We start from the raw sequence: 144,179 nt of genomic DNA, 5'->3' as shown, positions 1-144,179 counted from the left end.
TGCTTTCTTTGCCTCAAATACTTGAATTCTGAGGCCAGAAGTGGATATCTTATTGGGTGGCTTGGTCAAACTATCCATGCTGTTATTCTTGTGTACCCTTCGATGAATTTATAGAATAACTCCTCCATTTTTCCCATATATCTTGCTTAGTCACCGGAGCCCGACCTTGCTAATCTTCAGTCTTAACACATTTTATTATTGCCTCGTTCTGTTCTTGCTTGGATGATACAAATTTCTCTACGTTTGTAACAGATTTACAATCACTGGCTTTCCAACATTAAGGATTGGTGTATAAGCAGACAACTATGGTGGGGACACCGGATACCTGTTTGGTATATTGTTGGGAAAAACAATGAAGAGGAATATATAGTTGCTAGGAATGCTGATGAAGCACTTGAGAAAGCTCACAAGAAATATGGAAAGGATGTAGAAATATATCAGGATCCTGATGTTCTTGACACTTGGTTTTCAAGGTATGTTTTATATGCAACCATGACGGGCATGTTGTGATTTCCTTCCTGAAGCATGACTAATCTGTTCTGAGATGACATGGAACCTTAAACTGATGTTATAAACAATGTCTATGGTCTGGTTCATTTTTAAGTTTTGAATCCTGATCTATACATGATGTTATGTTTCTGTCTTCCGTAAGTCATATTTATGGGCTAATTATATTTATGTATGTTGTTTTATATTTGATCAGTGCACTATGGCCATTTAGCACTCTTGGTTGGCCAGATTTATCAGCAGAGGATTTCAAGAAGTTCTATCCAACTACAATGCTTGAAACAGGGTAAGTGCTTAGTACTAGTTAAGTGCCAATAATAGATAGGTTTCTAGTTATTTTTTAACAATAAAGGACTAGTCAGGAGTTGGTGATATATATACACACAATTTCATCTTGAGAAAGGAAGTATCGTTATTCACTACTTTTGGTAGTTCTCTTATATTATTTATTTAATGTGAAACGAGGAATTCGCAAGGACTGAGGAAAATATGATTAAGGAATTGAGAGGAAAGAGATCCTTCATTGCATTAAAGGATAATTAACCCAAGACGAAAACATCAGTGGACAAAATCCCTTTCCATATTTGCTACATGATCTATTCTGTATTGATCTGCATGAATACTTTTCCTTGAGTCTTTCGTATCATATTTACTTAAGAACTTAAAAGTGATGTTGCACTTAATTATTTACAGGCACGATATATTGTTCTTCTGGGTAGCAAGAATGGTGATGATGGGGATCGAATTCACTGGAACTGTTCCATTTTCTTATGTTTATTTGCATGGACTCATTAGGGATTCACAGGTGACTTTACCTTCACCATTTGGTTGTATTTTGAAGTTACCATAGTGTCTGGAAAATTGCCATTTTCCCAAAACTTTCTCAGTGGCAATGGCGATCTTCATAACTTATTGCTACTTTATGTAGGAAAGTTAGTATTTATGTAAGATCCAGAATGCATTATTACAATGAGCTCTCTTGACAACCTAACAAATGCTGTGTCAATTTTTATTAAAGATATACAGATTTCTGAACACTTAACTTTGATATGCCTCTGTTACTTTTCTATACACATAATTTGGTTGAAGATTTAGGGACTATGATATCGTTGTCATTCATCATTAGAAAGTCCTCGTCATGTTATGTGGATTTACACTTTCCCAATATTTTACACAGCCACGTTATGTGATCGCTTCCTTTCTTTTTCCAAGTTATTGTAACTAGGATCTAGTTATTATAGAAGCATCTATTTTGGTTAAACATTTGTACATGTTGCATGTTCTTCAAGGCTATGTTTGGATTTTATCGTTGAGACAGAAATATAGAGACGGGATTCACAATCTTGTTTGGTTTTGGAGACACAGAATAAAACATTCGTCTCTTTCTCTCTGTCTCTTCGTCTTTGTATTGTTGCCTCAGAGGCATAATCTAAATGCAGCCCAACAAATTAATGCAGCCCAACAAACTAACTCTCAGACGGTGCAAACTTTTATACATTGTTGGCATTTAAAATTTCAACTTGTTTACCATTATAAATTTTTACTTATCAACTTGGTCTTGCTTGTAAGATCTGCTATATATCTAGATTAATTTTTAACTTTGAACTAATTTCAGGGGAGAAAAATGTCCAAGACATTAGGAAATGTGATTGATCCCCTTGACACAATCAGAGAGTTTGGGACAGATGCTTTACGATTCACACTATCTTTAGGAACAGCTGGCCAGGTTTGTTTTCTGATCAGACTCATGAGGATGTTTCTTTGCTTATCAAAAATGGTGATGGGACATCTGTTTCTTTCAGGATCTTAATTTATCCACTGAGCGGTTGACCTCGAATAAGGCGTTCACCAACAAATTGTGGAATGCTGGCAAGTTCATATTGCAGAATTTGCCTGATCAAAATGATGTACCTGCTTGGGAAAGCTTATTGTCTAACAAGGTGAGGAAATTTTCTTAGCTTCCATGCTATACATGTTTGTGTCTGTATATGTGTATTTTGGAGGATATATGTGTTTGTATCGAGATGTTGGCGTGTATATAAGTTCCGGGATAATACTATATATACTGGAAAGTGTTGCTCTGATTTTCATGAATATTAAGAAGTTGGTGAGTTCTAGACTCCTAGTATGTTCTAATCTGCTGACAGCTTTTGCACTTCAAAAGTAGTGATTCACTTTTTTCCACTCAGTTGCTTGCATATGGATGGATGAATATCCTTTTGAAACTTTGACCTGAATATTACCCTTGAACAAATGAAGCAAGAAATAAACTACAGTTTGAATTTTATAACTTCTTAGCATTGACATATTATTAGGTATGAATATTGTTGGCATTTTCTCTTTTGACACGGAATTTTGGTTTACTTTTTATACTGGTACTTTGATTCCAACTGTTTCAATTGATGTTTAGCAAATTTAAATGAGAGCATTGGTTGTAACTATTCTTAGTTAAGACTGACTCATTTATTTATTTTCAGTTTGATTGTGAAGATTCTGTACTTAATCTCCCTTTATCAGAGTGTTGGGTGGTAAGGCACTTTATCTATAAATTTTTTTCAAATTTTGCAGAGCTGCATGATAATTTTATTTAATTCCAGGTGTCAAAACTTCACTTGCTTATTGATTCTGCCACCGCAAGCTATGACAAATTTTATTTTGGAGAAGTGGCACGAGAAACATATGATTTCTTTTGGGGTGACTTTGCAGATTGGTATGTTACCCTTTATAGGTTCATAATGCTATGTATATTATGACTTTGAAATCCAAAAGATCTTAATACTTGTTTATAACATCCCAAATCTGTGATCTTTGGCTTCTCCTCTTTTCTTTATGATTAATAGTCTGCAAATTCTTTAACCTTCTTGCTATCTTAAGGTACATTGAGGCTAGCAAAGCACGCCTTTATCACTCTGGAGGCAAATCAGTTGCTGCAGTAGCTCAAGCTGTTCTTCTGTACACATTCGAGAACATACTCAAACTTTTGCATCCTTTTATGCCATTTGTAACTGAGGAGCTATGGCAGGTAACTGATATATACCTAACAAGCATGAATTCTTCACTTGTAATATATATATATATATATATATAGTGCTCTTCAGTTTAATAAAAATTAGTTATTTGTTGCTAAGAAAGTTATCTGGTAAGTCATACATGGTTACCTTCAGTTTTTTCAAATTGATATTGCATATTTATATTTACATTCAAATTAATCCTTTATCATACGTCAAATTTATTAGTGGCAGTCTATGTCAATATTCTTTCAATAGCAGTGATCATAAGACGATTGTTTTCTGAAGTTTTATTTTTTACAATTAACAGGCACTCCCCAACCGGAAACTTGCCCTTATTGTATCACCTTGGCCACAGACCCAACTCCCAAGGAACACCAGCTCTATAAAAAAGTTTGAGATTTTGCAAGCTTTGGTGTGTATATTTGTATTTTGTATATTCTCTTGTATTTAAGGAATCAATTTCCGATTAGTAGTTTGATTTATGTTAATCTTTATTATATGCAAACTTTGTTTTAATATTTCAAGGTTAGAGCTATCCGGAATGCTCGGGCAGAATATTCAGTTGAGCCTGCAAAGCGGATATCAGCATCTGTGGTTGCAAGCAATGAAGTTATCCAATATGTAGCTGTAAGTGTGGTTTAATTTTCATTTTCTCATTTCTCAATAACCAGACCTTATACCTGTCATTTTCTTTTTCTTCTTAGTAGCACTAACTGGTATCTTTTGCTTCTTGCAGGAAGAAAAAGAAGTTTTAGCTCTTCTCTCTAGGCTTGATTTACAAAATCTTCATTTTACGAATTCTCCTCCAGGCATGAGGGTTTCTGCTTGATTTCATGCTACTTGAATGAAGGCTGACATTGCATCTTTCCTTCACTTTATCCAATCAACTGTTTTTCTTGTTTCAATTAATAACTGGTTGCTGATTCAAATTTGTTGGTTTCTTTGGTGGATTGTTATTCAGGAGATGCAGATCAATCGGTTCACCTTGTGGCTGGTGAAGGACTAGAGGCATATCTCCCTCTAGCTGATATGGTGGATATTTCTGCTGAAGTTGAACGTCTTACAAAGCGCCTTTCCAAGATGCAAAAGGAATATGATGGATTCAAAGCTAAACTTAGTTCCCCAAAGGTATGAAATGTTCTTTACAACCTCCAGAATTTCTGAAGTGTGCAGATGTTGTCTTGTTACACGGTTCAATTGTGCAATTCAACTTAGTTGCCAAAGATTTCTGCTCTGCTATTTTGTTCCTATATTATTCTTATCAGATCTTGTTATTGTTAACTTGCTAGCTTTCATCAAATTATATTGTTAGTATGCTGGAATTTTCTACTATTGCAAAGTGTCTAATTGTATTATGGTATAATATTAAGTATAAAATTCCTCTAGAATAAATGCAATGAAGTATTGGTGCCAACTACTGTTTTCTGTCCCGTTCTTCAGTTTGTAGAGAAGGCCCCGGAAGATGTGGTCCGCGGAGTGCAAGAAAAAGCAGCCGAAGCTGAAGAGAAGATCAATTTAACCAAGAACCGTCTTGCCTTCTTGAAGTCAAACATTCTAGTTTCAAATTAGGCTTGATCAGTCATCAGTGTGCTATGAGTTCAACTCAATGTCAATCATCTTCAACTTCATCTGCAGTAATGGTTACTCGATTGGCATCTGTTGTTGTAAGTCCTCCTTACATATTAGCTGGATATTTATCAGTTCCTCTAATTTTCATCAATAGAGTGAACACATTTTTCAAAACTTTGGTGGTTCCTGTGAACATTAAAAAGTAAAAACTAAGGAATTAAGTTACCTCAAGGGTTGAACAAGGAACCAGCGCAACAGCGTACACCGAGAGCTGCTATTATAAATGTACAGTTAGTGTTGCAAACATTATTTTTTGACTACACTGTTGCAATAATTTTTTTCCATCATTTTCCTGGGAAATTTAAATATTACTTCTAATTGTGCTAGGCATTTATGCCGTTTTTTTAATACACTTTAGTGTAAACCAGATGTAAACCTACGAGCCGGACTGAAATGAATTCATGTTTGGTTTAGAAAAATAATTCCATAGACAATATATTGACAATTGAATAAACTACCATTTGTATCCACTAAAGTTCTAAATGCTGACAAAATGTACTCACAAAATAATGAAATTAAAGTTGTACCAATGAAACATCGGTTATGTGCGACAAAATCATCCAAACCATAAAAGCCTATCCAAAAATCTTAAACTACCCTCCTCTCCACCACTGCTACCATCATTCGCGCGCTCTCTCCAAGTCAACCCCCACCGCAGCCAACTCTCTCTCTCTCTCTCTCCAAATCAACCCCGGCAGCGTCAAAGACGGCGCACGGTTCGGCAAGCATGGCGGTGAAGTCGATTCTGCAGCTAACATAGAGGATCTTGTTGTGGCCACCGACATAGGAGATCTTATTGCCGTTAGGGCAGCGTTTGATCTCACCGCCGCCATAGCGGTAGAGAAACTTAGCGTCATAGTACTCCATGTTTTGATTTTTGTCTTTCTGCGTTTCTTGTGTGCAATCTAGAATGCACGTGGTGTGTTTGGTAATGGAAGTCTTTCAAATATGAAATAACCACCTTTTTTTTCTCTTTTTCCTGTCAGCAATGAAGTTACCTGGAAGCTTCTCTTTGCAGTGGGGGTCGATTTGGAAGGAGAGAGAGCCCTTTGGTTGCGGTGGGGATTGGGTGGGGGTTGATTTGGGGAAAGAGAGAGGACGATGATAGTAGGGGTGGAGAGCGGGTAGTTTGAGATTTTTGAATAGGTTTTTAGGATTTCGATAATTTTGTCGTATAAAATTGATCTTTTATGGGTACAATTTTAATTTTATTGTTTTGTGAAAACATTTGTCCGTGTTTAGAACTTTTGTGAGTACAAATAGTAGTTTATTCTTGATAATTTAAGGTCTAATAACTATCTCAAAAAGAAAAAGAATTGTTTATAGCAAAAGAAAAATTTAATAGTATAAAATACAAAAGTAACATGCGTGTAATATTTATTTTAAAGAAAAAATTACACAACCAAGTGAAATACCTAATTAAGTTCAACCTAAGTTGTTATGTATTTTATATCTATGCCTCACTTATTGTGCATGCATTTTTTCTTTTTTCTTCTTCTTATTTATACTCTTGCTCCTTTTCTTCTCTTTCTTTTTTTGTCCCTCATTTTTCTTTCGATATCGTTGACATTGTCACCACTACTATCACAACCTTCTCCTCATTCTCTTCCTCGTCCTCTTTTATTATCATCATCATCATCATCATCATTTTCTTAACGAGAATAAAAACATATCATTTAGTTGTAAATGACACATGATTTTTTTATGAATAACACAAAACTTTTGTGAATAATACAAAAATATTCAAAGGACCACAAGTTTAAAACTGACTCACTCAACTACAAAATACATTTAAATGTGTTTTAGATTCAAAAGACATATCAAATTGTTATAAATAATACAAAAATAATTAAATTTTTAAATCTTTTATATATTAGTTTAATACTACACAATAAATTTAGTGATAACAAAACACATTATTTAGTTAGAAATGACAGAATTTTTTGGTAAATGGTCTAAAAAAAAAAAACACAACCAAAACCTTAATCCACTCAACTTACAAAATACATTTAAATATATTTTAAAACTAAAAAATTACATCAATTTATTGTAAATGACGCAAAAATGGCTAAATTTTTTACATATGAATTTAATACTACCCAACTAGTTCAATAATAAGAAAATTATATTATTTAGTTGAAAATAACACGGTTAAAAAATTTTCTATATCACCGTTAAGAAATTTCGGTGTCAAAATTAAGAAATGTCCTTTATGGATAAAAAATTTTGGTGCTATTCTTCATCATCTTCTTCTTGTTGTTGTTTTACATTTTAAAAGTTCTTATAATCTTATTTCACCCTCTTAACAAAAATCTGTGTCACGGTAAAAAAATTTTGGTATCAAAATAAAATTTTCTGTGTCATGGTTAAAAAATTTCGGTATTATTTTCTGGTAAATTATGCACATCATCATCATCATCATCATCATCATCATCATGTTTCACATTCTCATAGTTCTTATTTCACCATTCTTCTTCTTCTTGTTTCACATTCTCATAGTTCTTATTTCACCCTCTTAATAAGAACCTGTGTCATGGTTAAAAATTTTGCAGTCAAAATTAAGAAACTTTCTATGTCACAGTTAAAAAGTTTTGGTGCTATTTTTTGATAAATTATGCACAATTTAACGATGAGGAGGAAACACGCGAAGAAAAAGAAGGAAAGTGAAAAAGAAATGTGTAATTCATATACTTATTGTGTGAGTTGTTTTTATTAGGTTTGGGCCAATTTAATTGGATTTAGTTGACAAAAACACTTGGATGTGTATTGGAATCATTATTTTAATAAATGGGATATACTAACCATAACTACGATACTAATATGGTCATATCGATGCATCCTTATATAAATCTTGTAAACTCTAGTAATACCCCTTTATTTTCCTAAAGCCTGGTTTTTGTAACAATGACCTATAAAGACGGAGACACGATTTAAGTTGTTAGAAAAATCAAGATGTTTTATGCTTTGTAATGAGTTCAGGGAATATCCGATAACCTATATGATAACAAACATTTGATTAAGATATAATTAATTGAGTATATAAATTAGATATTCGAAGTATTACCTGAAAGTTTTAATAGAATTCGAATTTCAACAAGAAATATATAAAGAAAATAAGCATTTATTGTAATATATTATTACCAAATAAGAAGACAACAAACAAAGAAAGATTTCATGTAATTAGATTTGGAAGATTCATTCTTGAAGATTGACCTTCATTATACAGTTGGCAATCCTACAAAGATGAATTTAAGAAAAAGAAAACAATCAAGTAGCAATCCATAATATATTCAAAACAACAATTAATTGAAGAATTTTCTCTAAGAATCAGATCATGCTATGATAAGAAGTTGCAGCACCATGCTATCAAGTAAAAGAAGAAAGATATTCTCAAATCAAACTGACGGTTATAGCATTAAAAGGTGCAATGACTACTACATCAGAAAAGGGAATGATTCCTACGTGAAGAAGAGATTAAGCTTCCTATACATGAGGGAATCATCCAAGGAAGAAGCAACCAACTGAAACACATTGAGAAATACAACCTTTGCTAATTTTATTCTTCCTTTCTATTTGAATGTGTTCTAATTTTTCTATTGTCTAAAATTAAGTTCATATTGAGAGACACAAAAATATAAAGAGAGTTAGTTCACACAAAAGCTATTTTATACTTTTGTTTGAGTGATTGTTTCGAAAATGTAGATTAGAGTCACTTGATTTTCCGTATCTAAGTTGGGTTAGCACTTAGAGGTTAATAAGCTTGGGTAGCTTAGGTGAGTGTCAAGAGTGTGAGTCTCTTGGAATTGGTGTTTGTAATCATTCTTGATTATACCAGAAATTTTACCAAGGTTCATGGTGAAGATTGGATATAGGTCTCATTGCCTTGGAGACTAAACTAGGATATGTCATTTGTCATCTTTTTTCTTTATGTTACTGCAAATTTGGAAAGAGATAAAAATCAAAATAATCTCATAATTTATCAATTCTACTACATAAACCATAAATGTGTTTTATTACTTGTATTTCCTTTATTCAACCTCCCCCTTCTAAAGTCATTAGGAAACTTTTAATTGGCATCAGAGTTTAAGTTTAAAGAGCAAGCTTAATAACTTGGAGTACAAGGTCCATAACAACCATTGTGGCTTACATGTTGACCGAAGGACAATCATGTTATAAACCTCCTTTCTTCAATAGAACCAACTATTCTTTTTAGAAAGAAAGGATGGGAATTTTCATGCAATCAACTAACTATAACATGAAAGTTCATTATGAATGGCTCAAATGTTCCTACTGAATGCAACAATGAAGATAATGTTGTTCAAAAGGAAGATTTTGAATGAACGACCGAAGAAAAGAACAAAGTAGAACTAAATGCCAAAGCTATCAATATGATGCATTGCGCCATTTGCTTTGAGATTCAAAAAAGTTCCAAGATACAAAATAGCAAAAGAGATATGGGACAAATTGCAGCTCGCACATGAGGGAACTGAGCAAGTCAAAGAAACCCGTGTTGACATGCTTTTGAAGGAATATAAAATATTATTCATGATAAAAGATGAATCAATTAATGAAATGTTTGAGAGGTTCTCTATCATCATTGATAACCTTGACGCAATGGGAAAACATTTCTTTGAAGAAGAGCTCGTTAGAAAGATCTTAAGAAGTTTTACCAAATAATGGGAGATCAAGAGTACTACCATATCTGAAGCTAATATTCTCAATAAGATTACTTATGATGAATTGAGAGAAAAGCTACTGGCCTATGAATCTACACATCTCATCAATAACAACAAGAAAAAAGGAGTCATGTTTAAATAAAAAATCACATAAAAAAAGAAGAATATAAAGACAACTTATCCGATAATAACATGGAATTCATTGCTAGAACATTAAGAAAGCCAATGAAACAAAAGGGCAGAGGCAGAGGTTCATATCCAAAAATTATAAAGTTATTTGTTATTGCTGCAATGAATCAAGTCACTACAAGGCAGAATATCCACAAAAGAATAAGGTATTGATGGCCTCATGGGAAGACTTAGAAGCGATGATGAAGGGGATAAATCTGATCGTAAAGCTCATGTTTGTTCCATGGCTTTTGAAAACAAGAAAATGAGCTTTTGAAAATTGAACTAGAAGAACTTAAATTGAAGAATTTGGCTGCTGCATCAATTGATCTCATTGTTGAAAATAAAAGATTGCATGAGAGAATCAAGAGTTTAAATAAAGATTTAGCAAAATTTGATCAAGGATTTAAAAATTTGGACAAAGTTCTTGCTAATCAAAGGCCTCTATTTATAAAATCTAGTATGGGTTATGAAGAAGAAAGAAAACAACATGTTTTCAAAAATGATTTTGAAACTTCTTCTAAAAGTAAAAGAATTGAATCTGTTTTCAAAATGAAGCAAAATGCCATTTCTTTCAAAAATAATAATCTTTACCATGTGAAATATTGAGCAAAGAGAAACACTTGCAGCAAGTGTAATTGAGTTGGTCATTTCTCTCCCCAATGCTTTATTTTTGAAAAGAAAATTAGTGATAAGGTTTATAAGATTTTTCATGATTATAATGTTTTTGGACAACTAAAAAAATTGAACATAAAAGGATCCAAATAAATTTGGATACCAAAAGTTTCATAAAAGAGGTTGCAGGTTTGCCTACATCTAAAAGCAAAAAAGAAAAAGATTTGATATTTTGATAAGTGGATGTTCAAAGCGTATGATGAGATAGTCAACTTTTTTCATCAAGTTAAATAAGTATGGTTAAGAATTTGTGACTATTGAAGTTTACGAAAAAGATAAAATCATTACAATGGATAAGATTATAAAATATCTGAAGGAGATACAACAAATGCATCCAATAATTAAGAGAAGACAACACCATTGCATCATTGTCACTTGAATTAGAAAATTCTACAAAAGATTTATGCATGAGCAAAATTCTGAATCATTTTCTATCGTAGCAATATCCTGAAGCTAAGACCAATATTGATCTATTTGAAATTAATGTTCTTTTATATAACTAATGTTTTTTCTAGTTTTGTCTCTTAGGTCGATATGAGATTTTCTGAGCGTAATGAATGGGATAATTTCTCAAAATAGTGGTATAAGTCTTTTCATGGATATCTTGGATACTATAGTCCTTTATTGTTTTCTTAATAAAATGCCTCTAACAATTTCTTTTATAGGCCCTGATATTGAACATTTTGCTATAGATAGCTTATTACTTTATGTTCTCTTATCAAAATGTTCTAATATTTTAGCATGCCTTAATGCTTTGCTTTCATCTTTATATGATTTGATACATGTATGATTTGCTTTTATGATGTTTGCTTTGATTTTATACAATGGGTTAAATACAATTTTGGTCCCTTATGTATAAGGCTGGCAATTTATATCCTACCCGTTCAAGTAGGGTACGGTCCGGATATGCCTGCGGACCCTACCCTACCCGCACCTCATATATAACACATATTTTATAAAAATCTCTCTATATAGTGAAGAAAGTGAGAGTTGAACCCACAACCTTTCTTATGTAATGACTTATAATAAGTGAACAACTACTAAACTAGTTAGTTAATTTAGTAATATAGAGCATTAGTTTTTTATTTTTTATGTTATTAATACGTATAAAATTCGAAATAATTGAATTTTATATTTACTTTGAAAAAATTTGATATTTCTGCGGGTAGGGTAGGGTAGGGTAGGGTTTAGAATTTTAGGGTGCGGGTAGGGTTAGGGTTGAGAGATTCTCAACCCGCGGGTAGGGTAGGGTAGAGTTTTAATGAAATTTTCAACCCGCGGGTAGGGTCAACCCTACCCTACCCTACCCATTGCCAGCCCTACTTATGTAGAGGCCGAAAATTTTTTTTGTCCCCAACCTTATTTTGCATACAAACTCATTCCTAAAGTTCGCGTTGGTTTTAAAATGGTCCTTCAGACAATTATACCCTCAGTTCGTTGCTATCTGTTATTCATTTTTTATCAAATAATAATAATAATAATAATAATAATAATAATAATAATAATAATAATAATAATATTATTATTATTATTATTATTATTATTATAATCGAAACAAATAAAAAAGGGATTGTTGTGTGAAAAGGAGAAGAGGATCGTCTTCTCCGAAAGCTCAAAGGAGAAAAGTAGCGCTAGGGTTCAACAAAGCAGAGGTAGGGTTCAACAATGCTGCGTCGATGGCTTCCCAGAGTTCCAAATTGTGTCGAGTTCATTCACCTGGGAAGGAGTTGGTATGCAGACATGGAGAGAGGCCGATTCTGCGAACCTCAACGACGAAGGATAACCCAAGCCGAAGATTTTGGGGTTGCGTATACTATGAGGTATGTTGTTGTTTCGACTTTGTGAGCATGATTTTGGGCATTTAGGTTTGTTTCACTTATGTTTCTGAGTTATGACAGGTTCAGGATGCTTGTGATTTTTTCGTTGGGCAAATCCAGAAGCTGGGAGCTTAGCAGGATACTGAAATTACAAGAAGCAGGAGAAAAATTACAAGCTTAAAAGCAAGATTGAAGGATGTTGAATGGAAGCTTAGGATTGTTGCTACTTTAGGGATTGTTGGGTGGATTGGATTTTTGTTTTTGTTGCTGCAGAATCCATACAAGTTAAGGTAATCGTATGGAATGCGCTTAAATTTCAGATGATTAGTTAGTCAATTTTAGGAGATTATTGTGTTCTTTTGGTAAATTTATAGGAAAATTTGTGATGTTACAATGGGTTTAATGGTGTATCATTTGTGAACCTGTTTGAATCTATGAATGAAAGTGATGTCTTAATTTCCAAGCTTAAATTAGAAGCTCTGTATCGCAATATGTAGGGATGAGATCTGTAAATGTGGTAATGACCTAATGACCAAAAGGCCAAATTCAATTCAAGACAACTTAAAACATTGACCATTCAACCCATGGATAACACAATTCATAATCCAAACCATAGGTTACATTAGATGTAGTGTCACTTAAACAAAAAACATAATCCAACATAGTGTGCATAAAGATAGTTCAAAACACTCAACAACCTAGAACCAAATATCAATATTCGGAGTCTTTAACAAAATATTGTTTCCAAGTTTAGTAACACAGTCATAACAGAAAAACCATAACAAGAAAAATCTAAAGATTTTCCCATTCACTAGGAGGTAATTTTGTCATTAGCTTGAGTTTCTGCAGAGGGACATGTGGTGCACCAGTCTGGATGACAGAAAAATGCATCTTTCTCTCAGTTAGTTGACTGAGTGAGTGTTTCTTGTTAGAGGAGGTTGCTGCTACTGTACTTTTCTTCTTGGCCAATAATTGGGTTGAAGGTGCTTTAGGGTTGGACTGAGCTGGTGCAGTACCTGATTTTTTGGGCTGGGGTTGGATCTTGGGCTAAGTTGAGGCATTATTGGGCTGAGCTGCTAATTTCTTGGGCCTAGTTGCTGGTTTCTTGGACTGACTTGTTGGAGGGTTAGGTTGTGAGAATGAAGTCTTTCTAATTTTCCCTCTCTAAACTGTTTGACCAAGGGGTTATGAGCATGAAACTTTCCAACCTGTCTTAGGACCTTTGCCAGCTTGTTGTGTTAAGGTTTGGACCTAACAAGGAAACAACAATTTAATAACAAGAATCACAATTAAATACATAAACAAAATGTGACATAAATACATAGGATAAACCAAACAGAACACTAAAATATAATGGCACATACACTCTTCTTAGGCTTTGTGCAGCCCCCCTTCTTGTGTCCTACAGCACCACAATTAGAGCATCTTTGAATTTAACCCCTCCGAAAGAGGTGAGTTTGACTTCTGTTCTCATCTCCGGGACCTCGCTTCTTCTTTTTCACTGGTCTGTGACTTGGCCTCCTATATGGAGGTGGCATGACATCATCATACTGGGTTCTCTCCTATAAATCTGGTCCGTTCATAGGGTGTATCACTTCCTGGTAGCACTTCAGTTAACCATCCTTCTTGTAGTAGTCATCCACATAGGATTCCAAATCTAGCCCTTTGAAGGTGATACAATTGATGGCATGAAGACATGGTATCCCACTCATCTGTCACCTCCTGCAAGAACACTTAGAAGTAGCCAGATCCACAACAAATTTATCTAACCCACACATCACCTCATATTTACTAGCAACTGACCAATATGGCCTCCAGTCCCTAGCTAATTTTGCCCTTTTCTCCAATTTATTCCTAATTATTGGCATGATATTTTCCTGGTATAGTTGAATCCTATCTCTATTGACAGTCCATCTAGTCATGAGATACACCCTAATGTCCTCTAACATAGTTACAATGGGTTTTTCTCTTACCTCAACTATGACAATATTAAAACTTTCACTCATGTTATTAACAAGGGTGTCACATTTTGAATGAAATATAAATCTAGAACGGGACCAAAACCTAGGTGAAATGCTGTTTAAATGTCAAAATTCCCCCTCATTCTTTAGTCTCAGTTATTTCATCTCCTTCTCCCAATCCTTCCAATAATTTGACCTTGCACACTGCCACATTCTGTTCTTCAGCTCCTGACGATCGGGTTTTCTGTTGGTAAAGAATTTTCACAAATATAATCGCGTTGTAAGTATAGCTTCTAAATCAATAGAAAATCCTTTCGTACAAATGTTTGGTTGTCACAAGTAACAAACCCAATAAAATAAATAACCGAAGTATTCAAATCTCGGATCATCTTCTCAAGGAATTGCAGGAAAGTATGATTTATTATTGGTTATGAAAAATAGTATTTTTGGGTTTTTGAAAGGTTGAATGAGAAAAATAGATTGCAGGGAATTAAATCAATTAGCAAAGAAAAACTCTTGGCAAAGTATGAAAACTGAAAGTTCTATCCTAGTTATCCTTATCAATGGTGATGAGAATTATATTTTTGCTCCCACTAAGTCAACCTCTAACTATGATGGTAAGTCAAGTGGATAAATCAATTTAACACCTAAAGTCCTAGTCAACTCCTGAGGAAAGACTAGAGTTATAGGAATCTAAATCAATCAGCAAAGATATCAATTATCAATCACAATGAGTTTGACAACTCAAGAGTTACCAATTAATCAACCAAATCCAAGAATGTAGAAAGCTAAATAAAAATCATATATCTAAAAATACCTCAAATTGCATTAGTTAAGAAAATCCTAACATGAAAAGTTCATAAACTAAATTGAGAAAATAAATAAAAGAACATTGAACCTGTGATGAGTCTGAACATAATAGAAATCCTAAATCCTAATCCTAATTCCTAAGAGAGAGGAGAGAACCTCTCTCTCTAAAAACTACATCTAAATCCTAAAACTATGTATGAATGTATGTTGTATGAAGTATACGATGAATGAATGGATTCCCCCACTTTATAGCCTCTAATCTGTGCTTTCTAGGCTGAAAACTGGGTCAGAAACAGCCCAGAAATTGTCCCCAGTGTTTTCTGGTAAGTACAGATCGTCGCGGGAAAGTGACGCGGAGGCATCGTCCACGCGTTTGCGTGGATTGAAATTCGAAGATGCGACGCGGGCGCGTCATCCACGCGTTCGCGTCGCCTAACTTCAGAGATGCTATGAGAAATTATATATCGTTGCGAAGCCCCGAATGTTAGCTTTCTAATGCAACTAGAACCGCGTTATTTGGACATCTGTAGCTCAAGTTATGGTCGATTTAGTACCAAGAGGTCAGGCTAGACAGTTTTAGCAGTTCCTTCAGTTCCTTGTATTCCTTCCAGTTTTGCATGCTTCCTTTCCATCCTCTAAGCCATTCCTGCCCTGTAATCTCTGAAATTACTTAACACATATATCAAGACATCGAATGGTAATAAGAGAGGATTAAACATAGCAAAATTAAGACCAAAGAAGCATGTTTTCAATCATAGTACAAAATCAGGAAGGAAAATGTAAAACATGCAAATCATATGAATAAGTGGGTAAAGAGTTGATAAAAACCACTCAATTGAGTACAAGATAAACCATAAAATAGTGGTTTATCAGCTCCAATCCAGGAAATTTCTTCCTGAAATTGTTTTACAGATGTCTCATGCAGAATTTGTTCTCCACCCCTAGTATGACCTCCTCAAAAGCTAGTAACAACTCCTAAAAAACGAAGGTGAGCATGCCAATGTTAGTCCAGTAGTCATTGTATCTAATTTGAACCAATTGTTATTATTAAAACACCACACTAATGTTAAATTTATCATTACCTTTTGCTTATCAGATATAAAGATGCATCTTCCAATTTTTTCCACCACCAAATCATCAGCAAGATGGTGAAGAAACCAAACCCAGAAGTCCTTTGTCTCTGCTTCAACCACTGCATAAGCAATCGGAAGGATTCGGTCGTTGGGGTCTTTTTCTATTGCAATCAACAGCTGGCCACCCTGAGGAGTCTTTAGGAAGCATCCGTCCAAACTAATAAAGGGTCTACAGTGTTGGAAGCTTTTCTTGCATGCATCAAAGCATACATACAGTCTCTGGAATACATAGTAGTTTATCAAGTTTGGGTTCTGGATCTCCTGAGAAAAATCTAAGGACTGAATCACTTTGAGGACAATGGATGACCTTGGATTCGCTTTTAGAAGTTTAGCACAATAATCGTTAATCCTCTTATATTGCTCCCTAAATGCACCCTGAATCTGGCTTAGTGGCTCTTGCTTGGTTTTTGCTGCCATTGATTTGGTCACAGTCAGATTCCACTTCTTGTGTGCCTTTTTCACCAACTCCTTTATCTTGATTCTTAAATTAGACTCCACCTTCTTCTTAAACTGCTTGCCTAGCCATTTGGAGTACATTATGCCAACCTTGTGTATTTACATGCAAGTATGTTGTAAATTCATGCTCATTAATTGCCATGTTGACTCCTTCCCAACACTGTGTGCATAAAGCCAAAAAGCGCAGTCTTTCTAACAAACAACCCTCACCAAATCACACTTCTTAAACTTCATACTTCTAGCTGTATGAACTGCATAAGCCAACACAGTATCCTTAAATTCTTGCCTAGATGCATAAAGTGTTTCTACCTCCCATTTGTAGTTGGTCATGTCCTTTTGAGGATTATGTACTGAAAACCTTTGACCCCTACAATCTGATCCACCATCAGCATCCTCCTCAGGATCATCAGCTTCTAAGTCATCTCCACCAATCATATGGTCTATTTCTAATTCATCACTATCTACCCCTTCCTCATCACTTAGCTGACTTGTCCCAACCCTCTTTCCCTTGGCAGCAGTAGCCATCTTTGGCACAGAATTAGTTTTCATAAATCCATGATCATATTCATACTCTTTTCCAATATCAGTGAAGTGTATGTCATTTGCACTATCCCCCTCCTCATTGGATGGAGAATATTCAGGGTCATCATTGTCTTCATCACTGGTTTCATGTTAATCTCCTCCAATCTGTCCTTCACCTCCTAACTCTCCTGAATTTTCCTTATTATGTGCCCCACTTCCCTCAACTGCTTCAACGACAGGGTCATCAAAAACAACTATATGAAGACCAGCACCATTATGTTCCTCACTTTCAACACCCCCAATTACTCCCCCTACGTCAAAGTAACCAACTTTCGGAAACCCTTTCGCATCCCCAACATCATGGACCACAAACAACTCTACCAATCCCCTCATCCCAGCTATTTTGCACATTTCAATCACATCTGAGTCACCTTTCAACATCTTCAAATTATTCTTCGAATCATCTGCAGTTAGATCTTTATACCATAATGCTGCAATGTTGGACTACAAGTATCCAAATTCCAAATTGTCTTAACTCTTCATAGGCCTCAAACACAGACTACCGATCGCCATCAGTGTCTTTGATAATTGTAGTTTGCCCCTTCAAATACTTAAATACCCTGTTTTCATATCCAAATGCACCCCATGATGCACCCTTATGTTAATGTACACTATCTTCTGCTCAAACAATCCTGTTATTCAACACAATACATTACTATAACAAACAAGAAAGAAAAGAAATAGATAATCACAAACCCTAGCTTTATCCACAGTCAGTGCAACCCACATTAAACCTTAAACAACTCAAATGCAGCAACATTGTTGTCAAGCTCAAACCACCCAAATGCAATAAATAGTTGACATGAAGTGACAATGCATCAAAAGTAACCATACCTCAACAACTACTCTCTGCAGCGATCAACATAAGTCACAAATGTCACACTGTACCCTCGGTGGAACTTTCAACAGCTAAATCTCTTCAACCACTAGCATAGACTCTCTTTGTAGGAAAATTTTTGAGAGTTTCACACAAACTTTTCAGATACCAAGTGTGTTTAGGAACATTATGAGTTATTTGAGGAGGAGGAAATGATTTCGCAGGAATGACATTAAGGGAAACAAACCAAAGGGGGCGAAATTGTCTTTAAAAAATTTTTTTGGGTCGAAAGGACCATTTTAAAACAAACACAAACTTTAGGGACGATTTTGTATGCAAAATAAGGTTGAGACGAAATAAATTTTTGACCTCTATGTAAGGGACCAAAATTGCACTTAACCCGTATACAATTGATTGAGATGTTTTAACACATCATGTCTTGATATATCTCTATGTATTCTCACTGTTGCTGTTGCTGCTGGTGGTTTTATGTTTTTAAGAGACTATTTTAGTTCTAATCTCTTGTTTCTATTATGTTGTTGTATGACTGTAATGGCTATTTTCTCATATGTCTTTAGACTATTTAGACTAATGTTGTAATGCAAATGCTTTATTTTCCTTTCTTGATGACAAAAAAGAGAGAAGATTGAACCTATGTTTACTTGCTGTTATAATTGTTTTAAGCACATAGATTGGGGGAGCTTGCTACATTTTCAAGGATGCTTATCTTATTCCCTCTGTATCAATCAGAATGTTTGTCATCAAAAGAGAAATTGTTGAATTTAGAGAATATCTAATAAACTTGATGAAGACAAACATTTGATTGAGTACATTAATTATATATTCCAAGTGTTACAGGAAATTCTTAATAGAATCTGAAACAAGAAACATATCATGGAAATAAGCATTCATTTTGATATATTTTTACAAAATAAGAAGGCAACAAAAAAGAAGATTCTATTTGATCAAATTTGGAAGATTCACTCTTGAAGATTGACCTTCATTTTATAGTTAGCAATCTTCCAAGGATGAATTCAAGAAAAAGAAAGTAATTCCATAATATATGCAAAACAACAATTGATTGAAGAATTTTCTCTAAAAATAAGATCATGCTATGAGAAGTTGCAGCACCATGCTATCAAGTAAAAGAAGAAAGATATTCTCACATCAAGCTGACGACTGTAGCATTGAAAGGTGCAACGGATACTACATCAAATAAGAAAATGATTCCTACATTAAACAAGAAATTAAGCTACATATATATGAAGGAACGTCCAAGGAAGGAGCAACCAACCGAAACATATTGAGAGATATAGCCTTTGTTAATTTTGTTCTTGCTATTTCAGTGTGTTCCAATTTGAAAGTGTACCAGGATTAGAGTGCACTTAGTTCTCCTTATATAAATTTGGTTAGAGAGGTTACTAAATTTGGGTTAGCTTAGATGAGTAACAAGAGTGTGAGTATCTTAAAATTAGATGTTTGTAATCATTCTTGATTATAGTAAAAATTTCACCACGATTAGGGACGGACCCATGAGCAAGAATGAAGGGGCACTTGCCCCCACATTATTTTTATTTATTTTATTTAAAAAATATGGTTATATATAATGTGACCCCATTTTAAATTTTAAATGACTCCACTACAAATAAATTAAACTCAATTAACTAAAGTTCAAATTCATTATTTTTATTTCTCTATCATTTTGACTATTATTTAACCTAATCAAATTTAATTCTTGTGCCGTCATTCCTTTATTCCCTTGACCCTCTTCTTATTTTTATATTTTTAATTTTTTTCTTTTTCTTGTCTAGTAGTTATCTTCTCTTCATCAAAAAATAAATTTTAAATTCTCTATTTTTTATATAACTCTCCATGACTCTATATATCTTCCAATTTCATTGTTTCTCTTTTTGATATTTTCAATTACAAAATTTAATTCAAACAATTATAATTTAGGTATTAATTTAATATTTTATTTTCTTTGTAACTTTATATATTTTATTTTATTCTCGATTTATTCATCTTTATTACTTATTTTTTATCTTTTGTTCTATTATATATACCTATGTTGCATATAAAATTTTAAAATGAATTGATTAATTTACTAATTTAAAATATATTTTTTATTTTTAAAAATAGTAATAGAAAAATATTTTAATTACAATACATAATTAAACAGATGCATAAAATCTTTGATCTAACATTATGTCAAAATTAAATTAAAAATATATAACAAATTTAATTATTTAAAAAAAAGAAAGAAAAAAATTGTAAATTATGTTTTTATTATTTTATATAAACATACTTTTCATATATAAATTTAATTTTTCTAGTATTTATATATAATTCTAGTTTCAAGTTATAAATATTAGTGTATCATTAGGCGCTAATGTGCCAATTAATTCAATTTTTTTATTATTAAATATGTATAAAAAAAATTAGTTAGGATAATAAGTTATTTATAATTTAATTAAAATATTTGAAGTTTAAGTTTTAGAAATAAAAAATATTTTTTTATAAATTATATATAATAAATAGTATTTTAAGAATAAAAGTGTTTACTAACTCTTTTTAATTTTTATATCTCCATATAATTAATAATATTTAATAATATTTATTTTAGTATATATATTTTTGCCCCCACTCCTAAAATTTTTTGGGTCCGTCACTGCCCACAATTCTTGGTGGAGACTAGATGTATATCTTATTACACTTGAAGATTAAACTAGGATATATTATTATGTCATCTTCTTACTTGATCTTTGTTACTGTATATTCAGGAAGAGGCAAAACTTAAAATAATCTCTTGATTTATCAGTTTCACTGCATAAATTATAAAAATATTTATTACTTCTTTTTTTTATTTAATCTATTTTTCAGGTCATTAGAAAATCTTCACTTTATATGCTGTAATTATAAAATTAACTAACTTTACAAAAAAACATATTGAGAAACACTTATTGGTATGCCTTTTGACATGCGAGTATAAAATTTCTGCTCCAGTTAAAACAATTGGAGGCATAAATTTTAAGAGCTTGAAGAGCCTTATTAAAAGCTATAGTTATGAAATTCTACATGAAATGTACATTTTGCTAGAACTATGCATTTATCATTAAGATTGTTATTACGGCTATGACATTTTGACAAGACCAATACTATGGTGCTGAAAGGGAAATTTTTCAGTTAGTACTGAAAGTATGTGTCATAGGAGAAAAGGCAACACGTGTTTACCTTGTTGGTAAAGTCCTGGATAACTCTGCAGTATGCCCAGAGAGTGCTATATGAGGTAATTAATTAGTTGATATCCAACTCATGCGTTGATGAAGATGATTATGATCTTGGGCCTTTTTTGATGATCCAGTAACAATTTGGTAAAATAATTGGGCTGACATTATGGTTTTTTTTTGTTGTTGTATTATTGAACAAAGATGAAGTGATTAAAATATATGATGGGTTGTATTGGTGATGGAGTTATAAAGGAGTTTTTTATTTTTTAAATATATTTTTAGAGGTTTTTTATTGAGTTGATAATTTTTGTCAGTTTGACATAGTATGCAGTTCTTTTTTATTGAGGGAGATGGTAATTGTTAATTTAGTTATTGAAATTGTCATGACAAAAAAAAAACTAAAATTGTTAAAAAGAATTTATTTTACTAAGTGTGTGTTTAGATTGAAGTTTGTAGAAGAGAGTTTGCATAAAATTGATTTTGATTAAAAGTGAGTTGAGATTAGTGTAGTTTATGCTTGTCAAGTTTTTATATCAAAATGGATTGTAATAAACTAAGAAGTCGTATAGTTTATATTACTCAAAATCACTTTTAGATAAAAAAAATTATTAGAAAAGACATGAATTTAAATAGTTATTTGATATTATGTTATCTTTTTATTTTAGGTATTTAAATAAATTTTATTAATCAAGTTTGTAATAAAAAATAATATTTACTTATTGAATTAAAATTAGCATAAGAAATTATTAAAATATATTTTATATCAAAAATATAAATAATATATGAATAATATATGAAAATATACTTTATGAAATTAGATTACTCATAATTTATTTAGTACTGTTTTGGATTATAAATGTTACTTTGATATGACTCTATTGTTAGTTATAGTTAGTTTTTTATTTACTTTTTAGTTTTATTTAATAAATATATTTAGGATGGAGGGATTCATTTGCTTAAGATTTAGGGTGAATGAGTTAAGGGTTTACGAATTTGTGTTTAAAGTCTTAAAATAACAGTTTTTATTGTTTCAGTATAAAAATCATGATGATGGATTAAGCATCTATGATGATATAACTTTTTGAAACTTATTTATATATTTGTGTGTATATATTATGTAACTTTGGGGATGCTTAGAAAATTTTTCCAACTTTTTTTACTATTTGACAATGATTTGAATTTAAAAAAACAAATATAAAAATATTGTTAAAATATAAAAGATTGTGGTCTTTTTAAAATTTTTTAAGATTTTAAAGTGTTAATAAATATTGTATAGTTACTAGAAAAAAATTATAAGTCTCATCTATTTGAAGAGTATAATGTTTAAATTATTTATAAGTATGAGACAACATTTAATTCATCTCTAAAAATTTTAGAATTTTGTATTCTCATTCTGTACAGTTTAGAATTTATGGTTTTAGTGTTTATGATGTAAGATTTCTAATGATTCAATTATGTTTGTTATGTAGGATCGAGAGTTTAAATTTCAGGGTTAAGGCTTTAAGATTTAGGTTTTTAATTTGTAATGAATCAATTATGTTTATCATTTTGTAATTAGGTGTAAAACATAATATATAATTTTTAATTTATAATTAAAATTAAATTTACTCAGTTAGTTAATTAAAATTAAATGTATTATGTACTTCGCCATCTCATAATTTTGATCTTTTGTTCTTTATAAGAAAGTTGAGCAGCATTGTAAATGCAAAGTAATTTTTTTAATAAATAAAAAATTTCCAACATTGGATTAAAATGAAATTATTATTATTATTATTATGTAAATTTAACGTAAACTCTTTTTATGGCCAGAATGCGATTTAATTAATAAAACAACAATTTATACTTCGGTATCGTAATTACACCAAAAAATTGAAAATTTATTTAACATCGCTAAGCCATTTCTTAGCAACAAGGGTTTAGGGTCTTAGTTGTGGGTTTAGGTTAGAGCTGACATTTAGGGTTTAGAATTTTAAGCAATGTCCAATGTGAATGATACATAGTATTTATAGGTTTAGGATTCAAATCTCGAATGAAATCGATAAGATATGATATAACTAATTATTTTGTCATGATTCAACTAAGGGATAAGTATTGTTTTGGTCCCTCACGTTGAGGGTCGGAATCGAATCTATCCTTGGTATATATTTTGATTTAAAATCATCCTTAAAGTTGTATTTGAATTTAAAATCGTCCTTTCTAATAAATATTTTTAATTTATTCCTAAACTACCCCTATAATAAAAAAATATAAAATAAAAAAAAAAGAAAACGCGTTGGGGGGGGGAAGTGTATACGAAGGGGGAGGGGAGAGAAAGGGGGAAGGGGGGATGGCGCCGGCGGCGAAGAGAGGGAGGAGGGGAAGTGGAAGAAGCCGGAGAAGAAGAGGAAGAAAATGAAGGGGACGCGGATTCGGGGTGGGGGAAGGGGAAAGGGGGGAGGGGGACGGTGGTGGCGAAGGGGGAAGGGGGAAAGAACGCGTGGTGGGGGTGGGGGGAAAGGGAGAGGGGGAGGAGGAGGGGGAAGGGGAAAGGGGGGGGGGATGGCGAGCCACTGCCGTTGGAGTCCACCTCGCCGCCTCGCTTCTGCCGCCTCACACCTCGCCGCCTCCGCCTCACGTCTCGCCGCCTCTGCCTCGCTTCTGCCGCCTCACGCCTCTGCCTCGCCGCCTCACGTTGCCGCCTCCGCCTCTGCCTCACGCCTTGCTTCTGCTTTCTTGCTTTCTATTTCTGTTTGGTGGTGTTTCTGTTTCTGTTTGGTGTTGTTTCCTGCTTTCTTGGTGGTGGTCTTGGTGGTGGTGGTGGTGGTTTGTGGTGGTTGTGGTTGTGGTTGTGGTTGGTGTTGGTGTTGGTGTTGGTGTTGGTGGTGTTGGTGTTGGTGGTATTGGTGGTGGTGGTGGTGGTGGTGGAGGTAATTGTGTTGGTAGTGGTGAGGGTATTTTTGTCCAAAAAAATTAAAAGAACGATTTTAAATTCAAATACGACTTTAAGTATGATTTTTAATCAAAATATACATCAGGGACAGGTTCGATTTTGACCCTCAACGTGAGGGACCAAAACAATACTTATCCCTTCAACTAATGAAAATAATTTTGAACATATTCGTTTATGTAAATTATATGTATTTAGAGCCCGTTTGGGAAGTAGTAAAAGGTACTTTTTTTTTTACTTTTGAATTATGAAAAGTTATATTACGCATGTTTGGCACCATTTTTGAGAAATACTTTTAACTTCTTGAGAAGTTAATTGAGAGCTTTTGAAGAAGTAGAAAAATATGACTTCTTTCTTCTCAGAAATTATTTTATCACTTCCATTAACAAATGATACCAACATTGTGCTACTTTCATTCTTGGCTCTGTGAAAAAATATTTCATATTTCTACTGAAAATATTGGCCATCCACCACCATTTTCACACAATGATCCATCTGCTAGAAATACTGGCCTTCCATCATTTTTACCCAATGTTTCATCTGCTAGAAGTACTGACCCTCCACTACCATTTTTACATAATGTTCCATCTGAATCACATGTTGTATATGTCCCTTCCATATTTTTTTATCATTCTATCACTCTATTTTTATTATTAAATTTATATTTAACATTGTGTGTGGTATGAAATCTCAATTTTAATTCTATTTTTTCACATGTGGTTTTACTTTTATATAGCTTGCTATTTTTTTCTCAATAGGATCATTCTCTTATTCTGTAATATCTCTCTATTTTTTATGTATTTCTTTATGTACAAAATATTTGTTTGATTTTTTTATGTTCTTCCTCAACAAATTCATGAAAGTGGCAAGTCGGGAAGAAAATTTAAAGCTGATTGGAATGAATGAAATACTATTATATTCATGAAAATATGTAAAGAAGAGATGGTGGTTAGAAATAGACTTGAAACACATTTTAACAAAGCTGGTTGGACAAATCTAAAAACAAAGTTCTTAAAACAGACTGGTTTATGTTATGAGTATAAACAATTTAAAAACAAGTGGGAGGCTATAAAAAGAGAGTAGGGACTATGGGCTAAACTAAAAGGAAAGGAGACTGGTCTTGGTTGGGATCCTATTAAGAAGACCATACAAGCAAGTGATGATTGATGGGATGCTAAGATTCTGGTATGTTATATTTTTTAAACTATTTTAGAAATATCAATTTTATCGATAGATTTTTAATTGCTCTTTTATCATCTCATAGGAAAATCTTGATGTGGCAAAATTTAAAGAGAAAAGTCCAGAATATCTTGATGAAATAGAGTTCATTTTTGAAGATGTTGTAGCTACTAGTGTAGGTGTATGAGCACCCTCTCAAGATATAAATGATAATTATAACAATAAAGATAATGACAAAAATAATGATAATGACGAAGATAATGATAATGAGTTAAATGATGAATCAACACCACCTAGTGCAATGAGACAAAAGAGAAGAAAGGTTGGGAGGGACGATAAAAGATTGGGAGCCTCTCAACTTTCAACTCAATTAGAACGTATAATTAATGTGTTTGAAGAAGAAAAGGCCAACAAAATAACTCATAGAAATAATGTACCAAGTAGATAAACTTATTTAACTGCTCTTAAACAATTGTCTTGGCAGGAAGTGGAGTGACATATTCTTTATAGCTACAAGACTAATGACAAAAAAGTCAAATAGAGAGATTTTTATAGAACTAGAAGACTCTGCCTTACAACTTGGTTAGTTGAAAACTCATAGTTTAGCAGAAGATGTGTTTGGTTCTTGAAATTTTTTGACTAGAATGTCTCTCTTTAATATGTCTATGTGTTGTTCAAAAAATATTTTCCATGATTATGTTTCCTTATTGCTTTCTATAGTTGTTTGTTATTTTATATTTATGATGTGAACTAATATTTATTTAAAGATTGTGGTTTTCTTACAGGTGTAATTAGTGTTTATTATTTGATATTAGTTTAAAATATTTGTATAACAGAATATCTAACAGCTCAACTGAAAATTTGTCAACTAAAAGTTTGATATCAAATACAAATGTGTCAAATGAAGAATTTGAAAACAAACAAAAAGTTGCAACCAAACGTAAGAAGACGGTGACTTTAATAACAATTGTAATTTGTGTTGATTATTTTCTAAAGTACGTTGTGAAAAATCCACGAAGAACTTCAAGGTTGACAGAAAATAGTTGGGTAAATAAACTTTTAAATGGGCATCCTATTAGTTGCTACCAGCAATTTAGGATGAAAAAGCATGTGTTTCTTTATTTCTATGATGTTTTACAAAATACTTACAATCTGAGGACAACAAAAGGTATTGAAATTCATGAACAAGTAGGTATATTTTTATATATCATTAGACAACTAGGTTCAATACGTAATACAGTAGAGAGTTTCCAACATTCAGGAAAAACCATTTCTAGACAATTTCATTGTGTATTGGATGCTGTTTGCAAGCTTGCTCAACATATTATTTGACCAACTGATCCACAATTCATAGATATTCCAGTAAAAATTAGAAATGATGAAAGATATTATCCATATTTTAAAAATTGCATTGATGCAATAGATGGAACTCATATATTTGTTGTTGTTCCTACCGATAAAAAAATCCTATACATTAGTAGCAAGGGAATCACAACTACAAATGTGATAGCAGTATGTGATTTTAACATGTGTTTCACATTTGTATGGGCAGGTTGGGAGGGATCTGCACACACGATACTAAAATTTCTAATCAAGTTGTGTGCAGATCAAGTTTTCATTTCCCTCTTCTTCCTGAAGATTGCACATTTGAGACAACTATTATGTATATTAGATTAAACTTTTTATTTTTATTAATTGATTTTGTGGTGCACTAAATTTTTGCTAGGCAAGTACTACTTGGTAGATTCTAGCTATCTGTATTTTATGGGTTTTTTAGATCCTTATAAAGGTCACAGATACTATCTTTCGCACTTTATATTGGGTCCAAGAACAAGAGGAAGAAATAAAGTGTTCAACTACTATCATTCTAGCCTTGGATGTACAATTGAATGCTCATTTGGATGTCATAAAGCAAGATGAAAAATCTTGGGTGTCATGCCATCGTTTTCCTTGGAAACACAAGTTAGAATCATTGGCGCTTGTATGGCTTTACACAATTTTATTCAACGGAATGACACAAGCAATAAACAGTTTAAAGAATTTCATGAAAATTTTGATTTTATGGGTGAAAGTGAAGTAGAAGAACCAGTTTCTAATGATATTCCGTGGAAAGAACCAAATACTAAAAGCATTAGAAAAATGGAACCAATAAAAGAGCAAATAAAGAATCAATTACCTTCGATTGTAATCTTAGTTATTATGTTATGTAAAATCAAGATTCAATATTTGAAAATGTATTTGTTATCATCGTTATTTTAATATCTATTCTCTTGTGTACAAAAAATTATATATTTTGAGTCATTTATCCAAACGCTACAACTTTAAAATAAGTACTTATATAACTAAAATCTAAACACAAAATAACTTATTCATAAGAAGCTAATAATAAAAGTCCTTATATTTTAAGTTCTTTTTTAAAAGAGCTTATTTAAGAAGTTTACCCAAATTGAGCCTTAAGAAATTGGTTTCTACGAATTTTTTTATGAATATATTTAAATTTGAAATGAAGAAGTAATTAGGAATGGTTAAACAAGTGGTGTGTTCAAGAGGAAGCAACCAAAAATCATCCCCGACTTAATTGACTGACACACGCTCTTTGGACAGAACATGTTTTTATTATTGGAGTTTTAAACGATGAGGTTTGTTATTTATTTGTTCAGTTACTTTGTAATGTACAGTAAACAAATTTATTTAAATCACTTTTGAATTACTTGGTTAAAACATAAAAAAATATATTTAAATATATTTAAATAATGGTTGAGTTATTTAAAAAATATATTTATTTAAATAATGAAAAAATTATAATGAAAAAGATATATTTATCCAGTTCACCAAAAACTGTTAAGTAAGTAATATAGTTATTTGGGTACAACATTAAAAGATTTAGAAAATTTTTTTGAAATAAATTAAAATATAATTATTTTGTAAAATAAAATTTTTTATTTTTATTTTTCAAAATTCATTTTTTTCCCCAAAAGTTGGAGCAAGTGCATATTTTATTGATGTTTAAGAAATGTTCATCGGTGCAAGAAATTGATTCCTATTTCTATACAATTCAGGTCATGTTGATATATTGTTATTTTTTCTATTTAATTCACATAATTTTAAATTTTAAATTATAAATTTGTACGATTAAAATTTAAATAGCAATAATTTAAATAAATGGCTCAACTTAATTTCATAAAAATAAACATAGTTGTATTATGTTTATTCGATTTATAAAATTAATTGTTTAAAATTGATAATTTTAAATTAAAAATTAACGTACTTGTATTATTTTTAAACAAAAAATTATAAATAAAAACAATGTTCTTATTTTAAAATTTCTAAATTTAAATAAATGTACTAATGCTATTTTAAATCGTTGTTTTCGTATTATTTTTTTTAAATGGGACCTCAGCGGTTAAACATGGCCTTTATATATCTCAACAATAGAGATGGATGTATATACTCCTCTAAATTACTAACATTAGATTGTATATGTAATCCTTTAAATAAGCCTTTATCTATACATGTACACTCTAATATTATAAATTTGAAGGATTATATACTTATATCTCTTCTGTTGATATATTTAGAGACAATATTTGACTAAGGTTTTCTTTTAAAAGATAATGTGAAAATATTTATTTGAATTTGAAAATTTTATTTTGAAAAATAACTATTGTTTTAATTTATTTCATAAAATTGTAAATAAAAAGTTCATGTTAACTTTGTTATGTTATGTTATGATAAATAGAGGAGTTGATTTACATAGCCACGTCACATGTGGGGCGTATCAGAGAGAGGCTGAATTGGGGAAGTCCTAGCTATTTAAACTTTAAAGGTCTCTCTTCAAAGCAAGCCCACACACACAAGGTTGAAAGAAAGTAAAACGAGGACTCAGAGAGGCACCATTTTTATGCTGTACGCAGGGGTCGAATTCCTAGTATCGGCAGAAACTCTACCTCATACACCTTGAACACAGTCTCTTGCATGTACACCGGATGAACATATGTTTACCACTCGATACTTGCGGTGGCACAAGCAGCATTTGCTTGACGACATGAGAAATGAAATGACAGGAAAAGGCCACAGTCACACGTGCCCGCACTCAACCGAACACGGAATGAACCTTGAGACCAACCTTCAAAAGGCTCTAACTCTTCCACCATAAACACTAAGGCCCTTCTATCGTAGTGGATAACACGAATCTTGGAGATTCTCTCCTTGTTCTTCTCAACAGCAGTTAGCAACCACTGAGAAAACTGATTACCTGCTGCCAATTGTGCCTGTACCTCCCTGTCTTTCTTGACGAACAACTACTGCAGTCTCTCGTAAGTGCATCTAACGATGGCTGAGATTGGTAAATAACATGTATATTTAAGAAATGTATTCATGTACTTGAAGAGATTCGTTGTCATGTGCCCAAACCTGCGACTGCTATCACAATGTTGTAACCATATTTCCTTGTTGAATCTACTAGCCCAGTCTGCCATCTCACGTGATAATCTCTCAAAGTATCCATGTACCACTCGTACCCAGCCTTGCTTGGACTATAAGCAGCATTCATGAGATATTGTTTTCTCTCGACAGATTTGAAACGAGAAATGAAGTTCGCGGCCATGTGCCTAACACAATAAGCATGGAACGTTCTAGGAGGCTTCCAACCACTGTCATCGACTCTAAGTATGGCCTTGATCGTCTGGGATCTATCAGATATAATCAAAAGTCTTTCTTGTGGTGTCATATGTCGTCTCAAGTTGGTAAGGGAAAATAACCAAGACTCTGTAGTCTCAAACTCAACAATTGCAAATGCCACAAGAAGGATATTATTGTTACTGTCTTGTGTCACTCTAATTAGCAACACACCACTATATTTCTTATACAGATGCGTGCCATCGACGAAGACGAAGGACTTGCAATGCTTGAAAGCCTCCACCCAGGCAGAAAAAGCCCAGAATACCTTATCAAATTGGTTGCAGTCACGTACCACCAAGTACCCATCATAGTACAGTATGGTTCTAAAATCACATATTATTCTAGGACAACAAATCTGCAATGTTTGCAGCAACCTCGGCACCTTATTATATGACTCCTCCCAATCACTGTATATCTGCGCAATTTCCTTCTACTTTACCATCTAGACCTTTTTGTATGAGGGTTTGAAGTGATAGCTTCGCCTAACTGCACCTTGTAGAATAGGGATAGTGATTGATGCATTGGACTATGTGGGGGATAGGATGACACGATAAATGAGGTTATTGTCCAACTATCGATGATCTTGAAACATGGTGGCGCTAAACAGGTGTACGCACCTCCCTAACAAAATAAAATATATACGGTAGGCATTTATAACCAAAATAATCATGACAAATAAGAATATACACCACAATTAAACTTGAGCTCACTAATATCTGAGATTCTATCGAAAGACAACACGGAGACTCTAAGGACATCCTGCTGTAAATTACCTGCAATACACATGGTACTTTAATCGATCCAAATCCATGACTCGGTACTCAACACTTCTCCGAATTCTGTAATTTTTCACACTTTGTATTACTGCCTCTCTTCTTTTGAATCTGTGGCCAATGAGAAACTCCACATCACCGTCTATGTTGTAATCGTCCCCACCCATATTGAAAAATGGAGTTTTCTCATGCATCGTATCTAGATCCAATGTATGATAGTGAGTGGGTGCAGTTGAGAAAGCTAGAATTGGTTGTAAGATAGACAGAAGATACCGAATTGATAAACCAACTAGAGTCTCTGGTACAAACTCCTCCTCATCATCATCCTCAAAAAAATCATTATCGTCGCTATAGGAAACATACTCCTCATCGGACTCCTTACCATCCAAATCCATGTCTACCGTTGGACTAGCACAGTACAGCAATGGTGGTGCAAGAGGTGGGTCATCCTGGACGAAATTTGAGTGGCTAGATTCACCGCCACCAACATAATCAACCTTCGCAGAAAGTTCCATCACTTGTTCTGTCATGATTCTCCCGTTGATATCAAACATTAGACGCACATGCTCATCGCCATAGAGTCAAAATAGACGAAATCGAAAAACTCCATTTCCCATCGGTGCTAGCAACCCATACCCAACTCTTCCAACCTCTTTTATCCAGCTAGCACCGATGTTTGTCAATATTAAACTCTTTAGCTCAAACAAAGAATTTACTCTCTGAGTGCACTACAGAATAGGAATATCACACTCAAATACTCGACATATCTGGTATCCAACCTTGGACAGAACAACAAATTAAACACGGAACAAGTGGGACAACGCCGCAACCTTTGTATCTTACCCGCGTATCTGGAGCAGGGGACAACTTCACCCTGCCTCTTACTAAAGTAGTGTTACAGTTTTCAACCCAGAGCAAGCGGCGACAGAATTCCACCCTTGCATCTTACCCGGAGTTTTGAACTCTTAACCAGAGCCAGTGTATAACACCACTCCATCTTTCCCGACAATCTCACCTCTAACCTGGAGCAAGTAGATAACACCACTGTGTCTTACCCAGAGGCACATTACAATCAAATTCAAGTTTATTTTCATTATTATTCCAATTCATTCATAGTCATTCAATCATTAATTCATCATCCATACATTCTCAACATCTCTACACATCCTTAACATATACCCGGAGCGAGTGGTCATTGCCACTGTCTCTTACGCGATCACATCTATCTCATTGTCATTCAATTCATTATTTCTTCAATTACAATTCATCAGTTATATCATATTCATCAATCACTCCTTATCTCACATCACCAACACTTCCTTAAATTAGTTAAAACTTTGCAAAACTCTTCCAAATGTTTCCTCCATTTATTTCAAAAGCTTACCTTCATTCTAAGGCTTAAAGATCACTAATGGACTAAACAGGTGTAAAAAGGGGATTGGGAAGCTAAATAATTAGTTTAGACTTGAAAAATACAACTTTTTCAAAATAGCAGGTTTATGCATACGCACGGATACAAAAATTTGCCAAGTCGCGTACGCAGCCATGTCCCACGTACGCGAGTATCCAAAATAGCAAGGAATACTCGCGTCGTGTGCATGCCTCGCGTACACGAGCCCTATGTCCTTCAAAAGCTGCAGAAAACCAGATTTTTATACCAAACTTTGAACGCGTATAACTTTTTCGTTTTAAAATATTTTTCATTCGTTCTTCAAACGGCATAAACTTCACGAACCCAATTTTCATTTGATGTTTGACACAATTTGGGGATCCTGAAGTCGAGTTATGACTCACCGAAGTTGGTCAAAAATTCACTTTTACCAAAAATACCAAAACCTTTAACCTTTCCAAATTCTCAATTTAAACCATGATTTTTACACCCGAACCAGTTCTAATATACTCAATACGATTCTCTACCATTACCAGAATATGTCCAAACTCAATCTTACCATTTTTCACTTCAAATTCATCTATGAATCAAACTACTATTTCAATATCAATCAAACCAACACAATCTATTGCTACTCAACATCACACACTCATTTACTTATATGGTCATCATTTTAACCATATTAATACTTACTCATTTAACATGATACATTATCATCATCAAACACCAACATCATCAACCATATCAATTCAAACACATATTGCACTAATTAAAACCACTAAATTTGCACCAATACACAATCCAAATTTGCTTCTGTTAATCATTCAACAAATCACATTAATTATCCTCATCAATCATCATCAAAATCGTCAATCATCAATCTTTTTATTATGATTACTAACTTTTAACATACATACATGCTTCAACCTATCTTATGGTCATCTAACCTATGTTTTCACGAGACTTTATATATTATTTACGAGAAACCAAAACCATACCTTGGTCGAATCCTTCCCTAAGCTCGGAACACCGCAATTAGCACCGTTCCGCAAAAATCTAAGCTTTCAAAGTCACACCAAATAGATTTTCAGCTCCCCAAAGTCCAATATCAAATCTCCAATACCACCAATGACCACGAACATGCCCCAAAACAACCCACAACTCAATCTATTACAAATAATCCTCACTAAATCAATATAAATTTCACTTAAACATAGATTTCATAAGGGTTTGGGAGTTCTTACCTTTCTCACACATCAATGGAGCAAACCTAATAATTTTTACAAGTTACTTCAAGCCTATAACATCAAAGAATCAAAAATCTCAACACCCTCTTATTGAATTTTTGAAATGGGGGGATCGAAACTAAAAATGTAACCTCCTTACCAAATTGATTACTGGTCTTTGTAGAGCTCGATGCGGTGGTCGCATGACCACAAATGGTGCAGCGATCGGAACTCCGGGTTAACAGTTACGTTAGTTTGAATTAAGAGCAAGGGTTTGTATTTCTTGGAAGTGTTCTACCCTTACCCAACGTGTTTCAATGTGTGGGTGAAAGAGAAATGAGCTGAAGCTCATGGGTATTTGTGATTTGGGTTGGGCATTGGGCCCAATACGGGCCCATTTTGGCCCGGTTCGGCCCGTTCAATCCAATTTTACGCCAAATTCTTTAAAATTAGTGTCAAAATTCATATTTTAATTAATTATACCTCATTAAACTAAAAAAATTTATTTTCTAATTTCTTTGATTAATAATTAATTTATTGACTAATCATTCGTTAATTACGCAGGGTTTACATCCTACCCACCTAATTAAGAATTTTATCCTCAAAATTCAGTTTCAATTTCTTGAAAAGAGGTGTGGGTAGCCAATTCTCATCTCGAATTCAAGTTCTCAAGTGTATGCTTCCTTTCCAGCCTTCTAATCCGTGTTAACACTACAAATGGCTTAATACATCCCAATTTTAATTCCTTAGTTTTGATTGATCACCGATTCTAGTCTGTTGAAGTAACTTTTAGGAATGCGTGACTTCCTCCTTCAAACTGTCTAGGCATTCTCCTTTCTTATTCGCATAACTTATCTGTTGGCTTTATGCAGTTATAATCTCATCTCAAATTCTCTTAATCTTCTCTGTGTTGTCTTGGCTATCGCTTCGAAAACTAAAATGCTTGATTCTCCGTTTCATTTCGTTACAGAGACAATACACGCACCGTGTAACCTTACTATCTTTTTTATGTTTAGTCTTGCCAATTTCTTCAATGAATAGTTTGCTTCGATAGGCAGGAGGTAAGTGAACTTGGTCACTCAATATATGATTACCTAACGGCATCAAATCTAGTCTCAGACTTCAGCAAACTTCATTATGGAATTCGTAGCCATACCTTCCCTGTCCCCCTCAATCTCTTCTTGATTTTCTTGATCAATAAACCTCAATATCCTTGGTAATTCCTTACTATCTTGCTGCGTTCTTCGAATTCTAGCCTTACCACTATTTGAAAATTGCAATCGAATCAATTTGATACTTTCGGCTACTTTCTCAATACCCGACTTAAGACTACAACCTAAGACTTCAGTCGGAACCTTAATTATTCTCCAATAATACTCGGAGTCTTCCTACTGAGACGTCGTCACGACATTATGCTGTTACATCCGTTCACATCCTAAGCCCCTAGATAATGCATTACAGAATTTCTGTATAGTTTATTAGGTCCAGGTATCTTGAATATTAGCATTGAGGTTACTCTTATCTCTCGAGGTTTGGAAACTTTTTCGCATTCCAGCATCCAAGCAACAGTGCTTTCTAGCGTGTATAAAAATATTAAGGAACCAGTATCTTAAGGGTTATATTTAGGGATTGTACGTGATGCTAAACTAATGCTAGAGTCCGTTTGAAAAGATATTAAACCCAAGGGTGATTGAACAAATTCAAATCGTATCCATTGGAAGATAAAAGGGTGTTTTATATGGTGATTGAAGCAAGTCTTAGAGATTAGCAAAAAGGCACAAGAAAGGAATTAAAGTGCACACCAAGGAAGGGATTAAAATCAAACATTGATAGAGAGAGAACAAAACGTATCGAATTAAATAAATCTCGTTTGTTGTCCAAGGAATTCAAGTTTGTAAAAGAGAACCACTTCACTCGCAGTAATCCCCTGAAATTCAAGGATTTACATGATTACACCAGGACACGTTCAGACTCATCCCAGAGGAAACGAGATTCACGCAAGTCAGAAATAGGATTGGAAAGTTGATCAATTCATTATTCAAGAAGAAATTCAAGGTAGAATTCCAATGTAAGTCTCAAAAGAGAAATTAGGTTGACTCATAAAGATTCACTTGACGTCAATATCTCACGTAGCACTCTTAATTTGGTTCTAAGTTAGTTATTTTAAATCCTAATTTGTCACTTCTATCTTAAGTACCAATAAACGTAATGTCACAATATTCTATAGCGTAATTGAAATTAAATTAGCAGTTTCACGATTACCTCCACCTCGTGGTGACTGACCGGCATCTTGAGTCCCCCTTTCTGGACAGTTCCAAGACATGTGCTCAGAACAACCGCACTTATAGCATAAGCCCGAACCAAAATGACATGTCCTATTTGGGTGATAGCTCCCACATCTCTAACAACTCGAATCATCCGAAGAAGCCACTGTCTGGTTTCCACTGTCATTTCCTTGGTGGTCCTCATCCGTCCTGAAGTTATTCCGTCCTTGAGAAAATTGTTGTCTGTATCTTCTTCTCTTAAATTATTGGCCCCTAGGTGCGAAGTTCTGATTGTGTTCCCTTCAGTAAAATTTTTGGCTATCATTCCTTGCCATAGCAGCCTTCTTTAAACATTCTTCCATAACCCTACTCTTGTTCACCAAGTTTAAGAAAACTCTAATCTTTATCGGGCCCACTAAACTCAATATATTACTCCGGAGTCCTCCTTCGTATTTGATGTACTTCCATTCCTCAAAGTCTCCCAGATCACCTTAACAAATATTAGAAAATTGACATAATTCTTCAAATTTGTTTGTGTATTCGGCCACAGACATTTGACCCTGCTTCAGTTGCAACAATTCAAGTTCCTTAGCCGTCCTAACCGAATTGGGGAAGTAGTTTTTGTAGAGTTTCAACTGAAAGGCATCCCAAGGTATTGCAATATTGTCTTGCTACAGCAGGCGTCATGTACCCTGCCACCAATATTGGGTTTCACCTATTAACTGATAAATTGCAAACTCAACACGTCAATTTTTAGAGACGTGTTGTGCATGTAAAGCCCGTTCCATCGCCTGAAACTAGTTATCTGCCTCTATGGGGTTCATCGTCCCTCTAAAGATGGTTGGATTTACCTTCAGGAAGGTTTCTAAGGTCATTGGCCTATTTTCTCCGTCACCGCCATTCCCATTACTGGCTTGATTTCCCAAAGCCGCAGTCTTAGCCTGCATAGCGGCAGCCATGTTCTCCAGGGTAGTCATGAAGCATGTGGGATTATTCTCATTCATCTCAGGTTCCGTATTACTAGCCCTATCTCTCCCTCGACCGCAATCATGTCTGCGAGTCGCCATCTGGTCCTTGTTCACATCAAACAAGTGATATCAAGGTGTTCAGTCTCAATATCGCAAGTTTTGTTCTTCAAAGTTCCAAATGCATGCTCATGAACATTTATGCCACATATATTAGTTAAATATCCTAATAGCACATAGACACACGCACAGAGTATGCAAAGAAGCATAGTCAATCCGTCCCTCGGGCTCAATAGGAACGAACTAATCTGATACCATAATGTAACACCCTACCACACAGAGCTTTACACCTAGGATGTAAAATAAAGGTGACGAAGCGCTACGACCTCTAAAAATAATATATATATATATATATATATATATATATATATAGAGTCAAAAAGGGTTTATATCTAGGAGTCTTCTGAAGGAAATTTAAGCAAAAGCGTTAAATAGAAAAGCGCATCACTCACGTAAGTGATATACATAAACCGGATAGGATAAGAGTAAAGCGATACATAAATACATAAAAGAAAAGTTCCAAGATACAGATAACAAGGCTTCTGGCCTGGCTCGCAAAGTTAAAATCAGACAGCGCATATAAACATATATACATATATACATGAGAATCCTAAAATGACCCAGAATATTGTTTACAGAAATTGTTTCTCTAAATCAACCTCTAAGAGGAATAAAACATAATATATATATATATATATAATGGAGATATAAAGTATGTACATATATATCAAAAACCAAAATAGAATCCCCAAAAAGCTAGAATCCTTCACTTCAGCAGCTTTTAGAATGCCTTAGCGAGGTACTTCACATTCTGCATCTAAAAACTACAAAATATGTATGGGGTGAGAATCAGAGGTTCTCAGCATGGTAATGGTGCCCACATAAATAAGATATAAGGTCCTGGAAAATCCAGAGGCAATCCTAAGACTCCGACACTTAGATTATAAAACTTAAAGAATTAAAACAAAAAACCATAAACAACGGTGGTTCTCTAAGACTCCTAAATTTAACCAAACTCTAACCCAAACCCTTAATCCTCCACCTTCCTCCAATTCTCCAAACTTTGATAGGACCACACAGACAAACACAATTAGAGTACAAGTAATGCAAGTAGCAAGTATAACTATTAGGCATACTAATTCACATAGGCACTCCCAATTAATGCACAAATTAAACAAGCAAATCAAACATATGCATATGATGTATGCCTACCCTATGGCTGATGAGTTTCATCTATCAGTTATAAAGATAAACCCGACATGTCCGGTGGTGCACGAAATTGTGATCTCTTCTTTTCACAACTCAAATAATCCCCGGTGATGAATCCAAAAACTTGGTGTTCAATACCATGGCATAAACACAACTTCACACAACTAACCAGCAAGTGTACTGGGTCGTCCAAGTAATAAACCTTACGCGAGTAAGGGTCGATCCCACAGAGATTGTTGGTATGAAGCAAGCTATGGTCACCTTGTAAATCTTAGTCAGGCAAACTCAAATGGTTACGAATGATGAATAATTATGTAATTCATTGGTGGGAATTTCAGATAAGCGTATGAAGATGCTTTGTCCCTTCCGTCTCTCTGCTTTCCTACTGTCTTCATCCAGTCCTTCTTACTCCTTTCCATGGCAAGCTGTACGTAGGGTTTCACCGTTGTCAGTGGCTACCTCCCATCCTCTCAGTGAAAATGTTCAACGCACCCTGTCACGGCACGGCTATTCAGCTGTCGGTTCTCGATCATGTCGGAATAGAATCCAGTGATTCTTTTGTGTCTGTCACTAATGCCCCACAATCGCGAGTTTGAAGCTCGTCACAGACATTCAATCATTGAATCCTACTCAGAATACCACAGACAAGGTTTAGACCTTCCGGATTCTCTTGAATGCCGCCATCAATTCTAGCTTATACCACGAAGATTCCGATTAAGGGATCCAAGAGATATCCACTCAATCTAAGGTAGAACGGAGGTGGTTATCAGGCACACGTTCATAGGTGAGAATGATGATGAGTGTCACGGATCATCACATTCATCAAGTTGAAGAACAAGTGATATCTTAGAACAAGAACAAGCTGAATTGAATAGAAGAACAATAGTAATTGCATTAATACTCGAGGTACAGCAGAGCTCCACACCTTAATCTATGGTGTGTAGAAACTCCACCGTTGAAAATACATAAGAACAAGGTCTAGGCATGGCCGTGAGGCCAGCCCCCAAACATGATCAAAAGATCTAAAATGATCCAAAGATTTCTTAAAATACAATAGCAAAAGGTCCTACTTATAGAGAACTAGTAGCCTAAGGTTTACAGAGATGAGTAAATGACATAAAAATCCACTTCCGGGCCCACTTGGTGTGTGCTTGGGCTGAGCATTAAAGCATTTTTGTGTAGAGACTTCTCTTGGAGTTAAACGCCAGCTTTTGTGCCAGTTTGGGCGTTTAACTCCCATTCTTGTGCCAGTTCCGGCGTTTAACGCTGGGAATTCTGATGGTGACTTTGAACGCCGGTTTGGGCCATCAAATCTCGGGCAAAGTATGGACTATTATATATTTCTGGAAAGTCCAGGATTTCTACTTTCCAACGCCATTGAGAGCGCGCCAATTGGGCTTCTGTAGCTCCAGAAAATCCACTTCGAGTGCAGGGAGGTCAGAATCCAACAGCATCTGCAGTCCTTTTTAGTCTCTGAATCAGATTTTTGCTCAAGTCCCTCAATTTCAGCCAGAAAATACCTGAAATCACAAAAAAACACACAAACTCATAGTAAAGTCCAGAAAAGTGAATTTTAACTAAAAACTAATAAAAATATACTAAAAACTAACTAGAACATACTAAAAACATACTAAAAACAATGCCAAAAAGCGTATAAATTATCTGCTTATCACAACACCAAACTTAAATTGTTGCTTGTCCTCAAGCAACTGAAAATCAAATAAGATAAAAAGAAGAGAATATACAATGAATTCCAAAAACATCTATGAAGATCAGCATTAATTAGATGAGGGCTTTTAGCTTTTTGCCTCTGAACAGTTTTGGCATCTCACTCTATCCTTTGAAATTCAGAATGATTGGCTTCTTTAGGAACTCAGAATCCAGATAGTGTTATTGATTCTCCTAGTTGAGTATGATAATTCTTGAACACAGCTACTTATTGAGTCTTGGCCGTGGCCCAAAGCACTCTGTCTTCCAGTATTACCACCGGATACATACATGCCACAGACACATAATTGGGTGAACCTTTTCAGATTGTGACTCAGCTTTGCTAGAGTCCCCAATTAGAGGTGTCCAGGGTTCTTAAGCACACTCTTTTTGCCTTGGATCACAACTTTATTTCTTTCTTTTTTTTTCGTTTTCTTTTCTCCCTTTTTTTCGTTTTTCTCCTTCTCTTTTTTTTTTTTTTGAATTCACTACTTTTTCTTGCTTCAAGAATCATTTTTATGATTTTTCAGATCCTCAGTAACATGTCTCCTTTTTCATCATTCTTTCAAGAGCCAACATTCATGAACAACAAATTCAAAAGACATATGCACTGTTTAAGCATACATTCAGAGAACAAAAGTATTGCCACCACATCAAAATAATTAATCTGTTATAAAATTCAAAATTCATGCAATTCTTCTCTTTTTCAATTAAAGAACATTTTTGATTCAAGAAAGGTGATGGATTCATAGGACATTCATAACTTTAAGGCATAGACACTAAGACACTAATGATCACAAGACACAAACATAGATAAACATAAGCATGATTTTTCGAAAAATAGAAAATAAAGAACAAGAAAATTAAAGAACGGGTCCACCTTAGTGATGGCGGCTTGTTCTTCCTCTTGAAGATCCTATGGAGTGCTTGAGCTCCTCAATGTCTCTTCCTTGCCTTTGTTGCTCCTCTCTCATGATTCTTTGGTCTTCTCTAATTTCATGGAGGAGGATGGAGTGTTCTTGGTGCTCCACCCTTAGTTGTCCCATGTTGGAACTCAATTCTCCTAGGGAGGTGTTCAGTTGCTCCCAATAGTTTTGTGGAGGAAAGTGTATCCCTTGAGGCATCTCAGGGATTTGATGATGAGAGGGGTCTCTTGTTTGCTCCATGCTCTTCTTAGTGATGAGTTTGTCCTCATCAATGGGGATGTCTCCCTCTATGTCAACTCCAACTGAATAACAGAGGTGACAAATGAGATGAGGAAAGGCTAACCTTGCCAAGGTAGAGGACTTGTCCGCCACCTTATAAAGTTCTTGGGATATAACCTCATGAACTTCTATTTCTTCTCCAATCATGATGCTATGAATCATGATAGCCCGGTCTATAGTAACTTCGGACCGGTTGCAAGTGGGAATGATTGAGCGTTGGATAAACTCCAACCATCCCCTAGCCACAGGCTTGAGGTCATACCTTCTTAGTTGAACCGGCTTCCCTCTTGAATCTCTCTTCCATTGGGCGCCCTCTTCACAAATGACTGTGAGGACTTGGTCCAACTTTTGATCAAAGTTGACCCTTCTAGTGTAAGGATGTTCATCTCCTTGCATCATGGGCAAGTTGAATGCCAACCTTACATTCTCCGGACGAAAATCCAAGTATTTCCCCCAAACCATAGTAAGCCAATTCTTTGGGTCCGGGTTCACACTTTGATCATGGTTCTTGGTGATCCATGCATTGGCATAGAACTCTTGAACCATTAAGATTCCAACTTGTTGAATGGGGTTGGTAAGAACTTCCCAACCTCTTCTTCGGATCTCATGTCGGATCTCCGGATATTCACTCTTTTTGAGTTTGAAAGGGACCTCGGGGATCACCTTCTTCAAGGCCACAACTTCATAGAAGTGGTCTTGATGCACCCTTGAGATGAATCTCTCCATCTCCCATGACTCGGAGGTGGAAGCTTTTGCCTTCCCTTTCCTCTTTCTAGAGGTTTCTCCGGCCTTGGATGCCATAAATGGTTATGGAAAAACAAAAAGCAATGCTTTTACCATACCAAACTTAAAAGGTTTGCTCGTCCTCGAGCAAAAGAAGAAAGAAGAGAGTAGAAGAAGAAGAAATGAAGGAGATGGAGATGGCTTTGTGGTTCGGCCAAAGGGGGAGAAGTAGTGTTTAGGTTGTGTGAAAATGAAGGAGTGAAGATGGGTTTATATAGGAGTGGAAAGAGGGGTAGGGTTCGGCTATGGGAGGGTGGGTTTGGGAGGGAAAGTGTTTTGAATTTGAATGGTGAGGTAGGTGGGGTTTTATGAAGGATGGATGTGAGTGGTGAAGAGAAAGATGGGATTTGATAGGTGAAGGGTTTTTGGGGAAGAGGTGTTGAGGTGATTGGTGAATGGGTGAAGAAGAGAGAGAGTGGTGGGGTAGGTGGGGATCCTGTGGGATCCACAGATCCTGAGGTGTCAAGGAAAAGTCATCCCTGCACCAAGTGGCGAGCAAAATTGCTCTTCATGCCAATTCTGGCATTAAACGCCGGGCTGGTGCCCATTTCTGGCGTTTAACGCCAAGTTCTTGCCTTTTTCTGGCGTTTAACGCCAGTCTGGTGCCCCTTTCTGGCGTTAAACGCCCATCTGCTAGCCTTACTGGCGTTTAAACGCCAGCAAGATCTTCCTCCAGGGTGTGCTATTTTTCTTTCTATTTTTCATTCTGTTTTTGCTTTTTCAATTGATTTTGTGACTTCTCATGATCATCAACCTACAGAAAACATAAAATAACAAAGGAAAATAGATAAAATATAACATTGGGTTGCCTCTCAACAAGCGCTTCTTTAATGTCAGTAGCTTGACAGTGGGCTCTCATGGAGCCTCAGAGATGCTTAGAGCAATGTTGGAACCTCCCAACACCAAACTTAGAGTTTGAATGTGGGGGTTCAACACCAAACTTAGAATTTGGTTGTGGCCTCCCAACACCAAACTTAGAGTTTGACTGTGGGGGCTCTGTTTGACTCTGTTTTGAGAGAAGCTTTTCATGCTTCCTCTCCATGGTGACAGAGGGATATCCTTGAGTCTTAAACACAAAGGATTCTTCATTCACTTGAATGATCAATTCTCCTCTATCAACATCAATCACAGCCTTTGCTGTGGCTAGGAAGGGTCTGCCAAGGATGATGGATTCATCCATGCACTTCCCAGTCTCTAGGACTATGAAATCAGCAGGGATGTAATGGTCTTCAACTTTTACCAGAACATCCTCTACAAGTCCATAAGCTTGTTTTCTTGAATTTTCTGTCATCTCTAGTGAGATTTTTGCAGCTTGCACCTCAAAGATCCCTAGCCTCTCCATTACAGAGAGAGGCATGAGGTTTACACTTGACCCTAGGTCACACAAGGCCTTCTTGAAGGTCATGGTGCCTATGGCACAAGGTATTGAGAACTTCCCAGGATCTTGTCTCTTTTGAGGTAGTTTCTGCCTAGACAAGTCATCCAGTTATTTGGTGAGCAAAGGGGGTTCATCCTCCCAAGTCTCATTGCCAAATAACTTGTCATTTACCTTCATGATTGCTCCAAAGTATTTAGCAACTTGCTCTTCAGTGACATATTCATCCTCTTCAGAGGAAGAGTGCTCATCAGAGCTCATGAATGGCAGAAGTAAATCCAATGGGATCTCTATGGTCTCAGTGTGAGCCTCAGATTCCCATGGTTCCTCATTGGAGAACTCATTGGAGGCCAGTGGATGTCCATTGAGGTCTTCCTCAGTGGCGTTCACTGCCTCTCCCTCCTCTCCAAATTTGGCCATGTTGATGGCCTTGCACTCTCCTTTTGGATTTTCTTCTGTATTGCTTGGAAGAGTACTAGGAGGGAGTTCAGTAATTTTCTTGCTCAGCTGACCCACTTGTGCCTCCAAATTTCTAATGGAGGACCTTGTTTCAGTCATGAAACTTTGAGTGGTTTTGATTAGATCAGAGACCATGGTTGCTAAGTCAGAGTGGTTCTGCTTAGAATTCTCTGTCTGTTGCTGAGAAGATGATGGAAAAGGCTTGCCATTGCTAAACCTGTTTCTTCCACCATTATTATTGTTGAAACCTTGTTGAGGTCTATGTTGATCCTTCCATGAAAGATTTGGATGATTTCTCCATGAAGGATTATAGGTGTTTCCATAGGGTTCTCCCATGTAATTCACCTCTTCCATTGAAGGGTTCTCAGGATCGTAAGCTTCTTCTTCAGATGAAGCTTCCTTAGTACTGCTTGGTGCATTTTGCATTCCAGACAGACTTTGAGAAATCAAATTGACTTGCTGAGTCAATATCTTGTTCTGAGCTAATATGGCATTCAGAGTATCAATCTCAAGAACTCATTTCTTCTGATTTGTCCCATTGTTCACAGGATTCCTTTCAGAAGTGTACATGAATTGGTTATTTGCAACCATTTCAATTAGTTCTTGAGCTTCTGTAGGCGTCTTCTTCAGATGAAGAGATCCTCCAGCAGAGCTATCCAAAGACATCTTGGATAGTTCAGACAGACCATCATAGAAAATACCTATGATGCTCCATTCAGAAAGCATATCAGAGGGACACTTTCTGATTAATTGTTTGTATCTTTCCCAAGCTTCATAGAGGGATTCTCCTTCCTTTTGTCTGAAGGTTTATACTTCCACTCTAAGCTTACTCAATTTTTGAGGTGGAAAGAACTTTGCCAAGAAGGCATTGACTAGCTTTTCCCAAGAGTTCAGGCTTTCTTTAGGTTGTGAGTCCAACCATATCCTAGCTCTGTCTCTTACAGCAAAAGGGAATAGCATAAGTCTGTAGACCTCAGGGTCAACCCCATTGGTCTTGACAGTGTCACAGATTTGCAAGAATTCAGCTAAAAACTGATGAGGATCTTCCAATGGAAGTCCATGAAACTTGCAATTCTGTTGCATTAGAGAAACTAATTGAGGATTAAGCTCAAAGTTGTTTGCTCCAATGGCAGGGATAGAGATGCTTCTCCCATAGAAGTCGGGAGTAGGTGCAGTAAAGTCACCCAGCACCTTCCTTGCATTGTTGGCATTGTTGTTGTTTTCGGCTGCCATGGGTTCTTCTTCTTTGAAGATTTATGTTAGGTCCTCTACAGAGAATTGTGCCTTAGCTTCTCTTAGCTTTCGCTTCAAGGTCCTTTCAGGTTCAGGATCAGCCTCAACAAGAATGCTTTTGTCTTTGCTCCTGCTCATATGAAAGAGAAGAGAACAAAAAAATATGGAATTCTCTATGTCACAGTATAGAGATTCCTTGAGGTGTCAGAGAAAAAGAAAAATGGAAGGAAGAGGTAGAAAATTCGAACTTATCAAGAAAGATGGAGTTCGAATTGTGCATTAAGGAATAGTGTTAGTCCATAAATAGAAGGATGTGAGAAGATGGGAAGAAATTTTCGAAAATAATTTAAAAAAAGATTTTAAAAACATTTTGAAAAACTTTAATTGATTTTCGAAAACCAAGATTAAGAAAGAAGTAAAGTGATTTTTGAAAAAGATTTTGAAATTAGAAATCAAAAAGATTTGATTGAAAACTATTTTGAAAAAGATGTGGTTAAGAAGATATGATTGGTTTTAAAAAGATGTGATTGAGAAGATATGAATTGAAAAACATTTTAAAAAGATTTGATTTTAAAAAATTAATAACTTGGCTAACAAGAAAAGATATGATTCAAACATTAAACCTTTCTCAACAGAAAAGGCAACATACTTGAAATGTTGAATCAACTCATTAATTGATAGCAAGTATTTTTGAAAATGGAAAGAAATTGATTTTGAAAAAGATTTGATTGAAAAGATTTGATTTGAAAAAGATTTGATTTTGAAAAGATGTTAAAAACTAAAAAAATTTGATTTGAAAACAAAATCTTCCTTCTTGTGCCATCCTGGAGTTAAACGCCCAGAATGGTGCACATTCTGGCGTTTAACGCCCAAACCACTACCCTTTTGGGCGTTAAACGCCCAGCCAGGCACCCTGGCTGGCGTTTAAACGCCAGTTTGCCTTCCTCACTGGGCATTTTGAACGCCCAGCTTTTTCTGTGTAATTCCTCTGCAGTATGTTCTGAATCTTCAATTCTCTGTATTATTGACTTGAAAAGACACAAATTAAAAATATTTTTGGATTTTTAATAATAAGGAATAATCAATATGCAACTAAAATCAAATAACAATGCATGCAAGATACCAAACTTAGCAGTTTGTATACTACTGACACTAACAAAATGAGAATGCATATAAGACACATAAACACTCAAGTCAAGAGAATTTAAAAATCAGAGCAATGAAACCATCAATAACAACTTGAAGATTAATGAAGACACATGCATGAATGCAAAAAGAACAGAAACATGCAATTGACACCAAACTTAACATGAGACTCTAGACTCAAACAGAAACATAAAATATTTTTGGTTTTTATGATTTTGTAAAATTTTTTTTGGATTTTTCGAAAATTAAGTGGAAAAAGAAAATAAAGGTATCAAAATTCTTAATGAGAATTCCAGGAATCATGTAATGTTAGTCTAAAGCTTCAGTCTAAAGAAATTAGACATGGCTAAACAAGCTTCAGCAGGACATTGCATTCAAGAGCTAAATTGATGAAAATCAATCAGCTTTGGTGATGATAAGAACATCACCTTGAAACACTAGAATTCATTCTTAAGAACTCTGAAGAAAAATACCTAATCTAAGCAACAAGATGAACCGTCAGTTGTCCATACTCGAACAATCCCCGGCAACGGCGCCAAAAACTTGGTGCACGAAATTGTGATCTCTTCTTTTCAAAACTCAAATAATCCCCGGTGATGAATCCAAAAACTTGGTGTTCAATACCATGGCATAAACACAACTTCGCACAACTAACCAGCAAGTGTACTGGGTCGTCCAAGTAATAAACCTTACGCGAGTAAGGGTCGATCCCACAGAGATTCTTGGTATGAAGCAAGCTATGGTCACCTTGTAAATCTTAGTCAGGCAAACTCAAATGGTTATGAATGATGAATAAAACATAAAGGTAAAGATAGAGATACTTATGTAATTCATTGGTGGGAATTTCAGATAAGCGTATGAAGATGCTTTGTCCCTTCCGTCTCTCTGCTTTCCTACTGTCTTCATCCAATCCTTCTTACTCCTTTCCATGGCAAGATGTATGTAGGGTTTCACCGTTGTCAGTGGCTACCTCCCATCCTCTCAGTGAAAATGTTCAACGCACCCTGTCACGGCACGGCTATTCAGCTTTCGGTTCTTGATCATGTCGGAATAGAATCCAGTGATTCTTTTGCGTCTGTCACTAACGCCCCACAATCGCGAGTTTGAAGCTCGTCACAGTCATTCAATCATTGAATCCTACTCAGAATACCACAGACAAGGTTTAGACCTTCCGGATTCTCTTGAATGCCGCCATCAATTCTAACTTATACCACGAAGATTCCGATTAAGGGATCCAAGAGATATCCACTCAATCTAAGGTAGAACGGAGGTAGTTATCAGGCACACGTTCATAGGTGAGAATGATGATGAGTGTCATGGATCATCACATTCATCAAGTTGAAGAACAAGTGATATCTTAGAACAAGAACAAGCTGAATTGAATAGAAGAACAATAGTAATTGCATTAATACTCGAGGTACAGCAGAGCTCCACACCTTAATCTATGGTGTGTAGAAACTCCACCGTTGAAAATACATAAGAACAAGGTCTAGGCATGGCCGTGAGGCCAGCCCCCAAACATGATCAAAAGATCTAAAATGATCCAAAGATTTCTTAAAATACAATAGCAAAAGGTCCTACTTATAGAGAACTAGTAGCCTAAGGTTTACAGAGATGAGTAAATGACATAAAAATCCACTTCCGGGCCCACTTGGTGTGTGCTTGGGCTGAGCATTGAAGCATTTTCGTGTAGAGACTTCTCTTGGAGTTAAACGCCAGCTTTTGTGCCAGTTTGGGCGTTTAACTCCCATTCTTGTGCCAGTTCCGGCGTTTAACATTGGGAATTCTGATGGTGACTTTGAACGCCGGTTTAGGCCATCAAATCTCGGGCAAAATATGGACTATTATATATTGCTGGAAAGCCCAGGATGTCTACTTTCCAACGCCGTTGAGAGCGCGCCAATTGGGTTTCTGTAGCTCCAGAAAATCCACTTCGAGTGCAGGGAGGTCAGAATCTAACAGCATCTGCAGTCCTTTTTAGTCTCTGAATCAGATTTTTGCTCAAGTCCCTCAATTTCAGCCAGAAAATACCTGAAATCACAGAAAAATACACAAACTCATAGTAAAGTCTAGAAAAGTGAATTTTAACTAAAAACTAATAAAAATATACTAAAAACTAACTAGAACATACTAAAAACATACTAAAAACAATGCCAAAAAGCGTATAAATTATCCGCTCATCATCCGGTATCTAACCTTGGATAGAACACCAAACACTAAGCAAATGGGACAATGCCACAACCCTTGCATCTTACCCACGTACTCGGAGTAGGGGACAACTGCACCCTGCCTCTTATCCAAGTGGTGTTACAGTTCTCGATCCGGAGCAAGTGCCGACAGAATTTCACCCTTGCATCTTACCGGAGTTTTGAACTCTTAACCAAAGCAAGTATATAACACCACTAAATCTTACCCGGAACAAGGGGATAACACCACTGCGTCATATCCGGAGGCATATTACAGTAAAATTCAAGTTTATTTTCATTATTATTCCAATTTATTCATAGTCATTCAATCATTAATTCATCTTCCATACATTCTCAACATCTCTACACATCCTTAACATATACCTGGAGTGAGTGGTCATTGACACTGCTTCTTACGCGGTCACATCTATCTCATTGTCATTCAATTCATTATTTCTTCAATTACAATTCATTAGTTTCATCATATTCATCAATCACTCCTTATCTCCCATCACCAACACTTCCTTAAATTAGTTAACACTTCGCAAAACTCTTCCAAATGTTTCCTCCAGTTATTTCACAGGCGTGTGTTCATTCTAAGGTTTAAAGCTCACTAACGAACTCTAAACAGGTGTAAAAAGGAGTTTGGAAAGCTAAAGAATTAGTTTAGACTTGAAAAATACAACTTTTTCAATAGAAGGTTTGTACATATGCATACCCTTTGTGCGTACGCACGGATACAAAAATTCGCAAAGTCGCATATGTAGTCATGTCCTGTGTACGCAAGTATTTGAAATAGCCTGGAATACTCGCGTCACGTGCGTGCCTCGCGTACGCGAGCCCTGTTTCCTACAAAAGTTGCAAAAAACCATATTTTTTACCGAACTTCGAACACGCATAACTTTTTCATTTTAAAACATTTTTCATTTGTTCTTCAAACGGCATAAACTTCACGAACCCAATTTTCGTTTGAAACAAGTTTGATACAATTTGGGGATTTGGAAGCCGAGTTATGGCTCGCCGAAATTAGTCAAAAATCTACTTTTACCAAAAATAACTAAAACTTTTAACCTTTCCAAATTCTCAATTTAAACCATGATTTTTACACCCGAACCTGTTCCAATATACTCAATAAAATTCTCTACCATTATCACAACATGTCCAAACTCAATCTTACCAATTTCCACTTCAAATTCATCTACAAATCAAACTACAATTTCAATATCAATCAAACCAACACAATCCATTGCTACTCAAGATCACACACTCATTTACTTACATGATCATTATTTTAACCATATTAATGATTATACTCATTTAACATAATACATTATCATTATCAAACACCAACATCATCAACTATATCAACTCAAACACATATTGCACTAATTAAAACCACTAAATTTACACCAATACACAATCCAAATTTGCTTTTGTAAATCATTCAACAAATTACATTCATTATCCTCATCAATCATCATCAAAATCATTAATCATCAATCTTTTTATTAGGATTACTAACTTTTAACATACATACATGCTTCAACCTATCTTATAGTCATCTAGCCTATATTTTCACGAGATATTATATATTATTTACGAAAAACCAAAACCATACCTTGGTTGATTCCTCCCTTAAGCTCGGAACACCGTAATTAACACCATTTTGTAAAAACTCATTCTTTCAAAGTCACACCAAATAGATTTCCAACTCCCCAAAGCCCAATATCAAGTCTCCAACAGCACCAATGACCACCAACATGTCCCAAAATATCCCACAACTCAATCTAATATAAATAATCCTCACTAAGGGATTTTTTAGAGCAAACCCAATAATTTTCACTAGTTCAACCCTATAACATCAAAGAATTAAAAATCTCAACACCAACTCATTGAATTTTCGAAATTTGGGGGCGGAAGGAAAGTCAAAACTAAAAATATAACTTTCTTACCAAATTGACTACTAGACTTTGTAGAGCTTGACACGGGGGTCGCGTGGCCGCAAATGATGCGGCGATCGGAGCTCCGGGTCAAAAGTTATGTTGGATTGAATTAAGAGCAAGGGTTTGTATTTCTTGGAATTGTTCTACCCTTGCCCAGCGTGTTTCAATGTGTGGGTGAAGGAGAAATGAGCTGAAGCTCATGGGTATTAGTGATTTGGGTTGGGCCTTGGGTCCAATACGGGCTCGGTTCGCCTGGTTCAGCCCGTTCCACCCAATCTAAAACCAAATTCTTTAAAATTAGTATCAAAATTCATATTTTAATTAATTCTACCTCATTAAACTATAAAATTTTATTTTCTAATTTTTTGAATTAATAATTAATCAATTGGCTAATTATTCGTTAATTACGCGGGGTTTACAGCAAGCTCGTTAGTGGCGGCTCCACGAAACAGCGGCGATGACTGGCCAGTGCGCGGCAACGACGGTGAGCTGACACGGTCTCCCTCTATCTTCTGCCCGTGCTCGTGTTTCCCTCCATCGTGTGACACGACGGCGCGGGCTAGTGATGCCCGCCAGCGTCGTCTTCCCTCTTCCCCTCTCCTTCCCCCCCCCCAGGGGTCGTAGTTCTCTTTCCTTTCTTTCTTTTTGAAGGAGGCGGCTAGGGTTTCTTTGGGTAAGAAAAATTGTGTGTGTTTTAGGGTTAGGGTTTGTGTATGAAATTGGGGATTTCGGGATTAATTTGGGTTTGGGTAATTTTAATAAAATTAGGATATAGGTTATTAATTTGAAATCTAATTTATTCCTTTAAAATCACTTTGAAAATATTATGTAATTATCAATTTGCTGATTGACTTTTAGTTAAGTATTTTAATTTAAAATTAGGGATAATATAATTAATTTTCTTTGCTTATAAAAATCAAAGTATTAAATTCTAAAATCTCAATTATTTAAACTAAATCATATAAAATTCTTATTCTTTTACAACTGCTAAACTTTATAATTTAAATATAGATAATTATTCAATAATTATGAAATTAAGTAAAATTTCTATTTTAATTATCAAAACTTGATTTAATTATTTTCTGAAAACAAAATCTCTAATAAATAAATAAATTTGAAATTGTCTCATAATAAGATTTTTCAAAAGTTCTAGGTCTTACACTAGTTAATTCACCTCTCAAGCTTTCGATGCTTATTGTATGGCCAATGGTACAAGTGTTGAACATCCAGTAACTCATGTTCATACACAAAAAGAGCTAGCAGAGTCACTAATTATACGACGCTAGTTGATTGCTAGACCTTTACTTTTGAGAACAAATCTCCCAACCTCAGCATGGGAGCATGCTATTTTACATGACGTAGCACTTATTCGCTTAAGGCCAATAAGTTACCACCAATTCTCTCCTCTACATTTAGTTTTTGGCCAATACCCATAAGAATATTCAGGTGTGCGATATATGTTCCAATTGTCCTGCCTTATCGCATCAAAATGGGACCCCAACAAAATTAGGGATATATGTTGGATATAATTCTTTCTCTATAGTGAGGTATCATGAGACACAAACTGGAGAGTATTTAAAGCTCGGTTTACATATTATCATTTTGATGAATCAAAATTTTCAACATTATAGGAGAGAGAATAAGCTTCTTGAAAAATAACTTAATTGGAATGCATCATCCTTGAAACATTTAGATCCTCGATCTGGATAATGTGAACTAGAAGTTCAAAAGATCATACATTTGCAAAGAATAGTAAATGAATTGTCTGATGCATTTTCTGATATGAAAAGAATCACTAAATCCTATATACTAGCTGAAAATGCCCCAATTCAAATTAGTGTTCCAGTTGGACAAATGGCCACTAAAACAAATTCATGCTAGAAGTGTGGTAGACCTGTCAGTTCCAAAGACAAAAATCCTCAAAAAAGAAAAGAGGTAAATTCTATTCCTGTTGAAAAAGTTAAAGACATAATAAAGACACCTGCAGTTGTCCAAAATTCTGATATAATTTTGACGCTAGAAAACGTTTAGGTACCTGAAAATTCTGAAAATTATGAAATGATGAGATCTCGATAAATTATGTCTTTACAGGATAAAAATAGAACCGAAATAAAATAATCATCAATGAAATATTTGCATATAATGTGGCATTACACATTATGCATGAAAGTAAGGATCTTGAGCCACAAACAATCAAAGAATATTGACAAAGAAATGACTGGCCAAAATGGGAAAAAGCTATAGGCTAAGTTAGACTCACTTGTAAAATATAAGTCTTTGGACATGTAGTCCGTACACTAGAAGATGTAAAACCTATTGGATACAGATGGGTATTTGTGAGAAAACAAAATGAGAAAAATGAAGTTGTATGATACAAAGCTCGACTTGTATTTTCACAAAGGCTCGGTATAGATTATGAAGAAACATATTCTCCTATAGTAGATGCAATAACATTGTGTTATTTGGTCAGTTTATCCACATACAACAAACTACATGTTCATTTAATGGATGTGGTGACAACTTATTTATACGGATCATTAGATCGTGATATCTATATAAAAATCCCCAAAGGATTAAATATATCTAAACCATCAAATGAATATTCGCAGAGGTTATACTCAATCAAATTGCAGAGATATTTATATAGTCTAAAGCAATCTAAACGGATAAGGTATAATCGTTTTACTGAGTATCTGACTAAAAAGATTCAAAAAAGATGATATCTGCCCATGTATTTTTATAAAAAAAAAGTTGCATTTGAATTCATTATAATTGATGTGTACATTGATAATTTAAATATTATTGGGACCCCTGAAGAGATTCCAACAATTATAAAAACTCTAAAAGAAGAGTTTGAGATGAAAGATCTCAAAAATACTAAATTTTATCTCAGCCTGCAAATCGAGTATACAAACAATGGGATCTTTATTCATCAAATAATATACACAGAAAAGATCTTGAAAAAATTTTACATAGATAAGTCACATCCATTAAGTACCCCAATGATCGTAAGGTCTTTAGATGTGGAAAAGGATCAATTCCGTCCATGAAGAAAATGAAGATATCTTTGGTCCTAAAGTACCATATCTCAGTGCCATTGGAGCACTAATGTATCTTGCTAAGAATGCACAACCTAACATATCATTTGTTATGAATTTACTAGCAAGGTATAGTTCCTCTCTAACAAGAAGACATTGGAATGGAATCAAATAAATTTTTCGGTATCTTCATGGAATAGTTGATATATGACTGTTTTATCCATATGAATCTAAGTCACAATTAGTTGGCTATACAGATGTAGAATATTTTGTTTGATCCACACAAAAGATCTCAAATGGGATACATATTCACATATGGTGATAGAGCTATATCATGGAAACCCACGAAATAGATGATAGCAGCAATATCCTCTAATCATGTTGAAATGTTTGTGATATATGAAGCAAGTTTTGAGTGTTTTGGATGAGGAGTTTAATCCAATATATTCTATCATCATGTGGACTGATTGATCAGAAAATAGCTCCAATTATTCTGTTTGAAGATAATACAGCATGCATTGCTCAACATAAGAATGGATACATTAAAGGTGATAAAATAAAGCATATTTTTTCCAAATTCTTCTTTACTCATGACCTTCAAAATCAAGGAACAATTGATATCTAACAGATCTGCTCGAGTAATAATATGGTTGACTTATTTACAAAGTCCCAAAATCTTCTTTCGAAATATTGGTCTATCAAATTGGAATGCACCGACTTTGAGATATTAAATAATTTCAACAAGAGACGAAGACTATATTCTTTTTTGTTTTTCAGATTTTTGTCCTTATTGAGTTTTTCTTGACAAGGTTTTTAACGAGGCAGTAATCATCACAAAAGATATTGTATTCTCTTTTTTTTCACTAAATTTTTTTTTATTGGATTTTTCTTTAGTAAGATTTTAATGATTTTAATGAGGTATAATCCTAAATGGACATCTAAGAAAAACTGAAAAAGTGTTGTGATAAGGATAGATACTCATTTAAGAACTATGACTTTTCTTCTTATATGGGCCGCTAAATTTTTCAATATGGAGAAAGCTCAAGTTCTCAAGATGGATTAATTCAACGAAGTTTGAAAATGTGAATTTGGTACGTGTATAAATAAGAAAGTAAGACCCGAAACAAAACACAATAAATATATATATATATATATATATTTTGAGATAATAATATTAGTAAATATAAATACTAAAATTTTATATTTACATCTTTTAATTTATATTTATTTATTTTACAACAAGAACTATTTTCTAATATATTTATTTTTCAGTAAATACCTAAACGTACGTAATAGAGACATGCACATTTTCTTCTTTAACACTAAAATCTCCATGAACCAATAAATTATTACAACTTTCTATTGCTATTAAGTACACTAACGATGTTGCGCACTTTCAACTCATTTTTAAAGCATAAAAATACTAAGTTTTATTTAGAGTAAATTATAATTTCAAACTATAAAAAATTCGAACGTTCATACTTTTAATAATAAAAGATGTAAAATATCTCGATACCTATCAAATATTGAATTATTTCGACAAAATTACTTAACATAATAGTTTGTTGGAAAATTTTGTCATAGTAACTTAATATTTAGGAAAAATAGATAAAAGTACACCCGAATTTTCACACGGAGTATAAATGTACTCCTCAATTTTTTAATGAGTCATTTGTACACATGAATATAAAATTTCATTGTTAATTCTACCCTTCCATGACCTGAGTGAATTTTCTGGCGGTGGTAGAGGCCAGGTGGCATAGTATTGTATGATGTGGTCAATTTGAGGTGACACTGTGGAAAATAAAAATATTTATTATGAAATTTGTTGAAATAAATATAAGAAAAGGGAATAATGAAACCTCTTCCTTCTCTAGTTTCTTCGAATCATATGAACCCTAACACAGGGTGAAAAAAAAATTCTTCCTTCACCCTCTTCATTTTTCTTTGTACATCTTCGTTCTTTCTGTTGTAACAAGGGTTTGTAAACTCTAATGTATGAAAATGTCACAGTTTCAACGAAGGAAGAATATACCTCATGCTTGTGCCAGTGGTTGCGGTGGCTCGTCTTTTGCGCCAAAAAAATAGGAAGAAGAAAAAGTTTGACTACAACAATGGCAAGTACCTGCATGGACTTGACGCAGTGATGCTTGAGTCTGCTACAGAGTGGAACCGTGGAAGATTGTTTCTTAGATTGTTTCTTCGTTATCCATTATGGGAGGTATGTAAATTCTGATTTTGTTTATGATGACAAATTTTAATTTTCTGCAAAATGGTTAAAATTGTCGTCGAATTCATGATGCAGAAGGTTGAATTGAGGTGTGACTATTCATTTGGACTGATGAAGTTGTTGACGCTAGAAGAGATTGCGAAATTCAGGAGTAGAGTGAAGAAAGCAAATGGAGGTTTGCAGAAGAAAGCAACTGGAAGGTAGAAGAAGAAATGAAGAAGATGTTGCAGACAATTGATGGGATTAATCAAGAGCTACAGAACATTAGAAAATGGATGCAGGATGTATGCTTAGGGATAAGTATATGTATTCTGTGTTTGTTCATTAAGACATTTAATCAGTAGTTGTAATTCCCTCTAAGTAGATGGCTGTGTTGTCAATTTCGTTTTCACTAGTATCTGAATACAAAGGATTTTTTCAAGGTTATTAATACAAATGGTTGGTTCAATTTTATTTCTAGTACAATTTCGTGCAACAAAACAAACTGAAGATCTAATTCATTATGAACAAATCTTTGACCAGTCGGTGCTGACCTCTTATACGATGCTCTTCTATTCTTCTGACTGTTCTTAGATTGTTGGGTGGGCACTTCAAACCTTCTTGCTGTGAATTATTAGGAGGTGAGACTTCTGCTTCACTTTGCTGCTGGGTCGTGTTTCGGTTGACGTTTGGGATTTCGGAATGTGACATTCGTTGGGTTGTAGGAGAAGGATTGGGAGATGCTGGGTTCTGAGTTTCATTGCAACTTTAGTTGATTTCGTTTTCCTTATTGGCCTTCTTAACATATAACTTTTTCGGGGTAGGCTTTTTGTGGATTGCCATCTTACTTCTTCTTCTTGGGGTTTCTTGTGGTGTACATTGTTTAACGGTAAATCAACAATATGATCCCAATAAACATGGCATATTCTTTCATTCTGAATATCAAATTCATACATTCGGACTACATCATTGTCAAGCCTAATTAAATGCAAACCATTCGATACCTCATTCTCAGCCCAGTAAAAATCTTTGAACAAGACATACCCCAAATCCTTAAATAACCCCACCATAAAAAATGTATTCAGAGTTTCCACATTCACCCTAAGAATTACAGCAACCTCCCCTCTAACATATTTTAAAACCCCATTCATATTTCTCTCAAATCTTCCCTTGTGATGATACACAAAGGTTATATGATTTGCCATCTGTTTATCAAAAATTCCTCTATCAAACTATAGAATAACTAAATTGATGCACTTTCATATCATAACACAGATACATGTGAAGGACAGAAGCATTACCTTTTGATCGTGTCTGATTCTGAACTCTCCTCCTTTGCATAAGTTTGCGTTTGGACTTCCACGCTTCTTGCCCTAGCGCTTTTGCCTTTAGAATGTAACGCAAATGACGAACTGCGAAGTGCTCAGAAATTCACTATGCTTACTCTCTGCTAGGGCATGTTTTCATTCAACACTGAAATTTGACAATGAAGATAATGAAAAACTTGTAAAACTTTTTCTTTTTTTTTAAAAAAATCAACAAATTTCATAATAAATATTTTTATTTTTCACAGTGTCACTTCAAATTGGCCACATCATACAATATCGTGCCACCTGGCCTCCACCACCGCCGGAAAATTTACACAGGTCACAGAAGGGTAGAATTGACAACATAATTTTATATTCATGTGTGCAAATGACTCATTAAAAAATTGAGGAGTACATCTGTACTCCGTGTGAAAATTCAGGTGTACTTTTGTCTATTTTTCCTAATATTTAACATGTATTAAGATAATTTATATTATATTTGTCAACATTAAATTTTTTATGATAAAAAATAATTCTTCATTCTTTATTCAATTATTAAAACATACCGCCATTGAGGTAATATCTAAAATAATTCTCAAATTTTTATAGAAAAAAATAGTCACTTATTTTTAAAAATATTCAAATAAATCTCTCAAATTAAATTTTGTAAATTTCTGTTTATTCCTAGTTCAATTTCTGTTACTGCAATGCTAAGGCTTAGTTTGGTAAAATTTTTACTTTTCAAAAGTAGCTTATAAAAGTTAACTTTTAAAAGATGGTTTTTTAAAAGTTGTGTTATTTTTGTTTGGTAAATCAAATCAAAAATAGTTTTTAACAAACATAAGCAACATCAATTATGTTTGGTAAAATAGCTTTTAAAATTTAAAAATACTATAATAAACATAAATGCAAGCATTAAATTTAAAAATTAGTTAACATATGAGGTTATATTAGACTTTTAAATTTTGAAAAACACAAGCCAACTTTGAAAAGCTCTATCGTAAGTGCTTTCCAAAGTACCTCGATCTTTTAAAAGATGTAAGCACAAGCACGTGATCTTTTTTATTTACCAAACACAAAATGAGGAGCTTGAGCTTTTAAAAAGCACAAGCACTTCTTCAAAAAGCTTTATCAAACCAAACCTAAGGCTTAGTTTGGTAAAGTTTTTACTTTTCAAAAGTAGCTTATAAAAGCTAACTTTTAAAAGATGGCTTTTTAAAAGTTGTAGTATTTATGTTTGGTAAATCAAATTTAAAATTGCTTTTAATAAACACAAGTAACAATAATTGCATTTGGTAAAATAGCTTTTAAAATTTAAAAATACTATAATAGACATAAATGCAAGTATTAAATTTAAAAATTAGTTAAAATATGAGGTTATATTAGACTTTTAAATTTTGAAAAGTACAAGCCAACTTTAAAAAGTTCTATCTTAGGTGCTTTCAAAAGTACCCCAGTCTTTTAAAAGCTGCAAGTACAAGCACATGATCTTTTTTATTTACCAAACATAAAATGATGTGCTTGTGCTTTTAAAAAGTTCAAGCACCTTTTCGAAAAGTTTTACCAAACCAAGCCTAAGTTAAACTGTTGAATGCTAACACATAACACTGTTAAATGCATCATCATTTTAGAGGATTTAGGTAAGATTAGAGTAAAATAACGTCATTTACGTTTTTCTCTCTTTCAAATCACGCATTTGTATGGTCCCCGACCATTAATAAACGATTTTCCGCCAAAATAAAAAATCCTTTGTTTTTCCTTGTCACTTTATCTCCATCACCATTTCACATTAGGTCATCTTAAAGGTGCTCCACTCTTGCAGCACTACACTTTATAAAGTACAAAATTTTTTCAACAAGGGTAAACTACTAAAAGGATATCTAAAAGATTTTAGCACTGATAAAAAGATCTTGAAAGACGCAAAAGACAAAATAACCCCTGAAAGATTTTAAAATTTGACAAAAATACTCAAACATAAAAGTATGACGTCACAGTAAACAGAAAACGCTAATTTGGCAATCGAAAGAGTTTCAGTGATTATGGCAGAGAGCTTTAACAGCGTTTCTGTCGCGTCCTTTCCCTTCTTCTCTCACTTCTTCTACCACCAAGGCCACGACTACTTCTTCTACCACCAATCTGCCTCACAGGACAAGTATCGAGCTCCTTTGCTTGCATAATATAGGTCTAGAAAGCATCCACCATGTTTTTCCTGAAAGAAAATAATCATGAATCAGCACACAAAGTAGTCTCATGTACAAAGAAACTGAACTCCTAAAAAAACATATCAATAATCCATCACTGCTTAATCATAAAAATATGAGTATTTCTAAGAGGTTAAAGAGAAAACCCTCACAATCACTAACCCTAACCAAATCACTAAGTTTAAGATCAGAAAATACATTTATTCATTATTGTGTAGACCTATATACACCATCTAAGACCAGTGGAAAGAGAGAGAGAAGGTGTTACCTGACATCGTCGCGGTAGAGGCGATTAATGAGAATGTCACCACAGAGGTTGAGAAAGTAGACAACAGAAGCAGCCACCAGCATCTGAAATTGACAGAGATCCCAATTGAAAACAGGTGATTCCGTCGCAGATCTGCAGTTACGAGAAGGTATAAAGGTGGATCTTAGAGATAAAGAAGTGGTCGCGGCCTTGGTGGTAGAAGAAGTAAAAGAGAAAGGAAAAGGATGCAACGAAAATGCCATTGAAGCTCTCTACTGCCATCACTGGAACTCTTTCGGTTGCTAGATCAGCGTTTTTCGTTTAGCACGTATGATGTCATGCTTTCACTTTTGCGTATTTTTGTTAAATTTTAAAATTTTTCGAGGGTTGTTTTGTCTTTTACGTCTTTCAGAGTCTCTTTTATTAGCGCCAAAATATTTCGAGTACCATTTTAGTAGTTTACCTTTCTAGCAAAATACCATTCAGGTGCAAGGGTGGATCTAAAAAGGGCATGTAGTGGCCTTCTTCCCCCTATCTCCTAAAAAAATTTTTAAAACTTCTATTCTATTATGATTAAAGGGAGTAAATTTAAATAAAAAATTTCAATTATCATGTCAAATAGTTGTTAAGGAATTTAACATGACCGTCGTCAATCTATCTCAGTACATCATTAATAGTTTTGTGATAAAAATAAGACGGAACTATAGTAAATTATAGATGACAAGTTAGAGGACAAATTTGAATAAATTAAAATTTTGAAAACTATATTAAAATATAGATGTAACTTTAAAAATCAATTTGAGTACTAATTCGGTCACAAGCTAAGACTAACGGTACACCTCAACAATTTTTGTTAGGAGGTAGCTTGTCCATTAGGAAATCATCAGGGCTGAGCCTCATCTTGGTCTTTCTGGGTTATGACTACTGTCGTCCTCGGTTGGATTGTTGTTAGAGTAAGAGATATTGTTAATTAGTGCTTATTTTATAGAAGGTGTTAAAGGGAAGGAGTTAGATAGCCATTTTTGCAAAATTTGTTGGTATCCCCTGTCATGGTATTGGGCCATTTGTAGCTGATCTTATTATATAGCCTTTGGTGCTTTGCTTTCTTTTGATTGTTTGTTCTGTTTGTTGATGTAAGTTTGTTTGTGTTTTTGAGTTCTAATTCGTATGAGTTCTCACATCTCTTGTTGAGAATAAGTGAGTAGATAACTATGGAAGAAAATACTAAAGATAAAGTATCACATTATAAATAAGTTTCATGTATAAAATTTTGACACAAATTTTTTCCTGATTTACTTGAAAAAATGAGATACTTTTGTGTTTTTTTTTTTTTAATTTGGTGATTTTATTTGAAGTGGACCTTTTTATATGAATAACAAAATATTAAAATAAAATTGAAAAAGTGATATAGTCATATAGATATGAAAGTTTGCCTTGGTCGTGTTATATATAGTTGTTCCAATATATAGGCTTAATGCAAGGCCTAATATGGCCTCAAGCCGCAGAAATCTAACGTTGACGCAATAAGCATGTCTCCTGAGTCCTGACCGAGTAAAGTCAGATACGATTATTTGGCTCTTAGCCCCCTTTTAATACCACAAAAAAAAAGTCAGATACGGTAAGTATAACTCACTCAACTACTCAAGCCTGCCTGACTCACTCGACTTAGTGAGTAAGCATCATTACACATCAACAAAACGACGACCCGATTCACCTCACATGACCTTGCATTTATCGTTTGAACTCAATCTCCAAGTCAAATAACCACTCAACGACTGTGTTTTGGAAAATTCGTTTGAAAGGGAGGAAGTATATGTAGATTTTTTTTTAGTTTTAATTTTTGGTTTGACAATTTTTTTTATAAATGCAGAAGTGATTTTGCTATCAAAATTAAGTTTACAAAAAGCAACTATTTTTAGTTTTTGGATTTTTTTAACAAACCATACATACTAACCATTTATTTATCTTTTACTAACTTTATTCTTTATGTATGTTATTGTATTATTTATATGAGCTCTATTTTTTATTATTTATTATTTATATTTTTTTTATCTGTTTGTTTGACATTATACACTTTTATAATTGTGATTCTTGTGTATTATGTTTGTTATTATTTTTTTATAATATGATTTATTGATTATATTAGGTAAAGTAAATTAAACAAAAAATTAACTGTAAATAATAATAATAGTAAAAAATTATAGTATACTAAAAAAAGAATACTAAAAATATATTATGTAAAAAGATCATCTTTTATAATTATAATTCTCATATACTATGTTTTAGTGTAGTTTTTTATAATATAAATTATGATTTCATTAAAAAAGATAAATTAAATAAAAAATTAATCATAAATAATAATAAAATTATAAACGCTTGGATTCCAAATTAGTCTTAGGATTACCAAAAAAAAGTGACAAAAGATAACTAATTTAAATTTTTAAAAAACGAATTTGATTAAAAAAAATGATTTTGTCCGAATAAAAGTATAAACCATTGTTAGCCCAAAATGACAACTTTTGAAGAGATCGTTGTCAAAAATTAATTTTAGAAAATTAAAATAGTAGTTCCTTTAATTTATCATTTTTTCCTTTTTTCCTTTTTGGTCAGAAATGGTCCATTGAGATGAATCTGACAATCAGGACCATACCTCCGTAAATTTTTATTTATTTTTTTTTTAAAAAAGACCATCACGACCATGTGATTCAAACTTTTATCGTACTTGTACCTAAGCCTTCAATTCTTCAACCATGTGTATATTACTATACGCGGTACAATAAATTATGTTGTATTTTTCCATCAATAATAAATTAATAATTGATTCTACTGTGAACTGTATTCTGAATACAGCTGCATATTCGAAATTAAACTCATTAATTAGTACGTATATTATAAGGAAACACAAATTATACTGCTTCCCAGAAAATCCATCAGGAGATTAATGAGAAATAATGGGCGCATTTGAAAAACTACATTTATTTGGTTCTTTGAGAATGCGTTCCAATTTGACAAAAGAATCTGCTTAACGTTTAGCTGCTGCCACACAGATCCTGGAACTGCACCTACCTTTTCATATTCTTTACTTGATCCTTTACACTTTACCCTGTTGCTCCTTCTTTGGTCCTCTTCTGATAAATTATCTTGTTCTGTGATAATAACCGATAACAAATTTGTTCATGGAAAATAATGATCATGAATCTTGGAGTTCTGCACATATCTACAAGTCTCAATGGCTTCAAACAACCATATCAGGTCTCTCTCTTTCTCTCTCCTATATATATATGCCAAAATTCCATAGTTTTGCTTCATTTTACATGTTAAATAAAAAATGCATGACCTTTTGTGTTGTCAGGTTATTGTTTTGACAAAGCAAAAGGTCATTTGATTTGCATGCAACATGAAGGAAAGTTAAATTTATTTAGGATAGTTCTTTATAATTACTTGTCAGCTTTCTTTGATTTGGATTTTCCGTACAATAAAGTTGGGAAACAAGATTATTAGAGTGGTTGTGGAAGATGGGTCGGGGAGAAAATTGGTTATGTGACATATTTCCGATGTCTTAGGGAGCAAGACATGTCTTCTTCTAGGATCCAATTATTTGCCACTATAACTAAGTAAAAGGTAGGGATTAGAACACAACCAAAATGTTTGAAGTCTATAGATAAGTATTGAAAAAACACTCTCTCCAGAAACAGTAATCAAACGTGGTCAGGTTTAGTAAATATGTGTATAGTAAAGAAGTTTATGTAAATACTAGATTAGTGTGGGGTCAAAGTATAAGATGATAAGGGAAAAATATATATAGTATCTATATCCTACTAATAAAATACCTCAGTTTAGTTAAGAACTGCATCCATCTCTGGGTATATGGAGAAGGTCCCTCGTATGATTAAATCATAGGATTTCTGGTAAGCACACATCATTCAAAATGTTCGTGCTCTAGATTAGTTGTGCTGCACATTTTACTCAAAAGTCCCTGTGTATTTGATCAATTTACAGATTTGGATGAGAAATTGGAAGCCATGATGACCATTTTAGAGGGTGGCAGCAACTCTCCAAACCACGAACACAGAGATTATAAATGGAGAGAAGACTTCATGTGCATGCTTGAAGAATTTGGCCAGTCTTACCGCGCTTTAGCAATAGCACATAACCAACTCAAGTGCAAAATATCTGATGGTACCTATAAAACCTCTGAAAATGATGTCTTTCATTCAAGATCTTTATTATCTTCTGGTATATCAAAATCTCCCCTAAAGGGTTCTGATATCAATTTTGATTGTACCAATACAAATTCTGTATCAAATAAGCAAGAAGGTGAATACCATGAGTTTTTATCAGCTGACTCATGCAGCATGAAACTTAAACCAGAGCTTGAAGGTAGAGACACTGAAACAGAAGAAGGAATGACTGATCTCTCTATCAATAGAAATGATTCTATGAAGATTGGTGATTCGGAAATAAACCTCGAAGATCCATCAATGGTGGAATTTAAATGCGACAATAAGTGGTCGGCAATGGAGTTTCAAATTGCGAAGCTTACAAAAGATAATGTGAACCAATTTATAGAGTTGGCCAGAAGAAATGACGAAAAGAGAGAAACCATAAGAAGGCTTCACTTGGAGGTGGAAGATTTGAAGCGTAAGAACAGGGTCCTGCTGTTTTCTTCAAGGTACTCCAATGCTAATTTAGAACGCCATGAAGCGTGGATATCAAACCCAGGAGGAAGTAACATAGGCAAACTCTTCAGAGGTTGCTCTCCATGATGTTTTTGTAGAATTCATGAAACAAACTCTTGTGCATAAATCTTGAATAACTATAAAGATATACTTAGTCATATAATAAGCGAATAAGCACCTGTGGAACTGAGGATAAATTTAGAGGCATGATTTTTGTTTTTCAATCTCAATTATTTATGATGTTCACAAGTAAAGATTTCATCTATATCATATACAATTCAATATCATTTAAGAGGACTAATCTGTTGCTGCATGCAGAAGGCGGGATTCAAACGCCCGACACTTGCTTAAACGAACAAGTGAGCTAACCACTCGACCAACCCAAATTGGTTTTAAGCTCATTTTATTTATCATTAATTATGTAGATAAATAATTATATTATAACTACTAATTATGTGAAGAATATCAAATAATGAGTTTTCTATGAAAAAAAAAAATAAATCGTGTAAATAATTATTTATCTAGCCATAAGTATAACCTCAATTTTAATTTAATGTAAAAATAATTTTATATTTTACATCACTTTTTTTATAGACATCGGTACATAAAATCCAAAGAGAGAAAACTAAACAGACAATATCCTAGAGAAAGTAGTTTCAATTAAGTCCGCATAAAAACCATAACTATCAACTTAATTACTTTGAAAACGCATTTCAATAAGAATCATCACAAATTTGGTTACATTTGAATATAATTTTACCAATAATTTTACCAATGAGTGTTTTTCATGTACTCTTTAAGTATATATTAGTGGAAAATTTTACATTTTTTGTGAAATTAATATAATTATAAACTTCAAACATCTTTATTTTTTCAATAAATATTCTGCTTTTAACTTCTTAAAAAAGTGTTCTTAAGGCAAAGGTTAAAAAACCCACTATAATCACTAGAATATAACTTCTCCCCAATCACTTGTACACTGTATAATGGGTGCTACAATTTACATCTGATACTTTCCAAAATCGGCTATAGGCATAACCGCATAAGTGATAAGTCTATAAGACTATAACAGAAGGGAAGCATCATAGAAAATAATAAGTGACGAAAAAAACAAATTAAATTATGAACAGATGTAATACACATGTACCACTAGGAAAACAATTCCTATGGCATGCATATAATAACACAACAATAAAATACAAAATCTTGAGGCATTGCAGTGATACAGGGTAATACCAAAAGATGCATAGGAGAGTAAGATTTTTCAGACTTTCACCCTACCAGCTTACGTAGAGTTAAGAGATTCGGTCACAAAGGTTCAAACATTCAAAGTATATGCCAAAAGGTCTTCGGTGCAAACGGAATCTGTATCAGCAGTGACAAGTATTCAACATTTTTATAAAGGTTGAACATAATTTTGGATTAGATAATTGCAATCATAACAGCAATTGATTAATAATATTCCTTTTTTTTAGAAAAAGGAGTTCAATTCTCATTGTAAACCTAATTTCCTATCTCCCCACTCCCTACCCCCCTTCTTCCGACACCACCACAACCACGCACACCCATATATACACAGAGAAAGAAAAGGGAAAAAGAGGAAAGAATGCAATTTTCCGTTGCAAAATTGCTAGTATTTACTTGAAACAAATCATTTGGATATTTGCAAAAATATATTAATAAATCAACTAGCAGAGTTATATTGGTTGTACATACCATTCATCTGCTGATTTCTAAGAGCTTAGAGCCTCAGCTTGCCTGTGCATATGAAACCAATGGCTTTCCCCATAAGCATCACTATTATGTGTTTTCCTTGCAAATATTGCAGCTATTAAATTCATGCCTCTCCACTAACCAAACTATTTTCATCTTTGCCAGAGACACTACCAAATGCTTCATTGTTACTCCTCTTTACATCGTCTTTGTTCATGGAAGGCTTATCCTCGGAAGGGCTAACCAATTTCCTGATAAACTTTTTTGAGGGAATTACAGAATCGTCCTCTGAACTCCTTTTAGATGAGACTCTGACTTTGCCAATCTTATCCCTAGGCTGCTTACTCTTCCCTTCGGCTAAACCATCTTTTGCCAGGCTATTAACTTTTTTTGACGAACCCTTGTCAGTTGATTTTTGTAATTCTGCAGTATCTATGGGGAGTTCACTAGTAGGCTGACTATTTGAATTTTCTGATTCTGTAGCAGGAAGCATTGCTCGGTGGCTAAGTCGCAGATGTCCCTTATCATTTATCTACAGCACATGCTTAAAATCATTAGGTATTATAAATACAATTGAAGATGAAATAAATCTCTATAGAAGAGACATTTCTATATTAAATCAGAAAAGAAGGGAGAGAAGAGAATAAATAAAGTTCTATTCAGTGCAACCAAAATATGTCTTTCATTAAAATTATCTGTTATTGCATATGCATATGGTCGGTACATATCATCAACTTTGATTGCAGCAGCTTCTAAGTTTTGACATAACCTTACTCTATGAGATCTAATGCAAACAATTTTGCACTATGTTGGGATTTGTGTGTTTATTCAAAGCAAGATGAATGGAGAAAATAGAAAAAATATTAAGTAACTCAGGATGGTAATGAAAAATCCAATTAATAAATGGTTAATATTTGACAAAAATTTGATTACTTATAGGTAAAAATACACTTACCTTGCTTTAGATGTGGTAAAATTCAACCAAACTCTGCTCAACCTCTAAGAATATATGTTTACTACCCTGATATAGGTAATAACTAATAATACTACATTCAGTACCCTTATAATTCTAAAAAAGGTCATGAACCACACTTGTAAAGAGGAATAGATAAACCATCAAGATAAAAAGGCAGAAGGTTCAAATTGAATTATAGATAATTTTGATCATTAGAGCTACAAAATGTAAAATAACGCACCTCTATAAGCTTTACATCAATGCGGTCTCCCACTTGGAAAGCCTGGAGAAGAATATGTCAATATCATCCCACTGCTATTTTTAGCATGTAATAATATTAAATAAATAATTTCATTTTACGAAAAAAAAGTAAACATTTACATCTTCTGGCTTGGCTAGCCAACCTGAACTAAGTTCGCTAACATGGCACAGTCCCTGCATAAAATGAGAAGACATAGAGATTGGAATTTCAACCATTCTATAGAAGAATTAACTATTTCATTCAGAACTTAAATTAAATGAAAATATTGAAGAACAAAAAGCATACTACTACTAACTAGTACTACTATTATTATTGCAACCTGACATTACTAATTATTTCATGGTTCTAAAAATCAGACCAAACTAACCAATTCAACCGGATTAACCAGGTCCCAGTCACCTGACCAATCTGGTTCAGACAAAAAACCGATTGCAAAAACCAGGTAAAAAAACCACTAAAACCGGTCAAAAACTGATGAACCAGTCCAGTTTCTTTTATTGAAAAAAGTAAAATTAAAAAAAAAAATCATTTTTAGTATATATATATGACTCAACATCGATTGAATTTTGGTTAAATCTTTGAACATTTAAACATCTAGCTTTGCTAGTTCAATGACCGGTCTAGTTTTTAGAATCTTGAATTATCTAGAAGATAGGCTTTTGGCAACCAGGTGGAAGTATGTACCTCTCGTCCAGGTGCTATCTCTACAAAAGCTCCATATGGAACTATGGACTTAATTTCGCAGTTCCTGAAGAAGACAAGAAAAGATAACTTTTTCTTATCAATAGTTTTGCCAATATAAAATTTATTATAGATAGAATATATTTTCTGTGGAAAAAAAAAGGAGCACAAAGAAGAATAATAACGAATACATCTCCTTTATATTATTTGTAGATGACACATATATCATGCTAACTCCATGGGGTAAACACCAGAAAGCCATATGAACAATACTTTCCAAAGCCGATTCTCTGCTTCATGAATGGCACAAGGGAGAAGGAACCACCCTTTGCTTACCCCAAAACAATAAAAATAGCTTGTTGGATTAAGTATCCAATAAGTAATGTAAGAAGTTGAACCATATTAGTTCTTTGCAGATGTTTGAATAGATTACTTCCCAGCTGTTGCATATATTTTTTTTAACTTCTAAATTAAACATCTTTAGTAAGTCAATGCAAGCAGCAGGCCAACATAACCAGAAGAATGAAGAGATATCTAATTACCTATATATATCACCAATAGTTGGAACCATTGTCAAACTACTAATCATCGCTTTAGACCTCTCCAAACTAGACAAATCTTTTGCAGTTATTTTCACCTGCAGAAGCCAAACAAGCGTTATGCATAGTATTCCAGCAAGAAAGTAACCATATAATAAATAGATGTGTGGAAATATGCTGATTATCCTCATACAGTGCCATCATCTTCTGTATCAATAGCCTCTACTCCAGATTCTTCAATAAGGCTCCTCACTTTTTTTCCACCAGAACCAATTATTAGATTTATTCTCTCAGGTTGGACCTATAAAACAATATAGGATGTGAGAAAATAACATTGTATGCTGCAGGTCTTAATTTGAGGATAAGGTCTGTAAAATGGGACACTGAGTGATGGGCAACACAGGGAAAAATGAGCAAACAGACCTTCATTATGTGAATTAATGGTGCGTGCTTGGAAAGAATTTTTGCTGGAGGGGGTGAGCATTTCATCATTTCCCCTAGATTAGGAAACAGTCAAAAGAAAGAAGAGAGATAAGTAATCTGAAAATCCAAAAGATAATCTATTTGCTTTTTGAAAAGAAGTAACGGAAATATATATATATACAATTATTTTCTAACTCTTATTTGCAAGCCATTCTCGCAAGTCATAACACCTACAAATTCCCATTGATAAATGCCTTTGAATGTCTTTTTATAAAAAGCAAAAAGAAAAAGAAAAGGAAAAAAAGAAATCTGCATTTCAATGCCCAAGGAACCTAAGCTGATATCATCCTCAACTGAGTTTACATATCGTGTTGCAAAGTAGCATACTAGCATACAACATAAATTTCCCCAGGGGTATGTTAGTTTGGGGAGTACGAATGAGGTAGAAACTTTCATTAATAGAGTTTGATGTCTAAATTTGCATATGTAGCTCATCCATGAAAATGTCCACTCTATTTTTATCCCCCAACCATACATATGCCTAATGGTTTCTTTTTCTTGGATTTTGAGAGTAGTACTCACTCACATCATTTTAGCTGCATTTGGATTATGAATGCATTATTAAATCCAATGAACTATTTTACCTCTAACAACTAAATCCAAGTTCTAATTTCTCTCAACATACTCAGATCTAGCTCTTACAAAATGCTAAACCACTCAACATGGACTATACAGTCAGTAAAAGACTGCCATTATTAAAATGACCTTATTAACAGTTGCACCAAACATTTTAACAAATCAATGTTACAAAATAAAGTGGCACCCGAATTTTAACAAATCATAATTAAAACAACTTTATTCACTGACAGCAAGTCTTAGTTTTTTTAGGTTTTACCAAGTATATGCTTCCTGCCCTCTCTAGCCTGTAGGAGTGCCTCTCTCATGATGGGCAAAGTAATTCCTCCTACCTGTGACATTGACAGATTAACAACTAAATTAATGTATTTATGTACCTATCTAGAAATAGGAAGGGAAAACAAACATAAAACACGACTAGATGTACATTGAATAATAAATGCTTCAGGTTTATTTTCTAGGGAAAAAAATACCTTAAACCCCAAAAATATGAATAAAAAAAACTCTAAATCCCAAATGAGGGGGAAAATGAAATAACTATCAAGATGTTAGAATTAAAATTTTCATAGTATTCCACCTTAATGTCCATCTGAAATGCAGTTATACCATCTTCGTTTCCAGCAACCTGCATTATGTCATAGTCAATACATTTTTAGCTTATGTATCATGTTGATTAGATTCCTTTTTTTATAGAAAGACTTCATTGACTGAGATAGAAGTATAATTGTAACAAAAATGGAACCGGAAATAGATAAACCCCCAGAACTCTTAAGAAGCACCTATTCCAAGTAAAAAAGAGAAAATAAGCATAAAAAATTCAACTGTGACTTGAAACCTTGAAATCCATATCTCCGGAAGCATCTTCAGATCCAGTTATGTCGGACAGAATCAGTGGAGTTCCATCACCACCAAATTCCTTGGTGTCCAGTACCAAACCCATGGCAATGCCAGCAATAGAGCACTTAATAGGAACCCCAGCATCTTGCAATGCTAAGCAACCCCCACAGACAGAAGCCATGCTACAGAAATACAAATTGAAATTAAATGTAAAAACTATAAAGAATCCATGTTTTTAATAGGTTACTTTAAAACCCATGTGACCTTTTTCTTTAAATATGAAAGAAAAATGGTACAAGTTGGGAGGATATGAGATGCTACGTACAAAAGCCAAAACTAACAAGAGAAGAGTTTGCAACCAATGCAGCATAGCTTTTGAATCTATCAACACGTGTGGGAGGAAAAGTCATACAAAAAGATCATGAACTTTACACCAAAGATTTAGATTTTTGGTATTCTCTTTTTGTACATAAATATACAGCACTTGACCCGACAATATTGTGTTTTTAACTGGTGGCCATAGGTTACTGATTTTATATATTTTGTTTTTCACATAGTAAAAGAAAATTATTAGAACAGAAGAGACTATATAAAACAAGATAAGCCATCCTTGTATAGGTGCAAAAGCATAGTTAGGACATAAAATGCCTAGCTATGTAAGAATGCATGCCAATCCTTTTAAATATCAGCTAAAGGAATCCCATTAAACAGAACATGTACTGAGCAGTTAGCACCAAAAAGAAGCCATAAAAGAAAACCATATCCCAAATGAAATCAATACTCAAAAAGAATCATTGCAAGTACTAGAATTCTTTTCCAACCAGGTGCACTAGAGCACTGCAAAAACTGCAGACTTCTCATAGAATCTTTGTTCTTTTACATGAGATAAAACCTCTGAACTTGAGAAGAAACTGATACAAGTCATAGAGCAAACCAACAATTCCTCAAAGATACCAAAAAGATTATTCAACAGATATCTTGCCACAGGACAAGATGGGACCTAAAAGCATTAACATCTACACTCAAGCATTAATGCAAACCACAAAACCCACAAAAAAATAACATAACTCCTCCACAAAATAGAATGAAACCTAGGGTGATTTGGACCATATGTAAACAAAGCCCACCACTAACCTTTCCCTTTGATATTTAGCAAAGACAATTTAGAAAAAAAATAACATGAATAGAATCCTTCATGCAGACCTAGTATCCCAAATTACCGATAAAGTGCATACTCCATGAAAAACTGAATCTTATAAGCATAAAAATTATGCATTCTAATTTATTATAATTTATATTTGAATACCATAACATTAAACTTTTGGGTAGGAGATATATCTCTTTAGTGTTTCCTTGTATTTTCTTTGTATAATTACCGTATCCATGTCTTTTGTTGTACAAGATTCTTCCTTTTCTTGGGATTTCCACATTTTTGTAACCTAAAGAGTCCCCTGAATTAGGGAAAGTTTTGGCCTTTTGGGTCCCCTTGATAATGCTTCTTTCTCTTCAAACCCCAATAAAAGGTTATGGTCTCTCTATCTGGTTTTGTTCAACTGCTAATATTATTTCCAAATCCTAAATCATACCAACCTATACAATATCTTTCCACGTTGATAAACCTATTTGGAAGTCTAAAGCTCCCTCTAAAGTCAAATTGTGCTCAACAGAATTAACACCAATGACAGAGAGATTCAAAAGCCACATAAGGTTATTTCCCCTCATGTGCATGTTATGTTTGGGGAGAATTCAGAATCAATTTCACATCTGTTTTTGCACTGTATACTGGCTAATGAAATTCCTATTTTCAGTATCTGTGGTTATTCTTGGGCATGCCCTGAGACTTTGGATCAGTTTCCTTGACTAGTTTTGGGAGCAAGAAAGAGGCAAAATTGTTGTGGCGTTGTGTTGTATATGCCACTATCTAGAGGATTTGGCTGGAGCACAATTCTCATACATTCAACGACAAACATTTAGGCAAGCAAGCTTGATAAGATAGAATTAGGCATTTAGCCTCTTTGGTAATAGAATAAGCAAGTATAATCAAGAAGAGTTTAGAAGAGTCAGTTAGTTAGAATCCTCTGCCAGCTAAGATAGGACAGCTGCAGCTAGTTACAGGCTACAGCAGTCACAACTAACTCATATGTGAAAAGGCTGTTATGACTTTGTACTAGCTTGCACAACAAGCAACAATCTCTCTATATAAACACAGTTCTGCTACTGTGATTTAGTAATGAAATCAAATTCTAAATTCAGAGTTATCACTCCAAATTCTCTGAACTCTCTGAACTTTCCTTTCTCTATTATGGTACCCAGAGCTTAAAAAGTTCAAAAGCATGAATCCAGTTTTTTTCTCATGAGCATTTTAAGGTTTTTTAACTCTGTCTATGTTATACTTGCGGTACATAGCCGGTCCCAAGCCCGGATAAAGGAGGAGGGTTGTGTTAGGTATTCGACAACCAACATAAAAATTTAGTCGAATCTTCATGACATGAATCAAAAACGTTATTGCGCTAAAACTAGGTCATTGCCCGGAAGCAACGCACTGTATGTCTCGAGTACGGTATCAAATGAGTAAGAGCCGTTGCATCGGTGCCCGGATGTAGTGTTAAATGAGCAAGGATTTTCGCGTTTTCGTGAATGGAAGAGGGTAAATAAGCTAGTTCACAAAGTAGAAGGTAAAGGTCAGAGTGACAGAAAGTTGAGATTTGGGGCATGGAACATAGGCACTCTAACAAGAAAATCTATGAAGGTGGTAGACACCATAACAAGGAGAAAGATTAACATTATGTGCTTACAAGAAACAAAATGGGTTGGTGTGAAGGCAAGAGAGTTGGATACTTCTGTATTCAAACTTTGGTATACAGGAAAGGTAAAGAATAAGAATGGGGTTGATATTATTGTGGATAAGCAGTGAAAGAAGGACGTAACAGATGTCAAGACGGTGGAAGATCGGATCATCTCTATCAAACTTGTGGTGGAGGGAGGTGTTTTTCATGTGATTAGCGCCTATGCACCGCAAGTGGGTTCGGACGAAAGCATGAGATAAGGTTTTGGGAGGATCTAGAGAGATTGGTCCAAGACATACCTTCGGGAGATAAGATTTTCTTAGGAGGAGATTTAAATGGCCATGTTGAAAGAGAAGGGGCTGGGTATGGAAGTATTCACGGAGGCTATGGTTTCGGGGTGATCAATGTCAAGGGTAAAATTATTTTGAACTTTTTCTCCATCTTTGACATTCTCATCGCAAATACATGTTTTAAAAAGAGAGACGAATATCTTATAACCTATAAGAGTAGCATGACACTCTCAAATCGACTTCTTCTTGTTGAGGAGAGTCGACCGGAAATTTTACATTAATTGTAAAATTATCCCGAGAGAGAGTTTAACAACACAACATAGGATGCTCGTCATGGATTTTCGCGTTGAGCAAGAGAAAAGACATCATACGAATAATCCAAGTACGAGGTGGTGGCGGATCAAAGGTGAGGAGCAAAGAAGCTTCATAAGACGGGTAAGAGAATAGGTAAAGTGGGATAGGAATGGAAGCGCGGAAGAAATGTGGAGGTAGATGGCAGAAGTTATTAGAAAAACAGCAAAAGAAAGTTTTGGTGAATCTAAAGGGATAGGACCAAGAGACAAGGAGTCCTAGTAGTAGAATGCGACTGTACAAGAAAAGATAAAGATAAAAAGAGTGCTTTAAAGAGTAGTCTTTATGGCGCAATGCAGATAATTATGAAAAATATAAGGCGGCTAAGAAAGAGACAAAAGTGGCTGTAAGTGAAGCAATAACAAGAGCATATAAGGGTCTCTACCAGTCTTTGGGCATGAAAGGAGAAGAAGGTATATATAGAAGCGCAAAGAGCCGTGAAAGAAGAACGAAAAATTTGGATTCAGTTAAGTGCATAAAGGATAAAGACGGAGAAGTGCTGGCTCAAGAAGAGAAGATTAATGAAAGGTGGAAGAGCTACTTCTACGAGTTATTTAACAAAGAACATAAGACTCTTCCGAGCCTTAGTCGGTTATGCACAATGGAAAAAGATCAAAACTTTGACTACTATTGAAAGATTCGAAACTTCGAGGTAAAAAAGACTCTAAAGCAGATGAAAAATAGCAGGGTAGTAGGACATGATAATATCTCGATTGAGGTTTGGAAGGGTCTTAGAGGAAAAGATATCAATTGGTTAACCAAACTTTTTAATGAGATTTTAAGGTCAAAGAAAATGCCTGATGAGTGGAAAAAGAGCACCTTGGTACCTATCTACAAAAATAAAGGGGATATACAAAGTTGCGAAAACTATAGAAGGATCAAACTCATGAGTCATATCATGAAATTATGGAAAAGATTGATAGAACGAAGGTTGAGAAAAAAGACACAAGTAATAGAGAACCAATTTGGATTTATGCCAGGCAAATCCACCACCGAAATGATATATCTATTAAGAAGGATGATGGAGAGATATCGTAGTAATAAAAGGGATCTACATATGTTTATTAATTTGTAAAAAGCGTACGATAGAGTGCCAAGGGAGGTCTTATGGAAAGTTTTAGAAAAGAAAAGAATAAAGATCGCATCTATTCGTGCAATTAAAGACATGTATATGGGACCACAACTAATGTGAAATCTCAAGGTGGTATGACAGAAGAATTTCCTATTGGTATAGAATTACATCAGGGATCATCCTTAAGTCCATACCTTTTCATATTAGTCCTGGAAATACTCACAGAGCACATTCAAAAGCCTGTGACATGGTTCATTCTTTTTGCCGATGATATTGTCATTATGGGAAAGTCAAAGGAAGACCTAAATAAGAAGTTGAACTTAGAGAAGTTCTAAAAGTGTATGGTTTGCGCATAAGCCGTAACAAGACAGAATATATGGAATATAAATTCGATCTGAGAAGGAAAAACTCTAATAAAGTGAAGATTGGAGAAAACATCTTACGAAAAATTAAAAGTTTTAAGTATCTGTGATGTATCATACAAGATAATGGAGAGATTGAACAGGATGTAAAACATAGAATCCAAGCAGGTTGGTCAAAATGGCAGAGTATATCTGATTTTATATGTGACAAAAAAGTGTCTTTAAAACTTAAAGGTAAATTCTATCGCACTGCTATAAGACCGGTTATGCTTTATGGTACGGAGTGTTGGGCGGCAAAGGAGAGCGCGAACATATAAGCTAAGTGTGACAGAGATGAACATGTTGAGATGGATGAGTGATTATACGCGATTGGATAAAATAAGGAACGAAGATATAAGGGAGAGAGTTGGAGTAGCACCCATTGTGAAAAAGATGATAAAATTGCGTCTCAGATGGTTTGGACATGTGAGAAGAAAACCGACAAAACATCTAGTCAGGAGGATGGATAAGATGGAAGATGGACAAGGAATGAAAGGCAGAGGAAGACCTAAGAAGACCATACATGAGGTGGTCAAACGAGATCTACATGTAAACGATCTCTCTGTAAACATGATATATGACAGAACTCAATGGCGCCGTTTGATTCATGTAGCCAACCCCACCTAGTGGGAGAAGGCTTTGTTGTTGTTTGACCATTTTAAAATTTTTTCCTCTCTAACTTATTGAGAGATTGGAAGGCTAACTCTAAATATAGCTTTTGTTTTAGTTGTCTTTTGCTCTTGTATGGAGGTTATCTTATCCTTCATTTGCTTGATTTATTCTTCTCCATGTTAATTGAGTTCTTTTATCCCCCAAAAGAGTAAAATAAAATAGAAAGAAAATGCAAAGATAAAATCTCACCTTGATGAGCCATTGCTTTCTGTGATAGTACTCTCAACACGTATAGTGTAAGGGAAATCATCCTCTGGAGGCAAAATTGGTTCAAGTGATCTCTCTGCAAGCATCCCGTGTCCAATTTCTCTTCTACTTGGTGCACCAATTCGGCCAACTTCCCCAACACTTGAAGGAGGAAATGAATACTGCAAATTTTAATCGAGGTACTAAGACCAAATTGCACTCTGAACATTCTGAAAACTTTTAAAAGCAATATATATACTTAAGATTAAGATTCCAAACTGTCTTTAACACGCACACACACACATTCACATATTTATAAATAAGCAAGCAAAACATGTATTAAAAACAAATTATCCCAATGATCACCCAACTAAATATGGATTAGTTTAGACTGGATTTTGAGCAAAATTATAATCTTGTGAGTCATTTAGTACATAAATCAAATGAAAAATGTCAAACAATATTGAACTGACAGTAACAAAATTTCATTACATGTAAAACAAACATAAAAATAATGATTTTTCCTTAGTCAAAGAAATTTACCAAAGATTAAAATCTCATTAATAGAAGCAATGAATTCTGATAAAGTATGTGATAGGAATCTAGTATCAGATGAAGAAGAAAGTGGAATCATCTATCTGTATTACTCAGAAGGAGAATAAAAGTTGCCAGGTATTAGAGATCCAGCTGCTCTACCAAGTTCCAATTCCAAAACTGAGATAAGATATTGCCCTTGATATCTCTCCCCTTCCTTCTATAGCCATCCACTTCCCTCCCAAACCTAGACATTCTCTCACCCTATTAGTTACAAAACCCATCCCAAACTACACTTAATTACAATTAAGCCCCTTTGATACCAGTCTACTTTCTAATCTTACTCAGGAAATGAGTGGAAGTAATACTAATATTTGGGGTCCTAACTGTTTGTTAGGGGCTTTAGTAGTAGTACTTGACCTAATTACTAAGGGCACAATAAGTTACTGTACTAGACGAACATCTTAATATAATACCATAGTATAGCATTAATTGTTCTATAATATTTTCCCTATATTTTTCTTACTTTCTTCCTCTCCTTTCATCTAGTGTAAGATTAACAACCAAGCACTGACCATTATTATTCTAGGCATTATTCTCGTATTTCCTTCCTCTCCTTTGGACTTATGTGATTTTATCTTGGCTCTTGGCTTCACCACGCCAGCCAGCCATATACTCCATTTGAGTACTTCAAAATTTCTCACAGTAGATGAAAACCACAAAATTGCAAGAGAAGATAAAAATATTCATGTTATGGAGAGACCTGAAGATAGAACCTCTTGTATTCTTCAACATCTATAAGATTGTCTATTCTTTGCGCCATTTGCTTATCTCCAAGAGTAACAACAGCGACTGACTGTCCAACAGACAACGAATAAGTTAGAAAGTAGCAGCAAAGAATAAGAATATATATATTTTTGGCATGGGGGGATACAAGATGCCATATCACTCAAATGATAAGATGCAAATATACAATTATACATATCAAGAAACTCAATAAAGTAACCTAACAAGAAACTGTTGTCAATTTGTCATAATAATGAGATATGAATAGCACAACAATTTGACAAAATAGGGCATCCAAAAGATTATATATGTTGACATGATTGAGAATAAAATTAAATGGAAAAGGTGTATTTCTACTAAATATAAGCTTCTTATGGAAACAAAGTCATGATAAGTGTGCCTAACACCCATTGAAGAACAAACTGGATAACTAAATTTCTTCCTGATGTAGCTGTTTATATTTCAATAAAACCGTCTTTAGTAATCTCACGGGAAGAAAGCAAAGTGTGTCTATATATATATATATATATATATATATATATATATATATATATATATATATATATGTGTGTGTGTGTGTGTGTGTGTGTATTGTGTGTGTGCGTGTGTGTGTGTCACCGAAAAATAATTTTTATTCGTGTAATGTTTTAAAAAACCAACTGTTGGATTAGAAGCTTATATGTTATAGATCCTACAACAACAACAAAGCCTTATCCAGTAGGTGGAGTCAGCTACATGGATCAAACGACATCATTGTGCCTTCATACTCATTTTTTGCCACCCAACACTCCGCCACTCGACCAGTCCACTTGAATCTTATGGTTTACATCCTCCTCGATTTCTCCATTATCCTATGTAATACACTCAAGATACTTAAATCTCTTTTCTTGTTGTAGGGTGCTTTCTCCGATTTTCACTTCTATATTAGTGTTTTCCCTCTTCGTGCCAAACTTACATTTCATATATTCCATCTTACTATGGTTAATGCGTAAACCATTCGCCTCTAAAGCTTCTCTCTACAAATCTAGCTTCTCATTTATATCTTCCCTTGATTTTCCTACAAGGACATATTAACAAAAAGCATGCACCATTGTACGGTTTCTTGGATATGCTCAGTAAGCACTTCCAAAACCAATCTAATAAGATATGGGTTTAGAGATGACACTTGGTGTAGTCCTACAGTGGAAAATTCCTTTATCATACCACCTTGAGTCTTCACACTAGTTGAAATCTTATCATACATGTCTTTAATCGCATGGATATATGAAAAAACATTTTTCAAAACTTTCCACAAGACCACTGTTGGTACCCTATCATATGTCTTTTTTTCCAAAACAATAAACACCATATGTAGATCTTTCTTGTTATTTAGTACCTCTCCATCATTCTTCTTAACAAGTATATAGTCTCAATGATGGATCTGCCCATCATAAAACCAAGCTGATTCTTTGAGACCTATGTCTCCTGTTTCAACCTCCATACTATCACCCTCTCTCATAACTTAATGGTATTACTAATGAGCTTAATCCCTTTGTAGTTTCCATAATTTTGTCTGTCCCTCTTATTTTTGTAGATAGGAACCAAGATATTATTCCTCCACTCATTTGGCATCTTCTTAGAATTTAAAATCTCATTGAAAAGTTTGGTTAACCAACCAGCACATTTTCCTCCTAAACCTTTCCAAACCTCCATCGGAATATTTATTGGGCCTACTACCATGTCATACTTCATCTGCTTTAGAACCTTGTTTACTTCAAAATCTCAAATTCTTCAATAATAATTGAAGTTTTGGTCTTCCTTTGTGTATAACCATCCAGAGCAAAAAAGAATCTTCTGTCCCTCATTAAATAACTAGTGAAAGTAACTATTCCATCTTTCGTCAATGCTCGTCTCTGCCCAAAACCTCACCATTTTTGTCCTTAACACCTTAACTTGATCTAAATATTTCGTCCTTCTTTCTTGACTCTTCGCTAAATTATATGTTTCTTTCCCCTTCCTTTGCACCCAAAGACGAATAAAGACCATCATATACTATCATTCTCGCTTCGCTTATTGCCACATTTGTCTTATTCTTAGTCGTCTTATATTTTTCATAATTTTTTCCATTACGGCATAAAAACCACTATTTAAAGCATTCCCTCGTTATATTTGCCTTCTCTTATATGGTTGTATCCCACCATCATGACTTGTCTCTTGCTTGATACCTTTAGTTTCACCAAAACTTTCTTGTCACCCTTTTGAAAACTTCTGTCATATCACTGCACATCTCATCTGCACTTTTATTTTCGTCCCACCTTGCTTCTTCTACTCGGCTTGGAAAGTTTTTTTGTTTGTCACCTTTCATCCACCACCACCTGACCCTCGAGTTCCAATCCTGATGCCTTCTCCTCACCTTTCCCTCATTGCGAAAATCCATAACAATCATCCCATGTTATGTGGTCAAAAACTCTCCTCCAAAATGATTTTGCTGTTAGTGTGAAATTTCCATTCAACTCTCCTTAACAGAAAAAGAGATCGATTTGAGAGCTTGTTACACCACTCTTGCAAGTTATAGAGTGTTAGTCTCGCTTCTTAAAGCAAGTATTTGCGATAAGAAGTTAAAGATAAGTCCAAGATGGTTTTACTGTCGGTATTGACAACCCAAAAACCAAGATGCCCATGGATTCCTTTGTATCCACGACATATCCGTTGAAGTCTCCACCCAAAAAAACCTTATCTCCCAATGGTAGGTCCTGGATTAAACATTCTAGATCTTCCAAAAGCCTTTTGGTGTTCTTCCGAACCCCACTTGTGGTGCATAGACGCTAATCACATAAAAAGCCACTCCTTCCACAAGTTTTATTGCGATGATCTAATCGTCCACCCTTTCAACATCTACTATATCCTTCTTCCACTGCTTATCCACCATAATACCTACCCCAATTCTATTCTTCACCTTTCCTGTATACCAAAGCTTAAACCCAGGTTTAGCCAACTTCTTTTCCTTCACCCCGCCCAATTCGTTTCTTGCAGGCACATTATGTTAATCATTCTCCTTGTCATGGTATCCACCACTTTCATAGATTTTCCTGTAAATGTGCCTACATTCCATGTCTCAAATTGCAACTTTTGTTGCCTTTATCCTTACCTTATATCTTATAGATCCATCTCAAGCAAACTTCATATCAATCCAAATCGTTTATTATACCTTTACATACATGAAAATAGGCGTAATATACTTGTTCAAAATATACATGGACAAAAGGTTCTTCAATTACATGCTTATTGATGTTCGATTTCGATAAAATTTGGTAAAGAGGATATATATATATATATATATATATATATATATATATATATATATATATATATATATATTCCAAAAAGACTGCTTGTGGACAACAAATGACAATTTCTACACCCTACAATACAATTATGCTCATATGTCGTGATCCTAAACACAACATTGTTAATAGATTTCGTTCTCTTTAAAATAACACTAGAACTTTAGGCACCGTTTGGTTAGTGGGTGTGTCCACCCAATACACAGACACAGTGACACACGCCCACCGTTTGATTGTTGAGACATAAATTATTGAAGGACACGATAGTACACAGTGACACACAATAAACATGTATTTTGTGTGTTTCTAAAATACGCAGACACATATTTCATGGTGGACACAGATTTTTGGACATTTTTACACATTATCTTGTGATATCTCCAAATTTACCCCCTCTCTCTCTCTCAACATCACTCCTTTCTTCTTCACTTTCACAAATCCTCTTCTCTCTCAACACTACTCCCTTGTTCTTACAAATATGCTGCCTCTTCTTCACTTTTAATTACTCCCACTACTTGCTACTTGTTACTCTCTCTCTCTCTTTACACCTTCACCTTGGTGCTTCTCACTTCACCCTCACTTGCAGATCTGGTCTTTCTCCATGTGGAAGAAGATGTCACCACCATCATTCCTCGCGGAGGAGACACCACCTCTTCCATAACTTCCTCCTTTTTCTTTGTTTTCATTTTCATTATTTTTTAATAAAAAATTAGATTTGGGTTCTGTTGCTTCTATATTTAGATTGTTGAAGGTATTGGCATTGGTTTGTGCCAACTTTGAAGGGAGAGATCAATAAGGCAGAGATGGTGGTGGTGGTGGATGTGATGGTGTTGTTGCTGCAATATTGACATCTTAGTTTAATTGTGATTAGTGTGTTCTATTGTGTATTAGTTACCGAAGGCAATTGAAAATTTTGGGTATTGTTATGTCTATGTCTCTTTATGTATTTGTGCCTATGTCTCATGTGCTTCCACCCATTAACCAAACACAGCCTTATTGATCAATCCTGTTCTCATTCAGGTATCCCATTTTCCTTAATCAAGGATACCATAACCATTCACTTCTCTCATTCCCAATAAGAAGTGTTATTCTCTTCCTTCATTGCCCTTGTTGGTCATGTGAGGCAGCCCATTTTACCCTTGCCTCAAATGACAAGGGTTACTAATTTGCACCATCCAAGGAAGAAAATGTCACAGACGATCTGACATAATGTAAACAAAGGAACGCAGTGATATGCTCCAATCATTTTCGTATATCCAAAATACATTTGGATATATATACAACCTCAAAATTTTAGTCCAAGATAAAATGATAACTAGTCAAAAATTGCACACAAGACAAACAAGAAAAACAATGGAAAAAAAAAACCAGGATAGAATGGGACACATGACTGACAAAGCAAAATTTTGTATATAAAACTGATGTCTCGACTCTCAAACCTGTGTTTCGCCTCTTGTAAAAAGAGCACTTCCATGTGCTCTAGGTAGTAGCCCACATCTTGCATTGATTGGACGTATTCCATTTGGTGTTCGCCCATCACTCCGTCTTCCCCCCTGTCACATGCACAGAAAATAAATCACCAAAGATGGATACCTTCTGTTTGCTAACCCACCATGCATTGCAAAATGCAAACTAATGAGTCTAGCAAATTTATCCAAAATTCTAGACAGTCAACATAAACTTAATTAACAAAAATAGTTATATCAATTTGTCACGGACTCACTCAACTCAAAAGATTAAGCTACCAAAAGGAGGCACATGAAGGGTGTTACAACACTTCAGAAATAAAGAAAAAGCTAATTAGTGTGTTTGCCCAAAATTAGTTGCTAAAAGTTTTTCTTTTTTTTTTTTTGTGTACTATCATAGGAACTACTTGTATGATTGTATCTCAATTGAATCAGATCAATGGTTGGTAGTGAGCTATGGAAGTCCAAAGCACATGTATACTTAAGTCAATCTGGCTTTTCGACTATGATGAAAAGGTGGTCAGATGAACAGTTAATCTTGGATTATGTTAACTCAGAGGCAAAGCTTCAGCACACAATCCAGGAATAAAATTCGGATATGCTCCCAGATTCTCTCTTACTTTCTTTCACTTCCTCCAGGTTTCTGTCACTTTGTTTCCCAGTTGGATAGTAACAATGATGAACAAGTATTAAGACACTATCAGTGCCTATATAGGTCTTCTCCAACTAAAACTAAAAAAGGATAGCACATCTAAATAATTAACAGTGTAGAATGGAATAACCATGCAAGGAGTTCAACGTTCACCAGTTGTTGAGAACAGTAACTGCCTGAAGACTCTTGGGATAATAGTTGTTCTATTTGAGCTTTCACAAACGCTTAACTGAATGTGTTGTACACTTCTACTCAACTATCCCTACATTTTGTTTGGTTTAAAATTATCCACTTTCCAGTTAAAAGGTCTCCCGCTATTATTTGTTTCTTTTTTTTTCCCTAAACATTGATGATTAGACAGTATTACCAAGACAGAAAATAAATGCACTTACCTAACAATGTTTAGATATTATATTATCTTTTATTTTTATCCTTTCTTGGGTATGTAGTCATCTTAACTATTTTATTACAATTGTTCATACCTCTACAATGCGCTTCCTCAAAAACTTGGATGAAACTTCTTTAAATACCAACTTTACATCTACCTCAGCAAACTGTAACAGAAAAAATAGATATATGTTAAAAAGAAAAGAAATTAATTCATCAAAATATCAAATACAAGATGACAGGGCATTGTCTCTACATCAATCAAGAAATCCAAAGACAAGAGTGAGAAAGCAAAAGTGTAGACATTTAAAATACAAGAAAATGAATCCAAAAGATAAAAGCTTCCGCTGCAAGGGAAGTAGAAAATATGAGCTACCAGTTCAAGAACATTTTTTGCTTAATTCGGTTGTTGGGTGATGGTAGGGGAATACGAGATGTTAGCAAGAGAAGAATGTATAGATCAAAACAACCATTTGAAGAGAACCAGAAGAAGACATCTAAATATTGCTAGCAGAATACTGACAGACCAAGAATTAAGACTGGCTCATTTCTCTGAGAAAATTACAATTGCACAGAATCAAGTGCATCCGTATGAAGGGTATGCTTGTGCATCCTCCTAGAAGAGACTTTACCATAATGCATGACAAGTCAACTGGTTCTCAACAAAATAAAAGTAGATATCCTTTCTCGTCACCCACAAACCAAACATCATGTTCTGGTCTTTCCATTCCTTAGAAAACAAAGTAAAAGATTTCACTGAGAAAGATTATGCAGAACAGTAATACTCCAATAGCCAAGAGAGAGAGAGAGAGAGAGAGAGAGAGAGAGAGAGAGAGAGAGAGAGAGTACACAGAATATAAACATATGCAGAAAGAGCACTGAGCCTAAGATCTCAATAGTCCAAAAAACTGCTAACGTAAGAAGTATAACAGTAGTACTTACCAATTGAGTTGGTCTGGGTGAAGTTGGCTTTATATGAACATCACCTTCATCAACTTCACCATCAACAATCACTTCCTCATCTTCATCCTCCTCCTCAAGAATCTCCGCGATAGTTTCAGCATTACTCCTTAATGTTGGGTCATTACTGACAAACCCATTTTCTGTAAGTATCTTCAGAACCTTGTCTTCTAATGCTGAAATGGCTTTCCTTCTTGGTATTTTGTTTCTAATTTGAAGAACTTTTAGCAACTCATCACCAGCAATTTCCTACACATTACCAAAATCTTATGTTTCTATCCTGATCATCAATTAAAAACATTCAAATGTCAAATAATGAGTATCAAGAACTTTGTTCTATGTTTCAAATATTACCATCTATTTTAATATGCCCAAAAAATAAAAAACCCTTCAAAATTTAAGGGTAAATGATCGAAATACCATCAAACCAGAAATGTTTTATGAAACGGATTATTGGACAGTAAAAGGTGAACAAGAATACAAGCTTAGTGTGTCCAGATGAGGATGCTTCGGAGGATAATTGGCCATACTTGAATATAGAGAATAAAGAACGACAACATGAAAAAAAAGTCGGAGTGGCATCTACTGTTGAAAAGATGACATAATCTTGTCTTAGGCGGTTTTGACATGTTGGGAGAAGACCAGTGGAAAGAGACAAAAGGAGACCTAAGAAAACTCTCAGCGCAGTGGTCAAGGGAGCCTAAATTGGCTTACTTTAGACATCGTTAGATCCATGTGGCTGACTCCTCCTATTGGGAAAAGACTTTGTTGTTGTAGCATCTATCTTCAATAATGCATACACCTTTTGGCACTTCTCACCTAAATGTATTAAAAGGCCCTTGGCACCTTAAGAGTGCCATATGCATATGCCATACTCCATTGGTCTTGAAATAGATACCAGTTTTGCTACGTATTAGTGCTTTATAATTTATATTATATTATTTAGATATAAAATTAATGCTAATCATATAGTTGTTGAAAGGGCCTCCTATCTAATCCCATCCCCACCTAAATCCTATAATTTCATTATGCTCCTTTTAGCCCTTGTAGTTTCTAGGTTTAGCTGAGATCAATCTGTTTTCTCTCGGCATTCTTTGTAGCTCGGATTTATTTCCTTTGGCTTGCTACTCTTTGGTTTCTGTTTGTCTTTGTTTTAATTGTCTACTTGGATTATCTTAGTCAGACCATGTTCATCACATGACCAAAGAGTATCAAACTTTAAGTCTTATTACCACCTTGTTCGAACAATAGAAACATACTGCAAGTAACATGGGAAAAGATTAGGAGCGAATAGCACCTTGCACAAGTTTATGTATTTACCAATTGGAGCTAATTAAAATATTTGTTATTAAAGAAACAAAAGAAACTGACTCAGCATTGCAAAGGGCATACTTCAACATATTTATAAAGCTCAGGAGGAGGTAGCTTGATTGCGTCAAACATCTTTGGTTTCCCACACTTCTTAACCAAAGCTTCTACTTCCTTACAGATTGCTCGCACTGCATCCTGATATTAGACAAAAAGACAAATTAGGCAATAGGGACTGGTAACTACAAAATAGACATGTTTCGTTTGTTTTTTTTATTTTTTATATTGTTTTAAAGAAAAAAAATAAAAGATATAGCTGAGGAAAGATGTACAAAAAAGATTGGAGTATATGAGAGCCTCAACAAAGGAAAACAGAAAGCAGGAGAGGGGAATAAAAAAGGTACAGAAACTTCAATAAAACTGGCCATTATTGAAATAGCTGTCCACTCCCTTTGCATGTATGAAACCTTTAGCTCATAAATAGGCCATGCAGTGATCACCGTAGAGATAATAATAAATGGCTGGATCATATAACAAATTTTCCAGTCATGTGCCATCAATTAAGATGCAATCATCCATTCCAACCACACTCCTCAAAGAAGGCAAAGGACAATATAGATGACAACATCATCAAAATGAAAGCATATTAATCCCGCTATAACAAAAACTAAATGCCTTGGGGGAACTTCCTCCATCTTATAATGAATTTCCCTTATCAGTGTCCATTTCAAATGCAAAACAGCATGATTAGCCAAGGAAAAAATGGATTGAATGTCATCATGATATAAACAGGTCAATCCAGAAAAGGAAGGTAGATTTAATTTCTATTCCTTCTCTAAGATAGAAATACAGAGACATAGAGACGGATATTTTCTATCCCTGGTTTTAGGAAGTACAAAAAATACATGAATTTTCTGCCTTTGAGACAGAAAAATTGTGTCTTTGTCCTTGTCTCCACAACCAACCAAGTATTTGTGTCTACTATCTCTGTATTTTTGTCTCAGATGTAGTATCCAAACACAGCCTAAGATAATAATGTAACTAACATTGGTACATTAATGAAACAGAATATTTTTACAGACCAAAACCTTATGTGAAGACAATTAATCTTCCATGATCTCTTAGGAAGCTAAATTGACATATGCTCTATGAAGCACAGGCAATATGTTATGCATCACACTCATATGACCACAGGGGAAGAAGAAAATTTATCAAATATTCTAATGATCAATGAGCATCTCTACATACTAATGGAAGTTAAACAACCTGACCAACTTCTACAGCTTTAAGTAACTTCTCTTCTGGAAGCAAATTGCTATAGCCCTGCAATAAAAATCCATACCAGTTCAGCAAACATAATAAAAGTACAACCAAAAGAGTTTCAAGATTCACAAATATTACATTCTGAATAGTTTGATTAATTGAGCATCATTCTTACTTAGACACTAATGCAGAATCATCCATATTTTCCTTAACATGTCTGAAATTATGACCATTAGTTATTTTTTGAAGAGAAAAAAAAAATGGAAAACTATTGAGGTTATGGCAGATGGCGTTGCAACAAATGGCGGATATATTAAAAAAAAGTATAAATTGTATACAAATAAAAATAATAAAATAATCTACAAAATATAATAAACTAATATGAAACTATCTATCCATATTATAACAACCAATATTAAAGATTAAAACTAATATCAAATTGACATAAATAATAATATTAATATAAACTAAGCAGCAGCAGAAGCAAATCGAAGGTTTAGAATGGAAACAAAAAATTGGGGGCGGGAATAGGAAAAAAAGAGGAGGATTAAAATGGGGGGTGGAAAAAAACTTAAGGGTTCAAATATACAGAAGAAAAGGAAGCTGCTTAGAGAAGCAGATTCATGAACAACGTTCAATGTTGTCGTCTTCCTCTGCAAGTGATGGTGCCATTGTCATCAATGTTCGGTGCCTCCATTGCTTCGTCGTCATGGCCTTCCTCTGCAGAACAGCAGGGACGCTGTCAGTGGTGATGCTGTCAGCAACGCAAGTCTTTGTCTCCCCGAGCAGCAGAGAGGGAGAGTAAACAACAGAGAGTAGAGAGGGTGTGAAGAGGCAGAATACAAGAGCCAGAGAAGGATTGCCTTATACATGTTAGGTTTAGGCTTATTAAAATGATCAAAAGACCCTCTAATTTTTTTTATTAAAAAACAAAAAAGAAAACAAAAAGAGCCACCATTTCTGCCTTACATGTATCGGACTGCCATGGAGCAACTGCCAATGCAGCCACCATTTGCCCAAGGGCATTTCCACAACACTATGCGCTTAAGTTGGTGATTAGCCCAGAATCCAGAAACCACCACACCATGGCCGCAATTTAAAAACACTGGTCAACAAGCCAATTTCTTATATTTATTTGGTAATTGTCTCTTTGAAGTTAACAGTGACACTGGTATTTATTTATTAAAGTAACTCCCTAAAAAGGGGAAAATGGAACATGGAAATCTTCTAGCTTCTTCCTGAAAAAAGTGGTCATTTATATTTCTTCTTACAAGAGCGCATGCACTGTTGTCATGTCCCTAATATGTAACTTTTACAAGGAAAATGGTAATGATTTCATACCTCAATCATCAATATTGCACTATCTGTTCCAGCCAGCACAAGGTCCAACTCAGACTTTTCCATCTCCTCGGTTGTAGGATTTACTATATACTTATCACCAACAAGGCCAACTCGAACTCCAGCAACTACTTCTGATACTGGAACTTCTGAAAGTGCACTGCAGAAATTAAATTATTATGATTAATGATGAATGCTTAAGGGCATATTTCAGACAGTATCATGCATGTTGCTAAAATAACTCAAATCTAATAGATATGTGTCTGCACATGTGTTTCTATACAGAGCACCATGCAGGCATGCACATGTGCTTCATTTTGACATCCTTCATCAGATATCTTATCATCTTGTCCTCCTTCCACTTGGACTTGTTTCCTCTTTTTAATGTATTATCGTTTCTATTTTGGGATAACAAATGTCAAGGGTGAGGGCATTCTTCTTTAATATTTTAGAATGACAAGCATAGCATCATGCATGTGGCTTAGATGCCTTAGGTTGGCAGCAAATAAAATGCTAAACTTACACTGCTATACCAGCAGCAGTGACCGCCAAGGAATCAGGGGAATGCAATCCGTCATAGCTTAAAACCTAGAAGCATAAATTGCATTAGACAATAGCATGTGAAAATTTCCACAAGTAAGGAACATACAGACTGCCACTTTATCCACATTAACCAAAGTACAATACCTCAATCATTTAAATTAGTACAGCAGAGGAACAAAATAAACCATGTTAAAATGTAAACCAACAGGGTGCTGGCTAGGGTTTATAATATTCACAGCACCAGCCATTGCATTAGTAGTAACTAAATAGTTTTTATTATTTGCAACTTATAATATTCAGTAGCATAAACAAGGAAAGCCAAGGAAGGTGATAGACAAATACTGTATCGTTTTACAAATATAGAACATCAATGACAGCAAAGCATTTTTTCACAAGGTACAGCCAATTACAATGAACAAATGTTACAAAAATTATATAATTATTATAAAATATCATGTCTTGCGATTATAATAATTATATCTACTTCTAAAAGAAATGAGGTATTAACGTTGTTCCTTTAAATTCTGCATCTCTTTAGATATTTTTGTTTGAAAACTAAAATATTTGTGTTTAAATCATGATTAAATTAATTATCCGATTCAATGAAATTGAACTATCATGTAATGAACTAAAATTAGGCGAAGAACCGAAACGGAGACATAATTGCTGATGAAGGGAAAGGCCCATACCCAAGACAGTATTTGAGTTTCATGGTAGAAGCCCTTAGGCATTGTAGGACGAAGAGGCCTATCTATCAATCTACAAGTAAGAACCTGAAGGCAAAAAGTGATCATCTAAAAATAAGTAACATAATTTAAAAGAAAAGGGGAAAAAATTGCAGAGAAAACATTTAAATAAGGTGTCTTATTTTCTCCAGAAACTTAAGCTTTGGCCAAATGACTGAAAGTCTGAAACTTGGCGGAGAGATTATCATAAGCAAGGGTGAATATCAAGATCAAAGGCCGAAACAAAATTGGCAAAACAAGTCACGTGTCACAATCATAAATAAGCACCCAAAACCGAGATTAATAATTGGCTACTACAAAGTTAACGATCAGTAAATTAGCACCTCATGATCTTTTGCCTTTCCTTCTCGCTTGAAAAACCCTCCACTGAAACAATTAACCACCAAAAAACCATTACATGCATGAAGCAGCAAAGAATCAAGCGAATAGTAATACAATGGAAATCTCTGACATACCTAGTGCGACCAGCTGCTGAAAAACGCTCTTGATAATTCACAGAAAGAGGAAAAAAATCAGATGGCTCACTAGCAGCATCATCCAAACATATAGAAGTATACACAATCTGCAGAACCCAGCCACAAAAAAAAAAACAAACACAAAGCAAAAGAGTAAATTGCAATTTCTCACACTAATTTACCATGTGTTATCCTAAAGCATGGTAAAATTTAAGTTTTTTCATCCATAAATAAAATGCTAACAATAGACACCGAAGAAAGCAAAAGCTGCAGTATATGCGTGGCATCAGGCATTCATCTATCAGTTGAATTTCGGTACATATTGACAGCACAATCATGAGCAATTTTTAACAATTACCACTCACCATCTCAAAATGAAGAACAAAATAAATATATTCAATGTTCCAATTGTGGCTAAATATTTCATACCAACAAATGCCAGTAAATTATTTATTTTTTCCATAAATAGTAGTTTTTTTTTCCTAGCGCAAGCACAAAGTCAATTTGCAGAATCTAACCTCTATTTTTCAAAAGAAAAATGGAAAAACTTACAATGTTTAGGAACCTCAAAAAACAACAAACCTTGCAGTGGAAAACCTACTCTTTATTACAAAAGAAGAGTAGACACAATTTTGATCCATATGAAAATGTTCACAATCATGGACAAAGAAAGTAACTGCCAAAATATGGAACTTACTGTCTCGCCATCTGTAACTGTAACTGACGCACTGGCTTGTCTTCCTATATGACCAGTCTCAACCAAAATCTGTAGAACTTAACATGTCAATGAAAACTAGTACTGAGTATACCTCTTTAACTCAACAAAGATACTTTTGCCACAACCACAATACACAGATACAACAATAGTGTAAAATAAAAAAGTTATGAAAAGTTATAATTTGGGGGATAGAATAAAAGGAATCTCTGAATCATACCACAGGCTTAAAGTGTCAAAAAGAATAAAAAATCCTTTGCCACCAAAATATTTAAAATTAAAAAAAATAACAATTTAAGACCTTTGTTTCCCTTTCTTTTCTTTTTTATTCATTTGATAAAAGAAGAATTTCATTAAGATGAGAAGGATAATACAAGATAGAGGATAAGAGAGTTCCTCTATGCAAAAGCAAAACAAACAATTTAAAATTCAGTAACTAAGATTAAAATATTTAAGAATATATAAAGCATATTAACCAAATCAGTAGTTGCGCAGTGATTGAAGAATTCAAGATATGGTGAGAATTGGATTAGGGAGGGAAATCACATGAAGCAGAGAGCTAGCCAACAAAAACATTGAAAAATGTTCAACAAAGAATGAGACCAATGCATAAATCCTCCCAACCAAATTTAAGAGTCACTCTCCACTCAAAACAAAGGTTAGACATAGACCAAAAAGAGAATTCAAATGGCATGCACCGTGCATGAGTACATTAGCCTTTATAATGCATCCCAATTAATCTGGCGAAACAAACATTTACTTTGATCACTCTATGCCATAGTGAACAAACCTCCAAGTAAACCAGTGATAAAATTTCGCTAGAAGGATCATGTATTCACTAAAACAATTGCCAAACCTAAGGCGCCTCCTCCTTCTCGGTTCTCAGGATCACAAGAAGAGTGGAAAATGAGAAAAATCCTTAAGAGTGCTTAATTACAGCATGATTCTATTAGCATAGATTTATGTTTGTATGAACCAACTTCTCTTTGCTGTATTACTCCACATACCAACTTAGTAGGGACACTATAGCAGAACTCAACTACACTCTAACACGATCCTTCTTAAATTTTGCCACTTTCAATCATAATAAATAGTTCATGAAATTCTTAACCAGGCTATAATAACACCAAACTTCACACACTATCAAAAAAATTTGAAACAAATAAAAAATAAGAATAAGAATAAGGATAACAGTAAATTAATAATATCATCCAAACTCACATGTCTATCGCCAACAGGAATCTTCACGGAGTACGGTTGCGGCGCAATGTGTGTGGCGCCATCGCTGTTCTTATCGTCCGACGGTTCCGTGGAAGCTCTGACAGCAAAGCCGTTACGGTTGTTGTTGCCGGAGAACAGGAGGGAGAGAGAGCGGGAGCGGCATTTTCCTTCCTTAGCAAAGCCAAAGTGAGGTCGGAAAGGGAGGAACCAGCAAGGAGGCTGAGAACGGCGGTGGTGGTGGTGGTGGTGGAGCGTGGCTCCACCATGGAAGGTGTTAGTGCTAGGGCATGCTAACATCCTCCTGCCTCTTCTTTTTCTTCCTCGGAGGATTTACACTTTTCGAATTTGCTAGCAAGTTGGAGCTTCTTCTTCTTCTGGTTTCAGAAGAGCGGGCGAGTGGTGAGTGTGGGAGAGAAGAGAATAGAGGGAAGACGAGCAACCATTATCCGTTTTTTCTTCTTTTTTTGTTTTTGGTACTGAGTGGGCCTTATTTGGGCTGGTACAGTATTAAGAAAATGCGTGTGTAAATTATCCAACTCAATTCCTGATCATTACCCAAAACATAACTACGACCTTGACCCAAAAAAAAACACCATCAAATCAGCCTTATACGGTTATACCGTGACTATGTGAGATAAAAAATGTTATTTGTTTTTAGCGTCTTACCAATCACATTACCAATGGTTCTCATCACATATTTATCGTAGTATTCAATCGGAAGATCCGGGATCCTAACCCATGCAGCTATTTTGGTAAGTTGTTCCATGCTTGGGTTGAAATCCGGCCTCCATCTTTGGACTGCTAGGTAGTGATCGAATATTAGCCATGGCCCTCCTTTCAGTGCCCAGTTGTAGTCTTCTAGCTCTGTGAACCGAACCAGGAAAAACTCATTACCAACATCAATGAGTGTCAGCATCCCCTCCTTAATCCACATGCTCTCCAATCTTTTCTTCAAAACACCATACCCTGTTCTCCTTCCCAGAAACTTTATAATTAGGATATGCTCCCACATTTTGTTCAGTCTATGTTGCTCTGCTCTGTTGAGAATTAGGTTAGGGCACCCCTCTTCGTCCCATACAATTTTCCGCTTTGGTAGTTCGCGCCTCGCCTTCCACTCTTCGCTTCCCGGGACCTCCTCTTCTCTGTCAGAATATTCGAACTCAGATTCTACCTCCGAGTCCTCCTCTTCCTCCATGTTCTCTTCTTCATCTTCTGAATCAGATTCGTAGATAAAGTCTGGGCCTTTCACCATGCTAACATATGACCGCTTCGGTTGGGGTTCCTCTGGAATCTTTTTTTTCTCGTTTGGGGATGCGGCTTCCATGACTCTCTGTGCTTGGAACGCGTTTTCTTGTCCATCTTCACTGCGCAGTTTCCTTTTACTTCTCCGCAGGTTATCTATTTCTTCCGCTGACGGTGGTTCCTCACCTCTCTCAGTACTCGCTCTCAAGGACGTCATTTTTTGTCTTAACTGGTTTTAGCTTTGAACAGCCATCACCATTTTATTGATGCAATACAGCTGAACAAGCGAGAGGCAAGTTTGCTCGGATATGCGTAGAGCTTGATCTTGCAAAACCGCTAAGACCAAAGTTCAAAATTAAAGGGAGACCTGTCCACGTTGAATACGAAGGGCTTCACACCATTTGTTTTCATTGTGGACGTATTGGGCACAACAAGGAGCAGTGCCAGTATGCCATTAAGAGGCAAAATGAGCTGCAGAATTCATCGGAGAAGGCTGAACAGAGCAAAGGAGAAACAATGGCAAAAGAACAAAGTTCACAGGGACCGTACGGGGAGTGGATGACGGTCCAGAAACCCAGGAGGGGCAAAAGAGTAATTCCACAAAAGGAGGAGAAAAACCACGCAGCTCAACATAATGTTGGTTCTAGATTCAATGCCCTTGCCGAAGGTGAGTCTCACGCGCAAGTAGAAGAGGAGGATGCGGCGAATCGAACGGTCACAGAAGAGGGAAGTGGTGTACAAGAGGAAGGGAGCAAGAGAATATTTTTGTCAGGTAGTCAAATGAGGAAAGAAAAAGGCAAGATGGTAGTGGTCTGCAGTGACACCTCAAATTCACAAGAAACGGTTAGCAGAGTGCCTGAAACACCCCCGCATTTGTGCATGGGTACGAGGAGGAACGTGTCGCCTGCCAGGCAGAGTAGTGCGCAACCAACCAGCCGAGAGAATCTTCCAATCATAAGCAAGGCCCTACAGCACAAGAGGACAAAATAAATAATGAACTGTGTACTAAATGTTGCAAAAATGACTTAATGTTGGGAGAAGGATGGGAGGAGCCCAAACCCCCAGATATCGCCATGCAACCAATGGGCCAGGAACAAGCCAGCCCAAATGATACAGGACAAGCTATGGATGAACAAAAGGGTGATGCAAGGCCAGATGATGGTATGTGGGTTGACTCTCCAACAGGGGGAGATGCTATGCAAGCATAAGGCCTGATCCTTTTTTCCCTATTCTTTTGATGATTGTGTTCTCATGGAATGTGAGAGGTGCTGTTGGAAAGGCTTTCAGCAGAGCCTGTAAAGAATATATTAGGGTCCATAAACCAGACATTGTGGCTCTTCAAGAGACAAGATGTAGTGGTGATAATGCAAAAGAGGTAATAAAAAACTTGGGCCTCAATAACTTTATTTTGGTGGAGGCTAGAGGGTATAGTGGAGGGATTTGGATTCTTTGGAGAAATGATAATATCAACATCAAACCTATTCAACTTCATAGTCAATACATTCACGCAATTGTGGAGGAGAATAACAAGGCCCACTGGCTTCTTTCTATCATCTATGGTAGCCCTAGAGAGATGGAGAGAAGGGAAGCGTGGGAAGAAATCAGAGAGTTTGCAAGAAACAACACTAAACCTTGGTTGATGGTAGGTGACTTCAATGCCATTGCCAACATTAATGAAAAGAAAGGAGGTGCCCCTGCTGATAGAAGAAAATGCTTGGAATTTGCAAACTGGATCTCAGACTGCAATCTCATAGACATGGAAGCTAAGGGTTCAAAGTTCACGTGGAGGGGAGCTGTCAGGGACAATAGGGATCGTGTTTTTGAAAGGCTCGATAGGGGTCTTTGCAATAGTGATTGGCGAATCCAATTCCCAGAAGCTTATGTGATGTGTCTAACCCGCACCCACTCAGACCATCACCCACTATTGATAAAATGCAATGGAGACATTACTGTAAATAGAAATCGGCCTTACAGATTTGAGACGTTTTGGATGCAGCATCAAGATTTCAGCAGGATGCTTCAAGATAGTTGGGAGGGGTGCAACGGAAATTATTTTCAAAAGGTGCAGGACTTGAAGGAGAAGATAGAGATATGGAAGAAACAGGTTTTTGGGAACATATTTCATAGAAAAAAGAGGTTGTTGGCCCGTATAGATGGTATCCAGCGATGCGTGTCTTATGGAAGAAATAAACGGTTGGAAGAGCTGGAGATGGAGCTGCAAAAACAGCTAAGCGATACCCTGGATCAAGAGGAAAGGTTGTGGTTACAGAAATCGAGAGCCACCTGGATTAAAGATGGAGACCGCAACACTAAATACTACCATGTGAAAACTATCATCAGAAGAAACAGAAATAAGATACTCTGCCTCAGAAATGATGAAGGGAATTGGATAGAGGATCAAGAGGAAATTGGAAAACTGGCCAGGGAATATTTCTACCATTTGTTTCAAGAGGAAAATCATGACAGAGCAAGCACTCCTTGTACTAAAACCTTTCCTTCTATCGGCGTTGATATCGTCGAAGCTTCTCTTAAAGTCCCTGGTGAGGAAGATATTAAGAGAGCGTTTTTCAACATTGGTGCCTTTAAGGCTCCAGGAGAAGATGGTCTTCCAGGAGCCTTCTATCAGAAAAATTGGAGCTGCATTCACAAAGATGTTGAGCAGGTGATTAATACCTTATGGAGGAACCCAGAACTTATCAAACCTCTGAACAAGACTATGTTAGTGCTCATCCCTAAAATAGAGAAACCTGAATTTCTAGGCCAGTTCAGGCCAATTTCCTTATGCAACGTTATCTACAAAGGGATGTCCAAAATTGTGGTGGAAAAGCTGAAACCTTTCTTGAAAGATCGGATATCTCCATATCAGTCCAGCTTTGTTCCAGGGAGAAATATTCATGACAACATTGTCATTGTGCAAGAAATGGTTCATACCATGAGAAGAATGAGAGGTAAGGTTGGTTATATGTCCATCAAAATTGATCTAACTAAGGCTTATGATAGGTTGAGCTGGAAATTTATTCATGAGTCCATCAAACAGTTTGATATCCCTCCTCCCCTTTGTGATATTATCATGAGGTGTGTCACCTCTGCCACATTTTCAACTCTATGGAATGGTACTAAGTCAGAGGAATTCACTCCCACTAGAGGGATCAGACAAGGTGATCCCCTATCACCATATATATTTGTTATCTGCATGGATAAATTGTCTCACATGATAGAAGAAGCTGTAGACAAAGAAAATTGGTCTCCAATGCGAGCTGGCAGAAATGGACCGCAAGTGTCTCATTTAATGTTTGCGGATGATCTCATTTTATTCTCTGAGGCATCTCCCAATTACATGAGAAAAATGCAAAGAATTTTGAATGATTTTTGTGAAGAGTCTGGTCATCAAATAAACCAGGCAAAAACCAACATATTTTTCTCAAAGAATGTGACTAAAGAGGTGAGGGATAATATCATTAACATCAGTGGATATTCTGAAACGGCAGAAATTGGAAGATATCTTGGAGCCTTTATCCATAATACAGGGAGGAGGAAGAGTCAGTTTAACTACATCATTGAGCGAGTCAAAACAAAACTGCAGGGGTGGAAAGCCAATTGCCTATCTATGGCTGGTCGTATTACTCTAGCTCACTCTGTTATTGGGTCAATGGCACTATATCCTATGCAACATACAATTATTCCAAAAAGTACTTGCCTAGCAGTGGAGAAAGCTCAACGAGCGTTTATATGGGGGCATGATTGTTCAACGAGAAAAGTGCATCTTGTTAGCTGGGAGAAAATTACTAAACCAAAAGAGAAAGGAGGTTTGGGGATTAGAAGATTAGAACAAGTAAACGAAGCTTTTTTGTTGAAGAGAGGCTGGCAAATTGTGACCAAACCCGATTCTCTTTGTGTTCAAATTATGATTGGAAAATATGGGAGAGGGCACAATCCTATGCAAAATGTTGTGGCTACCAGTGGTGATTCTATATTGTGGAAAAATCTTGTAGCCAAATGGCACATCATCAAGGACAACACAGGTTACCTGCTTGGTAATGGTGAGGCAACGAAATTTTGGAGAGACGCTTGGTTGGAACCCAATAACTTACTAGCCAATTTAGCATCCCCAATCCTATCTCTTGAAGAAGAAAACCATCCAGTAAGTGACTATGTAGATGCAGAAGGAAATTGGAAAATTAGAGAGCTAAATATCCTCCTACCTGACAGTGTCATTAATAAAATTCGAAGCACTCCCCCTCCTTCAAAAGAAGATATCAAGGATATTCTCTTTTGGCGACCCAATCCTGAAGGTGAGTTTACTATCAAACATACCTATCAATTTCTTTCCCAGTGCGACCATGACTCAGATCGAATATGGAAATTGATTTGGAACTGGAAAGGGGTACAAAGAGCGAAGGTGTTCCTTTGGCAGTTGGCTCATATTGCTGTTCTAACAGCTTCCATAATTGCAATATGGGGTAGAGGAAACAATCCCAACTGCATGAGTTGTGACAATGATATTGAGACTCCCTTTCATGTTATTCGAGACTGTCCCATGTCATCGCCAGTGTGGAATTGCCTGGTGAAATCGCAGAATATTGGTATGTTTTATAATCTTGATTTGAAAGAGTGGATTATTGCTAACATGACTATGGATATGGGGTTTGATGATGATATAGAATGGAAGGACATTTTTGTCACAGCTGTTTGGCTTATTTGGAAATTTAGGAATGAATATATACATTCCAATATAAACACCCCCTTAAGAATCAAAGAGATGAAAATAAGGAGCTTAGCGAGAGAAATCAGAGATACCAGAAGAAGAATAGAGAATAATCAGTATGCAAAACCTCTGACAGTTTCTTGGAAACCACCTCAAGAGGGTTGGATCAAGCTAAATACAGATGGGGCTTCGAGAGGTAATCCTGGGCAAGCCAGCTGTGCTGGAATTTTCAGAAATGCAGATAGTGATTGGGTTTATGGGTATGCCAGACGTCTGACCTATGCAAAGGCAATAGAAGTGGAGGTTGCAGCAATACGAGAGGGATTGGAGATAGCATGGAAGAAAGGATTTAGAAGGATTGAGCTAGAAACAGACTCCCAAGCAGCTGTGAATTTGATGGAGAACCCTCCAAAACGCCACCCAACACTAACTCGCCCGATTAGAAGAATCAAAGAGCTTCTCAACAGAAATTGGCAAGTGCGCATACGACACATATATAGAGAGGCTAATCAATTAGCTGATGGCATTGCAAATTTGCTACTAAATCAAAACAGAGAGCATGCTACTTGGGATCATCCTCCCAAAGAGACCACTCTTATTTTATTTGCTGATAGAAGTGGGGTTTCTTTTCCCCGTTAATTTTTTTTTTGTTTTTTTTGTTGTTTTGTTCCTGGCCTTAGGGCCTCTAATATACAAAAAAAATGTTATTTGTATACTAATTTTAACTACTAATTCGAACTACCGTGTAGAAATATAATAAAATAGTGCATACGGTTACGAATACGATACATAACGTGACTCGCCTGAAAAATAGAATTCACCTTTTTTCATCGCGCCATTTCTCTCCTTTTCTTCGATCGCGTGATTTCTTCTCTTCTCGGTGCAGCGGTTCACTCTCCTTCTTTTCGATCGCACCGCTGCACCTTATTTTTATTTTCTTCTATTTTTCACAAAGTGCTTCACTTTGTTCTTCGATTACCACATTGCTCCTCATTCTTCACTTTTTTCTCTTTTTCACGCAGTATTTTACTTTACTCTTTTCAGCGCTGTTGACTTTTCTCTTCTAAATGAATTATTTTAAATGCATTACGTGAATTTATTTTGGTTTTTCTTATCTTAGAATTTTAATTTTATTTTTATTGGCCAGATTAAAAAAGTTGTTGTTTATTGAAGTAAAGTCATAATTTAATGGAATCCACAAGCTCGAATGATGAGATTTGTGCTGTCTTTAATTTATATATTGTTAATTTTTTATTCTTGATTTGATTTTAAGTGTTTTTTATTTGTTACTTTTCTGATTTGTTAATTACGAGAATTTTGATTTTTCATTCTAAAACTGTTGTCAGTAATCAAACACCTTTCAACTTGTTTTTAAGTGTTTGATTATCCATGTTTTAGGTTGTTCCAAGCATAGAAACGTTATTCTCCTCTATGGAAAATTATGAAGCTTTTTATACCAATTATGCAAAGAAGGTTGGCTTTTCATAAAATCTAAGAACTACTAAGTGGGATCAAAATAGACAGATTACATACTAAATTTTGGTATGCTCTAGAGCTGGTTATCAAAGATCAGAAATTGATCCACTAAAGAAGACAAATCAATCCAACTTTCGAGTAAAATTATAAAGTTAGGATAATTGAAAAGGGATAAGAAGTTAGAATATGTGTTAACCTTTGTGAATATGCAGCATAACCATGTTGTTAGTCCTATCATAGCAAAGACTTTGAAAAAGAATAGAAAACTAAGCTTGCATTCCAAATGGATAGTTGAGATCAATGATGAAGCTGGTGTTACAATAAGAAATACCTATTAGAGTTTAGCAACTACTGCTGGTGACCATGACAAATTGACTTTTACTAAAAAAGGTCTTTAAAATCATATAACAAAAAGTGTCAGAGATATACAAGAGGATGGAAAATGTACAATCATTAATGCAGTATTTTTATAAAATGCAACAGTAAAATTGTAACTTCTTTTATGAAGTTAAATTGGATGAGCAACATAGCATAGAGCATATTTTTTGGGCCGATATTAGAAGTCCTGTTGCATATGGGCACTTTGGTAATGTTGTGAGATTTGATACGACGTACCAAACAAATAGGTACAACATTACAATTATATATTTCAAGTTAATTATATGCACTCATATTTTTGTAGGTGTTTGATGTATAGGGTTAGGTAGAATAAAATGCATTTGCTGCTACTATAATTGGATTCTCAATTTTGATTATAGGTATAATATGCCTTTTGCCTCATTTGTTGGGATTAACCACCATGGTCAATCAATACTACTTGATTGTGCCCTTCTTTCATGCGAAGAAGAGAGCTTTTTTATTTAATTATTTGATTGTTGGATGTAATGTATGGGTGGCAAGCCGCTTATTGGTATACTGACATATCAATGCAAAGCTATGCGAAATGCGATTGAAAAATCCTTGTCGATGACACAATATCGATGGTGTATTTGGCATATCTTAAAGAAAATTCCAAAAAAATTAGGAGCATACAAGCAATCTAAATATATTAGTGTTGAGATAAGACACATTGTGTGGGAGCCTAGGTCTATTAAGATATTTGAGAGTTCTTGGATTGATTTTTTCAATAGATTCAATTTGCATTATAATAATTGATTAGCGGGTATTTTATAAGTTTGATTATCATATATCTGTTGTTTGATTATTTATCTTTTATTAGTCAATATATCTTACAAGTTTGATTATGCGCATTTTATATTTTCAAGTTTGTATGAAGAACGTAACAAATGGGTCCGACCATAATTTTTGGGCAAGCATATGTAGCACTCAAAAAAGTAAAAGCATGCATGCATTTATAAGGAACTACCTAACCTTAAAGTGCAATTTGTAACAATTTGTAATCCAATATGACACTTGTTTTGCAAATAAAATCCAAAAAAAATATGAATTGGTTGTTGTTACCTTCAATACCATTATTTTTTGTGCTGCTATTTCTCCTGTTGAGAAACAATTTTAAAAAGAATATATTCATGGAATGTTTAGTGGGCTTCAAAAAGAGTTTAGGACAAAGGCTAATTGCATTACAACAAAAAAGTACGAGAAAGAATATATTATCACTTACAAGGTTATAGAAGAGATTGAGTATGATGATAAGATGTTTGATTCTATGTATGAGGTGTTATTTGATTCCTCAACTTCAGATATTTGTTACCAATGTCATCTATTTTAGTCAAAGAGAATGTTATGCCGCCATAGCTTTTTTGCTCTTGGTCTTGAAAAAGTGAAAAAATTGTCAGACAAATACATCTTTAATGGGTGGAAGAAAACTTTAAAGCGCAAACATAGTAGCATAAAGTCTAGCCATGATCCAAGTGGTTTAGAGTCCGTAAAGAAATGATATGATGAGATGTGCAAGCAATTTTACAACATTGCTGAAGTAGTTGCTACATCCGAGGAGCTCACTAAAACCGTGCGTCGTGTACTTGACTCGGTTTGGATTTAGTTGTTGGAACCAAAGGCCTCTAAAATAGATAACGTATATAATCAACATTCAAATGAGGTAAATAAAAATGCAAATTGTTTGGAGATCCACAACCCCTAACAAGTATCACGAAAAAGCCAAAGACGTAAGAAAATGCTTCAATCTATTGTAGAAAAAATGTTGAATAAGATAAGAAGAAGCATACTAAGAATGTAAAAGAGAAAACATAGACAAGTTCAGTGTTTGATTAATTTTAGGGTTAAGTACGATTTTGGTCCTTAAGGTATATATCGAAAAAAATTTTCATCTCCAACCATTTTTGTATATAAAATCGTTCCTAAGGTTTAAAACCAAATTTTAAAATTGTCATTTTTATTTAAATCTTAAAATTTTGGATCAAATTACTCTTAACAAAAAAATAATTATAAAATAAGAAAAAAAAAAGAAAAATAAGAGAAGGAGAGTGTTTCTGCTTGTGCGATGGGAGAAGGAAAGAAGAAGAATAAGGGAAAAAGAAAGAAGAAGAAGAAGTTGTTCATAATCTACCTCTGTCTTCGCTTCTACTGCCAAAAATTTAAAATCAAGTTAAATCTTAGGGACAATTTTATAACCAAGTTAAACCTTAGGGACCATTTTATATACAAAAAAAGGTTGGGGACGAAAAAAATTTTCGACCTATACCTTAGGAACCAAAATCGTACTTAGCCCTTAATTTTATTTTATTCCTAAAATATTTTATTATCACTTTATTGATTGCTATGTTTTTTTATTTCTTTTAGCCACTTGTATAGTTTTCTTTGGAGTTGAGCATTAGTTATAACCAACCAACTGGTTTTGTATCCTTATTGATCTCAATATAACAAAGCCATCCTTAATAATATTTTTTATTTGATTTTTATTTAGCCACTATCTATTCAATTTGTTTTTTTTTTAGTTTGTTTTTTCATTATTTATGCAGGACATAGCATCTAGTTCGTATAGTACCATAGTTTAAAAGAACAGTAGTTTTTTTTGTGATAAATTTGTTACAAATTGTAATACAGCTCTTATATTTTTATCCATTTTAATTTTGATTTTATATGTGGCTAGTGTTTTTGCACTCAATATTCCTTATTTATGAAATTATTGTTTCTATTAACTAAGATTTTGAATTATTATTGATTCATTTATGGAAATAGCAAATTCTTCATTTATAGTATGATCAGATTATAATCAAACATACTTTAATATTATGTTTTAAAACCTAAGTATAATCAAATTCATTCAACATAATAATCAAACTCAGTATAATATAATAATTTTTAAGGCCAATAACTTCAATATGTAAAAAGTTAAACAACCAAGTCATCATTAATGTATAAATCAGATTCAATATATAGTTATACTCTCATCTTAATCAAGTGATATTATGGGCAAAACACTAAAATAAGTCTAAGGGAAGAAATTTTTACGCAAATCTGCCAAACCAAAATCTGATTTATAAATCAATCAATGCATGTTCATATGTAGTTCGAATTAACTAGATTCGAACTTGATCTACACATAATTCAAATCATGTTGTTTCGAATTATACACAAGACTCACACACACTAATTCAAATCAACCTTATTCGAATTACACACATACAATAATTCGAATCAGGTTGATTCGAATTACACCCTAATTATTAAAAAAATAATTTATTAAAAAAATAATAATTTAAAATTAAAAAAATATATATTTTATTTCATGCATTAAAAAAAGCTAACAAAATATTTAATTACAAGACTTCTTTAAAATATTAATGAGCTATCAATTTAAATTCCATACGATACTCTTTTGTCCATTTTTAATAGCTCATGAATATTTTTTAATAAATTTTTTAAAATTATATGGTGAGATATTACATGATTCGAATTACGCATGGAAAGTTCAATCACTCTGATTCGAATTATATGGTGAGCAATTCGAATTCTATATAATACTCTTCTGCCCATTTTTGATAGCTCATGAATATTTTTTAATAAATTTATTTGAGTTATACCACAAAAAATATTTTATTCTATGCAAAATAATTTAAAAATGGCTTAAAAAATATTAGGAGTACTATAAAAATTTGTAATGTTCTAATAACTTAGGTAAATATATGCATGTATACAAATTTTAAATAAAATACTCTACATAGTCAATAATAATTTAGAAATTAAAGAAAATATTTTATTCCATCCAAAATAATTAAAAAATATATTTTATTCTATACAAAATAATTTTAAAAAAATGGCTTAAAAAATGTTATGAGTATTATAAAAGTTTATAATATTCTAGTGATTTAGGTAAATACATGATAAAAATATATTTTCTTTAATTTCTAAATTATTATTGAGTATGTAGAGTATTTTTTTAATGTCCTAAGTCATTACAAATTTTTATAGTACTCCAAACATCTTTTAAGTCATTTTTTAAATTATTTTACATAGAATAAATTATTTTTTTGTGGTATAATTAAAATAAATTTATTAAAAAATATTCATGAACTTCGAATTAACTAGATTTGAACTTGATCTACACATAATTCGAATCATGTTGTTTCGAATTATACACAAGACTCACACACACTAATTCGAATCAACCTTATTCGAATTACACACATACAATAATTTGAATCAGGTTGATTCGAATTACACCCTAATTATTAAAAAAATAATTTATTAAAAAAAATAATAATTTAAAATTAAAAAAATATATATTTTATTTCATGCATTAAAAAAAGCTAACAAAATATTTAATTACAAGACTTCTTTAAAATATTAATGAGCTATCAATTTAAATTCCATACGATACTCTTTTGTCCATTTTTAATAGCTCATGAATATTTTTTAATAAATTTTTTAAAATTATATGGTGAGATATTACATGATTCGAATTACGCATGGAAAGTTCAATCACTCTGATTCGAATTATATGGTGAGCAATTCGAATTCTATATAATACTCTTCTGCCCAATCTTGATAGCTCATGAATATTTTTTAATAAATTTATTTGAGTTATACCACAAAAAATATTTTATTCTATGCAAAATAATTTAAAAATGGCTTAAAAAATATTAGGAGTACTATAAAAATTTGTAATGTTCTAATAACTTAGGTAAATATATGCATGTATACAAATTTTAAATAAAATACTCTACATAGTCAATAATAATTTAGAAATTAAAAAAATATTTTATTCCATCCAAAATAATTAAAAAATATATTTTATTCTATACAAAATAATTTTAAAAAAATGGCTTAAAAAATGTTATGAGTATTATAAAAGTTTATAATATTCTAGTGATTTAGGTAAATACATGATAAAAATATATTTTCTTTAATTTCTAAATTATTATTGAGTATGTAGAGTATTTCTTTAATGTCCTAAGTCATTACAAATTTTTATAGTACTCCAAACATCTTTTAAGCCATTTTTTAAATTATTTTACATAGAATAAATTATTTTTTTGTGGTATAATTAAAATAAATTTATTAAAAAATATTCATGAACTATTAAGAATGGGCAGAAGAGTATTGTATAGAATTCGAATTGCTCACCATATAATTCGAATTAGAATGATTGAACTTCCCATGTGTAAATCAAATCATGTAATATCTCACCATATAATTTAAAAAAATTTATTAAAAAATATTCATGAGCTATTAAAAATGGACAAAAGAGTATTGTATGGAATTCAAATTTATAGCTCATTAATATTTTAAAGAAGTCTTGTAATTAAATATTTTGTTAGCTTTTTTTCAATGCATGAAATAAAATATATATTTTTAATTTTAAATTATTATTTTTTAATAATTTTTTAATAAATTATTATTTTTTTAATAATTAGGGTGTAATTCGAATAAACGTGATTCGAATTATTGTATGTGTGTAATTCGAATCAGGTTGACTCGAATTAGTGTGTGTGTGAGTTTTGTGTATAATTCGAAACAACATAATTCGAATTATGTGTAGATCGAGTTCGAATCTAGTTGATTCGAACTACATATAAACATGCATTAGTTGATTCATGAACCAGATTTTGATTTGGCGGATTTGCGTAAAAATTTCCTCCCCTTAACTTATTTTAGTATTTTGCCCTTATATTATAATATAAAAGATTTATAAAATATAATTATCTAAATTCTCTTTTTCAGTTTGATGCAATAATTACATAATAATCAAATAGACTTTAACTTATATCACAAAAATCCAGTTACAATTAACCATGCCAAAGAAAATAATCAAACTCATGTACCCTGCCTCTTGTAAACAAAATTATAAGTTAATTAACGAAAGAATACAGTACGTTAATTATATGATTGGTTGATCATCACCATGTAACATAATGATTAATCAAACAAATTTAGATAAATAAATGAAAACAAGTGATATTTAAAAAGTTTAACAACAAAGTCATTACTAAGGTAAGAAACATATTTAATATATAATTATGTTCTTATACCAATCAAGTGATGTTACAAATTAAATGTTTACAATCAATTCTTTCCCTCTCAAGATGTCCCAAAATTTTCTCAGACTTTCCTTCTTTCATCTCCAATTTTTTTTTAAGGTTGTCATCCCGATATTTATATACAGATTAACTTGGGAGGCTCCTAATTTTCTTTGTCGTGGTGCTTTTATCTTTTTCGAAGTATTCAAATCTTTCTTTTCTTTTTTTTTCTTTCTTTTCTTTTTATCGCCAATTTTTGAGATTTTTTTATGTTGTTTTTTTTTGTTTCTCTTTTTTTTAGGCTTTTATAATCCTTTGCTGACTCCAAAATCTCATTTCGATAATCATTTTATGGGCATAGAAATATTCACGTGATGATATTCTTTTTTAATCTGTGGCAATTTTCATGTTATTCAAATCAAACCATACACACCAAACTAATTTCAGCAACTAAAATTTAGTCAAATTCTCAAGTTATAAACTAATTCAGCAACTAAAATCAAACTTCAGCAACTAAACTTCTATCGAACGTGTAGAAATCCATTATCTTTATAACGAAACAAGGAGTTAGACAGGCTTAAATAGAAAATAAAAATAAAACCCTAACTATAATCAAACACAAAACTTAAAATTAAGCTAAAACTCATGCTATAATCAAACCATTTTCAACAACTAAGATTCACTCAAATTTTCAAGTTACAAACAAATTCAGCAACTAAAATCCAATAAAATTCACCAAACAATGCACATGTTTTAGAAAGAAACTTACATTAGTTTATTGTGGCGTAATTTTAGATGGTTCTCGTAATTTCATCAATTTCATTACAAACAAACCACAACCATGCAGATTTGATTGTTTGGACAAGTCCACATATTCAATTCTTGGACCTGAGCGAATTTGAGGATATCGAGAATCTGGTAATTGCTAACATGTTTTCAAGATCACTTGTCTATTAAAAAAGTCATAAAATTGTCAAACTTAAATGATAATCAAATATCAAGACTTAAATAAAAGTTGTTATAACAAAACAAACTTACGACATATTCATCTATTTCTTGTCGATCAGCAGTTGCAAATGTGAACAAAGGGTCTAGAACATAAGATTTGTTATTACAAACATCTAATGCATATAATCATCGATGGAAGTTATAGCAAAAAAGTAGGAAAACAAATTTTCTTCCTTGCATCCTAATCTTGTCAAAATTTAGGATTCTAGACTCACATCCTACGTTAATTGATATATATCTCTTTTACCATGCCAATCTTTATAAAATTCAACAACTACAATTAGAATCAAATTAGTCATAAATTAAAATAGAATAAAATCTGTCAAATAAGAAAAAAGATACATAGTAAAATTTCTTACGAATGAGTCTGAATTCATGAAATATATATCATTATTGAATATTGCTTATTGCAACTCATTAAGCATAAATGAATAATAGTTGACCATGTAAAACCCGGTTAATTAACGGCTAATTAGCCTATAAATGAGAATTTATTCTAGAAAGCCCAAAATGTGATTTTTGTGGCTAAATATGATAGAGGAGATTGAGACGAGAATTTCGGTACCAATTTTATAGAATTCGGGCCAAGATTGGACCGAACGGGCCAAACCGGGCCAACCGGACCTAAAGTGGGCCCTTGGCCCAACATAACTAAACCAAAACCCTATTTTTCAGCATTCTCTCTCCTCACTAAACACACTCACATGCTGAAAATGGAGGCCATGGAGGGAAGAACACTTTCTCAAGTTCTTTCTCTCACTTGATCTTCAAACCACCATAACTTTTGATCTAGAGCTCCGATTGCCGCTTCGTTTGCGGCCACGCGTTCACCGCGGAGAGCTCTACAAAACCCATATAATTAATCTTGAGGTAAGCCATGTTTTGCTCTTCGAAATTCCAGCCTTGTTTTCGAGTTTTATGAGCAAAAATGTTGAGATGTTGGGCTCTTTGATGTTATAGGACCCAACTCTCTTGAAGGAGAAGGTTAATCTTGTCTCCTTGGACCTTGGGTGTGGTAAGATTCTCAACCCTAGTGTAATTTGTTGTTCTATGATGTTTGGGTATTGAGATGTTGTGTATAGGTATGATGATTGTGGCTTAGGTTGTGTATGTGTGAATATTGGAGCTTGATTGGTGATATTGAAAAGCTTAAAAAGGGATTTGGTGGTGAAAAATCTGTTCTTGGAGGTGTTGAGGCCTTGAGAGCTTGTGGATAAGTGATTTGGAAGTGCTCCGGTTGAGCTTGAAAAATCGGCTAAGGTATGGTTTCGGTTTCCCGTATCTAATATGTAATGTGGTAGGAAATACTTAGGCTAGAGGCCCTAAGATAGGCATTGAATGGTTGATGTTGTTGAATGATTGAGATATATGATGTGATCATATATGTGATGATGATTATTGATGCCTTGGTGGTATGATGTATGAGAAATATGCATGTTGTGATATATGCTTGATGATTGGTTATGGTTGAATTATGGGTTGAACCATGTTGATGGTGAGTATGATGTTGATTGTGTACAATAATGATTTATTGGGATTGGTGTTGTTGAAATTGGCATGAGGAAGAGTATATGATATGTCAATATATTTGAGTTTGAGCCACTTGGGTAAAGTGGGTTAAAATGATGAGATAGTGATTTTGATAAATTGTGGTAAAGTGTCAATGTGTGAGTTGAGGAGGCTTGATGTTGAAATTGATATATTTTGATTGATTTCTAAGAAAACGGATGAAAATGGCATGTTTTGATTGATTTTTAAAAGAGTTGAATATGGCTTGTTTTGAAAATGGCATGTTGTGGTTTTGTATGAAAAACATGGTTTTTGGGCATACTTTGACGGGACATAACTTGGACTACGGATCTCTGTTTTGTGCCAAATCTGTTTAGAAATGAAATTGGATCCGGGATGTCCATGCCGTTCGAAAACAGATGAAAAATGATTTAAAATGAGGAAGTTATGTCCATTGGAAGGTAGGGGTTTGAATCTGTGAATTTTGCAGCTTTTAACTTAGAAAATTTTTAGCAGAAATATCCCTCGCGTGTAGGCGCACTTGGCGCGTACACGCCGATCTTCCAGAAAGCGCCATCCACGCGTGCGCATGATGTGCACGGGCGCGCCGATGGTGCTGCACCCAATGCCCAGCCATTTTCCAGATAGTTGTGCCAGAACTGTGCCAGCTTTGTGCCTGGGGCATGAGAGCACCCACGCGTACGTGTGGTTGACGCGTGCGCGTCGTTTGGCTAGTTTTCAATCCACGCGTTAGCGTGCATGACGCTTACACGTCGATGAGTTTTCGAGGCCATCCACGCGTGCGCGTGGAGTGCGCGTACGCGTGGACTTGTTTTCATCCCAAAGTTGATTTTTGAGTTTTAAAAGCCAAATTTCATACTTCTAAGCCTCCGATCTCACCACTTATGTCTTAAATCATTATAATATGTCTAGCTATGAGAAGAAGGGCTAGTGAATGTGGTAACTTGTGAGTGAAGCAAGGGAAAAAGTGAATGATCAATGAGGATCAAGCATGATTATGTGAGATGCGGAGGATGGTGGTGGGAGTGCTTGTTATGCCATGGGCCAAAAGGCTGTGATTGTTAATGAAACGGCTGGTTATGGATTTAACCGTGAGCCGGGTGGCTGGTTATGGATTTAACCGTGAGCCGGATGGCTGGATTATTACCGTGTTACGGCGGAGCCATGATTATGGCTATGTATAAATGCATATATATGCTGTTGAATGAATTGTGAATGTTGCACTTCCATTATCGGAGATGAGAGTTTCCCTGGGAGAAAGCAGTGGCTAGCCACCACGTGCTCCAGGTCGAGACTTGAAGCTCTGTTGACCCTATGTCGTCAGGGTGGCCGGGCACTGTGAAATTCCCGGACGAGCTCACCCCCAAAAATATTCACCAGTGATGGTGATGGATAAATATTCACCAGTGAGGGTGATGGATATGGATCATGATTATGATCAAGTTATAATGAGCATGACTCATGTTGGGGAGACACGACAGAGGGACAGTCCAATGGTTAACTGCCAGGACTTGTCGGGTTGGCTCTATAACCGACAGATGATATCATCAGCCACTAGGGACAGGCATTCATCATATGCATACTATATGAATTGTTTGAGATTGCCTATTTGACTGCATATTACTTGCTAATTGTCTAACTGCCTTATTTGTCCCTATTTGTATATTTCTTGTCTGATATAACTGTGTTTGCTACATTATACTCCTACTGGTGGTTGGGAGGTGAGAAGGAATTGGAAAGGGAAGTATTAGTTAGACCGAAGAATCTTTAGTCAGATATCCTTATATGGTTTAGCTTGTTTATAAGCTTTGAATGATCTGGAGGAAGTTCTAGGATTGCCTTCGGCTTTCCTCTATTATTATGTATTATATATGTGGAAGTTGTTACCATGCTGGGGACCTCTGGTTCTCACCTATGCGGATTTTGTGGTTTTCAGATGCAGGACGTGAGGTTTCCCGCTGAGGCATGCTGGAGACTTCTAGATTTGCAAAGATCCTTTGTTTTCGGGGCTATGTTTTGGTTTATATGTTTTGCTTAGATACTTTTATCTCTATTAAATAATACAAACTGTGATGACTCCTCTTATGGGAGGATTTTGGAGAATAGGTTTTATGTATTTGTGTTCCTTTGGGATTTTTCTTATTTTTTATCATATGTATATATTGCTATGCTCGAACCGGTTATCTTCGCAGCCGGATCTTGAGTCTTGATATTCCTGTTTTTGACACTCCTTTGTATATATATAATCTCGCATTGGTTTATCCTTGCTCGTTACGTTATCGATCGGAGTGTTGCGCTTTAGAGTTGCGATTTTTTGTTTACCCCTTTTTCTATAAAGGCTCCTAGTTATAATCAGTCATTCATACTACTATACGTACTAATTTTTATTTTAGAGGTCGTAATACCTTGCCATCTCTGAATTATGACTTAAGCATAAGACTCTGTATGGTAGGGTGTTACAGACCACCTTGATACAACCAAAGTAAATAATTAGTTACCAAATAATCAAATTCAAGAATGAAACAAATACTTTATACTAAACAAAATATTTTGTATTACTAACCTAATAATCTATTTGATTTCATGGCTTCATTGTTTGTGCATTAGTCTTTTTAAGGAAGACATTGCGCTTGCCGCTAAATGTTGTCACGGTCTCCTCTCTATCTTTCTGTTCGTCTATCACCCACTCATGGATTTGGATCCTCTAAAGTTTGAATTTTACTTTAGAGAGTAAAGTGTGATCTCTCACCATTGATTTTATAGGTGGGACCAAGAATAAATATGAAAGAGAAATTATTCAATGGTAGAAGATCACACTTTACTTTTTAAAGTGAAATTCAAACTTTAGAGGATTCAAATCCCCCACTCATATAACTTTTCAGTTATATCATAATCCAACTCTAATTTCTTAACATTTGATTCTGACACCTTCTCTATTAGCACATCCGTTGTTTGATTAAGTGATGATGTCTTTGAACCCAACACTTGTTGAGTTAGAATATCGATTAAATCCAAAGTCGAAGGTGTTGGAGGTGTTAAGAGTGTTGAAAATTCAACTCCAAAATCGAAGCTAGTTGTTGATGGTGAGTGTGTTTTCTTTTCAGTTTCAACATTTCGCCTGGGTGAGCGTGTTTCCTTTTCAGTTTCAATATTTCACCTGTGGATAATGTAAGAAAATCAAGGATGTAATCAAGCTATAAACATATTCAGCAACCAAAATTAAACTTTGGCAACTAAAATTATCAAATAGGTAGAAATGATCACACTCACACAAAACAAATTGCTATATTTACTACTTTAAATACAAAGGATGTCAATAAACAAAGCACATATTATTAGCAAACTAACTTTTCATTGGAATTTGTGTTTTTTTTTCTTCTCTCCTCTTTGATTTTGCATAATCTTCTTATCTTAGGTCCTTTTTTTCTTGTTAAGACTGTTTGACATTCTTTTCTTCCTTCTTTGCTAATTTTTTTCTATCATCCACTTTAGCAGCCTCTTTCGCAGATTCAATTTGGTCTTTTTTTATCCCTTTTCACAACCTTTTTCTTCAATTAGATTGGCCGTTTAGGTACAGGTTGTTCCTCCCTTGACTTAACTAGTCTCTATAACACGTACATAATTAGTGAAATTCATTCATTATAGATAGAAAATAAAATTTTAGAGAGTAGACAATGTAAGTATTGATGAACTTTTTTTTTCTATTGCTAATTGCTTAGAAATTTTGTCCTTTGTCCAATATGAAAACCAAGAAGGTTGGGTCTCTCTCAAAATCAAAGGATCCATATTTTTGTTTATGAAAGTACAAAATTTAAATTTAATCAATTATAATTAGATTATAATCAAACATGCCTTAAGTAATAATCAAACACAATGCAAGTATATATTAGTTTAAATCAAACATACCTAAAGCACGCATATATAACCATTCAAATTCAAGATTACTCTTTGTTTGAAGTTGGAAACGCTATTAATAAGACTATTAACAATACACCTAATCTAATTGTACTTCTTTGGATTGTTGACATTAATTACAAATGAAAAATTTTTATCTCGAGTCATTATTTGTATTTATTGGCAACAAAAATGTTATCAATACATACAACAAAAATATTCTCCTAAATTTAGGACCCCCTCTTGAGTTTCGCAGCATGATTTCTCTCAAATTATTTGGATTTTTTTTTGAATTCTAAAAGTGTAGGCTTTTCCTCTTCAGTTACCTCCTTGACATGTCTCCTATTTTGAGAAAAATAATAAGTTTAATTATAATTTTCAGTACATTTGATGATACCTAATAAAATGAAATATATCAATATAAAAGAAAAATTTCAACTAATAAAACCAAAAAATCTTAACTAATTTCAATTATTACCGTATGAAGACAATTTTAAGACAGCTCCAACTGATTCTTAAGTAACATTCACTTTTTCTATTGGGGTAAAAAGATAAAATTTGAAGAAATTATAGGCATTTGCAAGGGCAAAAAAAATTGTGAGATTGATGGAATAAATAAAATAGAAAAAGAATAGAAAGAAATAACCGTTTTGTTTTAAAAGAGTGCAGTAAATAGAAATCACTTATTTTATTTAGTACTAATTCTTTAAACATATCTTTTATTTTAATCTCTTTCACCCATTTTTTTGTTTTTTTAGTACTAATTGCATTTAAAAAAAATCAAATTAAAAACATTGTATAAAATTAATTATATTAAAATACGTAATATAACTGTCTCAAGATATTAATAATTACACGTTAAAAAAATTGAATTAATTTAAAATTAAAAATTAAATTAATATTATTTTAATTGTAGATTTTTTGATAATAATATATACATATCTTGTTTACAGTATAAACGAAATAATTATGAATGTATGTCGTTTACACTATAAATAATATGTCTATTTTTTCAAACTCCATATATTTCATTTAAAAACGAGATAAAACCAAATAAAATTGTATCATATCTCGTTTACAATGTAAACGAAATACGTGTATAATCATTTTATTTACACTGTAAATGAAATATGTAACGAGACCTAAAAATATAAATAATGTCCAAAATACTTATTTCAATAAATAAAACAATTAAAATATTTATTTTAAAAAAATCTCTTCTCATTCAGTATATGTCGAAAATAATCAAATTAAGTCATTTGTATATAAAAAAATGTAGTGATTTTCTTAATAAAATTATAATTACGATGATATTGAAATATATAAAAAAAAATTTTTATACATGCATATTTGCTTGTACACAAACTAACACAATTTATTTTTGAAAAAAATAAAACTTTTTTTTAGTTATACACCAATATTTTAAAATTAATGATATATTCTCTTTCTTTGACTACTTTTACTTCAGATATGAATAAGTCTTTACTTATTCTCCAAAAATGTGAAATTATTCTCCTTCTATTGTTTAAGAAAAAAAATAACTCAAAAAATAACATAAATATATTTTTAGAAAAATTACTTTTATTCCTAAAATACAAATAAATGACCCCATTAATTGAGTTTTAATTTCTCGTTAAATCTAACATAATATTATTATTCTTATAAAATGTCAAACAATGAAGAATAAGAAACCAAGTTCTTAGTTAAGAGTTATTTATTTTTAAATTTAGAAAATTAAAAGCTGATAACAATGTGTCTATTTTTTTTTGGGTGACTAAACAGAAAAGAAAGAAAAATAGAGACAAAATCAAATTAATTGGCTAGGTTCATATCTAAATCTATTAGATGTTAAAACTCACTTCATGGTTAACTCCAATTCGAGTAAATGTCTGCGCTAGAAGCAGCTGCTTTAGCAATACAATCTGTAATACTATTCACATTCCTCTGAATGAAAAGAATAGAGACTCTCCAATTTCAATTCATAACTTCCTGTATATGCTTTGTCAAATTCCATTTCGGAATATCATTACCAAGCATTTTATGGTTTACCAAGAAAAGGGCTTCTAAACAGTCAGTTTCACAAATAACCTCACGAAATCCATTATTCCAAACTAGAAGTAAATCTCTCCCAAATCGCATACAATTTACCAAAAAGAACATTGCACACTTCGACTTTTCCAGTGCAATCTTTCAATAAACATCCATAAGAATAGCGAATGATACAACCAAAACCAGCATAGCTAAAAGGAGCAAAACAACTAGTATCACAATTCAATTTAACGGAATAAATGGGAGGTGGAACCTAATGCAAACAAAATGAAGAAGGAGATAAAGATTAATGCATAGTAAAAATGGTGTTGAACTCCCTTACTAAACTACGAATCAAACTCACAACTTTACTAGCACTCTAAGAGTAATTTGTATTAAATAAGTTATGATTCATGTTCTCCAAATCTACCAGATGGTCAAGAAGAAAAGAAGAACATATCCACTCCTTGCACCTCTATAAAGCCAATTACGTAAATTCGAGTTATCTGAATATAAGCCTAAAAGATTTCGGACCTCCTTGGCACTAGGACACTCTCGAAGACAATGAAGTATGGATTCAGAACCACTCTGACACTGATGACAAGTGATAGATAAAGTTAAGTCACGATCCAATCAAAACTCCATCGTAGGAATAGTGTTATGAATACTAAGCCAAATCAAAAACTTGTACTTCTCAGGAATATGCAGTCGCCATACCCATAACTAATTATCACGCTCATTCCAGTCAAACTTTCTTTTGACTAGCTAACTGTATTCACTCCTAGCTGAGTAGGGTCTAGAAGATGCCACACCCCACTCCCAACCCGAACTCTCCCCGGCATTCAAATCCAAATTATAAGTATTCAAACGCTGTTTGACATCTTTTGGAATGTTAGAGAAAACATAATGGAAATTTCATTGGCCATCTTTTCAAACATCTCTAATAGTTAAATCAGAGTTAGATATGTGAATAAAAGGGATATCTTGAGCAATTGGGCCCTCAATACTCCACTTGTCAAACCAAGAAGATTGATCAAGTGACCCAACACACCAAAAGAAGCCATTCTTAAGTGTACCAAAAGCCTTTGAGATACTCTTCTAAATATGAGAAGCATTACAAGGTACAGGGCCATCTAAAAATCCCTCATTCCTAAGATATTTTGCCCTCAATAGAGCAACCCAAGGCTTGTCCTGACAATAAAAAAGTTGTCAAACCAATTTACCAAGTAAAGATATATTAGCACATGCAGGACCTCTAACACCCAGGCTACCAAATTTCTTTCGAGTGACCACCATCCTCCAATTAACAAAGAAAAGACCTCTGTCATCAACTTGACCCTTTCAAAAGAATTGTCTCATCATAGAAGACAATTTATCGCAAACACAATTTGAAAAACAGGATACCTACATATAATAAATAGGAATGGATAGTGCAACAGAATTGATTAAGCAAAGTCTCCTTATTTTATTTAGAAGTCTTCATTTTCAATTAGCTAATCTTCTCCTCACCTTTTCAATCACTGAATTAAAAGAGGCCCTACTAGCACGGTAATGATTAAAGTTAACTCCAAGATATCTTCCTATGTCTAAAACAAAGCGTATTGAAGAAACACTAGTAAAAATATCTCTTCTACGAGTAGTCATATTCTTAGAACAAAAAACTTTGGACTTTTCAATATTTACTTTCCTTCCTGATGCCTTGCAAAAAATGTTAAGAGAATGCATGTCCATTTGGACCTGACTCTTTGTAGTCTGACAGAAAAGTAAGAGATTATCTGCAAATATCAAATGAGAAAATTTTGGACCGCCTCTAGTGGCATAAACCGGTTTCCACATACCATCGACCACCTTATGAGATATATAGCAAGCAAGTCTTTCCATGCAAAGCACAAATAAGTAAAGAGACATTGGATCACCCTGTCTAAGCCCCTTCTAGGAGCAAAACTATCCAATCTATTCACATTCCACATAATAGAAAGAGATGATGCACGGACACAATTCATAATCAAATTAACAGTGATGATAGAAAAACCAAAAGTAATGAAATTACTCTCCAAAAATCTCCAATCCACCCTATCATAAACTTTTTCAAGATCAATTTTAAAAGCAAGAGTACCTTTCAATGATTTTGTGTGCTTCATGAAATTCAGTATTTCTTGAGCCACAATACTATTATCAGGTGCACCACGACCCAGAATAAAACCTCATTGTAAAGGACTAAGTGACTAACAATATATGGAAGAAAAGGTCGAAGTCGATTAGTTAACACTTTGGTGATAATTTTATAAACAATATTACACAAGCTAATAGGCCTGAACATAAAGGTAGGGTTATCAATTTTAGGAATAAGCACAATCAAAGTTTCTATATGATACTAGGATTTAAGTACTCTCCCAAAAAAGCGTTCCAGAAAATATTCCAAATTTCAGTGTCTACTATCTGCCAATATTTTTTAAAAAAATAAGCTTGAAAGTCATCTGGACTACCAAGAGGCTTAAAAGGACTCATGTTAAATACTACTGACTTGATTTTTGTAAAAGAGACGATCAATTAATATAGCACAAGTCTCAGTGTTTATAATGGATATCAGAACATCTCCTAAACAATCAACTTTAACCTCTTCTGTTGTATCAAAGAGATCTTTGTAAAAAAAGAGAGCTTCTTTGTGGAAAACATTTAGATCAATAGACCAAGACCTATTTTTAACATATAATCTATGTACTCTATCATGGTTTTTACGCACCAATGTATCTATTTATTAATTTTCAATATAATTAAAATAATTTTGTGATATTTATCTAGTCTTTATTCATTTATTTACTTATTTTTCTTTAAAAAAAATAGGCTACAGTTTATGGCTTCATCAATTTTATGTTTGAGATTGCATAGAGAATAAGAGCTAACTCGACCACAGTTTTAATTATGAGGTGTTGGAAATGAAAGAAACTGAGGTTTAGTACTTAATTTAATTTAATGTTAAGACAAAATTTAACATTTAGACCCACACATTGTTGCCAACTATAAAAAGATATGGTAAAAGATATGTTTTCTTAAAAAATAATCAAAAACCTCTTTTATCTCTAATTGTTTTTAAAAACAAAATATGTTAGCTTTTAGAAAACATTAATTTACTTTTTTTAGTAAAAATATTCTTTTTATAAACTGTATCTAAACATATTTAAAATTTAATAAAAATATTATATTTTAAAAAAAGATACTTTTTTAAACGAAAAAAAAAATCCAAACAAACACTAAATATAATCCAACACCAAGCGACCAACCAAATTAACTGCATGTACTTGATGTACGTTTCACGAAGCTTCCTTAAACAAACTTATTAGACTATACTAGCTAGAGCCACTCAAGACGGAAAAAACTACATGTCATATGATAGATGAACACAAACGGGAACCGAAACATAATAATCAATGCGAATGACTGTTGTTGTTGTTGTTGGGAAGTTTCCTTAATTAAACTTACTAGAGGTGCTTCATCATGATGGGCTAACTTGATCGAAGTTGTATGTAGTAGATATTGGGATTTTGTTTATTTTAGCTTTTTCTCCTTTCCTTATCTTAATTTAAAAATATTATTTGTTCACGAAAATTAATTATTAAAATTAATTATTATGTATTAGTATATAAATATATATATTAGTTAATTAATTTTTAATATATAATTTATATTTTAATATATATTTTATATTAATAACTGATTTTAATGACAACTTTTATTATATACCTAATTAATCTCAATTATATATGTATGTTCGAAAATAATGATAATAACTATAAAGTTTATGGAATTTGGGAAAGAGGATTGGGCCACATTTGCTACTACTATCAAAAGGGGGACGACGAAAAATGAGTTACATGATAATTACATACAATATATATTAAAGACACAATATTTTAGTTATGAATAAATCAATAATGAATATTATTTGATTAAGTGTTCTAAAACTAGAAGTTTATTATTTTAAAAAAAATTGAAATTTGATAATAAATGAATAGTATAAATTCACTTTTATTTATAATTTCCTTTTTCTACTTTTACTTTTGTAGCAAGTATACTTTTAGCAAAATTCTAATAAATATTCAAAAGTTGTAGAGAGTTGTGTCTTCAATTAATCTCTTTAATGAAAATAACATGGATTTATCACAAGATTCTACTAATTTTATTTTGATGGATCATCCCCTTGATTGTCTATTGCATGCATGCCTTGTTTGCATGGCGCTTTCTCATTGAAGACAATGGAAAGAGAACCACAAAGCTATGGATATTAAAATAATTTCATGAACGTTGGAAGCTTCATTGCTTAATCTTTTATGCTCTTTTGTCCCACACCAAATCTAATGCTTTAGGTTGAAGCAAGTTAATTATGTGGGCCTTATTGCACACAAAGCACTCACTCATCATAACATGACAACAACAGGATCTCACGTAGAAAATGTTCTTTTTTTTTCCTCCCCTCAAAACCGGTATATCTCTGCCAAGTGCCAAGTAAAGTGACAAAGTTTTACATTAGTTTTCAAATATTTTCGATAGGGTTTCGCTAGATAGATAATAAAAATTGTAAACAACAGACTATAATTTGGACTCAATAAAATTAAAAGTAAAAAAATCCACCCTTAATTGTTTCTACTAAAAATTCTATTTTTTATATTTTAATTTTTAATTATCTCCTTCTTACTTTGTTGATCTCTATAATACTATACTTCTAAACTCTCTTATCGGTGGTACTTCATTTTTTACTGGCTACACTAGTCTGCGTTAATCCGTCTCTCATAACAAGCATCAGCGTCGTCGTTTCTTCTCTACTCAACTCTCTCATCGACGAAAAAACTAAACATATAATTAAAAATGAAATTAATCATCCATATACGTAGTAAAATGAATATCTAATATAATTTAATTGTATATACTTGAATCCAATTAAAAAAACTAAACATCTAATTTAAAATAAAAATAGTCATCCACATGCCTAATAAAATAAACATCCAGTATACAACGGTATCAACACTACGCCTACAACATAACACCAACCACAGTTCTCCGCTAGCACCACATAGGAGAGTACCTCAGGGTCAGGGGGTACCATGGGAGCATTCACAGCGATTGAGGACAGCTCGCCCTTCAAGGCACCAAGCACAACCTCCGCAATCTCAAGAGCAACACCCTCCTGAGCCTCTTTAGTGCTAGCTCCAAGATGAGGGGTCGTCACATAGAGTAACTTTGCAGTGTTAAACGAGCTTGTTGTCTTCTGAACGGGCTCCTCGGTGAACACGTTAAGGGTTGCCTGAGCCACAATTCTGTCATCAAGGGCCTTAAGAGTGTATCCTTGTCAATAACACCTCCTCTGGTCACGTTGACGATATGGACGCCCTTTTTCATCCGAGAGGAGATGATGATACGGTGGTCGGACGGCATCGCTGCAAATCGCAAGGGAGAGGTCACTGCAGTGGTCGGGCGGCGGAGTTGCTAACCGAGGGAGAGGGGCTACAGTAGTTGTTTTTGCTGCTGCGAATTGCGACGTGGAGAAGGACTGCGGTGGTCGAGCGACGCTACTACGAATCACGAAGTGGCATGGGGCTGCGACGCGCGAGGAGGAAGCCGTGATGGTCGACGGCGTTCAACGGCACTGCATCTTGCGGTAGTTGAAGCTACAACGTCGTTTTTGTTGCGGCGTGGTGAAAGGAGAAAACGTGAGTTGGAGGAGAGAGAGAAAGGTTGAGATAGAATGAGAACGTGATGTGACGAAAGATGTTACATTGTCTAATCCTAATAATTTAAATTCAAAAATTGATTATTCTAATAAATTGAGAATCTTATTTTGATAATTAATTTAACCTTTCTTTTTTAACCATTGTTCACGTTATTAATTATTTACATTGTTTACTTATATGTTTTATTTTCTATAAGTGAGATAACTGACTCAAAATTTTAAAATTTATGGAGAGAATTTTAAAGAGAAAAAGAAAATTTAAACGGGCCTTATAATTACAACAATAAACGAGATTTTCGACAACAAAAGAAAATCTTTTCGACTTTGGATCTTTATTTCTGTTAGAATTGTTATAAGAAAATTTTGGAATAATAACCGATTTTAGCGACTAATATTGACGACTAATTTTGTAACTAATCGAACTTTTCTAAGACAAAAAAAAATTGTTGCTAAATCGATCGCTAAATTTTAATTAGCAACCGATTTAATAACCACCCAATGTTGGTCACTAAAATTGAAATTAGTGATTGATTTAGCGACTAACAACGAAGCCAATTTAGTTGGTCACTAAAATCAGTCGCTATTTTTTAACTTAGCAATGGAATTAACAACCAAAACAAAAAACTTAGGCTTTGGGATCAGTCAATGGCTAAATCGATCGCTATTTTTAATTTAGTGACCGATTATGTGACCAACATAAAAATAGACTAAAAAATGATTGGTCGCCAACTGGGGCTAAGAAGTTGGTCACCAAATTGATTGCTGCTAAGGATTAAGATAGTGATCGATTTAGCGGCCTCCTATAAAATTCAGGTTTTAAAGCAGTTAGTTGCTAAATCAATCGCTATTTTTATTGATTAGTGACCGATTTAGCGATGAACAAATACTTAAACAAATGTAGTTGGTTACTAAATCGGTCACTACGTGGTTGATTGTTAAATTAATTGCTAATTTAATCCTTAGCGACTAATTAGAAATAATGTTATAAATCAATCTGTTGTTAAATCGATCGCTATTTTAAATAGAATAAAATAATAATAAATTAGGTTTCAAATAAATTAAAAATAAAAATATTTTTTATAAACCTAAATCATAATCTTATTTAGAGGCTTTTTTTAAATAGTATACAACTTTTTTAAAAATTTTAAATATCTCTAAATAAATTTTTAAACATAATATGACAAATAACAAATTAAAGAATGGATAACAAATTATATTTCGAAACTTAATTATTTAAAAAAAATACATTTATTACCGTATTTTTACCCTTCATCTATTTATCTTTCTGCTACCACCATCTTGTTCCTTTTTCTTCTCCCAAAGTCTCTCCCTCTACCTTAAACTTCTTCTCTGCAACTTTCAAAACTTTTGTCACATAAGCCACCACCATGCTTTGTCATAGATACAACCACGCTCTCCATCCTTCTCGTCTGCAATTTTGTCATTGCTCCCTCATTGTTAGCCACTTGTCGATTGTTAATTTTTTTTGTTAATATTTTTTTTCTGTATTAACAGAATATACTTATGTAATATATTAAACTATTGATTTATTCGTTAATTGTCAATCAACTGAAATTAACAAATTTTTTTATTGGAGTCTCATCATCTTTTGGAAGTAATAATCAATGGTTGTTTAGAATTTTTTTCTATATTTTTTATTATCTTTTTCATATATATTGACTAAATTTATTATATAAGAATTAAAAAATATTAGTAATTTTAAATTTTTTATTCATAAAAATTAAATAAAAAATATATATTTTTTAATTTTTTAACAGTTACTTAAAAAAATTGTTATGATATTATATTATTAAAATTATGTTAAGTCTTATTAGGTGTATTCAATTTAAATTAAACATAATAATTCACATAAATTTATTATTATTGAAAGAAATATATATTTGTTTTATACTAAATAATGAAAATGTTAACACAATATTTTATCTAAAATAGATACAAGATATGAAAATATTTATGTCAACTAATTAAGTAGATATAACATCAAAGATTTAAAATTTAATATTTTAGAATAACTAATAACAAACAGATAAGATTAATAACAACAATTAGCAATATTAATCTTATTAATATGTATATCTTCTATTCAATTTTTGTAAGTAAAAAAAAATCATTAATATTTCTCAATTTTTACACAATAAATTAAGCTAGTGTATATAAAAAAGGTAACAAAAAAAAATAAACAGTCTTAATAATTATTTTAAAAGACAATGAAGCTCCTAATAAAAAAAATTATTAATTTTAGTTGGCACTTAATAGACAAATTGACTGATTAACATACCACGTAAATATGCTCTGTTAACTCAAGAAAAAGATCATTAATAAAAGAATTAATCAATTTCACAAAGTTAAATATCAAGTATTGAAAAGAATGTTTTTTTATGGTGGATACTACAATGAAAACTTTATAATTGTCTTTATGTAAAAATATTTCTTTTTGACTTTTAGATGATTGATTGGATAGTTAAATTTTGATATTTATAAAAATGTTGTCTTTATTTAAAGAGTGACTAAATAAATAAATCACACTTTTAAATAAAATACCTTTATAAAAAAATATTTTTGTCATCTTCATTTGAGTAGTTACGTTTCTAATTTTATTAGGAGTCTTGTGATCTTTTAAAAAAAATTATAAGAACTAACACCATTTTCAAAACTGATTTTTTTCTTTTTTCTTTTATATATATATATATATATATATATATATATGATTATTATGACCAGACAAGTGTATATGTCTGATAACACTATTTCGTACGTAACTTTTCACAAAATTAAAGTACGTATTGTTGGTTAGTTTATGAGATTTATTATTTTACGGTATTTATTATTATATTATTTTTAAGAAAAAACTCAACACAACAAGATGGAGTATATAAAATAATAAAAAATAATTCGACAATTCTAGTCATAATAATTCCTAATTATTTTTAACATTGTCATCAACAACTATAGAGTTCACCACCACTGCATTCACTGAAGAGCAAGAAGGATCTACTAATAATATTCACCACACGTGAGTTTTGATTCCTGAAGATTCTATCATTTCGTTCTAGCCAAATTGTCCAGATAACAGCAAAGAAGCCAATCACCTACCTCCTCCTCTCACCTCTTCTTGCTACAGCATTCGTCCAATTTTCAAAGTGTTACTTGAGTGTACCAGGCATGGTCCATTTTCTTCGCTAATTAACATTATAACTAATTTTATTATTACATTCTTAAGTATAACTAAATGAAAAATCTTATGTAATTAATATTTTGTTTACATTTGTCTTGTATATTGAGTGAACAATAACTAATTTTTTAATTTTCTCCCGATAAAAATTTTAGCCTCTTAGCATTCTTCATTATGATTTTAATTTGAGAATACATCTGAAGTTCATTTTTTATTTATCTGAAAATGATTCTTGTACTCTGACCAAGAACCCATTAAACTTTTGAATTTTTTTTTCCTTTTGTGATAATTATACTAAACTTTGAATATAGATTTTATCAAGGTTATGGGGATAGGGTGGGGGGTGTTGTGTCGTATCTGATCTGATCATATTGAATTAGTATCATATGAGATGGGTGTATGTAGAATAGTTGGATTGTTTGTTAGGTTTAAATCATTTCCTTTATATGTATCCATGGATTATGGCAAGTTTATCTTGTCATAATTATATCATGAAAAGAAAATTTATTGTGTCCTAAAAGTACAAACAAACGAGCCAAGTGTAAATTCATGCCCATTTTATCATCACCAACAACGCAAACTGTCTGTTATTATTTAACTTTATTATGCCACTTTTTATTATGTTTTACTAGTCCTAAATTGTCCTTAATTTCCATGAGCCTTTTCTGTCGCTAAGAAAAATAAAATAATAAGAATGGAGTAATTTGAACAAATCATATAATAAGAAGGATTAGTATTATCAAATTTAGGAGTAACAATAGCTCTTTGTACATGACCTATATATTCAAGTAGCACAAAAATATAAATTATTCTCATTGTTACTTGACTTGTTTAACCAAACTCAAAATATGGAACACTCGTATTTCTATAATCAAATAATGTCTTTATTTTAGACATAAAAAAATAAATAAACTTTCAGTAATCTAAGTTATTTCACATGTTAAGATAGAAAAATGGAGATTAAGCGAGACTAAGGTAACGTTTGGTAGAGAGACAATGAAAGACTGGGCTGAGAGACAGAGACTAAGAGACAGAGACCGAAATAAATTTTAGTATTTTGTTTGGTGCAAAATGAGAGACAGACATTGAAACAAGAATAAAACTCTAATTTAATTTGCAAAAAAGATAAAATTAGAATTAATTAATTGAAATGAGGGTATTTTAGGTATAAAATGTTATTAAAATTCCAGTCTCCATCTCTAAAAATTTCAGTCTCTTGTGTCCCTACTTTTTGGAGGTATTGAAATACTGAAATTTTAGAGACAGAGATAGAAATTTTAGTACCAGTCTCTGAGTCAACAAACATGATATTGTGTCTCAGTTTCACAATCTCTGTCCCAGTACCTCAAAACAAACGCTACCTAAAGGATAGAGACTAAGAAATATTAGATTAAATTAAGTCTTTATATTGTGTTTAGTGTAAAATGTACTGAACTGAATTATATTTCGGTATCAAATTTGATTTAAGATAAATATAGAAACTGTGTCTTACTCTTTAGAGGTATTAAAGGAAGTGAAATTTTGTATTTTGAGACTAAAATTTTCATTTTAAGTCACTAAACAATAAACAAATCCTTACAAACCAAAAATAAAGAAGGGATCGTATTGGTAATGGCTTCGTCTGTTCTTCGTCTATTCTCACAAATATAATTTTCTCGGATAGCATGTTATTAACCTTGTTTCGAGTAATCATCGTCTCTTTCAATGGCAAATTTGATCTTAAATGGACAATAAAACTGAAAATCAATGTCTCCTTTCCTTTTAACTAATTGATAGTTATAAATCACAAAATTTACTGTCCCTAACACTCCTCTCCACAGATATTAGCCGCCTTTTCTTACCTTGGATTTAAATGACCATTTTTCATCGCTATTCTTCCTTTTTAGTTAGTGGTCATAAATTGTCTTATTTATTTGGAATAGCAAGTCATTTATTTTGTAAAATTCAGAATAACGATTGTTTCAATATCTTATTCCCTTTCAAGCTTATCTATGACAGATTTTGAGAGGTTTTTAATATAAACATCTTGTGGAACATGATAAACCAGCTATGCAAAATGAAGCCTTGGTGTCATATTGCATGGTCTCCGCCCCTCACATTTTTTGTTTAAATTGAATACAGGCAGGTCTGCTCTGTGTGATGGTCAAACAATTTGTGATGGTCTGTGTGATTAGAGATATCGTGATTTTTTTCACATTGGCTTTAAGTTGTCGTTAAATTAGGTCTATCCAGTGATAGTTGTTGAATTGTGAGAAGACTTCTATTTATAATTTACGTGAAATCATGGCTATAGAAAAATATGATTGGAACTAGGATAGCATAGAAAAAAGGATTATGCTAGGTACCTAATAATTTTTTTGAAAAAATGAATAATTACCAATTAAATTAAAATATACTACATCTTTAAATTATTCATCTAAATTTTAATATTAGAATAACAATCCGCACATCTAGTGAAATGAACATCCAATATATCCATTATTCACATTATTTAATATTTTTATTGTATATCTATACTTTTTTTAAAAAGAAAATCTATGGAAGCAGGTAACCGTGAGTCCCGCAGAATGCTTACGGGATGAGAACTTGCTCCGTTAATAAACTAGGGATGGAAATTGTGTGGAATCAAGGCAAAAAGAAAATTTACTAAAATATCCTCGTGTTAAATTTTTGTGTTTTGTGTTAAAGTTTTTAAGGCAATACCTGTAGGTATCTGCCATTTTCGCAGGACAATTAAACGGTGATCTTTGAGAGAGATGAGATAAGAACAGAGAACATTTTCATAAACTAAAATGGAAAGCGAGAGAGAAGTACCTATCCCCCGAATATCCATTACTATCCTTAGTTGGAACTTAACTCCATGCTTAATATCTTGGTTCCCTCTTAATATATCTATCTTCACCCATATGTAACTTTTATTCTAAAAATTAAATCTCTCCTAACTCGTGATTGAAAAATTCGGATGTTGCATATTTATCAAGAAACTAACAAGAATACAAGATAGCAGATGGTCATATAAAAAAGTATCGATAAAAAGATAGTCTTGCAAAATCAAATAAGAGACATTTTTTAAATTGGGGCTTCATGTTTATTTTAACAGTTTTGCTAGTTAATCAATAAAGGGTGTAATCAAGTATAGCTAACTAGTAACTTTCTTTTGTTGAATTTTTTTTGGAGAGAATGTGAATTCAAATTATTACAAAAAACATCTAAAATCAAATGAAAAGAAGCATTTAAAATAAAAAAAATTTAAAATAAAAAATAAGTATCTAAAATCATTGTAAAAAAAAAATCCCAAATTTAATAAAAAAAATATCCAAAATCTAAGAAAAAAGAGATATCTAAATCATTTTAAAAAATCTAAAACCTAATAAAATGAGATATCAAAAAATATTAAAAAAAATCTAAAACTATTAAAAAATAATCTAAAATCTAAAAAGAAGACATATAAAAACATCTAAATCATATAAAAAACCACATCCAAAACTTAAAAAGAAAGAAACACCGAAACAAGTAAAAAAATCATCTAAAAACTAGTAGAAGAAGAAGATCGTTATAAAAAGAATATCTAAAACTTAATAAAAAGAATCATCTAAACTCTAACAAAAATAAGATATTCAAAATCAAGTTAAAAAAATCTAGAAAAATAACAAAACGAGAAGTTCAAAATTATTGAAAAAATTAAAAAGCAAAAGAAACATCTAAACATATTAAAAAATAAAATCCAAAACCTCTAAGAAATATCCAAAACATAAAAAAATTCAAAACTTAGAAAAAAAGAAACATTTAAAACTAGTAGAAGAAAAAGAAGCGTATCATCGTTGGAGGGGGAGGGAATGGCGTCCGCGTTGTTGGAGGAAAGAAGGGAGACCTTAAAAATTTTATATTAGATATTTGTTAGAATGATCAATTCTTAGATTTAAACAAAATTAGTGTTCTTTCTTAAAAATTAACTCAGAATATTATTTATTTTCTTTTGAAATTAGTTTTAGCGTAGCAATTGTATTAATTGAAAGAATTTTTTTAATTATATATAAATATCAATAAGAGTTGGCTTCTAATTGTGTGGAAAGTGAATTCCTAAATAATTGTTTAGTAATATATATGAAAAAAGAGAAATTTTAATGGTAGTGTTAAGAGAAAAATTATTTAATTTTTAAAAAATATAAAACCTAAAACAATAGAATTTTAAATTATATATTATTATTTAAATTACTTTTTTAGTATTTTAATTTGTATATTAGTTATTTTCAAAAGCTAATCGTATTTTACAATAACAAAATATAATCATAACAATAATCATGCTATATGTACATAAAAAATAACTATTAGTATAAAATATATATTAAAATATAAAATACATATTGAAAATAAGTTAAACAATATATATATTATATACAGATATATAATGGTTAATAGATAATTTAATATTTAATATTTTTATATACACATACTATTTTTATCATATTATATAAATTTTGTCTCCACTATCAAAATTTTCTAGATCCGTGTTAACGAGGGAGAGAATGTGAATGTGAAAAGTGTAGTTATAATTGGAGGTGAAAATGGAGTCGTCATCTTTAGAGGAGATAATGGAGAGCTTTGTGTGTGTCTTTTTATTTTTTTTTAAATTTTAAAATAAGAAATGCTAGGTTCAGTAATTTTTGTAATTTGTAGTAATTAAGTAATTATCAATAATGTGTGAGATTACTCATTTTTTTTTGTTGGTTACATATGACTAAAATTTAATAAAGTTGCTAGCCCTAGACTTTTCCTTTTAAAATAAGATTTTGACTAGTTTACTGCACTTCTAGTTGAAAAAAAATGGATCTTCTCCTGTTTTTTTAACATTTGAAGAAATGAAGTGTGATTTCTCATCATTAACTTTGTAAGTGAGACCAAAATTAAATATGAGAAAAAGAATAATAAAAGGTGAGAAATCACAATTAACATCATCCATTTTTTTTACACCGGAGAAGATTCACTCCCCTAGTTAAATACCTATACTCTATCTTATTTTAATAACCGCAATAAGCTTATCTCTTTGCTTAATAATAATTGAAGAAGAGTTTCTTTTTAGCGCTAATAATTTTCTTCATTATCGGGCCTCTAGTCCCATTTAACTACAGAAAACTTATTCAAAAATAAAGATACCCCATCAATTGTGTACACTTGGTTTACCGGTTTCATGATCCATTTGTACGTCCCTTTGATATCCACACAAATGCGTATATATATATATACCTAACTCTCTAATCCCACACATGGGAATGGGACATGGCAACAATAAACTGTTGCTTTTTGCTTTGTTGTATTTTCTAGTAACAATAATAATAATGTCTAAACTTTCTTGTTCCATCATTGCTATAATCCAATTCCAGTACTGCAATAACTTTTTGAGAGTTAAATTTCCTACTTCTGTCTTCTTCTTCTAAGTTCCTCCCTTTTTAGTACTACTTCATCATAATAATGGAATCATCACTTCTTAGTTCTTATCATCCCCTCATATTTTTTTTTCATCACACTAATATTACCATATCCTCAACAAATTTCTCTACCAATGTAATTCACATGCATTATTATTATTATATACAAATTAAATTGCTTCTAGCTATAATAAGCTATATTATATGGCAAAATTCAGAAAATCAATCACTCCTTTTCTCAACATATCCTTCTTATTCCTCCTAGTATTCCTTGTAATAAAACCTTCAAACATTCATTACAATTCCAAAAGTGCCCCAGCCATCAAGAACAGAAGATTCAACCATGCAAGGCTACTAAGTAGTGACATGAGTGTGGAAGGCTGCACAGACCTGCATAAATTCTCCGATGACGCCGCGAAATGCTACTACGTCCAAACCCACGAAGATTGCAGATCAAAGGGTTACATAAACTACCTTCAAATCTTCTATTGCAGCCTGGGAAACTCCCCTGTTCTCGGCCACACACTACTAATCATGTGGCTCTCGGTGCTCTTCTACCTGCTCGGCGACACGGCTTCCAACTACTTCTGCAACAATTTGGAAGGGTTGTCGAAAATCTTAAGACTATCACCAACCATTGCAGGGGTCACCCTTCTCTCGCTAGGGAACGGTGCCCCCGATTTCTTCGCCAGCGTCGTCTCCTTCACCAAAACAAGCGATGGTGCTGTTGGTCTCAACAGCATTCTTGGTGGTGCTTTCTTTGTCTCAAGTGCTGTTATGGGAATCATAAGCATTCTTGTGAGCACAAAAGAGGTTGCGGTTGATAAAGCAAGTTTCATTAGAGATGTTATTTTCTTCCTTTTCTCACTCTTTGTCCTCTTAATCATCATCTCCATTGGGAAACTCTCCCTGTTGGGCTCAATCTGCTATGTTTCTATATATTTTCTTTATGTTTGTGCTGTTTCTGCCACACATTTTATCTATGGAGATGATAAACAAGAAGCTGGAGAATTTGCGGTTGTGTCCTCATCGGATGAATCGCTTGAATCTGGGATTCCGTTGTTAGGTTATGTTGATGATGAAAAACCAAACCACTTAGAGAAAGTTGTTGAAGAAACCAATCATGAAGAGCAACGACCAACTTTTGGTAAATATTACTTTCTCTTCCGCTTCATTATACAATCAACCATGTGTAGCACCAAATTAATTATTGTTATACTAACTAAATGGTTTAAACAATATATATAATAAATATATGATCAATTAAGTTTTTATATATACATAATATTTTTGTTATAAAATATATCTATCAATTTCTAATATTAATCACGTTTTGAAAAACAATACTCTTGGTGCAAACACCATCTTGAAATGATTGAATGGAAAACTATTTAAAAACGATTGTATTTTATTTGAACGTTAAGAATGTACTAATATAATTGTTTGAAAAATATCCTTAATTTAAATGTAAAGATATATTTAATTGTATATGTTGTTGGATTATTAGATTAAAAAAAATAAACTAAAAGAATTGAATTGATGACTAAGTGATAGTCAAAAATAATAAATTCAAATGTCCTAATATTTTTTATTTTTAATTACCAAAAATTTATTTCACTAAACTTTTTTTTGTGTCAGATATTTTGAAACATGCGGAGAATAGGATATTTGATTGGAATAACTTGGGGAAGTTTCTACAAATTGTAGAGTTGCCACTTTCTCTACCAAGAAGGCTTACAATTCCAGTTGTGAATGATGAGAAGTGGTCCAAGCCATATGCAGTTATATCGGTGACGCTGGCACCAGTTTTGTTGGCAACAGTTTACAACACCCAAAAGGAGAATGTGAGTTCAAGGAGCAGCTTAGTTACCTATTTAACCTCTTCATTAGTTGGAATAATTTTAGGTAACATGGCATGTGTGACCACAAAGAGTTGTAGCCCACCAAGGAGATGCTTGTTCCCTTGGTTATCTGGTGGATTTGTAATGAGTGTAACTTGGACTTATCTAATTGCTGAGGAGCTTGTTTCACTATTGGTCTCAATTGGCAACATAATTGGGGTTAGCCCTTCAATTTTAGGGTTAACTGTCCTAGCTTGGGGTAATTCCCTAGGTGATTTGATAGCAAATGGTGCCATGGCTATGAATGGTGGGCCAGATGGGGCCCAAATGGCTATTTCTGGATGCTATGCTGGGCCTATGTTTAATACCTTAATGGGCTTGGGCTTGCCCCTTGTTCTCTCAGCATTGAATGATTACCCTGATCCTTATGTTATTCCTAAGGATACTTCATTGTATCAAACAATACTGTTCTTGATGGGAGGGGTTCTTTGGGCCCTTGTGATTTTGCCAAAGAAGAACATGAAGCTTGATAAATCCTTGGGGGTAGGACTTGTGACTATATACCTTTGCTTCTTGTTTATAAGGATGGCCATGGCTATTGGCGACTTGGCGTAGTGTAATTCTTGTTTCTAAGGGGAATTTGGGGGTCCATTATTGTGGTCCATTTAATGGGAACTCACACTTGTTTTTTCTGTCATACATTTCACAATCACAACGCTCACTTGTAAAAACTGAATAATTACTATTTCTAGAGATATATTATAGTTTTACAATAGCAACCAGGTATTTTTCTATGAAAAAAGAAATCCTGTTGTAAGAGTATTTCTTTTTCTTTTTTAAATTCAATCTAATCAAAGAATAAAACATCACACACAATTAAATTTGCCATTTCATAGAAGAACGTGTGTCTTTGAATATGTTACACCTAAGGAATATTTTTATCATAATTTTTGCTATATTCTAGATTAACAATTCCACTCATTTTTCATTAAAAAATATAAAAGATGAAATACTATTTTAGTTTTTAATATTCGAACTAAATTTTAATTTTGTTTTTAATATTTTAAATATCTTTTTTTAGTCCCAAAAAATTTTAAATGAATTTAATGTTACCATACGTTAAATTTCACTAGAATAATTAACGAAAAATATTTATATTTGTTATCATTACTGACTCAATTTTATTTATGTATTAAAATCGAATATTATATTAACTCTTAAATATAATAATTATTCATGTTAAATTTAATTTTAATCGTGGGATTTAAATATATTTAAAACTTTTTTTGGTACAATGTTATCAGATAACCTATTCCTGCTCGAGTCTGATGCACAGCACAGGGCGGTGAACTTTGGACCAGAAACATCTGATCCATTTTCACTTGTATAGTCATTATCTTTGTTCTTTTTCTCTCTTACAATTTAGGGGAATAAAATCAACTCATGGCAAAAGTGAGGCCGGTGAAAAATAGAAAAAAAAAAGGGAAAAAAAAGAAAAATCAATCAATCGGTGTATTACTATTATCTAGTGAAATTTCTTTCAACTTTCTCAGTACTAATTAAATTTCTCAAAAGAATATTTATCAGTATTAATTATTAGTTTGAAAGATTAGCACTTAACTAGTAGTAGTAATAGTAATAATTATTTGGCTACTCAATTTTTTTTTGTCACTGCTACTCAAATTTATTTAATTCATACTTAAAACACCATAAGGCTAATTTCAGAGTTCTTTTTGTTTTTTTTTTCTCAAACACCATAAGGCCTATTAATAAGGATTTCATTAAGATCACTTTTATAAAAATTAAAGGTATTTTTTTTATAAATTAAAAAAAAAATTAGGCAAGAAAGGTCACAGTGAAGTCAGCAAGCATTTTTACCTTATTATCATAACTTTATATTATTATGTCATTTCCTGTCTTTTGAAAAAATATATATACATTTATTCTCATTGAAAATTTTAAAATTTTATCTTTTAAATAAGGTTTAATTATTTGTTGTCTCCAAAATTTTTAATTAAGTTTCTGTACTTATTTTTCTTTTAATTGAGTTCTTGTACCAACTTTTTTTTTAATTGGGTAGATATTTTTTTTTATTTGGGTTCCTGCACTATTTTTTTTAGTTGGATTCCTATAAAATTAAGCCAATTACTAATAAGAGGGACTGATTAAAAACAAATTTGGTACAGAAACCCAATTAAAAGGAAAAAAAAATATAAAAACCTAATTAAAAATTTTGTAAAACTATAGGGACTAATAGAATAATTAAACCTTTAAATAAAAAGCTTCAATTATATATTTTTGAAAAGTGCCTAATTATTAATAATCAACACCAAAAATAGAATAATAGCCTAACAAACAATAAATTTGGCACTGGATGGGAGTCCTCAATGTTAAGAAATTCAGAAGATTATGCTGTCAAAATCACTACCTTGATCTTTAGGTCTAATAAATTAGTTCTCATCAAGTGTCATTTCCTTCCATTGGGTATGCAAAGCAAGCTCATTTTTCTGACTTATCTGGTATTTGTCACATGTATTTTATTTATAAAATTATAATCAGTATTCAATTATCAATTGAAAAGCTTAACAAAGTATTCCGCATATCCGTTAGCTGCCATTGCTATTTGACATTGAGTATAACTTGGCATTATGATTTTTCTATTAGAGTTAATTTCTGGTTAATGTTGTAGTTAAAATCGAAAGAAGTGTATTCGTGGTAAAATCGATTTAAACCTACAAAATCAATCAATTTTTACTCACGAGAATTTTTTCATGTTCTTTTACCTACCTAAACTGTTTTTACTATATATTTGTCACATATATATAATTGGGTTTAAGTGTTTAACACAATGAAAGAGTAATGTTAGTTGTTAGGGGAAAATAAAATAAAAAAAGTATAAATAATTGTGTTTAGAATTGTATTGGGAATTATGTATATATATTTTAAATTTTTTGAGACCATTCATCTTCCTCAATAACCCTCGTACACCCAAACACTAATTCAACTAATCTATAAACACTATTGGCATCATTCTTATTAGTTTAAAAATATCTAATAGTTCTAATAAAACATAATATCTGACAATTTAAATATTTTTTTAATATAATAAAATAGATATATGCCACAACGTTCTCTTATCCATATAATAATACAACTCGTGCATGGTGAACTACTTGAGCACGTTAGAATTGTGTGACAATAATTGAAAATAAAATCGACAAGCAAGATTCCGGAACCAAGCCTAGGTTCCAATTAAGAGGGCCTCTTATGACACAAGTGGTGGGATGACCAATTATATCAATTGGTCCACCTATGTTTCTTTCAGTTTCCAAGTCCAAATCATTAGTGGTCCATTTATTTCAATTTCCATAATGTCAGATCATGTTCTTTTTTCTTTCTCCGGGAGAATGCAGGGTCATCAAAAAATAAACTAATAGAAAAATTTTCTAAGTAGTACACGTTTTTTTGTTCCTAACTAATTAACGTCTTATCGAAACCACACCACCACAAATATTAAGAATCGTTTTGATTCGGATAGATTATGACTTCTAAGTGTTAGGGGATCAGGACACCACTAAATTAAATAATTTTATTATTATACTCCCTTCAATATCAAATAATTCTCCAATTTAAATTATCGATTGGAATTTAAAAAATATTTGAAAAGTATTGAAATGCCAAAATATGAATGATATTTACATAATGACCTTTAATTCTCTTTTTAGGATTTTTTTACATAAATAAAATATTAAAAATATTAAATTCTATTATTGAGGGGCTAACATGGATCTTTAAAAGAGCAAAACCTTCTGCTAGAAATTTCTTCTCGGTTAGAGGAAAATAACTTCGTTGTAAGTATAGTTCCACACCGACAAGTAATGCTCAATCAAAGTTTTAATAATTTGTTGTCACAAGTACAAACCCCAATAAAAATTAACCGAAGTATTCAAACTTCGGGTCGTCTCACAAGGAATTGCAATGAAGTGATCAATTATTGGCTATGAAGGAACAAGTGGGGTTGATAAAAAGGATAAGAAAATAAATGACAAGAAAATAAAGCAAACAATTAAAGAAAAAAATTAATAAAGAGAGACATTCATGGCAAGGATTGAGAATATAGGCCTCTTATCCTAGTCACTAATCATAACAGTAATTATCAAGAGCCTATCCTATTTAGTCATCTCCAACAATGGAAGAAGGTACAATGTTATCTTCACACGAGAGAAAGTCAAATAAGACTAGTTAATCTCAATCCAAAAGTCCTAATCAACTTACTAATTGAATTAGCAAAAGATTAGCGTCAATAGAAACAATATTAACTGACAACTCTAGATCACCAACATGAGTTGGGTCTTAATGACTCAAGATTGCCTAGTTCTTCTTTCCAAGTCAAGAATGCTAAAAAATCTACTCTAACATCCAACCAAGCATTTTGTCAAATACTTGGAAGGTATAAAAAGAAAGCATCATAAAAGTGCAAGAATAATAAATCTACCAACTACCAATTGCAAGAAAATAACACTAACAACTCAAATCAACAATAAAAGAACATCAAATATCAAAATGCATTAAATGAAATCCAAATTCAACAATGGTGTTCATAAAACTAAAGAGAGGCATAAAAGGGAAAATTAATGCTACAAACTAAGAGAATGAAGGTGTAGGAACAAGAAATTATAAAGAAAATAAGATGAGAACAAGAAATTAAACTTAGATCTAAGATGCAAATTGACTTAAGAACCCTAATTTTAGAGAGAAGAGGACTAACTTACATGATGCTAACCTAAAAATAATTGCTCCCCCTTTGTCCAATCTTCAATTCTGCATGAAATAGCCTCAGAAACAAGTTGGATTTGGGCCTGGAAAGCCCAGAAATTGCCCCAGCATTTTCACTTTAATGAGGTCACGTGCTGGCTGTGACGCGTACACATGTGTCACGTGTACGCGTTGTCTGGCTTTTTCTTTTCACGCGTACGCGTCATGTCACACGTACGCGTCGCCTTCGACGACCTCGTCTTCATGCGTGCCCGTCTGTCACGCGTGCGTGTTACTATAAGCACTCTAAATCCTTGTTTTTTCATGAATTCTTCATTTTGAAAGCTTTTCTCTTCACTTCTTCCATCCAATACTTGCCTTATGAATATGAAATCACTCAACAAACATATCAAGACATTGAATGGAATTAAAGTGATTTAAATTTATTTATTTTAAGGCCTAAAAAGCATGTTTTTACTCTTAAGCACAAATTTAGGGAGAATTACAAAATTATGCTATTTCATTGAATAAATGTGAGAAAAGTTGATAAAATCCCCCAAATTAAGCACAAGATAAACCACAAAATTGGGGTTTATCAATTTTAACTGAAAATAAAATATTAAAGATGGATGGAGCAACCTAAAAAGAGAGGGAGGGCCAAGGGTAGAAGTTGGTAGTCGCATATTATCACTAAGGTCTAAGGTAAGAAGAAAATTTGATTGAGATTTGAAGAGATGTGGCTGACTGAACAAAGGAGATTGAGCAGCAGTGTGGCTTACATGGAAAAGACCAAGTAGAGGAGACCAAGCACGTGAGCAGAGGTCGTTCCTACTGAGCAGAGGTCGCTGTTTGCGAGAGAAGGAGAGGGAGTTGTGATCACATACTCACGTCGCCAATGGAACACAACTAGAGGAAATGTTCTAGGTGGCGTCATCGTCGTCGTAGCGGAGGCCTGGCCTCTGGGTGTGGCTGAAGTCTAAGATGAGAAAGAGGGGGCCATTTTACGTTTGTGGGAGAAGGAGAGGGAGTCTGTGTTTGATTCTATGTTTGTATTGTGTTAGTGAACTAGGATTTTCTTTATTTTGTTTAACGAATTCGTATGGGATAACTAGGTAAATGGATTTTACTTTTACTTTTACTTTTTTTAAAAAAGAAAAAAAAGCAAGCACCCACCCCACCCAGCGAAATCCCACAATCTAAGTGGTGCAAGTTTAGGAAGGTAGCGAAGGTTTTGCAGGTGGCGTTAGTAGCGAAGGAGGATCTTTATCACAATTCTTATATGAGTTTGGAGGATCGAGTTCTCATCTGACACATGGTAGTGCGTATTCCTCGATGCATGATTTTGGGTCTTAGTTGTTTTCAAATATGCCTATTGTTAGTTTGGTGGAGAGTGCCTTGGAGCCTTTTATGATAGATGATATTACCTGCTTCTTCGGATATAATTCTAGGTCATCTCAGCCATGTCAATCGCCTCAATAGCTTGCATCACCTCATGGTGGAAGAGAGTACAGGTCTGCGACGGATACGAGTCGAGTTGATCTAAACGAGATGTCAACAGAATATACTAGGGGTCCATTGGTCTTGGTGGGACATGAGCATCTGTTGCACGTGATTAGTCTACCGTTTATTTTGGATACACTTCTATCTTTGGTTCTCTAGATCAATCTATCTTTTATTTTGATACATTTTTTGTATTTATTTGTATATATTATTCTACCTTTTGATATCCAATACACTTTGTTTGTCTTCTCGTGTCATATACAATTTGCGTATACTTATTATGAAATGTGCACAACACTAAAATGTATAAGGTAAATAACAAACTAAATCATATAAATAAAAACCTACACACACAATGATAAAACAATTAAACATAACACGAGAACAACATAGCAGTTTACGCATTATAAACTACATATTCTAAAAACCATAACCTAACATATATTTTAAAGACAACCCAATAAATGGAACAAACTTCATAAGACTATGCATTACTGCTAGCATGTGAGGACGGTGATGCTTGATTCTATGGGAACCTTCTCCTTATATGTCCAGGTTGCCTGCATAATTCAAACCTCTTAAGTTTTTCTTCCTTAAATTCATCCATGATGTTTCTAAGTTGAGTAGAAAGAGGTTGTCCCAATGTAGCTCTCACTAGCCTTGGATCTGGCACAACACAAAACCCTTTATAAGTTGGCCAATGATCCTCATGCGAAGGTGTAACAAAAATCATCCTATATACATTAAAGACAATTCTCGTGAAATAAACATCTTCAACATACACAATCAAATTAATTTTCTAAGAAGCACATGCTACTAGAACATGTCGGCATGGGTGGTGTAAGGCCTGGAATTGACCATACTCACAATGCCATTCAGATTTAGCCTCCCTATTTTTCTACATATTTTTTTGTCAAAAAGTATGAAAACTTTTGCCTATCTGCAACTTGTAGCTTCTGCGTCTCTTTCCTTTCTCACAAAAAACTCTGCTAACCAATGATTAGTGGACATCATCAAAGATGTAGTTGGCAGTTGTCGAATACCCTTAAGGACAACATTTACACACTCAGACAAATTGGTTGTCATGTGTCCGTACTTGCATCCTCCATCCTGGTCTTGTCTATTGCTCTAAGGGACATCGGTTAGCCCATGTACACATGTCTGAGTTCACATCTCTAATCAAATCCATGTAGAATCGGAACTCAAGAGCAATCTTTGCACAGGCTGCATTGACAAGAGTATTTCTCACATCCTTGCTTTTAAAACTGAGTGCAAAGTTTTCAATAATATAGCGAATATAAAATGCATGATAAGTGGCAGGAGATTGCCATCCACTTCTTTTAACATTGAGAGCAACTTGTATGGCATTATGCTTGTCATATATAACAAAAATGTTCGCTTGAGGAGTTACATGTTTACATTAAATGAGTTTTATCACACACTAGTAGTAGTAGTTAATGAAATTCATAAATATAATGAAAAATATTAAGTGACCAACACAAATTCTTACATTTATTATGTATTTGATTGAGGACTTACCTACTTATACAAATGAGTAACGAAGAATTTTTGTGACTCTATGTTCTCACCCTCAACCAATGTAAAAGCAACTGGCGAAATGTTAAAATTTTTATCTTGTGCAATTGCCATCAGCAAAAATTCTCCATACTTTCTATATACATGAGTATTGTCGATACTGTTAAAAGGTTTGCAATGCTTAACAGTCTTTACACAAGGAGAAAATGTGCAGGAAATACAATAAAACTACACCTAATTTGGGTCAATCACACCATTAATTTGAATCGATAATATCTTCATCATCATAAAAGTTCTAGGCATTGTCATTTGGACTCCCAATATCTATCTTGATAGTAAATTATACGATTCTTCCTAGTCGTCATATATCTATGCAATTGCTTTCTGTTTGGTCATCCAAACTTTTCAGTAATTGAACCTAAACCTAAATATTTCCTCGATTGAATTCTGCAAATATCTTATAATGGCATCAGCTTGCACCAATGAAAATATTGTGGAATAAATTACATGATAATCAAGTTGTCTATGGTCTCTTGAAATATTAGTAGCCAAACAAGTATGTCAACCATTGTACTTGCAGACCTTCCAATAGCCTTTTTTTTGTCATAAAGTCAGACAGATCAACTAATTACAACCTTCACCATGTTGTTTTCACTTTCATAGTACTTATGTTGATCATATCCTAACACCTACGCTTATACTCCACATATCCTTGAATATTGTAGATTTTCACAACAAGCACGGTTTTGTATTTATTTCAAAATCATTGACCCATGACAAAATCTCCTTCCTTTGTGAAGCCACTTAGTCATTATCAACTTATTGCATTTTAAAATAGAAGACATTGATGTTGTTTCAAAAGTAGAATCCTGAGTTTATGTTAGTAGATCACTTCTTTCAATATCATTAGTTATGGAATATTCAATGGCTCTTCATCCTCTTTGTCTTGAATGACATCCTCTACAACATCAATTACTTTCATGAAAGCTTCATAATTTGGTAGTTGTTGTAGGCTAGGTTCCATTGCTATTGTTCAAAAGAAGGTGTCTCATATTGATTATTCATATTGTAAGTATTAAATGAAGGCGATCTAACTTGTTCATTTGGTGTAGATCCGCCAAAACTTATAAATATCTTGTCTAATTTTAAAAATAGCTCAATTGTCTAAATTTCTAAAAATCGAGACTCACAGTTAAATATTACTTGCATCTTGTCGTTAGTGTGTATAAGAAAATTCTTATATCTACCATATCCTTGACCAAATATTATTGGCAATTTGTACGAAATTTTAGAAATACGCTTTCGACCAAGCTGACCTAACTTCTATAGAATACTATGTTGTAAACTAGAAAAAGTTATAGAATTTATAAAAATACCAATTGGATAATCGCTACTAAAAGTTGTTCCCTCTATTATTTCTGTAACACCCTAATATTCAAATCCTTATGCTAGAGTCATAAGTCAATGATATTACGGTGGTACGACTCTCAGGTGGATTTTTAATATATAAACATAGGTAATTTTGAAAGGAGTATTAATCGAGAAGCCTGAAAAGAGTAGAAATAAAATCGCGAAGACGTATCACTCACGATTCGACAACGAAAAGATAAAACGTGAAGCCGAAAGCGATATATGGACAAGGCATAAAGGAGATTAAGAGATAGATAACAGATAGATATATATAACATAAGTAAATAGCCACTAGTCGCGACCCGCGAAGTTTAGGCCGGCTAGGGTACAGTATGAAAGTAGTTGACAACAGTACATCCTAATCTCTCCCAAAGGAAACATAAGAGCCTCTATAGGCAAGTTCCAAAAGAGTTCAACACATAATATAATATCTTCAAAACAAAGGTGGAGAGATTCTAAGCAAAACACAAAGTGGAGAAAATAAAGATCTTCGCCGGCTCTCAGACGAACCACAGCTCACTTCTGAGCACCTGGACCTGTATCTGAAAAACAAGAGATATATACGGAATGAGAACCCCGGGCCCATGGGTTCCCAGTACGGTAAAAGTGCCAAATAAATACAATGCACTGCAATAAAAACTCACTAAGCATCCTAAACTCCTTTTCACCAAGTATCCAGCCTAGATTCTCACTAATCCATAAATAGGCATCTGTCGTAAGGGGATACTAAATCTAGTTCATGTTACACATGTTTTTCCAACTCGCTGATTCTTACACGAATCAGACTCAGAATCATACGCAAAACCATCACCAGTTGTTCTGTCTCAGCAACTCTATATCAATACATCATACCCTCGCCTGGAGCTAGTGAAATCACATCACTGCGTCTACCCAGGGGACTCAAATTATCTCATTCAAAAATCATCATCATCATGCAATCGCATTATCAATTCATCTCATCAAGAACAGCCACCAACATCCACCGACACCAACATGAGGGATCTCTCAGTTGTACAAACACAAGCAATACAGACAAGTAATACACAAATAAGGTACAAGTAGAACAAGTAGCACGTAATCAGGTAACATAGCATGTATGATATAGAAATCCAAAACAAATAGGCAAACCCAAACAATTCAAACATATGCAAATGATGTATGCCTGCCCTATGGCTGATGATATCATCTGTCGGTTATATAGCCAACCCGACACGTCCTGGTAGCTAACCATTGGACAGAAACACCCCTTGCGGAGCAAGTAGGTTTGAGCTACAACCCCCTTGCTACTACCCGCTCGGCCCAGAGCCAGTGGAACAACCACTACTGCGGCTACTACCCAGGCGGGTGTTTAACAGCTCAACCTGGAGCGAGTGGATTCACCACTACTGCCGCTACTACCCAGGCGTCTCAATCTCTGACCTGGAGCAAGTGGGACGAACCCCAACCCTTGCTACTGCCCAGGTATCTTAAGCATTAACCCGGAGCAAGCGGGACGAACCACAACCCTTGCTACTACCCAGGTATCTTAAACATTAACCCGGAGCAAGCGGGACGAACCACAACCCTTGCTACTGCCCAGGTATCTCAAACATATATTCATTCAATCTCAATTCATATTATCAATCTTCATTGTTATCAAAACTCAAACATTAACCTGGAGCAAGTGGGACGGACCCCAACCCTTACTACTACCCAGGTATCAGAGTTACATTCATTCAACACTCCATAATTAAACTCATTTATCATAAACATCCTTTTCCGTCTCACACCCGGAGCAAGTGGACAACGCCACTGCCTACTACCCGGGGTTACACATCACATTTCAACATCTTCCATTATTATCCATTTAACACATTCATTCATTAATCATATATGCAATTATTCTCAGCCATAATCAATAATGGCTTTGCCGTGACCCGGCAATAACTCAGCCATCCGGCTCATGGTCCAATCAAGAACCAGCCATTTATCAATAAATATAGTCCTTCGGCTCATGGCATACACGGTACTCCCACCGTCATCCTCCATATCTCATATAAACATCGTTGATCATCATTGATCATAACTTTTCCCCTTGCTTCACTCGCAAGTTACCACATCCCCTAGCTCATTTCTCATTGCTAGGCATATCATAATGATTTAATACATAAGGGGTGAGATCGGAGGCTTAGAAGTATGAGATTTGGCTTTTAATACTCAAAAATCAACTTTGGGATGAAAACAGGGCCACGCGTACGCGTACTCCACGCGCACGCGTGGATGGCCACAAAACTCATCGGCGCATACGCGCCATTCACGCAGACGCGCGGATTGAAAAATAGATAACGACGCGTACGCGTCAGCCACGCGTACGCGTGGGTACACTTGCGCCCCAGGCACAAGACTGGCACAACTCTGGCACAACTCTCGAGAAAATGGCTGGGCAATGGGTGCAGCGCATCGACGCGCACGCGCACACCACGCGCACGCATGGATGGTGCCTTCTCGAAGAACGACGCGTACGCGCCAAGTGCACCTACGCGTGGAGGGTCATTCTGCTAAAAGTTTTCTAAGTTAAAAGCTGCAGAATTCACAGATTCAACCCCCAATCTTCCGACGGACATAACTCTCTCATTTTAAATCGTTTTTCACCCGTTCTTCGAACGGCATGGACATCCCGGATCCAATTTCATTTCTAAACAGATTTGGCACAAAATAGAGATCCGTAGTCCAAGTTATGTCCCGTCAAAGTATGCCCAAAAATCATATTTTTCATACAAAACCACAAAGTGCCCTTTTCAAAACAAGCCATTTTCAACCCTTTTCAAAATCAACCAAAACATGCTAGTTTTTAACCCTTTTTGAAATCAATCAAAATATACCAAGATCAACATCAAGCCTCCTCAACTCATACATTAATACTTTACCACGATTCACAGAACCGCCATATAACCATTTTTACCCATTTCGACAAATGGCGAAATTACAAACACATTAACATGTCACAAATCCTTCCCCATCCCAATTTCCAACAATACTATTTCCAATCGGTCATCATTATACATAATCAATATCATACTCACTATCACGTGGTTTCACCCACAAATCAACCTTAATCATTCCTCAAGCATATATCACAACATACATATCTCTCATGTATCATCATACCATCAAGGCATCAATAATCATAATCACATATATGACCACATAATATATCCCAACCAAAACCAAACATACCTCATCTATACAATTTCACCCAAAATTACCAATTTCCATACTTCAACTCCTCAAACCTCATTATTCAATAACCAACCCAATCATTCATACATTCATTATTTAAAACTCACCCAATCACTTGTGTCATCATACAATGCACATATCAACTTACCTTCCTTACTTCTTCTCGGCCTCCGGCCCAAAATTCACGGCCTCCGGCCCAATTTCACAGTTTAAAAGCATAAACCACAAATCAATACTCATTACCCCATACATTCAATTCTCAATACACCAAACATACAAGGCCACACAATTCTCAACCCAATCATTAATTCACATTACATACCACTATGCATATTAGCACCAACCATTTACACAATCCAAACTTAATCCTAGGGGCATCTAGCCTAGGAATTCTCATCACACCACACGGTACTTAAATGAAACTTAAACCGTACCTCTTGTAGCCAAATCAATTGAGCCTCTTCTTTGGGAGTCTCCACCAACCTTAGCTCCAAGCCTCACCAAAGCTCCTCAAGCAACACCAATCTCCCAATTGTGCATCAAAATCACCAAATACACTAACATAACCAATATCACATACATACATCAACCTAGGGCTCATAAAGATGATAAATCACAAGGGTTTGAGCACTTCTTACCTCAGCCCATATGAAGTAGGGATAGAACCCACTTAGAATCCATGTTGGAGTATCCCTAAACACCCAAAATCACAAGATTTCAACACTAACTTCCCAAAAACGTGTAATAGTGGGGAATTTCGAAAACTGGGCAGAGATGAATAGAATACTCACCACAAAACTTAGATAGAATTGTAGAGGATGAGAAGAGCGACGCGTGGCCGCAAACGGCTCGTCAATCGGAGCTCCGTAGCTCAAGTTATGGTGGTTTGAAGATCAAAGAGAGTTAGGTTTTCTCTCTTCTCTCCTCTCTTCACTATTTCAGCGCCCCAACCTCTCTTTTAGGGTAAAAATGAGCTGAAATGCTCATAACTAATGTTTATATATGTTGGGTCTTGGGCCCACTTAGGCCCAATTCACTTATTTTTGTCCGTTGGCCCAATTTTGGATCAAAACCTTTAACATTAGCGCTCTAAATCGCACTTTAAATAGTTCTACCTCCCCTAATTATAAGCCCTCATTTCTTAATCTTATTTACTCATAATCAATTTTCTCAGCTGCAGTACCAGACAGGTCTCAGCCGGTACTGCCGGTCAAAATTCCACTGTGCGCTTTTACGCAGAAAACTATGTCTTCCGACTCGGAAAAATTCACTGAATCCAAAAATCATATTTAAATCATCAAATTCCAATTGCCAAATATTCCAACCATATTCGCTCCTACTTAACTCATTATTTAATTAATTTCGGTTAGACCGGGTATTACAATTTCCGTGATTTCACCATTATGATGAGCAACTACAAAATTATTTACCATAAGAAAGAATAAAAAAAGTTACACATCTCATGATGTTTGTTGCTTCTCTTATATTCATAATAGACATGAAAGACCATGTAAATTGCAATGGTTATGTTCTATTTTGTTATTTTTCTTATATTGTTTGTGTTAGTTATTTTCGTGTAAATCACATCTGGCTACTGTAATTTATTTTAATACACAGCTAGACACGTTTGTTGTCAAAGGATGAGCCAAAACTAAATATGTGCAAGGCATAAAGCTGTGAAGTCTAGCTGGATAGAATAAGTAGGAGATTATTCTGTTTTGTCTCTTGAAGTAAAAAATCAGAAATAAAGAAGAGAAGAAGAAGTGACACAGCCATATATCTAAGTTCAGCTATTCAATGCAATGTAACCTACTTCCAGTTTCCATCACAACTATGACAAAATTTCACTATCTTTGATCAAGATTACATTCACCAATTTTCCTAGGATTCT

The 144,179-nt window shown here is 33.8% G+C and overlaps 4 protein-coding genes and 1 non-coding gene across 9 annotated transcripts in view; 4 read left to right on the top strand and 1 right to left on the bottom strand.

The window, feature by feature from the left end:
- LOC112696898 (valine--tRNA ligase, chloroplastic/mitochondrial 2) overlaps positions 1 to 6,427 on the top strand; it is a 15,262-nt gene extending 8,835 nt beyond the window's left edge. For 2 of the 4 annotated variants that reach the window (XR_003150986.3, XR_011862453.1), the window contains exons 14-27: positions 253 to 473; positions 704 to 793; positions 1,201 to 1,312; positions 2,123 to 2,233; positions 2,310 to 2,447; positions 2,985 to 3,035; positions 3,105 to 3,217; positions 3,382 to 3,529; positions 3,826 to 3,930; positions 4,044 to 4,145; positions 4,255 to 4,327; positions 4,480 to 4,646; positions 4,959 to 5,182; positions 6,134 to 6,427. Coding sequence is in view for 2 of the 4 variants with exons in the window: in XM_025749831.3 (XP_025605616.1) it covers positions 253 to 473; positions 704 to 793; positions 1,201 to 1,312; positions 2,123 to 2,233; positions 2,310 to 2,447; positions 2,985 to 3,035; positions 3,105 to 3,217; positions 3,382 to 3,529; positions 3,826 to 3,930; positions 4,044 to 4,145; positions 4,255 to 4,327; positions 4,480 to 4,646; positions 4,959 to 5,087 (1,560 nt within the window). In the remaining 2 variants the exon portion in view is untranslated. Of the gene's footprint in view, positions 1 to 252; positions 474 to 703; positions 794 to 1,200; positions 1,313 to 2,122; positions 2,234 to 2,309; positions 2,448 to 2,984; positions 3,036 to 3,104; positions 3,218 to 3,381; positions 3,530 to 3,825; positions 3,931 to 4,043; positions 4,146 to 4,254; positions 4,328 to 4,479; positions 4,647 to 4,958; positions 5,567 to 6,133 lie in introns of those variants that run through there. The other 2 variants (XM_025749831.3, XM_072197274.1) reach the window with 1 other exon arrangement.
- A 37,963-nt stretch (positions 6,428 to 44,390) lies between these two features.
- LOC112699986 (small nucleolar RNA R71) lies at positions 44,391 to 44,498 on the top strand. Its single transcript, XR_003152915.1, has one exon. It is a non-coding gene; the product is annotated as a small nucleolar RNA R71 (small nucleolar RNA).
- A 17,710-nt stretch (positions 44,499 to 62,208) lies between these two features.
- LOC112696897 (protein NETWORKED 3C) lies at positions 62,209 to 64,079 on the top strand. Its single transcript, XM_025749829.3, has 2 exons — positions 62,209 to 62,432; positions 63,180 to 64,079. The coding sequence occupies exons 1-2, from the start codon at positions 62,357 to 62,359 to the stop codon at positions 63,944 to 63,946; spliced, it is 843 nt and encodes a 280-aa protein (XP_025605614.1). The 5' UTR covers positions 62,209 to 62,356; the 3' UTR covers positions 63,947 to 64,079.
- A 705-nt stretch (positions 64,080 to 64,784) lies between these two features.
- Positions 64,785 to 91,838, bottom strand: LOC112696896 (probable polyribonucleotide nucleotidyltransferase 1, chloroplastic). 2 transcript variants are annotated; one of them, XM_025749827.3, is made up of 25 exons: positions 91,361 to 91,836; positions 90,122 to 90,190; positions 89,425 to 89,531; positions 89,293 to 89,335; positions 88,913 to 88,996; positions 88,204 to 88,268; positions 87,684 to 87,840; positions 86,346 to 86,402; positions 85,164 to 85,277; positions 83,754 to 84,020; positions 82,907 to 82,978; positions 81,746 to 81,859; positions 76,961 to 77,053; positions 75,667 to 75,845; positions 69,904 to 70,087; positions 69,646 to 69,693; positions 69,328 to 69,400; positions 68,433 to 68,506; positions 68,203 to 68,310; positions 68,013 to 68,107; positions 67,474 to 67,537; positions 66,909 to 66,962; positions 66,769 to 66,810; positions 65,576 to 66,104; positions 64,785 to 65,224 (listed from the first exon to the last, which is right to left on the bottom strand). In XM_025749827.3, the coding sequence occupies exons 1-24, from the start codon at positions 91,655 to 91,657 to the stop codon at positions 65,697 to 65,699; spliced, it is 2,868 nt and encodes a 955-aa protein (XP_025605612.1). In that variant the 5' UTR covers positions 91,658 to 91,836; the 3' UTR covers positions 64,785 to 65,224; positions 65,576 to 65,696. The 2 variants fall into 2 exon arrangements, with proteins under 2 accessions (XP_025605612.1, XP_025605613.1); XM_025749828.3 differs by lacking the exon at positions 90,122 to 90,190 and having other exon boundaries at positions 91,361 to 91,838.
- A 35,894-nt stretch (positions 91,839 to 127,732) lies between these two features.
- LOC112696894 (cation/calcium exchanger 1) lies at positions 127,733 to 130,647 on the top strand. The gene is made up of 2 exons (XM_025749826.3): positions 127,733 to 129,174; positions 129,666 to 130,647. The coding sequence occupies exons 1-2, from the start codon at positions 128,232 to 128,234 to the stop codon at positions 130,481 to 130,483; spliced, it is 1,761 nt and encodes a 586-aa protein (XP_025605611.1). The 5' UTR covers positions 127,733 to 128,231; the 3' UTR covers positions 130,484 to 130,647.
- Positions 130,648 to 144,179: the final 13,532 nt, after the last annotated feature.

This window comes from Arachis hypogaea, chromosome 6, assembly GCF_003086295.3.
Source record: "Arachis hypogaea cultivar Tifrunner chromosome 6, arahy.Tifrunner.gnm2.J5K5, whole genome shotgun sequence".
Classification (NCBI taxonomy): domain Eukaryota; kingdom Viridiplantae; phylum Streptophyta; class Magnoliopsida; order Fabales; family Fabaceae; genus Arachis; species Arachis hypogaea.
Note: the sequence above shows the minus strand (reverse complement) of the source record. Positions and strands in the feature narration are given on the sequence as shown.

Excerpts from the sequence above, each read along its gene's own strand:
- LOC112696897 (XM_025749829.3), top strand. The coding sequence starts at position 62,357 with ATGGAAAATAATGATCATGAATCTTGGAGTTCTGCACATATCTACAAG. Across the intron at positions 62,433-63,179 it reads GCTTCAAACAACCATATCAG|ATTTGGATGAGAAATTGGAA; the intron begins GTCTCTCTCTTT and ends ATCAATTTACAG.
- LOC112696896 (XM_025749827.3), bottom strand. The coding sequence starts at position 91,657 with ATGTTAGCATGCCCTAGCACTAACACCTTCCATGGTGGAGCCACGCTC. Across the intron at positions 89,532-90,121 it reads CAGTTACAGATGGCGAGACA|ATTGTGTATACTTCTATATG; the intron begins GTAAGTTCCATA and ends TGGGTTCTGCAG. Across the intron at positions 89,336-89,424 it reads TCAGCAGCTGGTCGCACTAG|TGGAGGGTTTTTCAAGCGAG; the intron begins GTATGTCAGAGA and ends TAATTGTTTCAG.
- LOC112696894 (XM_025749826.3), top strand. The coding sequence starts at position 128,232 with ATGGCAAAATTCAGAAAATCAATCACTCCTTTTCTCAACATATCCTTC. Across the intron at positions 129,175-129,665 it reads AGAGCAACGACCAACTTTTG|ATATTTTGAAACATGCGGAG; the intron begins GTAAATATTACT and ends TTTTTGTGTCAG.